Source organism: Castor canadensis, chromosome 15, assembly GCF_047511655.1.
Source record: "Castor canadensis chromosome 15, mCasCan1.hap1v2, whole genome shotgun sequence".
Classification (NCBI taxonomy): domain Eukaryota; kingdom Metazoa; phylum Chordata; class Mammalia; order Rodentia; family Castoridae; genus Castor; species Castor canadensis.
In genome coordinates this window covers 48315896-48460074 of record NC_133400.1, presented here as the reverse complement: position 1 = coordinate 48460074, position 144179 = coordinate 48315896, and the positions used below count along the sequence as shown (strand labels likewise).

Genomic DNA, 144179 nt, shown 5'->3' with positions numbered 1-144179 from the left:
AGGTTAGCTTTTTAGACATCTGCTTTTGTTAGATTTTGTTGTGCATTGTCCTTGTCTTAGAAGCCAACTGCTTAAGAGCCACTCCTTCTAAGCCTCTTTGTTGCTTAAATTTGGCCGAAAGGGTCTAGTTGGCACTGACTCCCACCTGATCTGCTCGTTATTCTCCACCCCCTGCCCCACCCACTGAACATGGGACCAAAACCAAACAAACAAACAAAATCCAGGAAAGAGCAAATTTTGACAATGAAAAAAAAGTGACCAATCAAGAAAGATCTTCAGTCTACGGCCAAACCACCCTGAATGTGCTGGATCTCGTCTGATCATGGAAGCTAAGCAGGGTCGGGCCTGGTTAGTACTTGGATGGGAGACAGATCTACAGAAGACACTGCTCAGACACAAGCAGTTTGGAGACAAGGGGAGGCATGCCATCAAAATTCAAATGGAGTCACTGGTGCCAGACCTCTCAAAAATAACCAAGGCCAGGAGGATTAAAGAAATGGTTCTTATACATGTGTGGCTATCTGGTATTAAAGCCCTTCCATATTTTTAGACAGGGTTTTCTACTTAAATAGAGACAAAATAGCTATTTTTACTGGTTCTAAACATGTCCTTTGATACTTAAAGATGATGATTTCAATTTTTTTAAACGATGAGTTTTCTTGGACATATATACTGATAATATATTGCTGCCATGGTAATTCTACTCAGTTAAAAAAAACTAAAATGTTCAACCATTAAAACCCCATTGGAGGGGCCCTTTTGTTGTTATCTTGTCTACTACTCTCATTGTAGTTAAAGTAGCAGTGATTGCTCCTTGGATCCACCACAATTGAGTCAAACCAGCTTCTCTCAAGTGAGAGTGCATCCCTGATCCGGCTTCACCATGTAGGATCACCCTCCACCTTCCTGGGACTCTGCTTCCCAGGAAACAACAGGGAACCAAGCACGGTGGGATGACAGCCCTTCTCTAGTCACCTCCAAAAGCTGACTAGTCTATGCACAGCAGAAGCTTGAGTAATCAACTCTTCAACTCTCCAACAGGACAAATGGGTTGTTTTTCACATCAGTTATCTCACTGTAATGCATTGTCACCCCTTGTCTATATCTGTTGCTATAGTTCTCACCCTCATCTTCGCCATAGGCTTGGCAAAAACCACCCCCGCTGATTGGTCTCATGGTGAAAGGTTTTTATTTGCTCTCTTCTATCTCTTTTGAGCAGGATTACTATTTATGATGACTGATCTGGTTTAACAAAGGACAAAATATGCAGCCCTCCTTCCCAAGGGAAAAGCTGCCCCTAACTACACCTGTGGCACCTGCAACCCTGTAAATTTCACTGTACTTAAGCCATCTGATGGGGAAAAGTAGTTAGTATAAAAATAGATAAAAAGGATCTCGACCTTGAGAGTCTGATACACCTCAAATTAGTAACTGCTACCCATGAGAATTCCTCATACCAAGTTTTTCACTCCTTCTATAAGGAGATGAAAAGTAAATTTTCCATCTCTGCCAAAGGTAAAAATTTGTTCCTCTCACTGGCTGAGTCTATAGCCCAGACACTAAATGTCACTTCATGCTATGCTTGTGGGGGGACCAGCATGAGAGTCCCCATATATATATATATATATATATACGTATATATACACACATATATATATATATATACGTATATATACGTATATATGTATATATACGTATATATATATATATAAACATATATATATAAGTAAGTAGACAAAAATGGGGTGCCTTACAAATTGGCAATTAAAAAGATGACAAATGGCCTACTGAGTAAATCATCCAGTACTATGGTCCTGCCACCTAGGCAAAAGACAGTCCTACAGCTATTGCACCCCTATATATATATGCTCAACCGCATCATCAGGCTACAAGCTGTTGTTAAAATTATAGCTAATAAAACTGCAAGAGCCCTCAATTTGCTGACAAAACAAAGCACTAAGATGCACAATGCCACCTATCAAAACCGCTTGGTTTTAGACTATTTGCTTGCTTCTGAGGAAAAAAAGTTTATAAAAAATTTAACCTAAATGACTGCTACTTACAAATTAATGATTTAAAAAGGTTATAAAAGGCATCACAGACAAAATAAAAAAACTTGCCCATGTCCCCATCCAGACTTGGAGAGGATGGGATCCCAATGACTTGTTTAAAGAACAGTTTTCTGTCTTAGGTGGATTCAAAACCCTGATAGGGGCAACAAGCCTAATTGTAAAAACATGCTTAATATTGCCCTGCCTGATTCCCCTGGTGGCTGCGGTTTATCAAAACTATTATAAAGGCCGTTATAAAAGAAAAATGGCTACACATGGATAATGCTATAAAAATACAAAACCCTAAATAAAGATGATGTTCTTTGACCCTATGTGGGTTCGAGCATCAAAGGGGGGAATAATGTAGCAGGGTGGAGGAGCAGAAGAAAACACTAGGCCTAAGTCCTGAGAAAGTAGCAGGGAGATAGGGATGGCATAGCAGAGAGATAAAACCTAAGAAATCTAAACATGAGGAAGGTCCTGTAGCACTGAGGAGGGGAAAAGTCACATAGCACTAGGGTAAAGTAGCCAACAAAATTAAATATAACCATATATGGATTAGACTTTGCTTTTTGCTTCTGTATCCTGCTTGCAAGGATATATAAGATGAGACTCCTTCGTTCTTGGGACTCAGTCTTTTGACATGAGTCCACTGGGTCTGTGCTGGCACAATAAAATATTGCTTCCTGTTCAACTGCCTCAGAGTCCCATATCTCAGCTAGCAACCTTCTGCAACAGTAGCTAACTAATTCATAGACCCAGAGCAGACAGGATGCCAGGATTCAACATGCTAATTACAAGTTACCTACCAAGCTGTAGGCATCCTTTAGGTATTTATTTCTTTTTCCCTTTTAGTAAGGTTGGCAGGAAACTTAGGGAAAGCACGTAAGCTAGGTCACGCCCTCCCACACCCTCTTGCAGACAGTCTCCCCAGAAACAGGTGCTCCAGCTTCACCTAGAACAATTCCAAGCACCTCTTCTGTGGCTAAAGCTACAATAATAAGGAACCACAGCACGCTGAGAGAGCAGTATGCTTAGCCAAAAGGCACTTACTCAAACTGGGGCATGTGTATAAGGGAAAAAATTTGCCCCAAAGTAGCCTACTGTCCCAGATCCCTAATTATACTATATTATTACTCATGAGTATGGACTGTATTCCATGCATCCAATGATAAGAGTGAATTCTGGGTAAGCACATGCATTAGGGCACCAAATGTTATATAACTAGTCCCTTTCAATCAAATCTGTCAATCACCAAAAGCCCCTCCTGACCTCCCAGATCTGCCCCTCTGTTCACCCCTTATAGTGTATAAATTCCCCTCTAAACCCAAACATCCCGCTCTTGAGGCATAGGTGCTACTCTTAAGCCACCTCACTGGAGCTCGCTTCTGCCCTTCCTTGGGGAGTGCTTTTCTACTTTCACTTTGAATAAAACTTTGCTGCTGTTTTGTAATCTGTGTGTCTCCATCCAATTCTTTGTGCAGGATGCCAAGGACCTAAGATCTTCTTGACCTGGATCTTCTGAGACCACCCAGCAGTAGCAGGATCACTTACTAAATGGTGTTGAGTTTTACAGAAATGAATGTAGGCATGTCTGCAGGGGACTGGTGCTTAAACTCAAACATTACCCCCACCTCAGGAGGGAACAGACAACCACAGCCTGAGCATTAGGGCCAAGGCCAAATTGTAGAATAAGAAATTTGTCTTCATTTTATTTTAATTGTAGAGGTCAAGACTAGTTGGATCTGAAGGTAAGGAGTTCCTTCCTCCTATGAACACATCATCTTTTGTTTGCTGTCCAATGTTTGCAGGTGGGAAGCACTTTGGATACTACCTGCTTGCAACTCCCTGCTCTATCTTAGGGTACTGTCTCTCTGTACCTTGCACCTGAGGAGATAGGTCAGCAGGGAGGGGATGTTCCCTCACTTCTGGTAGAAACGGATGGGGGCGGGTGCCTTACCACTTATTTTCAGGGACAGGAACTTCAGAAATGCACTTGCAGTAGGTTGCTAGGGCTCCAGAGCACGGAGATGGTGGAATGTAGCCTGAACTGAAGATTAAAATAAACAGTAAATTATAAAGAATTTCTATGAAAGAAATAGGCACTTCATTAAACACAAATGCACTTCCTTTTATTGTTCATAATTAAAACAATATTTTGCATCCATTCCATTGAAGAAATTACAAGTAATTTTGCCTGGATTTTTGTTTTTGCAATGCTGGGTATCAAACCCAGCATTCTGGGAGAGCATTCTTTCACTGAGCTATACCCCAGCCCTTCACCTGTTTATTTTTTATTTCTTTTACGTGATATCTGGAAAACCTCAAAGTTACACACGTGGAGCCCATCTTATTTCTACTGGACCCTGCAGCCTTAGAGGATTGCCTTCGTTTTCAATCGTCGGGCTACCTCCTCAAAGACCAGAGGCTACTGGGGTCGTAGCTCAAGTGGTAGCGCCCTACTGCCTGTAGGCCCTGTGATCAAACCCCAGAATCGCCAGACACAAACAAAAACAATTGATGCCAGCAAGATTATGACATCTGTATTCTTAATTATCCTATTGTTTCCTTTTGTGAATAGTATATATGCCTGCATACTATTAACAAATAGATATAACCTCCTATAGGAGGTGAAATGCAAATGTGCACTGTCAGGGTCAACTCCCAGCGCCAGGAAACTCTGCCTGAGAAGCTCTGCAGAACAACCTGTGCCTTCACCCTCTTTGAGATAGGGGCTGGATTAAATCCGCTGTCGATCAAACAGAGGGGGCGGGGCCTAGAGCCTGTTCATCAGGAGTTCTGCGGTGGAACTGTCCAATCAGGCCGCAGCAGGGGAAGAGGCGGGCTTCTGCAATCTCGCGGGTTTTCTTTCTCCTCCCGGCTCGCTTTCCTCTCCTGGGAAGACCCAGGTTGCCCTACCGTCCTCTAGCTCCTTGACCTACGGGCGCTGGGAAGTTCCTAAGGCGGGCCAGGGTCACCCCGGAAGCCAGTCATGGTGAGTGCGCGGGGCCACGGCTGTCTGGAACCGGCAGAAGCAGCTGTGCGGACTCGGGGGTTCAGCTCCGGAGTTTGCGGGGCGAGTCCCCGCTGACGCTGCTCAGCTCGCCGTCCTCTCGGTCCCCTGCGGCCGCGGGGTGGGTTGGACCGGCAGCGTCCCCGGCGTCCCTTCCCACCCCGGTGGCGACTTGGGCTGGCGCCCTCTCTGGGCAGCACCTCCGCATCTCCCAAAGTGTGCGGTGACCGGGGGAGGAACATCGGGGTCCTGACTCGGCTGTGGGGTTCGTGTGGGGAGGAGCGGCGGTCTGCGGGGTTCCCAGCGCCCTTTTTCCTGGAGTCACCCGTTTCCCAAGGCTTCCAAATGTACGTGAAGCAAGTCTGAAATCTGTTTTCCTTTTCCCAACCTCGCTTGTGTCCGAGGGCTGGTAGGAAAACCATGAAACTCTAGTTTCCTCCCAGTTTCCCAAGTGCCAGTTCCCGTCTCCAGGTCACAGCATTCTGCACTGTCTTACTACAAAGTAGCAATGAGGGCTTGCTACAAATCGATGCAGTATTTTATTATTATTATTATTGTATTGTGGGGGTTTTTGTTTTGTTTTGTCATTGCGGTACTGGTGTTCGAACTTAACACCTCAAGCTTGCTAGGCAGGCGCTCTCCTACTTGAGCCACTCAGTCAGCCCTGGACGCAGTATTTTAATTGTCATTTTCCTCACAGTGGTGATGTCTGTAAATATTTCACACAGGTAGCCAGAGAATAATCACCCGATGCTCTCTGTAAAAACGCTCGTGCCTCTTTTTTGCTTTTCTCCCTAGGCGAACACACCTTATCAGAATGTCTTTGCGTTTGGCTCCCCCTTTGGAAACTCTACAGGGAAATGTGTCCTCAGCCATGTCCTGTTTCCTGATCCTGGGTTTCACAGCTGCCTGAGCTAAGGCAAGGTGCCCACAGCTGCCTTGTCCTAGGTAGTGTAGTCTATCTCAGGCCGTGTCACCACCTCCTAGAGGACAGCCTGAAGTGTGGGGTGCAGCCTCTCACGAGGAGCAGCTGGAGGCTCTGAGGCCCAGAAACCTCTGGAACAGGCCTCATCACAATAGATAATTTCTTAGGACATTACCTGCCTCTAAGCCCAGTTCCCTTTGCTGGTATTGGGCGTCCAGGTCAGAAAGGGTTCCTGCCCTCTGTATTCTCTCACAGTTGGGAAGGGGGAAAACTCTCCCAAAGAATAAGGCAAACCTACCCTAGTGCAGTGGTGCCAATCCCTAAAAAGCCAAGTGTGCTTGAGTTGTAGTCCAGTGTCTCCAATGGAGGGTGATCATGAAGTATTTTCTGGACAGGACCAGGGTTTAATGCAGTTCTAGAGAAGGGTGATAGATTAATTTGTGAATCATGAGGATTAGGGAAAACAGCACTTCTGTCATTTGTAGAGTGAAGAATTTGTGACAGTGGGTAACTGTTTTGTTTTATTTACACATCTGTTTTTTTGATAGATTCATGTCTCTTTTCATAAGAGTACTAATCCTATGTGTATTTCTTCATGATCTTATCTAATTCCACTCACCTCACAGAGATGTAATCCCATCCCACTGGGAGTTGTCATTTTAGCATAAGCATTTTGCGGGTTTCATAAGCTTTCCATCTGTAACACTTGGTGACAGTCAACATGTTGACTATTCTTAGAGATTGGATAGTCTTAAACATTTGTCTACTATTTCTCTCTTTTTTTTTATTCATCTAGTCAGTGAACATTTATTGAATAGTTGCTATTAGCTAGGCATTGTGCCAGAGACTTGGAAATACAAAGATGAGTAAGACAGTCCTTGTGTTAATGGCACTGGTGCAATCTGTGATCAGAAGACTTCCAGATTCTTTGTGTCCCACAGGGAAGAATCTATTGCATGACATATGGGTGTAAATGGAATTTATTAAAAGTTAGGAAAGGAAAATATAAAGGTGGAGGCAGCCGAGAGTCTATTTCCTCTCTTAAAAGTAGTTTTCCTTAAGTTCACCAACAAATAAAGCAAACCTGGTTTGCTTATTTTAAGAAATCATGGTGAAGTTCACTCTCCTTTCTGAGGACATGTTTTTTTCCCATTCATTTTATTTTGATGTCTTCCAGTATATATCTTTTCTGTTTTATTCATTCATTAGATAAATTTTAAAACTTCAAGAAAATTAGTTTACTATGTTCCTTTTTTTTAGAATCCTTTTTGTGGTACTGGGAATTGAAACCAAGGCTGTTTTCTTTTAAAAATTTACTTTCAGCATGTGGCTGGCATTTTAAGATGCACTGAGAATTGTATATTGAATTCACATTTTGGAAACTTAATAGAAATATTATGTATGTAGATAATACAGAAAACAATTGTACAGTTAAGGAAGTCTTCACACCACATTCCTCACATAAAATAATTTTTAAAGACCAAATCATTCCATTGCTTTATATGTATATGTATATATATTTTTGGGGGGGCAGTACTGGGGTTTGAACTCAGGGCCTCATGCTTGCTAGGCAGGCACTCTACCACTTGAGCCACTCCACCAGCCCTCCATTGCTTTCTAGATGAAAGGATTATTATGAATCAGAAGATAATTTCCGCTAGGTACTCATGGCTCATGTCTGTAATACTAGCTACTTGGGAGGATGAGTGTGGGGGTTGAAGATTGAGGCCAGCCTGGACAAATAGTTCCAGAGACCCAACTCCAAAATAACCAGAGCAAAATGAACTGGAGGTGTGGCTCAAGTGGTAGAGCGCTTGCTTTGCAAGCATAAGCCCTGAGTTCAAACCTCATTCCTGCCAAAAAAAAAAAAGGTAATTTCCTTGCTTTTCTTCATAGTTTTGCAACATATTTATGCATCTCTAACCAATTTACCTTATTTTTCCATCATTTTTATAAATTGGCATTATTCAGTGTATGTTATTTCTTATTTCTGTACTCCAGAATTGTCCCTAGAGTGGTAGTTTAGTCACTTTTTATTAAATAAGATTCGTTTTTCTTTCTTTTTGCAGTACTGGGGGTTTAAACTCAGGGCCTACATCTGAGCCACTCCATCAGCCCTTTTTTGTAATTTTTTTTTTTTTTTTTTTGAGATAGGGTCTTGAGAACCATTTGCCAGAGCTGGCTTTGAACCACAATCCTCCTGATCTCTGCCACCTGAGTAGCTAGGAGTACAGGCATGAGCCACTAGTGCTTGGCAAAATTCATTTTTCTTAAAGTAATTTTTGATATACAGAGTATAGAGAGTCTGAAACACTTTTTTTCTTCCAGATTATAATTTCCCCTGTTTGTAACATCCTGTGTAGTGTTAGTTACAGGTGATGAATCAGTATACTACATGTTATGGTTTGGATCTTAAGGGTCTTCAAAAGGCTCAGGTGTTAAAGACTTGATCCTTAGCTGATAGCACTGTTGGGAAATGGAATCTTTAGGTGGTGAGGCCTAATAACCAGTTTTGACCATGTGTAATAAAAAAATAATAAGTTTAAAAATTCAAAAGAAGTTTCAAAACCAAAAAATTGTTAATTCCCACATATGCATTATGCAGTTCAATTGATTCAAAGCTTTCAGTCTGTCCTGTGTTATGAGTTGTGTTTAAACCATTGTTTAATCTGCTGAGTGTTTCCCTGTCCTTAATTTTGTGAAAATATGCCTTCCAAAAAGGAAATAGAATGCCATAATCAAGATAAAAGTTACGGTACTCCCCCAAGCCAAAAAGGGCTTAATGTAAGTGATAGAGTGAAATTTTTCAACTTGTTGAAAGGTGTCATGTCTTAAGTGGAAATTGGCAGCATTACGGAAAAATTAATAAAGCATCCACAGAATTCAAGATAAAGTGCATGAAATAAGATCTAATTTTTTGTGAATGGTATTGATATGTACAATATTCGTTTTTTGAGAGTTAAGCAGCCTATTCCAGGCAGTTCCATGTTATGGATATTCAGACCAACTGTATGAGAAAGGTGAATTTGAGTAATTTTTGAGTACTGAACCCTAAGCATCCTGAGCATTCAGGGTTGTTCCTCAACAGCAGTCTCCTTAGACATGCATACCTGCAGATACCAAGGATCTACTATATGTGGTTATGGGGATGCATTCTTCCATTCTTCCCCTCTTTTCGCTTCCTGGCCTCCATGATGTGAGCAGCTTTGCTCCACCACAAGCTCTGTGTCATGGTGTTCAGACTCCACAGGCCAAAGCAACGGGGCCAAGCAACAATGGATTAAAACCATGAGCCAAATTAAATCCTTCCTCCTTTTAAGTTGTTTATCTCAGGTATTTTGTCACAGCATCAGAAAAGAGTAACACTACATGTGATGATGATTAGAATGGATGAAGCAACACTGTTATTAGTTGAAGTCCATACTTTAAGGTTCATTTTTCTGTGTGGCATAGTTGTGTGGGTTTTGACAAATTACATGTGACTTACGTTCAATATAATAGTGTCATGCAGAAGTGTTTCACTGCCCTGAGAATCCTGTTCTCCCTGATTTTCTCTCTTCCCCTTTATCTATTTCATCTCTCCTCCTGGCACCCATTGATCTTTTCACTATCTCCATAATTTTGCCTTCACCCAAGTGATATTTACTTGGGAGCATATTGTAGCCATTCCAGACTGTCATGTTTCACTTAGTCGTATGCATTTATGATCTCTCCATACTTTTCATGGCTTCATAACTTGTTTTCGGTGTGGTAACACCACAGTTTATCCATTAGGCTATGGATAGGTTGCATCTTGGTTGCTTCTAGCTTTGGGAAATTCTCTTCTATTTTCTGTGAAGAGTTTTATGTGTATGTCAGTTTTTTATTCCTTTGGGTAAGTACTTAAGAATGTGTTTGTCTTTGGAAGAGTATGACAGAGTGACTTTCAAAGCAGTGGTTCTGTTCCATTCACCTTTTTGCCATCATTTGGTGATAGCAGTGTTTGGATTTTAGTTACCCTGCTAGGTCAATGGTGGTACCTTGTTTAATTTGCAATTCTCTAATGACATATGACAGTAAACATATTGTTACAGATGTCTTTCTAGACCTTTAGCCCATTTTTTAAATTGGTTATTTGCTTTCTTACTGAGTTTTAAAAAGTTCCTTACAGTTTTTGAGTACAAGTCCATTAACATGATGTGTTTTACAAACCACCACGTTTTCATCTCCAGCTTGTGTTTTTATTCTCTTAACTGTGTCTTTTGAAAAACAGATGCTTAGTTACAATCAGTTCAATTTATTACTTTTCTTATTGGCACATCATGTTTTCTTTTGTTATGTATGAAACCTCAATGCCAAACTAGACTTTTTCCTATGTTATTTTGAGAAGTTCTAAATTTTTCATTAACTTTTAAGATGTGTTTTTAAACTTTTGTTTGGTTTGGGTCATGGGGATAGAACCTGGGGCCTCCACATATTAAGCAGTTGCTCTTGCTGATATACACTCCCTTGTAACTTGTTAGAATTTATATTGGGATTCTATTGAATCTATAATTCAAATTGGGGAAAACTGCCATTGGAGTATTGGAGACTTTCCATCTTGGAACATGAAATTCCTCTCCATTCATTTACATTGTCCTCATTTTATCATTAGAAATTTGTAGTTTTTGCATATAGTTTTGTCAGGTTTATGTATGAGTGTTTCTTTTTCTTGATGCTGTATAAGTGGTAATGTGTTTGTAATTTCAAATCCAATTGTTCATTGCCAATATATAGGCAATAAATGACTTTAAAAAATAACATTGTATTCTCCTGCCTTATTTTCTTGGTTCTTTAGGATTTACTACATAGACAATCATGTTTTCTGTAAATAAAGACATTTTTATTCTTTCTAAATCTCTGTCTGTTTCTCTTTTCTCTTGTTTTTTTCCTATCACTATTGATATGGTTATTTGATTTTGTTTAGCTTTTTGATGTAATGGTTTATGTTAATTGTTTTGAACTCAGGGCCTCAAGCTTGCTAGGCAGGCACTTTACTACTTGAGTCACTCTGCTAGCTTTGGTTTAAAATTTTCTTATTTGTAATATATCCATCTAATTTTGATAGTAAGTAATGTAGGCCTCACAGACTGAATTAAGAAGTGTTCACACTATTTTTGGGAGAGGAAATTGGTGTCAGTAATTCCTTAAGGATTTTACAGAAATTTTTTGTGGACAATTATTAGTTATTACTTCCATTTCTTTAATATATATGGTACCATTCATATCATTTTTCCTTGTATGTGAGTTTTGGTAGATTGTTTCTCTCAAAGACCTCAGTTCATCAGATTTGTGGTCATGTAGTTGTTCATAATATTCCTTTACTGTTCTTTGATGTCCATAGGATTGACAATGATGACTCCTCTACATTTCTTAATAGTAATTTTTGTGTCTTCTCACTTTGTTCTTAACCTGAATCTAGGTTTATCAATTATATTGAGATTTGGTATTGTTGATTTTCTCTTTTGTTCCTGATTCTAGTTTCATGGATGTTTCCTCTAATTATTTTCCTGTGCATGATGTAGGGTTACCTTGCTCTTCATTCTCTAGTTTCTTAAAATGGAAGGTTAAATGAGTGATTTTAGATATTCTTTTCTCATGTGTGAATTCAGTGCTTGAAATTTCCCCCTTAGCACTGCCTGTCCTGCATTCCAGAAATTTTCATCAGATGGACTTCATTTCATTTCTTTTTAAATATTTAAATTTTCCCAAACATCTCTTTGACTGTTTAGGACTTTGTGATTTATTTCTAGTTGTTTGCAGGTTTTCATACTCTGTTTGTGTTACTCATTTCCATTTTAACTACTATAGTTCTTTCAGCATATTTTGAGTATTTTCTGGTCTTTCACATTTATTAATGTGTGGTATATGGCTTAGAATGTAGCTTGTCTTTGTGAATATTCTATGCAATCTTCAGAAGGACATGTACCTTATTGTTCTTGGTTGATGTATTTTAGAAATATTAGTGAAGTCAGTCTGGTTGATGTTGCATCAATTTCTTCATTTTCTTTGCAATTCTGTAAATTTCTTTCATTTTTTTTATCTGCTTTAGATGTATACACATTAAAGATTAAAGACAGTTGAAGTTTTGTTTAGTGAGTAATGTCTGAAGTTCCTTAGAGGTAGTTTATCTCGAGTCATTTTTTTTTATTGATGAGCCATATGTTCCTGTTTCTCTTTATTTGCTGTAGTTCTTCTTGTTGAAAAGTAGATATTTGAATATTATAAAAGGGTAACTCTGGTAGTCAGTTTCTCACTTCTCTCCAATGTGATCTATTCTTGTTTGTTGAAGGCTATAATCCATTTGGCTATTGACTTTTCCAAAGTATTTTTGCAGTCTGTATTACTATTGTGTTAGTCAATGACATGTCTCTTCCTTTACCTAGGTTCAGTGTTTTGACAGATTTCTGTGAATGCCAGAAAGTAAAAAAGAAAAAGTAGAAGAAACAACAAAAACTTGCCTCTTCCATTGTCTGTGCCTAGTTTTCTGGTAGGGCATTCCATTAACACATAAGCAGGCTGTTTAAAATTCTGTTTCAGCCTTCACTTTCTGCTGAACTGATCCTTCAACTCATTCAGTGCTGAAAATGAGGGTCTTCCTCGTCCTTTCTGGAATGATTTTGTCCTGGGAATGCAGGGCTTTCTCAGTTCTCCTTACATTACACAATTGCTTTTGAATACTCTTTAATTTTTGAAAGAAAATTTCACTGCAGCTTTCTGTCCTAGACTTTATGTGTATTATTTGTGTAAACAGTGATGTGTTGGTCCACGTGGTGCTGGCTTTTTGTTTACCTAAAAAATATTAAGGGCTGGGCATGGTGGCTCATGCCTGTAATCCTAGCTACTCAGGAGGCAGAGATCAGGGGGATCGTGGTTTGAAGCCAGCCTGGGCAAAGAGTTCATGAGACCCTATCTCCAAAAATGCCAGCCTGGGCAAAGAGTTCATGAGACCCTATCTCCAAAAAACCCTTCACAAAAAAGGGCTGACTGGAGTGGCTCAAGGTAGAGGCCTTGAGTTCAGACCCCAGTACCACAAAAAAAAAAAAAAATTAAGGGGCTGAAGGTGTGGCTGAAGCGGTAGGGCACTTGTCTACCAAGTGCAAAAACCTGAGTTCAAACCAAGTCACACACACACAGAAATTAGTCAATTCTTGTTAATTTTCCACACTGCCTTCTGTCTTAGACAAAAGAATGAGAGCCTTGTTTCATTCAGGTAGCCCCCAGATAAATTGTATTGTAGAAGTGCCAAAATTTATAAGTAAGGCTGCTGTGCTTCTTCTGGAACAGTGTCTGGGTCCCACACAGAACACTGCGTTGGTGTCTTCCAGACTAGCTGTAAGAGAAGGGTTAGAGCAGGATGTTGGTAGACACTCCAACAGTGTTCTTACCATTTTTTCACTGTTTTTCTTGATTTTGCAATCACATAGTTCTATAAAACTTTGAGGATATTCAAGAGTTTTCACCAAGTTTTTTTTCCTGACACTTGTATTTTCCTCTGTGCAGGGACATGTGTTTGGAGCAGTTCAGTCTGAAATTTTGCTGACCTCATTCTTCCTGGACTCTGTAGTAATTGAACTAAATGACTTTAGTTGTTGCCCAGCTGCCTTTTGTTTTTATAAAGGACTGTCATTTTTTTTGTTAATGATTTCATTGAATTTGTAGGTGATATTAGGTAGTCTCTACAATATTAAGTCTTTGAGCTCATCATCAGTAGATACCTTTCTGTTTATTCATAGTTTGCTTTATTTCTCTCAGGAATATTTTATAGTTTTCATTGTGCAATCTTTTATTTTCTACGTCAGGTTAATGCCTAAGCATTTTTTATTTTTGATGCTATTATTCATGGTATTTTTTTCTTGATTTCCCTTTAAATAAGTCATCATTGATGTATATATATGTCACTTAAGTTCCTTTTGTATCCTACAAGTTTACTGAATTCATTTATTTGTTTCAGACATTAAGGAACTGATAAAGCATTTTGTTTGTTTTCCTGTGTATGTACTGTTTAGGACACACCAGATCATTTCACCTGAGAACAGATAATTTTTTACTTCTTTCTTTCTAGTTTGCATGTATTTCTCTGTTGCTGTCTCAGGTTATTTATTTATTTATTTATTTATTTTTGCCTACTTGTTCTCCCTAAGATTTCTAGTAAGTTATTGAATGGAAGTGGTAAAAAGAAGAGGTCTTCTGTCTTGATCCTAATCTTAGGGAAAGACTTTTTTGTGGTGCTCCTGTGATTTTTTATATATCACAATTTTTGTAATGAAGCTTTTGCCTTCTAGACCTAATTGTGTGTTTTTAATGTCAATGTCTGCTGTCTTTCTCAAATACTCTTTCTGTATCTGTTCTCAAGGCTATAGTGTTTGAGTCAGTTTGCTAATAGCAATGTCTGCATGGGTTGATTTTCATTTGTCAAACTATCCTTATATTTCAGGGATACAAGTTACTTGGTTTTAGTGTAACCCTTTAAATGTGCCTCCAGATTTTATGCAGCCATGAAGAAGAACAAAATGTTATCATTCGCTGGTAAACGGATGGAATTGGAGAACATCATTCTGAGTGAGGTTAGCCTGGCTCAAAAAACCAAAAATCGTATGTTCTCCCTCATGTGGACATTAGATCAAGGGCAAACACAAAAAGGGGATTGGACTATGAGCACATGATAAAAGCAAGAGCACACAAGGGAGGGGTGAGGATAGGTAAGACACCTAAAAAACTAGCTAGCATTTGTTGCCCTTAATGCAGAGAAACTAAAGCAGATACCTTAAAGCAATTGAGGCCAATAGGAAAAGGGGAACAGGTAGTAGAGAAAAGGTTAGATCAAAAAGAATTAACCTAGAAGGTAACACCCACACACAGGAAATCAATGTGAGTCAATGCCCTGTATAGCTATCCTTATCTCAACCAGCAAAAACCCTTGTTCCTTCCTATTATTGCTTATACTCTCCCTACAACAAAATTAGAGATAAGGGCAAAACAGTTTCTGCTGGGTATTGAGGGGGGTGGAGAGGGAGGGGGCGGAGTGGGTGGTAAGGGAGGGGGTGGGGGCAGGGGGGAGAAATGAACCAAGCCTTGTATGCACATATGAATAATAAAAGAAAAATGAAAAAAAAAATGTGCCTCCAGATATGGTTTGCCAGTATTTATTTAAGGACTTTGTGTGTGTGTGTGTGTGTGTGTGTGTGTGTGTGTGTGTTGGGGGGGTGGGGCTGGGATTTGAACTCAGGGCTTTGTGCTTACAAAGCAGGCTCTCTAATCTTTCGAGCCACACTTCTAGTCCGTTTTGCTGTGGTTATGTTGGAGATGGGGGGGGGTCTCATAAACTGCTCCAGGCTAGCCTCAAACTGCAGTCCTGCCATTTTCAGCTTCTCAGTAGCTGGGATTACAGACGTGACCCACCTGCACCTGGCTTATTTGAGGATTTTTGCATATATATTCGTAAAAAACATTCACCTGCAGTTTTCTTTTTTGCAGTCTTCATTGTTGGCATTGGAATTTTGCCTTATAGAATTGAGTTTGGAAGTGTTTTCTCCTCTTCAGGTTTTTGGAAGCATTTGAAGAAACTTGATACTAATTTTTTTTTAAATCTCTAGCAATGAAACTAAGGCAACCTGGATTTTTATTGTGGATATTGACTACTTTATAAATCTCTACAATGTAGATGTGTTCAGATTTTCCATTCCTTCATGACTCGATCTCAGTACATTGTATGTTTCTGTCAAATTTTCTTACTTATGTATTTGGAGATATATTCTTGCTCTGTTGTTCAGGCTGGCCTCAAAATGCTGGACTTAAGTGATCAGAGTAGCTGGGACCATAGGTCTACACTACCACACCTGACTGACTTCTACTCTCTTCTTCTACTTGACATGACACATACAAATAAGGTGCAAAGAAAAGAAGGACTACTCTTTTTTGGTGATGAAAGCAAACTGCAACCATTTAAACCCCTGATAATAGTGAATTCTCTCTGGCCTCCTATCTATCCTCAGTAAAAATTAAGGCCAGGTTTCTCTGCTTGCTTCTTCAAGCATTGCAGACCACCTTGACAGGCCAGCCTTACTCTCCCCACAGATGTCAATTTCATAAATATTAATTTCCTTCCATCTCAAAACCACAGCTTTTCAGGTGACCATAACAGAAGGTGCTGTGAGCAGGCTGTCCTGACACCTGCTGTTGCTGGCTGAAGAGATAGCATTTCCAGCTTTGTTAATGTGTTTCCTTTTCAAATGTGTAAATTAAACTGAGGTTACCATATTATAAACAACCATATTCAAACTATCCTTTCCAACCTTGATTAATTTTTTAGCTTTTTTATGATCATGAAATATAGTCATAAAAGGATGAATAAAGTCTTTGTTGTAGACTTTAGTAACAAAAATAGGAATGTCCTTGAAATTACCAAGATTCACAACTGGGCTTGGTTACTCCTTGAAGTTTTCAGATAGTTCATTCCTGGACTCATCTTCATCTTGTCTCTTTGATCACCACTGTCACCATTCAGAGGCAATGTTTCATATCTTTACCATCTCCTATGTTTAATAAAGAACAGTGTTCTTTAGTTTTTCCTCCTTTGACTTTTCAATAAATGAATATTGATGTAATTGAAATTAAGGAATTTATTAGTGGTTTTTGTTGCATTAGTGCATTTCATACATACTAGTGTTTGAGGCTGTGGGCAATCTAGATCACTCATTTGTTCCACTGAGAATAGTATTTGGGCTTTCTCAAATTGATTTTTTTTTGCTCTAGGAAATGTACAAATGCACAATAAATTCTGTGAACATTACAGAGTATTTAGTGGGCTATAGATCAAGGTAAAGTTGAATTTGTAGGAAATAGCAGTGTATTATCTCAACTTTTTAGCATGGTCATCCCTGCTTGAGATTCCCTAATTGACTAACCTTTATTCTTATAACTTTGTAATTTGTTCCACAACTCTATAATTAATACCTGTTTTGTCATTAATTAACTTTTCTTGTAAATGCCAGCCAGTGGAAGACTTTTTCTCTCAAACTGTTCGTATCTTTGCTCATACTGTTCTGCTGGATTATTAGTTATCTTTTTGGCGGTACTGGAGTTTTAACTTGGGGGCTTCACGCTTGATAGACACTCTACTACTAAAACCACTCTGCCAGCCCTGTTTTTGTGTTGGGTATTTTCAAGATAGGGTTTCAAGAATTTTTCCCAGGCTGGCCTCAAACTGAAATCCTCCTGATTTGTGCCTTCTGAGTAGCTAGGATTACAGGCATGAGCCATCAGAGCCTGGCTCTTGGATTATTATAATTTGAAAGTCCCCAATATACAAGCATGTGTCACTTCATAGGGATACATTCGTATCATGGCATAAGCATCATAGTGTACTTACACAAACCTAGATGGTGTTGCCTGTTACTCATATGGACTATATAATATAGTCCATTTTTCCTATGCTACATATTTTCACAATATGTTACTTTATCAATACAGAAGACAACAATGCATTCCATTTGTACCAGAATTACAAACATCCCTTTCCCTTTAGACCACCTTTGCATATACGGTTCCTTGTTGACCAAAATATTGACTAAAACATCATTATGTAACCCATGACTGTATGTTAGGCAGTCTCAGTCCTTTGTTCAGCAGACTTTGACTATTATTAGATATTAATTATTCTTGTCAGGTTTGGAAAGTCAGTTCTGTTGACTACATAAGTCTGTTTTGATGGTGGACAACCTGCCTAACTAGTGCAAATCCTGAGTTCAAAACCCAGTAATGCTTTGAGATTTTGGAGATTTATGAAATTTTGTAAGGATATCATTTAGTAGAAGTGGTGACATTGAGTTGTTTCTAAGAACATATAGCATCTTTCTTCTTATCTCTTTGTCTTTGATACTGACCAATAGAACATTTCAAATTGTTCTTTTTCTTAATCATCTGTCTTGTTTACTACTTGGTTAAATTTGGTGTGGACTAAACTGTGTTCTGTTGGTGTGGTCATTCTGGATGGACTCAATTCCCCAGTTAACAAATTATAATGTCCTGCATGAAATTTTTGTATCAGAGAAGATCATTAGATCTTCTCACAATTAGAGATTGTGCTCATGGTGTTGGGGCAGATCGGCACTAGTATAAAATGCAACATATAATAGCCTTTCAGAAGGAAAACAGTTCTTGGTGCCAGGGGCTCACACCTGTAATCCTAGCTACTCAGGAGGCAGGTATCGGGAGAATCACAGTTTGAAGCTAATTCTGGCAAGTAATCATGAGACCCTATCTTGAAAAAAATCCATCACAAAAAAGGGCTGGTGGAGTGGCTTAAGGTGTAGGCTCTGAGTTCAAACCCCAGTACCACAAAAAAAAAAAAGAAAAGAAAACAGTTCAGTAAATATCATATTGTTTTCATGAACTCTTTAGGTACTGTTAGTCATTCTTAACACTTAGGTTTGTGGGATCCTTCCCAAATCCTGTCCAACAGCAGGCAGTATTAAGGATGAGTACTCTCTTTGCACAATAGATAATAGGACTTTGTTGTGACATGTGTTAGAGATGTACTCTATAATAGACATTAAGCGTGACCTAGGACTACATCTTATTCCCTGAACTCACTAATGACAAGGGTGTTTTTATTCTGCTTTTATGTTGCCTTTTGTAGTAGCTCAGTTCTGTCAGCACAGCTGTATATGAGCTAATGAGTGCAGAGAGAAAATAAAACTTTACATGACCAAACCATGGAATAAATATTTTGAGACCACACAATCATGTGAACATCTTATGTATATGAAGTCCCAGTGCTATTGATTTCACCCAGCCTCCACACTGTACATATGTGGGCTGTTTTAGAACAGTTTTAGAATTCAGTGGCCTTGGAGGATGTGGCTATACACTTCACCCAGGAGGAGTGGGATTTGCTGGATCTTTCCCAGAAGAATCTCTACAAAGATGTTATGCAGGAAGTCTTCAGGAACTTGACTTCTATAGGTAAGAATGACAACATTTCTTTCCTTAATCCAGTAAACAGGTTGGTTTTTTGGTCATCAGCTTGGAATGTGGGAAGGTAATATTTTGTGAGAAAACCATGCCTGATTGCAGTTTACAGTGCAGCTCAAATCTAGTAATTGTTTGAAGTTCGTAATAATTTGTAATTATTTTTCTGGGTTCTATGTTTTTAGGAAACAAGTGGGAAGAAAATAACATTGAAGATCAGAACAAAAATCCTGAGAGAGCTCTAAGGTAATTTGTTTTCACAAGAGAAAGCAATGTTCCAGAAATTTAGTATGTCATGTAATTTTTAAAACAAGCAAACCAAACAAGCACAACTATAAATATATTTATTCTTAGCAATTTTTCATCAGAAAACATATACTTGAATGTAACATAGATATTCAATGTTTTCAAAGTACTTGACTTCTACATAGTACAAAAAAAACTACATCTGTGGGTGTCATTTCTAGTATTCATATATGAAAATAGCTCTGAGGAAGCCATGTTACAAAATAATCCATCCATTTCCTTTCAAACAGTTGAGACATGTCAGAAAACCTGCAGTTTCCCTGATACTAGTTATACTGTAAATCCAAGAACTATTAATGAAACTAATTACTGACCATTAATAATATGCTTGCATCTTTGTACAGAAGTCATAGAGTTGGCAGACTCTGTAAAAGTCAGTATGGACAAATTTCCAATGAGATTTCAATTTTAATCTGAAAAAGAAAATTCCTAGTGTCTTCATATGTTTTTTTTTTTTTCTGGCATAGAGGTAAGAAAGTTTATTAAGGGAAAGAATGAATGCCTCTGCAGGAAGGGCAGGGTCCTGAGTGGGTTGCCAGAGAAGTGATGCAGTCTAAGGTTTTTATCCATATTCTCCAGAGTGTTGCTCAGTCTCTATGCTAATTAGGTGTGCTGTCATTCATTTTTTGATAGGCACATTACAACTTACTCTGGACACAACCCATTTGAGAGTGAAGACTGTGCAGAGAATCCCTATGAACGTTACCAACACAGGAAATCCTTCATTCCTCTCACAAGTGGTCAAAGACACATGATAATGGACACTAGAAATGAACCTTATAAATGTATGATATGTGGGAAAGGATTTTATTTTCCCAGTGTATTCAGAGTACATCTAAGAACTCATACTGGAGAGAAGCCCTATGAGTGTAAACAATGTGGCAAAGCCTTCAGTTGTTCTAGCTCCATTAGAAAACATGAAAGAACTCATACTGGAGAAAGGCCCTATGAATGTAAACAGTGTGGTAAAGCCTTCAATTGTTCCAGTTCCATTAGAAAACATGAACTCATACTGGAGAAAGGCCCTATGAATATAAACAGTGTGGTAAAGCCTTCAATTGTTCCAGTTCCATTAGAAAACATGAATGAACTCATACTGGAGAAAGGCCCTATGAATGTAAACAGTGTGGTAAGGCCTTTAATTGTTCTGGTTATGTTCAAATACATGAAAGAACTCATACTGGAGAGAAGCACTATGAGTGTAAACAATGTGGTAAGGCCTTCAATTGTTCCAGTTCCATAAGAAAACATGAACAAACTCATAGTGGAGAGAAACCCTATGAATGTAAACAGTGTGGTAAAGCCTTCTTTTCTCTTACAAGTGTTTGAACTCATATGATAAAACACACTGGAAATGGACCTTTTAAGTGTAAGATATGTGGGAAAGCTTTTCCTTTTTCCAGTGTATTTAGAAGACATCAAAGATCTCATGCTGGAGAGAAGCCCTATGAATGTAAACAATGTGGTAAATGGTTTAGTTCTTCTGCTTCCCTTCAAATACATGAAAGAGCTCATAATGGGGAGAAGCCCTATGAATGTAAACCATGTGGTAAGTGGTTTAGTTCTTCCAGTTCGTGTCAGATCCATGTAAGGATACATACTGGAGAGAAGCCTTGTGAATGTAAACAATATGGTAAAGCCTTCAGCCATTCCACTTCCATTTGAAAACATAAACAAACTCATACTGGGGAAAACCCTATGAATATGAATAATGTGGTAAACCCTTTATTTCTTCCAGTTTAATTTGTAAACGTAAAATAATCCATATTGGAAAGAAGCCCTATGAATTTAAACAATGTTCTAACACTTTCATTTCTCTCGTAAGTGTTCAGATACACTTATAAAATAAGCACATGAGACCTTTTAAGTGTAAGGTATATGGGAAAGCCTTTCACTTTCCCAGTGTACTTAAACAACATTGAAGAGCTAAAACTGGGGAGAAGCCTTAGGAATGTAAACAGTGTAGTAAAGCCTTTACTTCTTCCAGGTACCTTCAAAACCATGGAAGAACTCACACTGGAGGAAAGCCCTATTAGTGAAAACAATAGGAAATTCCATTATTATAGTTTCCTATGGAAACATGAAAGAAATTGTATTGGAGAAAACCTCTTTAAATGCAAAAATGTGGTAAATCATTTAGTTTTCCCAGTTGCCTTTAAAAACACAGAAGTGTTCACATTGGAAAACAAAACTATATGGATTATGATGTTTCAGTTCCCTTTTATAAATATGAAAGTATTCACAGTGGAGAGAAGCACTGTGAGGTAAGGAAAACATTTAGTTTTCCTGCTTTCTTTAAAGATCCTAAAAAAGAGTCACACTAGATAAGAACCCTGTGCTTATAAGTATGGTAAAGTCTTCAGATGTTCTAGTTCTCTTCCATTATGTAAAACGCTATGAGAAAGAAATGTGGGAAAGTGTTTAATTTTTCCAGTTTCCTTCGAAGACTTGAAAGGAGTCAAAATATGATGGCTTTTAAAAATGTGGCAAAACTTTAAATTTTTACAGTTCTTCCAGCATGGAAGGACTTACTGTGGAGAAAAAGCCTTATGAACATAAGAAATGGGGTAAGCATTTCAGTTTTTCCATTTCCATTCAAAGAACTCAATCTTGAAGAAAAAACTATGAGTGTACAAAAAGTGGCTATACCTTCATTTCTCTCATATATATTCCAAAATGTATTACAGTGCACACTGGAAATAGACATGTTTATTATGTGACTTTCAGATGTGAGAACAACATTGATTTTCTGGGTTAAATCATATAGTGTAATCTCTTTTTACATTGCTCGATTCAATTTTCTAATATTTTATTGAGGCTTTTTGCATCTGTATTCAAACAGATTTTGTACCTTAATATATATTGTACTAGTATATCTAGTATTATCTAGTATATCTAATACATTAGCATGTATCTAATACTAGTGTGATGTATGTATTACATGTATGTGTAATATGTAGTATACAGTATAGTTTTGTACATAAGTAGTAGATATATATAATTAGTTTATATAATAAGTAATTAAAATATATATAATCACCATCATACTATATAGTATTTTATAGCATTATACTATAGTATTTAAATGTTATCAGTCTGTATTATAACATGTTTCAGTTTCCTCTCAGCCCGAAGAATTATTCAAACCAATCACATCATTTTATGGGACTGAAGGAGCATCTCACATTCTCCTTATTGCAAAGCCCTCCCCGCTATGCCCACTGTTCTGCTTCTAAGTATACTCCTTCTGTGGGCCTACAATAGCATGCAGTGTCCTCTTCCACCTGACTATAAGTATATATAATAAATTGCTGTAAGTCTTATCTGTTCATTGGTGGGTCTAATGTGACTGACTTTCCCAGTGCTAATTCCCCCATTAATCAATGGAGTAAGTGTGATGCTATTGGGATTTTAAGTAACACATAGAATGGAGCAAACACAACTAAAGACATCTGGTCAACTTTAGTTAATTGCTCATAGCTAACTGGTTCCATCACATATTATAAGTCACCTGGAGGAGGTGTGGCTCAAGTGCTAATGCACCTGCTTTGCAAGCACAAAACCATGAGTTCAAATCCCAATCTGACCAAAAGTCACCTAGGTTGGAACCAACAGTTGTTGATGGACTTTGGCTTTGGTCTGCATAGTACATTGTGGGTTTTATATTTTTTACCTGGCATTCCCATCTCTTCCAGTACACTGGATCTACTTAAAGACAAAATATAAAGGCTTAAAGGCCAAGTAGAACAATCAGAAGTCAGACAAATGTAAAGAAAAGAATAAGAAAAGTATAATCAGAACATGGAAGACCTCTGAGATACCATTAAAATATAGAAACTATGAATTATGAACATAAAAGAAGAGATGCAAGCTAAAGGCATTAAAAATTCAATAAAACAATAGAAAATTTCCCAAGTCTTGAAAAAGAGGTGATTATCCAGGTACAGGAGGCACTTAAGACACCAAACAGACAAGACTAGAAAAAGCATATTCCAGTTAAAACATTAAGTATGCAGGGCTGGCAGAGTGGCTCAAGTGGTAGAGTGCCTGCCTAGCAAGTATGAGACCCTGAGTTCTAACCCCAGTACCACCAAGAAAAAATTAAGTATACAGAACAAAGTAAGAATACTGACAGTTGCAAGAGAGAAACACTAAGTCACACATAAAAGCAAACCCATCAGAATAACAGATACCTCAACAGAAACTCCCTAAAGACAGGAGAGAATGAATTGATAGATTTCAAGCCCTGAGGAGGGAGGGGAGAACCCTGCCATTCTAGTGTACCCAGAAAAACTATCTTTCATAATTGAAGAAGAAATAAAAACCTTCTGCCATAAACAAAAACTAAAGAAATTCATGACGCTAAGGCAGAATTGCAAAAAATATGAAAGGAATCCTACACACAGAAGGGAAAGATAAACATCACTAGATGAGTTGATAAGCAAATGAGGACTAGGAAAGAAACATTACAAAAATGAGAATTATTACATGTTTTTTAATAATTCTGAATGTTATTGGTCTTAATTCTCCAATCAAAAGACACAGGCTGGGGCTGGCAAAGTGGCTCAAGTGGTAGAGTGTCTGCCTAGCCAGCGTGAGGCCCTGAGTTCAAGCCCCAGGACCACCAAAAAAAAAATAATAAGCTGGCAGGTTACATTAAAAAAAAAAAAAAAAAGACTTCTGCCCTGCACTGGTGACTCACATCTGTAATCCCAGCTACTTGGGAGGCTGAGATTAGAAGAACTGCAGCTCAAGGCCAGCCTAGGCAAATAGTTCACAAGACTCCATCTCCAAAGTAATGAGCAAAATGAACTGAAAGTGTGGCATAAGTGGTAAAATGCCTGCTCTGCAAGCACGCAGCCCTGATTTCAGACCCCAGTCCCACCATCAAAATGAAACCCCAAAGTCCCAACTATTTGTTGCCTATAAAGAATGTGCCCTCACGGTAAAGACAAATAGGGTTTCAAGAGAAATGATGGAAAAAGGTAATCTAAGCAAATGTAACCTGAAAGCAAGCAGAAGTAGCTGTACTCATATCACAAAAGAGACTGCGAAAACTAAGATTATTCAGAAGAAACAAAGAAGTTCCCTTCATATTAACAAAGAGCAACTACATCAAGAGGATATAACAGTTGTAAACATATATGTACTGAATGTCAACATACCCAATTTATAAAACAAACACTACTGTAAATAAAAGCACAGGTAGACCCCCAACACAATAATAGTGGGTGATTTCAGAAACCCAATTCACCAATAAATAGGTCATCTAGACCAAAAAAAAATGTCAATAACAAAAATATCAGAATTAAACAATATAGGTCAAATGGATTTAACAAACATCTTCAGAATATTCTAGCCAACAGCTGCAGAATATACATTCTTCTCAGGAGCCAATGAAACTGTCTCCAAAATACATCATATATTAGGACATAAAACACTATATTAAAAATATAAGAAAATTTAAATAACCTATTTTATCAGGTCACCTGGAATAAAAATAGAAATCGACAGCCAAAGAAACTGCAGAAAATACTCAAACATAGAGACTGATAAATACTGTTGAATGATCTGTTAGTCATTGAAGAAATAGGGTGTATGGGGATGGGGTGGAATTCCTAGAAGGAAAAGAAAATGAAAACACAACTTATCAGAACATTTGTGACATAGTAAAGACAGTTCTAAGAAGGAAGTTTATAGCTATGAGCACCTACTATAAAAAGCAGAGAAATCTCAAATAACCTAATAATACATATAAATCTCATAGAACTACAAGCTCAGAAAAACAAGAACAAGCCAAATCCTAAATCAGTAGGCAAAAATTAATGAAATGGACACTGAAAAAACAAATCAAGGCCAGTCACAGTGGCTTGAACCTATGATCCCAGCTACTCAAGAGGTGAAGATTGGGAGGATCACAGTTTGAGGCTAGCCATGCAAAAAGTGCATGAGATTACACCTCAACCAACAAAAAGTTGGACATGGTGGTGTGTGACTGTCATCCCATCTACATGGGAAGCATACAAGGAAGATCATGGTCCAAACCAACATGGGCATCAACTTGAGACCCTATTTTAAAAATAACCAAAGCAAAAGGGCTGGGGCATGGCTCAAGTGGTAAAGTGCCTGCTTTGAAAGTGCAGGGCTGTCTTTCTTCTCCAGGCACAAATTGAGACAGCAGAGGAGAAAACATAGTCCTGGTGATTCTCCCTTAGGATTTTATAAGCACTACTTACTGCACTAAGGGTACTACTAAATGTGTAAAATTTTAAAAAAGGAGGAATTAAAAACATATATGGCCAAACCTAACATTAAGATGCCTCAGAATTGAGCCTTAAAAAGAGTCCAATTGCAACTTTGGTATTTTGAGCCATTTGTGTTACTTTTAAACTGATTTTGAATTTCTACAGTTTGTCTAACAGGGAAATTTGGATTGTTTTGGTCTTTAGCAGGGAAAGGATGGTACATATTAAAACAGGAAGTTTAGAGAGATCTGTTGTGATTTGCATAAAATTTAAAGGCCCTGAGCTTATCTTGTTGCTACCCTAAGGAAAATTCTAATTTACACATTGTTGAAAAGGTTTTTCTGTGAGTGCACTCTAGTTGTTTTTATGACTTTGTGTGTATGTCTATTAGTTTTGAATTTATGATTGTTGTGGAATTCCAGGTCATCTGTGCACAAAAATTGACATTTATGGCATGCCTAATTTAAAACTTTTTGCCTATGTGTGTGTTTAAACAACCTTACAGTGATTTTTATTATAGAGTTAATTTAAAGGAATTTCTGATTCTGTTCTCATCCTCACCTCTTCTGCTACTACTTTTGAGAAAAACCAGGTGTCAAGATTTTATTTCAACCAGATCTAACTAAAATTCAGTCATTATTTTATGGACAGTAATCTTGATCTCTTTCATCCTGTCTTACATTCAACTCTTTCATAATTGGATGTGTCTTTAAGTTACTTGTATAGACAAACAGTTTAAAATTGCCTTTCTTCATGGGTCTATATAGTAAAAATAAGGCTAATTAAAAAGACAGTTTTATTTAAATTTAAAATTCTTATAAAAGTTGCTTTAAAATGCAAGTTACAATGTCAACAAGTAAAAAGGTTATAGAAAGGTATTGAGTATGTGTTTGGGAAAAAATTAAAGGGAGAAAGAGTGCTTTTGGATGAGAAAGAATTTTGTAAAGAAAGGTTTGTCCTAAAAATTGTCCAAATGAAAAGGGATAAGGACAAACCATCAGAAGATTCAGAATGTCATATAAAGGTCCTGAGTAAGTCTTAAAAGTGAATGATAGATGGAGTTTATAAAAGTTTATGTGTGTAATTAAGTTTAACTCTTTAGGAAACTGAGTCCTAACTAAATGTCTTTTCAGTGATTTCAATACATTTATCATGCTAAAAATGTGTGGGCTTTAGGGCTAAATTTCATTTAAATGCTATATAAAAGTTTATGGGGTTAAAATTATAAAAGTTTAAAGTGACCAACACTTGGTCAATAAAAATCTACCTGAGGGCAGATAGGTTGTCTCCCTAAGCTTGTAAGAGGTCTAAAAGCTTTGCTAAATCTTACTCTAAAAGTAAAAATTTAAATTAGCATCCCTAGTAATCTTAAATTTAGATAAGTCTTTGGAATTAAAAGGCAGGACATTATATTCAAAAAGGAAAAAGCAATGCAGCCTAGCAAATGTAACTTATTTTAGGGTGAAAGGCACTCAAGGCTCTGGAGGCATTCCTCTTCCCCTAAAGGCCTATGAGTTTATCTCAGCTGAATAAGAATTTTAAAAGAGCCATAGTTTAAGAAACATCACTTGCTTACAATAAAGGTAGAAGTTTCTTTATATCTGATCATGAGGTTAGTACTGTAACTTTTTGCAGTATAACCTTTGCTTATGGATCAATTTCTCTGAAATTATGTGCTCAGTTTCTCTTCAGCTCTATCATCCCTTAGGCAACAGGGTCTGCTGACCCAGTCTCTACCACTCGAATTTCCAGTGCATCCACACTGGGAGATACATCCTGATCCCAACTTTGAGTGGGAAGAAACTTGAACCATCCTGGGAGGTACCTTATCAGGTGTTACTCACTACCAAGACAGCAATATGTATTGCTGAGAAGGGATGAACCCATTACACCCAAATAAAACCAGCTCCAAGGAGGAACCATGGACCATGTCTTCAAATCCTGATGACACAAAAGTAACCTTAAAGAGACTATAATAGGGATGTTATTCCTTTTCCATTTGGGAAACTACTAACAGTATCACTCAGTCCTCTTCTATAACTATTGAATTTGATGCATGTGTTGTAATGCCCTTTGAGGATCTTGAGAATCAGCATTATATCTAGACCAGTGCTGAGACCATATTTATGTGTGCAGACCCTGCCCTCCCCCCCCTTTTTACTCAAAAGGTAGTTATGAAGGTGGTTATAGTCCATGTGATGCATGGGACATGATAGGAAGGACAACTACACCTGGGGCATATATCTCACCATACTATGGGATAACACAGGGAAAGGAAAACTGATGGAAAGAATTAAAGGTCAAAATTCAGCTTAAGAAAGTTACTCTCCCTCCCAATTGTCAGTCTCTCCAATGCCACCTCCTTAGGCTAATCATAAACAATACCTAGTCTATGACTACAGCGCCATCTGAATTAGGAGATAATCTTATATTGGGAACACTGATCCTATAGGTTCATTTCTCTTAGAATTGCTCAAAGAACCTGCTACCACAGCACCCTCTAATGCCCTGTCCCCAACACTATTCCACAGCTACATCAGACTGGGATAACTGCAATAGAAGTCAAAGATCTAAGACAGACTATAGCTATTAAAACTGATTACAGGAAAATGAATGCCTGACTGGAATTGATTAAATAGTCCATCCACACTTTAAACAAAAGTGATTGCTACATATATGCAATAGTGATAAAGAAACCCAGGGGAAAGATCTGAAGGCAAGTAGAAGCTCCCTCCCCCAGCCAGGCCCCAGTTTCACAGATGTGCTAGTGTGATAAGTATGATATATTGTAACCTCCCAGCAAGAGGATAACTGCCACACCTGCTTTTGTTCTTTCCGCTTGCTTGCTTCCACATTTTGAGGCATTAAAAACCACACAGCCCTGAGCTACAGGGCTGCTGCCACTTTTGGAGAGATCCAGGTGCTGGTCTGCTAACGTAATAAATCTTCCTTTCTTCCAACCACCTGGGTTTGAGTCTTGTTCTTACTGGTCCGACATTCTTCCTCCAACATTTCTGGAGGCTCCAGAGAAATAGACCACCAAGCCCCATTGGGTAATGGGTCCCCCACTCCCTGGCTCTGCAGCCTGCAGGGGGTCCCTGGAACCGGGAAGTGCACACCCCCGATGTGATTCTGGGGTCTCCTTCCAGATAACCAAAGGAGGCTGAAGAGCCGCGAACCGGGCCCTTGGACTAGTGGAGTGAAATGGAGATCCATGCCGGATGTCCAGACCAGGTAGGAAGCCCCGGGGTGGGGGTGGTCAGTGTAAGGAGCCAGCGTGGACTGATCATCCGCAGGGGACCGGCCAAACCCTGAAGAGTACCCAAGCTGACACATCCCCTTCTTCTGTGACTGATGTGATTCCAGTCAACTGGGACTAGAGTAGGCCAGGATTTTAGGGGAAAATAAATAGGAACTGATTGTTTTAAACTCTGAGTGAATGGTGTGTGAGTGAGCAGCTTGACTCACTTGCGTTTCAGCTTGAATTTGTGGCTCCATGCCTGGACACCTCTAAGGTCCCCTAAAGACTACGGAGTCCAGCTGGGCTCGATCTGCGACTTCATGGTGATTGGCATATGATCTATGGTGGAATCAGACTAGTGTCCAATTGTAAGTCACCCTGTCGGGCTGAACCCACTACAGCCAAGCCACACCTGACCCCATCGCCTGGGGTAGTGGCCAGATGAGCGCCTGTGTGGCCTCTCGCTGAGAAGCAACCCCTTCCCTTTGTCTGTCCTGCAACACCGATAATCACCAGGCACATATAAAATGGGTTCCTCTGGGTCAAAGCACCATAAGGTGCTCCAGACCATGCTTGCTAACTTTAGGGACTTCTTTGGAGTCCAGATGAAATTGGCAAAGCTCCAGATCTTTTGTTAGGTAGAATGGCCCACAGAGGGCACATGAACCTAGCCACTGTCACCGATGTGAGAGACATAGTCGTTGGATCCATATCATCCAGACCAGTTTCCTTACATTGACTCCTGGTACATCCTGGCCGCCTGCCCACTGACTGGCTACATTTTCATTCTCTCAGGAGACACACAGCTGTTCTGGTTAATGGAAAAGTAAAAGTAAAGAAATTTGAGGTCCACCACACCTTGGAACCTGAGCTGCCAGACCCCCCACCATATGTTCCTCTGGTGGGTCCCACTGCCCCGGCCTCCCCGAGACCTGAGTCTGACTCAGAGGACCCCAACAGAAAGGAGGAGGCATCAGAGCCGAACCTGCCCATGTCATCCAACGGCTCCCTCATTATACCCCCCTTGCCTTTGATGGCCCTGGAGAAAGATATGAACCATTGGGGAAGGTCGCCAAACTGGGAGGCTAACAAGCAAGGAGGCAGGAACCCTGGCTGTGGCGCTATGGCCCCTGCGCCAGGCTCCAGAGCCGCCATTGTCCCAGGCAGACAGGTCATATGTGACCAGACCCATGCAGTACGTGTACCAGCCTTTCACTACCACCAACCTCCTGAATTGGCAGCAGCACACCCCAGCATACTCAGAGAAACCACAGGCTGTAATGGAGCTCTTGACCAACATCATGCACAGCCACCAACCCAATAGGGATGATTGCCATCAGCTCATGTCTACCCTCTTCACTTCTGATGAGCGCTGGAGAGTATACCAAACAGCCAGAGCATGGCTAGTTAGCCAAGCTCCACCACAGACCGCAAATCTGGAGTGATGGGCAGATGAGAGGATCCCGGACACAAGACTGGACTGGGATCGAAACATTCCCGCCAGGCTCCAATCCATCCAGCATATGAGACAAGCCATCCTGGAGTGAGCCCACCAGGGGGCATGAGGAGCAATCAATCCCACCAGGGTCAGTGAAATTACACAAAAGCCTGATGAGCTGCCTAGCCAATTCTATGACCAGTTATGTAATGCTTATTGTCGGTATACTACATTTGACCCCGAAGCCCCCAAGAACCGGTCTATGATCAACACCGCCTTCGTCCAATAGTCTGCCTCTGATGTTCGCCGAAAGCTACAAAAGATGGAGGGCTTCGGAGGTGCCAATATTGACCAACTCATTAGTATAGTGGCTAAGGTAGTAGCAAACCGAGAAGAGATGGCCAAAAGAGAGAAAGAAAAATATCTGGAAAAAAAGGCAAAGATCCTGGCTATGGCCCTCAAGGAGGGAGATGGGAAGACCAGAGGCTAGAAGGGAGGCCCCAACAGGAGAGAACAGAGAAATCCTCTGGGAAAAAACCAGTGCACCTACTGTGAGGTGGGACATTGGAAAAATGAGTGGCCTAACAAGAAAAAAAGGAAAAAAGAAAGAGTGACAGTGGCTGCTGCCAAATCCAAGGAAGCCTGCAACCTAGAGACAAACACAGCCTGGGGAGACAAGTCTGACTGAGGGTGACTGGGCTCCCTTTTGATCAGCCCTCAGGAGCCCATGGTCAAGATTGACATTGGAGCCACCAAATAGACTTCATTGTGGACACTGGGACAGCCATTTCTACCGTGACCACACCAACTGGTTGGCTCACCAAGAACTCAATCACCATTATAGGGGCCACTGGGAACACCAAGAAATACCAGTTCTATGAACCCCGAAAATGCATAGTTGGTGGACAGTGGGTCAGGCACCGATTTCTGTATGTGTCAGAAGCTCCAGACCCCCTTCTGGGAAGAGACTTACTTTCTAAGATGGGCACCACAGTATCTATGGATCTGGGACCACCTGACGTGATCACCTTGCTGCTGCTTGGAGGTCAGTCTTGAAGAAGAGTGGTGCATACATACCCCTAGGTACAATAAACCCGTCCATCCTCAACCATTCCTAGACACCTCATGAAGTGGTTCCCAGGTGTTTGGGATCAGGACAGACAAATTGGGCTGGCAACAGGATATTCATCAATATTGGTCACCGTCAAACCAGGAGCTAACTCGGTGCATGAAAGACAATATCCAATACCTCTAGAGGCCTGGAAGGAAATCACACCACACATTCAATGCCTATGGGATCAGGGAATCCTGAGGGAAGTACAATCGGCCTGGAACACCCCTTTACTCCCTGTCAAAAAGCCAGGGTCCAATGATTATTGACCAGTTCAAGACCTGAGCCGGGTGAATGAGGCAACAGAAACTATTCATCCTGTTGTCCCCAACCTATACACTCTGCTGAGTTTGATTCCTCCCACTGCTAGGGCATTCACATGTCTGGACCTTAAGGACACCTTCTTCTGCCTGACTGGTGGAAGCTACCCAGCCCCTGTTCACATTCGAATGGGAGGACCCTGACACTGGAGCAAAAGGACAATTAACATGCACTAGGCTTCCACAGGGCTTCAAAAATTCCCCCACTATTTTTGGGGAGGCCTTGCCCAGAGACCTTGAAACTGCAAACTAAAAGACTGCACTATTCTCCAGTATGTAGATGACATACTCTTAGTGGCCCCCACCCTGGAGTCCTGCAAAAACGGACCAGAAGAACTTCTCCAATTCTTACAGGAAGCAGGATACAAAAATCTCACAAAACAAAGCACAGATCTGTCTAGAGGAGGTCATATACTTGGGATATCACCTGAGCCAAGGGAAAAGAAGGCTGGGAACTGGGAGAAAAGAAGTGATCCTTCAGTACCCATGCCCAGAGTTCCAGAGACAGCTCTGGGAGTTTCTGGGTGCCACGGGCTTCTGCCACCTTTGGATCCCTGGATCCTCAGTCACTGCTGGGCCACTCTATGCAGCACTAAAGGGGAACCCCATAAGACCATTGCACTGGGGCCCTGACCAAGAGGACGCATTCCAAAAACTTAAACAACACCTGGGTGAGGTACCACACCTGGCTGTCCCAGATGTCACTCACCCTTTCCACCTCTACGTCCATGAGAAGGGAGGTAAAGGATTAGGCGTCCTGACTCAGCCACTGGGTTCATGGAAGTGGCCAGTAGCCTACCTGTCCAAGAAATTAGACCCTGTGGCCTCAGGTTGGCCCCCAGGCCTCTGGGCACTGGCAGCGGCAGTCCTCTTAATACAAGAAGCAGATAAACTGACTCTGGGACAACGCATCACACTCCAGGTCCCCTACCAAGTAACTTCTCTGCTCACTGGCACTGCCAGTCCACGGATGACCAGGGAACAAGTGGCCAGATATCAGGCTTTATTGGGCAATAACCCCTGGGTGCTGGTCAAAGCAGTGAGGACTCTCAATCACACCACATATTTGCCAGATGAGGAGGGAGAAACTTTCCACTCCTGCGAGGAGATTCTAGATGAAGTCTTTTCTTCCTGGCCCAACCTCACAGACAACGCCATTCCCAATGCTGACCTAAAGCTCTTCACTGATGGAAGCCGGAGCCTACAAGAGGGAGGATACTGGACCAGGTATGCAGTGACTACCATCACACAAGTAGTGGAACATGGACAGCTGCCAGACCATTGGTCAGCACAACGGGCAGAGTTATACGCCCTCACCAGGACCCTCACCCTAGCAGATGGAAAGAGAGCCAATGTTTACACTGATTCACATTACACCTTTGCCACCTTGCATATCCATGGGGCCATGTACAAAGAGAGAGGCCTATTGACATCTGGAGGTAAAGAGATCAAAAACAGTCAACAAATCTTACAATTGTTAGAGGTAGTCTGGAAGCCCCAAGCCATTGCCATCATTCACTATCCGGCCCATACCAACCGACCAGATAAGATCAGCTAAGGAAATGGATTGGTGGACAGGATAGCAAAAGAAGTGGCTCTCTCAAAAGAAGTACAATAGGAAGACACTACTCCAGCCAAAGTATGCGTCGCCCTCCCTGTCCTCCTGGACCGACCAGAGTATAGCCCACAAGAGAGAGAACAGGCCCATGAAACGGGCTAAAGAGAACTCAGAAGGCTGGCTCATAACCCTGGAGGGAAGGATACTGATACCAGAAAAGACAGCCCTGGGCCTGGTAAGGCTGGTGCACAACATCACCCATTTGGGCAAAACTTCCCTACAAAGACTTACACAAATACCTGTTCATTCCCCGATTGGCAACTTTAACTCAGCCAGCAAGGCTTGCCTGCACTGTGCCCAACATAACACAGGACAGGGACCCAAGCCCTCGCTGCTCTCTCAGAAAAAGGGGGTCTACCCATTCCAACACTTCACTGAGATTCAACCAAGTAAAACTTATTGGTTTCTGGTGGTGGTCTGCACTTTCAGACTGGGTAGAGGCATATCCCACCCACATGGAAAAGGCCACAGAGTGTTAAGAGTGCTAGCCAAGGAAATTATTCCTTGGTTCAGGGTACCTAGCAGCATCAGGTCAGACAACGGGCCTGTCTTTATCAGCCAGGTGGTCAAACTAACCTTGACCTGAGGGAGTGCTGATGAGGCCCCAGACAGGCCTACTGATTCTACTAATAGCTATAATAACAAATGACTCACAAACAAACCCTCCAGACTCAGTTGGGTTCTCTCATAAACTGTCCTGTAGGTATTGCCCAGGCCTGGAGGCCAGCAGACCCAGTTTCACAGATGTGCTAGTGTAGTATTCTGTAACCTTGTTACAGAATACTTGAACTTGATAAGTTGTAACCTTGTACTATATGATATGTTGTAATCTCATATAGTACAGAATACTTGAACTTGATAAGTTGTAACCTTGTACTAATACTTGAACTTGATAATATAGTACAGAATTAGTAAGTATTGTACTAATACTTGAACTTGATAATATAGTACAGAATACTTGAACTTGATAAGTTGTAACCTTGTACTATATGATATGTTGTAATCTCCCAGTGAGAGGCTAACTGCCATGTCTGCTTTTGTCCTTCCTGCTTGCTTGCTTCCACATTCTGAGGCATAAAAACCCCACAGTCCTGAGCTATGGGGCCAGTGCCATTTTTGGAGAGATCCAGGTGCTGGCCTGCTAGCATAATAAATCTTCCTTTCCTCCAACCACCTGGGTTTGAGTCTTGTTCTTATTGGTCTGAAATTCTTCCCAAAACAATAGGAAGACTGGAACCCCAAGTTGTCTCTTTCCCTCTAGAATGGACCACTGACCCTTCTGGTATGGCATGCATGATTGCCCTCTTCCAAGAAAGGACAGCCTAGGGCAATGGGTCTCATAGGACCTTGTCACTACTGTTTCCCATGATAAATGACTGTGAGAGGCTAAAGCTACCTCAGTCAATCAGACCACCTCCCCCCCAGTCTCAAAGCTCAACTTTGCTTCTTGCCTCTCTAGGTAGGGGGAAGGCATCCAGGTGCAGTGAAGCCTGATCCTTTGAAGAGATGAGCGATAAGTCACCAGGGCAGATGCCTGGTGGTACTGAAGTAGACCTTTTCTTGAGACTCTTCTGGTCAAATGGAGTGGGACTTGCATTCTAGTTCAATTGGCTATCTCTTTTCATCCTGGCATTCCAGAAGCCCAAACCTTCCCTAACCAAGAAAAAACAGAAATGAGATCTTGTTTCCCCTGGAGGGTTGTTTGAGTCCCATGTCTACATAGATGCCAGTGGGGTCATGATGAATTCAAAGCAAGGAACCAGATAGCAACAGGATTCAAATCAGCACTATTCAGCACTATTAATAAAAATGTGGACTGGATTAACTATATTTATTATAACCAGCAGAAATCTGTCAACTATACCATGGATGCAGTGAGGGGAATTGCAGAATAACTAGGCCCCACCAGTAAGATGGCATGGAAAAACTGAATGGCTCTAGACATGATTCTGGTAGAAAAAGGCAGGAGTATGTGTCCTGATTGGGGGGTGAATGCCCTATATTCATCCCCAAAAACACAGCTCTGGATGGGATCATAACCAAGGCTCTCCAAGGCCTGACAGCCCTGTCAAACAACTGGCTAAGAACTCAATGATAAATGACCCCCTTACTAACTGGCTAAAACAATGGCTTGAAAAATGGAAAGGACTGATGACCTCAATTTTAACATCCTTCATTGTTGTATTTGGGGCAATGGTTTTAATTGTAAGTTGTGCTATATCCTGTATACGGGGATAATTCTTAGTCTCATAGAAACTGCCATGACTACACAAACCCCGTATTATATCAATTTTCTTGAGTACAGCTCAAATAGTCAAATAATGTTAGATGAGTTTGAAGAAAAGAATGAAAACTAGAAAGGGGGGAACAGTGAGGAAAGCAGTCTTTTCTATCAAAGTGTGTTGCCATCTTAGCTGCTTGCGGTTCCAGGTTCTTGTTCACTGAGCTCCATATTTGTGCTGAAATAACTACCTATCCCACCCCAGATTCCAATCACGAGCAGATTGTGCACCCAAGCTTGACTGATCTGAGTAGAGGCAGGCCCACTGTGTCAGGAATAAAAAAGAGGACTGATTGCTGACTGATTGTGTTTTCTGTGCCAATGTGCTTGCTGTGCCAGTGTAAGAAAAATAATCTTTTTCTATTAAAGTGATTTACACAACAATTAAATTTCCTGGGAAGCCAGGGACTTCATATTTCAAAGAATAAGTTATAATTTGCTGGGACTGAAGTAAACTATCTGGGACATTTAATCAGTAAGGGCCATCGAAGGATTGGTCCAGAAAGAATAGAAGGAATTACTGGTCTCCCTCTCCCAGGAACAAAACAAGAATTGAGAAAGTTCCTTGGCTTAGTGGGATATTGCCATTTGTGGATAGATGGATATGCTCTTAAAACTAAATTTTTACATCTCAAATTGACCCAAGAGGGACCAGACCCCCTTTTTTGGACCCCCGCAGAGATAAAACAAGTAGATGAGCTAAAACAAGCCCTTATCACAGCCCTGATGCTAGCCTTGCCCTCTCTTTAACAGCATTTTCACCTCTTTGTAAATGTAAACAAGGGAGTTGCCCTTGGGGTGCTAACCCAAAAACATGAGGGTCAACATCAACATGTGGCCTTCTTATCTAAATTCCTGGATCCTGTCACCTGAGGTTTGCTTGAGTACATTCAGGCAGTAGCAGCTACAGCCCTTCTAACTGAAGAAAGTAGAAAGTAGTAGGTTTGGGGGAAACCTAATTATTAGCACTCCCCATCAAGTTAGGACAATCTTAAACCAGAAGGTGGCAGATGGCTGATGGATTCTAGGATCCTAAAGTATGAGGCTATCTTGCTAGAAAAGGATGACCTAACTTTAACTACTGATGAGGCCCTAAATCCAGCCACTTCCTTGAAAGGGGAAGCAGGAAGGAGGAGCCCTGAACATAAATGTTTAGATATTACTGAATACCAAATGAAAGTAAGGCCAGACCTCAAGGAAACTCCTTTCCAGACTGGGTTCCATTTCTTTGTGGGTGGATACTCTTGGGTAATTGAGGGAAAAAGACATAATGGGCAGGCCTTGACTATAGTAGAACCAGGCTTACTCCCTAACAATTGATCAGCACAGACTTGTGAATTGTTTGCTCTAAATCAGACCCTTAAAATCAGCCCACTAAATTAGTTTTAGAGACCAGATTACCTTGGATTAAATGCCTTCCCATAGCACTACTCAGGATAAGGACAGCCCCTCCGAAGGACATTGGCCTCTCCACTTATGAAGTGCTTTATGGTCTTCCTTACCTTAGCTGTGTTACTGATGTGCCTACCTTTGAAACCAGACTATTTCCTCAAAAGTTATATACTCAGGATTGTCCTCTACCTTACTTTCTCTTAGGAAAAAGGGGCACAGGCTCCTCCACTTGACTTTCCTGTTCACCCACACCAGCCTGGCAATTATGTGCTGATCAAGACCTGGAAAGAAAATAAGCTTGAGTCAGCTTGGGAAGGACCCTTCCTGGTCCAGCTGACCACAGATAGCTGTCCAGACTGCAGAGTGGGGATGGACTCATCACACACGGGTAAAGAAGGCGCCCCCACCCGACCAGAAGAACAATGGGCTGTGCTCTCACATCCACACAATACCAAAGTGACTTTAAAAAGACTATAGTAAAAATATTCTTTCTCTTGCATTTGGGAAATGGTATGCTTATTATTAGTATAACTCAGAGTACTTTTCCCTTAACTGTTAAATTTTATGCATGTCAGGTCCTTACTTGCAGAGACCTTACATCCCAACTTTCACTCCAAGGATACTCCCTTTATATGTTTCCCGTCTCAGGACCCACAGGGAAGCCTGATATCTGTCCAGACTGGATGGATGTGGGGGTGGAACACTGGATATAAAGGAAACATTTCCCCCTTTTATGAAATTCCTAAGGGCTGGACTAGACTCCAGGGTACTAGAAAGACTCTAATTTCCACCATACAAAATAATCAACAGTCTTTTAACAAACTACAGTCAAAATTACAACTGTTTTGGACACATCCCTCCCTTCTTGCAAAGATAAAGTGTGACCCACTTAGATTGGTCATAGAAAGCTCTTGGAGTACGACAAAAGAACCACCCACATTTTAGTAAATATGGGTTGGGGGTGGATGTCTCAGGAACAGATCCTTTAAGGTGTCTTGAGCTCCGTCTAGCTCCCAAACCCTCTCAGGGGACACACAGTTCTACTTCTGCTCCAATGTTATCTCCACGTTTATACAAGAGTCAAACTCAGGTAACCGTAGTAGAAGTCAAGGACCTAAGACAAACTATGGCTATTGAAATCAGGTACGGGGATCCAAATGCTTGGATGGAATGATAAAATATTACTAAGATTAACTATCTAACGAGCTAGCTGAAAACTCAAGTATAAATGATCCCTTCACTGACTTAATGGAAAAATGGTTTGGAAGATGGAAGGGCTGGATGACCTCAATCTTAACTTCCTTCTTAGTGACTTGCATGTTTGAAGGGTCCTTGCTTCTTCTGGATTCCTGTATGACTCCATTGCCTGCCAAACTGTATGCCCCAACCCATCCCCCAAGCCTTTTAGCCAACTGGGAAAGATTGTGAACCTTTGACCTGGGCAAATCCCAGGTTAGGGGCAGGTACAACTGCGTCAGGGATACAAGGAGAAGCCACTGTCAGCCATTTTGTGCTTGCATGTTTGCTTAGTGGGAGTGAGCATATGCTTGCACCCTTCTGGTCAAAAGAAATTGCCTTGTCAAGATTTTCTCTGTCTCTTGTGTGTCTGTTTTCAGCACCAGAGGGTCTTTAATTCTAACACCAGTGTGCTTGTGCACCCTCTGCAGAAGTAAATTTTGCCTTGCGAAGAAAATTCTCCATTTCTGTGTCTTCAATTGTAACCCCAGTAGTCTTTTGGGGTTTTATTTCTAATACCTCAACATAATAAAGACTATAAATGACAAACCTATAGCTGTTATCATACTAAATGGAGAAATCCTGAAACCATTTTCTGTAAAGTCAAGTATCAGACCAGGCTAGCCACATTCTTCACTCTTATTCAATATAGTGCTTAAATTCCTAGCCAGAGAGGTAAGGCAAGATAATGAAATAAAATGGAAAGGAAGAAGTCAAATTATCCTTATTTGAAGGTGATATGAAAATATCATCTAAAAGACCCTAAAAAATCCACCAAAAACTCTTAAATTAAGTCAAAACTTTTATCCAAGTAGCACCATAAAAAATCAACATACAAAAAATCAGTAGCTTTTCTATATATCAATAATGAGCAGGCTGAGAAAGAAATCAGGACAACCTCATTCAGAATAGCTTCAAAAAATTAAAATACCTTAACTAAGGATGTGAAAGACTTCTATAATGAAAACTGTAAAATACTGAAAGAAACTGAAGGGACTGGAAGATTGAAAGACCTCAAGTTTATCAAATTAATATTTTGAAAATGGGTATGCTACCAAAAGCAATCAACAGGTTCAATGCAATCCCCATCAAAATCCCTTTGAGACAGAAAAATCAATCTTAAAAGCCATATGGAAACATAAAATACCCCTAATAGCAAAGCAATCCTGAGTAATAAGAGAAATACTGAATATAGTACAATCCCAGACTCTGAACTATAGTACAGAGGCATAGTAATAAATACAGCATGGTGCTGGCATAAAAACAGACATGTAGTCAATGGAATAGAAGACCTAGAAATAAGCTTATACAGATACAGCCATCTGATTTTCAACAAAGGAGACAAAAATATACATTGGAGAAAAAGACAGCCTCTTCAACAAATGGTACTGGAACCCCCATCTCTCACCCTGAGCAAAAAATCAGTTCAAAATGGATCAGAGACCTTAATGTAGGAGTAACAAAGAGTAACAGAAGGGCTGAAAATTTTTTTGGTGGGTTTGAACTCAGGGATTTGAGTTTACAAAGCAGGTACTGTACCGCTTGAGCCACACCTCCAGTTTGCTTTGCTCTGGTTATGTTGGAGATGAAGTCTCAAGAACTATTTTGCCTGGACTGGCCTCAAACTACAATTCTACAAATCTCAACCTCCAGGGTAACTAGAATTATAGGCGTAAGCCACCACCACCCAGCAAAGGGGAGTTTTATCAAAGTACATTGTATGTATATATATATATATATATATATATATATATATATATATATATATATATATATATATATATATATATTGGAATGAAATAATTTTGTACAATGCACTCCAATAAAAATATTTTAAGTTTCCCCATATGAGCTTTTTCTTCACTTGTTATAGTCATACTATTTTCTTAGTCCATTTTGGTACTTTATGTGTTTTAGGAATTTGATTAGGAATTAGACTAAATTATCTAGTATGTTACATACCATTGTTACATACTAAGTATTCTTTTATTTTCATAAGGTGATGGTACTAAATTATCTAGTATGTTACATACCATTGTTACATACTAAGTATTCTTTTATTTTCATAAGGTGATGGTAATGTGCCCTCTTTAATTTCTAATGCTCAGTCCTTTTTCTTTATTGGTCAGTATTGTTGATCATTTAAAACAATTGTCTCTTTCTTCTGTGTATAACCAACTTCTACTATAAGTTACTTCCTTCTTATTGCTTAGATTGTTTGCTCTTCTGTTTTCAGTGTCCTCACATGGAATCTTAGGTTATGGATTTGAGAACATTCTTCTCTCTTTAGATATTTCCACTTAATAATTTTCTCTCTAGGCTCTGCTTTAGCTCTCAAGTTTGTATATTGTGTTTCCATTTTCAATAATCTCATGTGTGTTTTCTAATGTCTTTGTGTGTCTGTGGTTCTGAAGCTTGAACTCAGGGCCTTGCACTTGCTAGGCAGGTGCTCTACCACTTGAGCCACCCCTTTCCCCCCAAACCCTTTTTGGTTATTTTTGAGGTAGGATCTCACTTATGCCCTGTGTAGCCTGAACTGTGATACTCTTTATTTTTTTCTTCACAAAGCTGGGATGACAGGCGTGCACCACTGTCCACCTTGTTTGTAGAGGTGGGGTCTCATGAACTTTTCCCCCAGGCTCACTTTGAACCATGATCCTTCTGATCTCCACCTCCCAAGTAGCTAGGAGTACAGGTGCAAGTCACTGTATCAGACCTCTACTGTCCTTTTTATTTAATGTTTCATAATTTTGTGCCCTGTTATTTTTACATATTTGAATTTCCCAGATTGAATTGAATTCCAGGGTTAGCTAGACATGGTGACACTTGCATATAGTCCCAGCTACTTGGGATGCTGAGGTGGGAAGATTCCTTAAGCCCACAGGTTGCAACCAGTTTAGGCCATAATGAGGCCTTCATCTAAACAAACAAAAAACCCCCAGAAATTTCAAGCCTACCACATTGTAGAGCATATTATTCTACTCTTTTACATGTGTCATGGTTGTTTAATGACTCAGTGTACAGGCTATCCTGGAGAATGCTCATGCGCCATTGAGAAAAGTGTATATTCTGTTAGGTGAGACTTTTAAAAAAAAAAACATGTACCATCTTAAATTCTTATTATCATGTAATAGTTGTACAGGGGTACATTGTGAGATTTACATATATTCTTACAATATCTTAGATTCACCCCTCCATCATTCTCTTATGCCCTCTCCTGAAATCTTTTTTCTGTTGTTCAAACCTAGTGGAACTATGAAGGTGTGTGTATTCTATTCCTTGTTCTGTTTTTTTTTTATAGAACTTTTCTATCATAGAATTATAGAACTTACTGAAGTCCCAGCATTATTGCTGACTTTTCTATTTCTACCTTAGTTTCTACCAGTGTTGTCTTTACATATTTTGGTGATATTAGGTGCATGTGTATTTGTACTGGTTCTTGCTTACTGATGCACTGACCCTTTTTTATTATAAAATGTCTGTCATTATTAGCTTGACTAACTTTTTGGGTTTTTAAATGTTTTGTTATGTATTTTAGTATAGCTCTCTCACTTGCATGATACAGTCATTCCTCAATATCCATGGGAGACTGCCTCCAAGACTCACCATGAATACCAATATCCATGGATGCTCTAGTCCCTTATATAAAATGGCATAGTATCAGCATATAATCTCTGCATATCTTACTATACACTTTAAATTATCTCTACATTACTTTTAACACTCAATACAATGTACATATCAGTTTATTTGTATGGCTTCAGCATAGTACTCTTCACATGGCAAATTCAAATTAGTTTTTAAACTTTCTAGAATTACTTCTTGAATATTTGCAGCCCATGGTTGGTTGAGTTCACAGATGTAGAACTCACTGGAAGACCAACTGTCTATTTATATCCTTTTAATCTATTTGTATCTGGTTTTTGTGCTGCCAGGGACCAAACTGGCATGCACATCTCCAGCCAGCCCTCAATCTATTCTTATCTTTGAATCTAAAGAGTGACTTCTATGGATCTGGTTTTTCATTAGTCTGAAATACTTACCTTTCAGTTGGATTATTCAAGCAACTCACATTTAATGGTATTTTTTATATAGCTGGATTGTCTGTCATTTTACGCTCTTGTCTATTTTTCCCCATGTCTTTCTCATTCCTCTATTTTCTTTACTGCTTTATTTTGCAGAACTTTCTAATGTTAGCATTTGATTTGTTCAATTTTTTCAAACCATTTACCATGTGCTGCCTTAGTGTACATCTAATCAGAATCAGCTACACATTCATACTAACAATCCATTTAGATTTCTATATTACCCCATGTGTAACACTACACCCTCCTAGACAGGCGCTTTACCACTTGAGCCACTCCATCAACCTTTTATATATACCTTTATATCCAGATACAACTCTTAAGTCTTCTATGTACCATTTTAAGGTTTTATCCTTATATGCACTTAATTATTTTAATTATTACATTATATAACTTTATGTCTTTTGAGGAACATGAGTGGCAAGCAAGGGTATGGAGATTTTGTTATATTAGCTCTTATCATATGTGGTTCTCTTCATGTGATTGATAGTTGAGTCACCATCTGCAGTCATTTTCCCAACCCATTACAGCTTTTCTCTGCCTCACTTCTTTTCTTACTAGAATTTCTATGTTACAGAAGAAAGATACATTGTATATGTACTGTTCTACACTATTGGTTCCTAGATTAGTTAAAAGGTTGTGCTCCAAGGGAAAAAGGCATACTCCACTTTGGGGGGAGGCCTCCCCTGGAGGCCTGCGTCCTGGACATGCAGGACACTGTAGGTAGGTCAGTTGGACAATGGGTTTTCCACCTAGTCTGCATGTGTCCAGACTGGGCTTAAATGAGTAGTGACTGCACTTGGGCATGGTGGGGTAAAGTCCTTAGTAGCTATCACCATGAGATGAACACTTTCTGTGGCTCCAGGAAAAGGAGAGTCTAACTGGCTCTTTGTAAAGATTTTTCAGTGCTGTGAGGATCTTTAACACGCACCTACAACTCAGTATGACCACCCAGCCTTGGCCAGGTGCCCACTTTTCCCATATTTGTGGGAATATTAGTCTACAAAGTAGGCACTGTTTCCACGAGAGAGATGCTCTAAGACATCCCTCTACACACACTGGATGCTTTAAATGGTCAGTACCAAATTTATGCATGCATATATATACATATGTGTGTATTCCTATATATATATATATATGTACATACCAGGAGTTTAATTTATAAATAAGGCAGAGATGTACAACTGGTAATAAAATAGATCAATTTTAACAATATACTGTAATAAAAGTTATGTGAATGTGATCTTTCTCCAAATATCTGCCTCATTTTTTGGACCACAGGAGACTGACACCATGGATAAGAGAGTAATGACTATACTGTCTTCACATTAGGTGGAGTGTTCTTGCATTCCACCTCAGGTGTCCTGAATAGGTGTGGACCTGACTCTTTCCACACCTTCTCATTACACTAAGATTTTCATCAGAGACTGGTGGAGGCTCATCCACATGTCTCTGTGATTTACTACCTGTGGAACACCTTGACCTTTCCAGGTCAGGATCTGTGATTGGACCCAGTGGCACTGAAATACAGGAGGAAGTCTTTTACTATGTTGAAATCCTGGCTCTTTGACCAGGATGCAATTCCTTTCTTTTTTAATGATGGATCAAAAATCCTCCAAAGAATATTTTCTTGAGAACAGCAGGGTACCAAATGGGAACACGTGTGTCATAGTAAAGTAAGGGTGGTTAAGGCAACAGGAAGTTTTCAAAGGTAAAATAAAAATTACATAAAATATTCTGAAACAGTAATTCTTGGCTACAAGGATTTTCAACAAGTATGATGTCAGTCCAAGGTCCAAGCCTGAACAGCTGTTTGCTGGGCAGAGGTCCTTACGGAACTATTTCTCATGTGAAACTGTGGTGGCATTGGTGAAAGCTATGGTTTTGGCAATATGTGATAGTTACCATAAGAGAATTGTGCTTGGGGCCTCATACTTCCTAACCTCCTGGCTTGCTTTATTAGTATATTAGGGATGGGCAAATGATTTGACTCTTTATCTTCAACTGTGATCTACATGCACAGTATGCAGTGGCTGCTGTCCTGCATCACATGCAGGACATGCAGTCTTAGCTAATTTGAGGTCAAGGAGGTAAGTGGGGTTGTCCACTAAGTCAGATGGGGAGCAAAGCAGGTCAGGTGCCAAGGTAAGGACCACATGGGACAGTTCTGCATTCTGACCTCAATGACCTTTATCAACCCGGAGATGTCTTGTGAGGACTCACTGGCACAATGCTCTTGGTATAGGCTGTGAAAACAGTATGTACTATCATTATTTAGCAAGCAAATGACATGAAAGTGCTAATATTTTAAGTTATTTCCCCACCCCAGTGGAAATGACACCTTTCCTCATTAGTCAAGCAGGTGGGGACCCTTGTGCTCATCTTCTTATGCATCTACATAGCCTGGCCACCCTTCAACCTGTGTGAAACCTGCAGTTCTATTACAGAGTACCACCGATTGTCCTGGGGACGTTGCACAGCACACCAATCCTCAGGTGTCTCTGAGCATGTCCCCAGGATGACCATACCCAGTTACCATGGTGATGAAAGAATGCTTCCCTAGCAACAGGCCCTGCAGTAGGAGCACTGGACGGGCTGTGACCTTATGATTTCCCTCTCTCTATGAAGCCCCACAGGGGCTGTAGGTTAGGACAAAGCTCCTTCCCATCTGCCAAAACATCTAGGACTACAACTGGGAGCCCTATCCTTGGACTCCAGGGCTGGCAGGGGGGCCCAGGCCCTCTGGTAGCCAGGAAGGTACTGGTTGAGGCTCATTCGGCAAATCTGAGGTACCGCTTTGTACTCACCTTTCTAGGCACTTAACATAATTTACTGGACAGAATGACTCTTTGCCCTCCTGGGCTTCCACTAACTGGGGTCAGCCAGTTCCACTGGACATAATTCCAGGCCATATCCAGGATGTGTAAGATGTGCTACCTTCCTGTAAGCAGGTATATCCTGCCCTATTCTGATGAGACTACCTGAGAATCTGAAGGAGCTTTGGGTCTAGAGGCATTAGGCAGACCACTGACTCCATCTGAAACTCTCAATGGGGGCTGAGGACTAGCAGAGCTATGGATGGTGTTGTAGGTGTCCTGAGAAGATCTGGGACTCAAGAGCAGCCCTAGGAGAATCCACCTTACCAAGCCCTGTATGTCCACCTGTGCCTCAATCCAGTAGCCCAAGCCAGGCCCCTGAGTGAGCAGCTGGCTCTCATTCAGGTCTCACTTCTCTGCCCTCAGCTGTCTTATCTATCACTCCTGAGAACAGCAGCAGGAGGAAGAGACCAACAAAAAAAAGTAAACAGGGTGGCACACAGGCATCAGATGTACAGGGTGCCACAGGGCCCTGTGTGGGCCAGACAGGAGATAACTTGCCTGTCCCCACCTTAGACTCAAGAGCACCTGCTAAATACAATGAACACAGCCAACAAAGCAGGCACTGACCTGCCTCGAGCCAGGAAAATGATAAATATGTCAACTTTCTGGATGGGGAGAGGTGGCCACTGATGGTCTGTTCCCTTAACTCTAGCTGTTTGGCCCTGTCTCCACCAATGCAGCCTGTGGGCTGGGCAAGGCATGGTATGCACAGGAACACAGACTGCACAGGGGTGCTGTGGGGAAGGAAAGGTCTCCCTCTGCACCATCTCCTCCATTCTGGGGACCTGGTTAGGCAGGTACTTGTGTTTCTTGTTTACAAGTAAATAACAAGTGCCCAGTTCAACAAGGCAGCCAGTTTCAACCTGCTGTACCCTACCCAGTGGGAGTCTAGAGCCTGCTCCCCCACCCCCACCACACCCAGGCAAGACAAGGAGAACAGGGTTACTGCATGTGTGTATATGACCAGGGGACGGCCACATAAGACCTGAGGCAGGAAGATCAGATACCTATCACTCAGGAGTCCTGGGCTTCACTAGGGAAACCAGGTTACATGACCACCACCAAGTCCCTGGTAGGCTTTCTGCAGGCCAGATGACAAGACACCCCCAATTCCCAAAAACCTCAATGGGTTGAGCTCCTATTCTGGCTAAATCTCTCCTGGAATCCAGAGTTGAAACCTGGGAAACAGTCATGATGGGCAGGACTGCATCAGATGCCCAGGAGGAGCTGTGCTGCCTGCTCAGCAGGGGCTTACCACAGGGGAGGCCACTAGGTCAAGAGGTTATTTTCCACTGGTACCTCCTAATGCTACAACCTCCCACAGGTGCTAAAAGACCTCAGTGGTGGCTATGGCATCTTCTAGCTGCCTAAGCAGTTCCTCTGGCTGTGATGAGAATGAGCTGGTGTCTACTATCTGGAAGTCAGGGTGTGCAACTACAGAGGCCAGCACCTCTGCAAGGCGGCCAACATCAAATGCAGCTTGCTGGAGGCCCAGCTCCAGGCCTGTGCTGTCCCCCATAGCTTCCTCCAGCCCCTGTTTCAGGATAAGGAACCTCTTCTCAGCAATGATCTTGAGGAAGTGATAAAATTCTTCAAAATTGATACCCGTGCAGGATTTCATGATGACCTAGGCCAGAGAAGACAGGCCAGTGAGCTTTTGGGTCACAGTCACACACTTAGCCCCAGTTTGCAAAGGACCTCAACACAGGCTGTCTTTAAGGAATAAGGCTGGGACCCGTGAAACAGTTATCAAGGCCAGAGGTGCCTGAGTCGTGCAGCCTGGCCCTGGTATCTGCCCTGGTCCCCAGGATGACTCAGAAAAGTAGTTGGTGGCTTCCTTCCCCCCCTTTTAGGCTACTTACCTGGCAGTGGTGGTGCCAGTCAGGCATGGAGTCTCTCCACTCACTCACTTCTCGTTGCACAGCCTGAAGCTCCTGCTGCAGGAAGTGCCACATATTGGCTAGGTTGAAGCCATTGACCCAGTTGTGGTTGATGGAGATGGTATCATCCTAGAGGACACAGCACAGGCTGGCCCCCAAGCTCACAGCAGGCATTGTCCCATTAGGTGAGCAAACCCCACTTCCTCTACTCCCATGCCAGACCCAATGCTGTGGGTGAGTGAAGCTGGAACATGCTAGATGCTCAGACTGCTGCAGCTGGAAAATGTTGGGAACCAAAAGCCACAGTCTGACAAGGTCATTGTGGCTTAGCAGCATTTCGACAAGGTCAGAACCTGCAGGTGCATCATGCCTCTATCACGGTGGGAAGGAACACTAATGGTTTCCCTTGACTAAAAAGAAGTTTATACTTAGTCAAGGACACTGGCAGTAAGAATGCAGGGTGGAAAACACAAAGATTGTAACTAGGTCGAGTATTTTTGATGTTTAAGTCTCTTCCTCTTTTGTATAAAGCTGGCTGAAAAAAATAAAACTTTGCCAGTTGGTCATCAGCCTGCTGGCCCTCTCGATATGTGTCTTGTCTTGTTTTGTTCATTCCTGCCCTGAGCCCTTTCGGGTTAAGCACCTCTGCGATCCTGGCAGGAAAATGCTGCTCCTACCTCCCGGTGGTTGCCAGTACAGTGAGGTTAAGGGCTGGAGGCTGAGACCATCTCAGATCATACAAGCCCTGGGCAGGAAGTGGGCAGGGAGTAGAGTGAGGGGATGTGACCTTCTCAGTCTCACCTGTGCTGCCCCACCCCACCCTGACTGTTCAGAGGGACAAACAATCAGAAGGGGCAAGCACTGCCTTCTATCAGCAAAGACAGGTAGACAGGATTAGGTGAAGGAAATGGAGGAGGAGAGAAGGAGCATGCTGAGAGCAGAGCAGTGTGTACCTGTTCTTACCAGGTTGTGCACTTGGTGGTGCCACCCACTGGGCACGAATACCATCTCGCCAGCCTCCTGTATAACCTCAAGTGGTGGGGTGGTGGGCTGGAGTCTGGGGTGCAGATGGGCATCCAGTATCATGGAGGAAGTCACATCATATGGCAGGTTGCCATGGCAGTCCCGCAGGGCCTCCTCTTGCCCCGGTGGGAAAAACAACCACTTCTTCCTTCCACAGATGTTGACTGACCAGCTAAAGGAGCGGAAAATGTCTGCATGGAAGGGCGACCTGTAACAAGGGCTCCTGGTTTGTGCCTTGTAGGCCAGAGTGGGCCTTGGTTCTTCTGATGGGTCTGTAAGCAGGCACCCCAGAAGTCTCCAAGCACAGGGGACAGCCATAGTTCCCACCCATCCTCACTAGATGCCCATAGACCCTGCTTGGCATTACCAGGTGCCCTTGGGCCCTGCATAGACAAAGCGGTAGTCATCCACGTCCAAGGTGTCCCAGAACTCATTCAGCCAATCAGATGAGAAGTACACTGGCAAGGTGAACACTTCCTCCAAGTCCTCCACTGAAGAGTCCCTGTGCAGAGCACAAGATGATACAGCAGAAGGCCACCCTGCACCCCATCCTCACCAAATGCAGCCACCTAAGACCACCAGCCTTAGTTGAGCTGCCTGACAACCACAGCCCTCAGAGGGACCTGAACTGAACCACCTAAATTGCTCAGCCCAGAATGGTAAGTATGGAAGCTGGATTTGGGGTAGCCTATGATCTGGCATTACCAACCCATTCAGGTAGTGGTCACTCTCCCACTGTCCCAGAATTCTGGCTTCTGGCTGCGTTGGGGGCTCTGAACACATGTTGGGTCTCCTTCACTTCCTCACTGACACCAATGAACTCAACCCTGCCTTACAGACTCCAGGCCAGGAGTAAGGGTTACCCGTATACTCTCTCAACCCCATGAATGGCCCCCCAAACACAGGAGCATATTATACCAGCCTCCTGGGAAGGCACAATTCAAATAATGCTGTGCTGGAAAAAGCTTCTAGATTCATGTACACATAACCCCTAATTGGACATGGTAACAAGGCAGAGCTCTAGTAGCAATAAACCACTTGTCAGTCTCCAAACATTATAAGGGTCCCTCTTCCTGGCATGCCTTGAGAACTGAGCAAACTCATATTCTTTCATAAAAATCCTGCTATGACTTTCTGACTGTGGGACCCCATGCCTTCCTCTGTCCTTTTTATTTTTTATGCCTGCCTAAAATTTTTTTTAACACAGTCAAAAATTGAATTTTAAATAAACAATAAACAATTTTCTAGCATAAGTATGCCCCATGCAATATTTGGTTAAAACTCATACCAAAAAAAGACATTAATTGTTCACCTAAAACCCCAAACCACAGTGCATGACTGTCTTTGTTGCTGGATTAGGCAATGCCCAGTGTCAATGTCTGGCCATGCTTCACCCAGCACCCACCTGGGTCAGCCCTGTGTGCCAAACAAGCAGGGGCTGGCACTTCTCATGACTCTGGGTCAGCTGTGAGAATTGCAGGGGCCTAAATTCTATCTCACTCCACCTCTCTGAGCTTTAGTTTGGACCTAAGGGATATAGGAATTCAACTGTTCGTTGGTCCCTCCACATTACCTGAGCCCTATGCTGTGCCTGCTGCTGGGGTTGTGGGCACATGGTCTGATGAAAGGCACACCGGGTTTGTGTGTTGTGGGGCAGGGGGAGGACACAATCCCAGGCCCACGTTAGAGAGGAATGGATGTGCTTCCCAGGGTGGGCACTGTGTGGATTGGATCTTGGGTGCGGGTGAAGCTCCTGTGATGAAGTACAGATGATGAGCTTATATTCTGATACATCCATGTTGAAAAGACCACAAATTAAAAATGCATTAATAGTGTGTATTTGGGGTGCAAGAGGACCTGGATTCAATACCTAATACCAAACAGAAAAAAGAAGCAATACACCTAACTAACTGGACATCATAGCTTAGCAACACAGCACACAACAGAAGGATGGTTATTTCCTGTGAGGACCATGGGGCAGATGGGAACTGCTAACTGCCCAGCATTGCAAGTATTGGACTGCATGTGGCTAACCCAGGAAGAGAGCAAAATTCTAAATTTTAAGTATGGTTTTGACCGAATGCATAGCACTTTTGCACCATCACAAAATCAAGCCATCATAAACTGGGTCAGCATGTGGCAGATGGAGGCCAACAAGGGATTGCCTCCTAAGGAGATTTTCAAAATGGGACGGGCCTCAGCAGTGCTAGAAAGGCCATTTGCTGCTTTGAAGAGTCCATCAAGAGGACAGAAGGCCCCAGCACAACCAAGGAAGGAGGGAACAGGCCTGGCCTCCTTAGTGGGGTGGGGAAGGGACTGGTCCAAAAGATCTGAGAAGAACCTGGACAAACATGATCCAGAAGTGGAGGCGGGGACCCACAGCCCACCTGCACCTATACAAGGCCCATGTTCCTCATGGCTGCTTACACCCCGCAGGCATGGTCATTCCTAGGAATGACAGTACTGCTATGCTGGAGACACAGACTGAAACTCTCTGCAGGACAACAAGCACTTCGAAACACAGCAGGCCCTGTGAGAAAAGCCTCTCGGCCGCCTTCCCATTACCTGCATAGGTGCCAGTCCTTGAGATAGAGGCAGCCCCGCGGTGAGGAGCAGCCCCCCCGGATGTATTCTTTCCAGTAGCTGACGTAGTCGCGGAAGGGCATGAGCTCCTTGGGGTTCGAGTTATATTCCTGGACCTCACAGTTGGCAACTGGTACAACCACGTCTCCTGAAGCAAGAGGGTTGACATTGACTTGTCTGAGAGTCCTCCGTGTATCCTACCCTTCTGGGCTACCTCCACCCTCCAAAGCAGCTGCAGGCGAATTCTGCAGATTAAACACTCTTGGCCTCCTCACCTCCCATAACACCCTTCCGCGGTCCAACCGTGTTCCAGTGGTCTGCATTTGTATCTGTGCTCTGCTCTGTCCTGGCTGTCCCTGGAGGTCTGAGCTCCGTCCTGGCCCTTTCTACCTGTCCTAGGGTTTGGGCAATCCCTATGCCCTTTCTGTCTAACACCGGGCGAGAGGTCTTGACTCCGCAGTACCCCACCTGCCTGTCCTGGGGGTACGGAATACATCCTGTGCCTGGGGGTCTACTCCTCCCTGGCTGTTCGGGCGTCGGCGTCCCTCCTCACCATACTTCTTCAGCAGATACTCGAAGTCTGGCTTCCCCGCTGGCGTCACCCAACGCCTTCGGCTGCCCCAGCCCTCGGTGAAGGCGCTGGAGAACACGCAAGGCAGATTGGGCAGCAAAAATCCCTTCACAAAGTCGGCGTAGGAGAAGCCGTCAGGAAACTGGACGAAGGCTACCCCACTCGGCGCCAGCCCACAGCCGCCATGGACTCGGCCTCCGAGGTCCCGGAAGTGCCGTTCGGCGAAGGCGCGTGTCTCCCGGTCCATTGACCGGGCTCGGGATAGGGGATCCCGCAGAGTCCGGTCCCGCTCCTCACTCAAGGTGAGGAGCGGAGGCAGAGAAATTGCCAAAACTCCTCCGGAGGAGAAATGGCAATACAGAAACTCGGAACAAGAAACATCACCGTGCCGGCCGCTTTACGACCGGAATTCTAATCGCGGAGCGCTGGGCGGGCGCGCTTGCGCTCTATACGTTTCCGTCTTTCTGCGCAGGCGCATGAGCAGCCGACCGACTGGCTGTGGGTGGCGTCTGGGGTCTCGTCAAGCGGCGCTGTCTAGTGCTCTCAGTCGGCTCACCTCCTGCCTCAGGTGAGCGGCGGTGCTGGCCTGCCGCTGGGCAGTGCTCGAACCCTATGTGCCTTGCGTCGAAACAGCCCGCCCACCATGGCTGACGCGGTGATAAGCAAGAGTCTTCCTCTAATCCAAACCCCAAAGGGGTCTTGAGGATGCTGGAGTCCTGAGGGGATGGGTCTAAAGGATGGAAGACTCTACGGGATGGGGGGGGGGGTGGGGTGTGAGGAGCGGATGGTAGGGAGTACGGGATGTCGTGGTCTGGAGGGGAATGTTGGGGGCTCTGAGACTCGGAGGGATAGTTGGGGCGAGGGGAGGCTTTCCAAGGATTATGATGTTTGTCCAAAAAAATAGAACAGGGTGGATCAGAAAAGGGAGAACGAGGAAGAAAGTGAGTTTTGGAAGAGGCAGAGGTCCTGGAGAAGTGGGGTGTGAATTGGGAAGAGAAAAGGGTCAGGGACAGGAGGTGGAGAGTTCTTGGGGAGGTTTGAAGAGTTTGATAACTCTTATGTTGTGGTACCTTCCTAGTGGGCCTCTTAGTGACTCCTGTAGTCAAGATGTGGAATTCTTTATTGTGGACTAGGTCGTGGTAGGAAATAAAACTGTACAGGCAAGTTAAAATAGAAATTCACCCATGATAGGCATGGTGGCACACATCTATAATCCCTTCACTGGGAAAGCTGAGTCAGGAGGATGGTGAGTTCATGGTCAGCCTGGGCTGCATCGCAAGACCCTGTTTCAAAAACAAACAGCAACAACAACAAAACCCCCCGTAATCCCATCCACAGGTGACTATTTTTAAATTTTCTAATATAGAGCCCATTTTTCACGCATGCATACGTTTACTCGTGTGTTCCCCCTTCCTTCCCTGAAGTGTCTCTTCTTGCCTCCTTTCTTACATAAGCACTCTGTAATGTCGTGAAATATATATTTGATCTCTCTCTTGTTTCCTGGCATAAAATTCCTAAAATTTTTGGAATATCTGACCTGAAGTCACTAGGTAGCTTCAAGGTAGGACTGGTCTCTGAAAGTTCCATCCCTCAGCCTCCAGGTAAGGTACAGGATCCTAAGTTTGAGTTGATCACCACTGACCAGTGATTTAATCAGTCATGTCTATGAAATGAAGCTTCCATGAAACCCCCAAAAGACATTTTCAGGTAACTGAACACATGGAGATTATTGGAGAGTGATGCCCAGGGAGGGAATGGAAGTCTCGGCCCTATCTTTCCATACCTGGCCACATGCATCTCTTCATCTGCATCTTTTGTAATAATTTTATGATAAATAAGTAAATATAAGTTACTGTTTCCCTGAGTTCTGTGAGCCACTCAAGAAAATTACCCTGACCAAAGGAGGGGGTCATAGAAACCCCTATTTATATAGCTGGTGGGTTAGAAACAGAGATAAAACAATCTGGGCTTGAGATTGGCATCAGAAGTGAAGACTGTCTTTGGGACTAAGTGTTTAACCTTTGGGGGCTCATGCTTTCTCTCAGCAGACAGTGTCACAGTTGAATTGAATTAGAGGACATTCAGCTGTTGTCCACTGCTGCAGAATTGCTTACTTACTAGTGGGGAGAAATCTCCATGCCTTTTGGGATCGCAAAAGTCACCTGCGCTGATTGTGGTATGAGAGTAGAGATAAAACTTTGTTTTCCCAACACAGTATGAAATTCGGATAATATTACTCAGGAGAAATTCTTACATGTAGCTGTCTGAGACCAAGTTTTTAGAGAAAGAGGTCAGAGATAGCAAGTTCATATGTTCCCCGATACCTCTGGGAGCAACTGAGTCCCTAAATCTATAACTGGGACACTGAGCTCTTGGGCCAGATTTTTGGTGCTGTGTTTCCTTTCGTCCACTCGGTGGCCCTCTGGTGTTAGTGTCAGCGCTCTTGTACATGTGGAGCCTGGAGAGAGGACTGAAAAACAGATGTATATCCCTGAAGCTCCCACCCTATCCTCCCCTCTGAAGCTGGGAACTGGCTAGTGGTGCACATTCATGGGCCCTGCCCAAACATCTAGAACCTGAGCCTCTTCAGCAGGGCCACCCTGAAAGAAAACAACAGGAAGGAGATTCAAGTTAGCACTTTGGAGGAAATGCAGTGGAAACAGTGTATAGTCTTAGTTCTCTCTGAAAAACTAGTAGTGCATGTCCTGTGAATAAGGTGTTGGGATGAAACATCCCAAGACAGCATGACTGAGCCTCTCAGGGTGGGGATGGGAACTTCTGAGGGAGTGGAAAGAGGGTCTGCTGCAGAGTGGGAGGGCAGGTAATGGAAAAAGCCAGCTGTGCCACCCTCGCCATGTACACATTGCTTCACTATTTTCCCTCTCAGCCTTGTAATCCAGAGGTAGTGGAAGGTGTGTAAAATGTTGCTTGTTCTGTTACTTTGGAAATTAACTAAAAATAGGGTGTTTACTTGCTATTGAGTCTCACTCAGAGACACATGTGTGATGGAAGTGCTGAAAGAGACCCATTATACCAATCTCAGTGCTTGGGAGTCATGGTCATGTGACTGTGGACCTATTCCCCAAGAGTGTCACTTGTGTAGATTAGCTTCAGACACCCAAGGGCTTCATGCCATGACTTCCCGAGGCAATTCTGCTCTGTATTTGCAGGGTCAGCGCAGGTCTCTAGGTTCATATCTGCACTGGTACAGGCAGATTCTTACTTGCAGCAGGCAGGCACCAAACAAGGGCTCCAGGAAAGGAGCATCACTGGAAAGTCAGGTGTGACACAGTCCAAATATGGTGACAGTCTATATAGGGTTATGTGGGACACTCAGCATATATGCATTGGGTGTCCATGGCATGTAGGAGTTGTACACAAGGCTGACTCCTGTGATGTTCACCTTTTCTTGTATTTAGACTGATTGACAGACTTATAAGCAATTGAACCAGTTCTCTGGAGTCTAAGAGTACTGGTTGGTGATGGTCCATTAGGATGGATGAAGGTGCCTTTTAGGTCTGAAGTGGGAAGTGCTGTTCAGAGTTGGGGACCAATGAGGCAGGAATGGAGAAAGAGGGCAGTTTGAGGCTGAAGAACCCGCTAGGCTGTGATGAGGAGTTGGGCTTGACTAAAAGTACACTGGGAAGGATGCTTTTTGTTGTTGCTGGTTTTTGTTTTGTCATATTCTGTAGAGTTTGGGGCCTCCCACATGCTAGGCAAGTGCTTCACCCTCATCACTATGTTGGGTATGGTTTTGGTAGAAGAGTAACATTTTATAATTCTGTTTTATGTCTACCTAATAGGTTACTGGATAGAAAATAGGAGGTAGGAGTAGAATAAAGTGAGAAGGCTAGTGGAAGACTTTACAGGTGAGTGATGACCCTGCCTTGCAGAGTAGTGTGGGTGTGGAGATGAAGGGCAGTGGAGAGGTGTCGGGACTTATTGATGTATTGTTTAGGAAGATGAGGAAGTGCAAACTCCTGGAAAATTCTTGGGTCCAATGGAGCCTTTGTTGAGAAGAGAACACAGTGGGCTACTCAAGTGGGAGGTACCAAACAGGTGACCAAATGACTAGCTAAGGATGAGACTAGTCTGATTGGAGATGCCTGTTAGGTACAGTGTGGAGATGCCTAGTAGGCCACCAGATGTCTGAGTTGAAGCTTCTAGAGTTCCTGGGCTTGATAGTTAGTTATGTTTGGATGGGAATCAACCTTGAAGTAACATTGAATGCATTGGTATTATTTTGACTTGTGAGGAGAGAGCATTTCATACTAGGACAAGGCCATGGTTTATTAGATAAAAGTGGAAGACCCAGCAAAGGACAATGAAAACATACACAATTTGGCATGCCTGAGACTAGAAGAGTGTGATTCCAGAAAGCCTTGGTGCAGGGAACTCCCTGGAGATGGGGGAGAGGTGGAGTGGTGCATTGCAGATGTTAGATCACATGTGGACATTGAGTGTGGCCACCAATGGCCTCTGGGGAGTGGTGGGCTTCAGAGCTACCTGGAGGTGCTGGGTGTTGGTAGGGTGAGGTCAGGAAGCAGACGGTGTCTCTTTGTGGAGGCAGTAGCTGGGAGGGACAATGGCATCCGAGGAAGGGGGATTTGTGTGTTTGTTTTAAGTTGGAGATCTTGGAGTGGGTTGGCAAACTACAGCTTGCAGACCATGTCCAACTGCCATGTTTCATAAATGAAGATTGACTGGGTCACCCATACCCCCGATTGATGTATTAATTATGCATGCTATTTGAACCCTACAACAGTAGAGTTGAGGGTTGTGACAGACCCTTGTCCTATAGGCCTGAAATACTGAACCATCTGGCAGGACTGGGTGCAGGAAAGATGGCAAGTCAGTGATGCTGGGCAAGAGGAGGGGGTTGTGGTGGAGAGCTTTAGGGGAAGACCTGGCCTTTAGGGGGAGCAGGGACTCTTTTCTCAAAGACTGTATATGGGGACTGTATCAGTTGGGGGTGCAAGACGAGTAGGAAGGACATGGGGTTTGTGTCCATGCTAGGGCAGCTTCTGGTGCATGGTGAGAATATTTTTCTCACTTCCACCCTTTCATTTAATGTCCATTTACTTTGGTTTTCTGGGATAGGTGCCCTGGAAATCCGCAGTAGGAAAAGTTGTGGCCACATGTTTCTCCTTTGCTTCTTTCTCGGTATTTGTCAAACTTGAATACTTTACTCATATTTTTAATCTATAATGTCATAACAGCTGTTTTGGTTATTCTCCTCATCTTTTTTACTTTCTGTCCTTTTCTCTTTGAATTTAGCTGGTGTTCTTTTGAGGTCTTTTAACTAAAATACCAGAGGGTAAACAGAGGTCCAAAAGGTGAGGTAACTTTTCCCAAATCATAAAGTTTGTGTCAGAGCTGGAGGAACTGCTGCTGGAACCACTGCATGCTTCCTCTGGTGCTGAGATGTCAGGCAGGGTGATTATCTGGGGGAATTTGTATGTAATTTCACCTCAAGCTCATGGAATACCTCCCAATACTGAATACTCCATAAAAGTCCCTTTTGGTCAAGTAATTGTTAATACAAACTTACTTTCTATCCTGTGTCTGGCAGTATAATAATGTGAAATGTATATTTGATCTTTGTCCTAGCATGCAATTCCTAAAATCCTGATAAAATCTCTGGAGTGGTGTGTATTTTTGTATACTGATGAGCCCACTGCTGGCCTGCAGGCCCTAGGTAGCTTCAGGGTGGAGCTGGGCTTGGAAAGGGGGAGACAGGATCTGAGGGTTGGGACTTTCAGTCCCACTCCAGCCTCCAGGAAAGGGACAGGGGTCTGAAGTTGAGTTGGTCACCAGTGGCCAGTGGTTTAATCAGACATGCCTATGTAATGAAGCCTCCATTAAAAACCTCAAATCACAGGTTCAGAGAGCTTCCAGCTGGAGGCCCTGTGGATCTTTTCATGTATATCTGTTGTAATATTATCTTTTAAGTAAAGTAGAAAACATAAGTGTTTTCCTGAGTTCTGTGAGCCACTTTAGCAAATTAATCTAATCTGAGGAGGGGATGGTGGAAACCCTGATTTATAGCTGTTGGGTCAGAAGCACAGGTAAGGCAGTCTGGGTTTAAAGGTGATTTGGGGATTGAGCCCTGAATCTGCGGGATCTGACACTGTCTTTAGGTAGATAGTATTAGAATGGACTTGAACTGGAGGATACCCAGCTGATGCCCTCTTCAGAACTGATTGCTGGGTAGTGTGTAAGGAAAACTCCCACATATGTGATCAGAAGTGGTTTTTGTTTTGAGAGTAATATAGGAGAAACTGAGTGAGTATGTGAACTCTCCTCTGGCAGGTTTGAGTGTGGCTGAGTAGTGGGAGGCCCCTTTCAGTTAGAAGAATGGGGCAAAGTTGTCTTTAGGGTTTCATCAGTGCTTAGACTTTGAAGACCATGACTAAGCTGATGTGGTTCCCCTAATTCTGAGAAGTGTGGATATTTGTGACTGCCATGGGTCATTTACATGGCTTGGGGTGCTCTCACCTGTGGCCACTAACTTATTGGGGTTTAGGCAGGTGGGTTGTAGCATGGAACTCCCCAGCACCTACTCCCTATCTTGTAAGGCACCACAGTACAGGACTCAGATGTGGCTTTCCCAGTTCAGGGACCTGTTGCCTAAGGTTCACTGTGGATTATCCACTTGGTGGGAGACACTGCCACATTGTAAAGGCTTCTCCTATTGAGAACTTTGGTGTGGCCCTGGTATGGGCCTGGGAGGGGCTAATGCTGCAGGCTTACGGGCCAAGCTCCTTCAGATAGACAAAGTCAGTAGTCTATACGGAAGAAGATGTCTCCTGCAGCTGAGAAAATTCTCCCTCAATTTTCCAGTGACATCAGGCCATAAACTTCCTGGCTGTCTCTCATGGAGCTTTCCTGAGGTGAGAGTATGAAGTGTTTTGTTTGTTTTTAATGTGGAGATTCCCCTCCATCTGGCCAATGACGGGTTCTTAGGAGGCCTGACTTGGGCTCTACACAGGCCCTGTTTCTCCTCTGTGACTTGGGGTTATCTCTCATATCTGATTTTATTTTGTGATGATGACAAAAATTCTCATACCAAGTGTGGCAGCTTTTTTCATGGTATGTCCTGATTTTAGGTATTTGTAACTGGTGGAACTGTGATCTCGTGATTTTCAGGAGTGACTAATGATAATTGGATTGGCATAGACACTTATCTGGAAAATTTGGACCTGCCCTTGCTGTTGTGGAAAAGATTAGGTCTATTTGTGAAGTACTTGAATCATGTTACCAGAGAAGATGAATTTAACAACAGAATGATCATTTTGCTTTAACCTAGCATCCCAGTTTTGTGTATATAGAACATACTGCTGAGAACATACTGTGTTCCTCTTCATCAGTGTCATGTTTGCTTATTCCAAGACTCAAGAGCTAGGGACCTATTGCTCCAGGCTTTAGAGACTGGAGATTACAGTTGGAGACTTTTTTGCTCTGGGCTTTGAGTGGCCCCAGTACTTTGCAGCTATTATAATTCTCTGCTTCAATCAGCAGTGCACAACAGCACAGCAGCAGCAGTGTTACAGTTAAGGGGCCTCAGGTGTGAGGACCCTCAGCTAGTATCACAGTTCCTACACCCTTGAGAGCAGGCATATTGCAGTTCCTGGCCCTAGGTGTTGGGACCCTTGAATCTTAGGCTTGTCCCTGGAACTCTTTTAGAGACTGTGGCCTACAGTTTGTCATCTTCAGCTATTCATAGCCTTCATTGATTCCAAAGCCTCTGCTCCCGGCCCCAGTCACTCTACTAATGATAAAGATGAAAAGTAGCAAGAAAAGACGAATTTTATTATTTTGGCAGTACTGAGGTTTGAACTCAGGGCCTCACACTTGCTAGGCAGTGCTCTGCCACTTGAGCCACTCCACCATCCCTGGTTTGTGTTGGGTATTTTTGAGACAGAGCCTTGTGAACTATGTGCTCAGGCTGGTCTCAAACCTCAATCCTTCTGACCTCTGCCTCTTGACTTATGAAGATGACAGACATGAGCCACCACTGGTACCCGGCTTGCTTTCTTCATTCTTACTCTTTTTTTTTTTTTTCTACTTGTCTGATGAGTTATTTCAAAAGGCCTATTCACAAGCTCAGAAATTCTGCTTGTTACTGTCTTGTGAAAGCTAATATTTTTTCTATTTCACTGTTGGAAGTTTTAGGTTCAAGATTTTCTGATTGCTTCTTTTTTATGATTCCTATTTATTTATCAGATTTCTCAGTCATATTATGAATTGTTTTTTTGTACTGTATCTGTATTATTTTGCATTTGACCGAGTTTCCTAAGATATTATTTTGAATTCTTTATCATACATTTTATACATTTCCTTTTGTCATCTATTTCTGGAGAATTAATTGTACTCCTTTGGGGTGTCATACTTCCTTGAATTCTTCATGTTTCTTTTGTTTTTATATTGATATCTTGCATATCTGGTGTAATAGTTGTCTTCTGCAATTTCATGGAGTAGCTTTCTTAGGAAAGCCTTTATTTAGATCAGATGTAAGGTCCTGGTGCTTTGGCTTTGATTATATATGAGCTCAAAAGCATAGCCTTTGTGTGGTTTGTTAGGCCATAATCAATGACAGCCGTGTCTGTGTTTGCCTATATAGTCCAGACTGCAGCCATATGGGAGAGTAGTTGTGCAACTTTGCAATGGATGTGGGATTCCAAATGTTCATGTTCTTAGGCCCCTGTAGAGTCAAGTGCCAATGACCCTGGGGCTTATGATGGCAGCAGTCAGTCTGGGTGCTGCAGGATGCAGAGGACTGTCCCAGTTCCATAGGGCAAGCCTGGGTGATGCTGGGGGTTGTGGTGCTGGTAGCTGTAGTCCGGGAGCTTCAGAATATGGATGGGCCTCACTAGGTCCTGCAGGACAAGTGTGAGTAATTCTGGGTGTTGTGACACTGGTAGCTGTGGTTTAGGAGCTTCAGGACATGAGTGAGACCTTTCCCAGGTCCTACCAGGCAAGCATTGGTGATGCTGCGACTTGTGACACAGGTAACTCCATTCTCCAGGTCTCAAGGGACAAACACAGATGATGCCAGGACTTTGGGCACCAAAGACATGGACTGTGGGGGAGGTCTTCCCTAGTTCTCATGGGTGAGTACAGGTGTGGCTGGGGTTTGTGGTGCTGGTAGCCATGGTTCTGCAGCTACAGGATCCTGAGAGGCCTGTCCTTTGCCTTGTGAGGCACGCACAGGCTCAAGGCTTCTGGTGGCATCAGGGAGCTAGTTACTAACCCCTGAGGCAGGATGGCATCTAGCAGTAGCTGGAGAGCTGGAGACTGGGTAATGCCAACGTGAGCAGTCACTTAGACCCCAGCCAAATCACAATTTGGATTTAAAACCTGTGAGGGCTGCGCAGTACCTGTGCAGTTAGGACTGTAGGTCTGCTGCTGTTGCTGAAACTTTCCCATCTACCTTTTCCAGACAGTGTGGAGTCCTCCCAGCCAGGAATCTGGAGTTGACATTGCAGTGTGCCACAGTGTGCTTCACTCCTGTTTCTGTCCTCCTTTCCTACTCTCCATGCTGTTTAGGGTTCCCACCACTTCCTTGTTGATTTCCAGAGTTCTTCCTCAGTCATTCTCCTCAAGTGCAGTCTTTCCTTTGCTGCCCTAGTTCTTTGTAGAGTTCAGTGCAGGGCACCTTGATTCAGCTGTGGTAGATCTTCCTCAGTCTGAGTGGTCAGCCTGAGGCATTGAGCTGTCATCTCAGTTCATCCTGGTATGTGGTCTGTGCAGTTACAGGTCTGCTCTTGAACAGGGGAACAGAAGTTCACATGTGGCAAGAGGCCAGGCCAGGGTCTTTAGGCTTTTTGAATTTGCTACTGGTTGCTGACTACAGAACTCTTACAAACTATCAAGAGGGAACAGTAAGTGTTCAGTGTCAACGTTCAGCATCTGTGCTCTCACAGCACTGGACTTTCACTTATATTATGTGAAATGTGTAGCAGCTCAACCCACTGGCCTGAGCCACCCCGGGGATCCCCACCAGAGGACTGAAGTCTGTGCAGGAACCTCATTCTCATGCAGGTTCCACTTGTGTGTATCTGGTCCAACTTGTATGGCTTCCTGCAGTCTGGTAAATGATTATCTTGAAAACTCGTTCTCAAGGGTGGCTCAATGAGAGAATTAATGGAATTCCTATTGACTCCATGTTTCATGAACCAGCAACCATGCCAGCATTGCCTCTTGTATACTTGGTGCCCCGGGGCTTGCAGACTTGTTGACTGAGGAGCATCCCTGTAGTTCTGAGCTGTGTTGTGAAATGCCCATACCTCTCAATGCTAGCTAGCAATTTGTTCTTCCACTGTTACTATATCACCTCATAATAAAATTATGTGTATGTGAGAGAGACAAAGTCAGAGAGAGGAGGACCTTGTATGAACATAAGGGGATGGAGACATCACAGCCATAAGGTTGTGTTTGTGGAAAGGGTCTTGAGGCTGAGGTACCAGTCTTGCCAAAGGAACTGGGCCTAGGGTCTGGGGAATGGCACTCAGTGGCTGTTCTCCTCTGGTATACCTCATGAATACAGAGTTGGAGAGTCTCATGTTGGGAATGAGCACAGGTCTGGGCTTGGGGATCTCAACCCTCTCAATCCTTTACTTGCCTTCTTTGCCTACCAAGGGCTGCCTTTTGTTTCACCCTGCTGTCACTACAAGAAGACCCTAGAGCAGTCTTCAAGGCTGCACCCTCCTTCCCAGTTGATCTCCTAGTGTTTCTAGTCTAAAGGTGATGGATCCATTTCACCTACCTACTAATCATCTCCTCTCCCTCAGAAGCAGATGCTGTGGCCTCAGTGCAGCTCACACAGGGACAGATGAGCAGCGACATCTGTGTCCATTCCTGGCCCTGTTCCTACTACTTGGACCTCGAGAAGAGATGGGTTCCTGGGAAACTGTCCCTGATGCCTCACTCACTGAAGTTCAACACAGACAGAGCTGGAGAAGCCCTTGTTGGTTTACCTCTCTCCAGCATCACTGAGATCAAGAAGGAGACTTCACACTTCATTTTCAGTGCCATCACCATCCTGGAGAAGGGCCACCTCAAGCACTGGTTCAGCTCCCTGCGGCCCAGTCGCAATGTTGTCTTCAATGTCATTGAGCACTTCTGGAGGGAACTGCTATTATCCCAGCCTGGTGCTACTGCTGATGCAACCTCCTCAACCATGACCAGGGGGAAGGAGCTAACAGTTCTGATGGCCCGTTCCCAGAGGCGCCTGGAAGACACAGCGAAGGTCCTTAACCACCAGGGGGAGCAACTGGACAGCGTCATGAGAGGCCTGGAGAAGATGGAATCTGACCTTGATGTGGCTGACAGGTGGGTAAAACCTGAGGCCTACTCTGCCTCACCTAGGAGCATGGATTGTCCTCTCCATGATTCCATATTTAACACATGTCTGGCATCCTGTGGCAAGGCTGTGCACCTCTTGTGTACACTATGCAGGGCACATCACAAAGAGCCACATGTTTCCCTGTCATTACCACTGGTCCTATTAGTTCACAGAGGTGCAGTAAGGCGAGTATCCTTGTGATGAGCTGCATGAATGAGGTGTTTCATCCTGTCAGTGTGCCTGGCTTCTGTTTGGTGATCAGGTTGCATCCTTGATTCTTCGGTCATAGAGTTGGAGTGAAGTCTGTGTCCCTTCCTGGTGATTATCTGTGTTTTGATGTGTCATGGGCTTTTTTGTATGCATTTTCAGATGTTCTTGTGATAGACCCTCAATGAGTTCACAGAGCTTGTCCCTCACAATGGGGATTTTTCTTGTATTATTTCTTTGGTAATTTCTTTACTTCATTTTAAAAAACAGTTCTTGTAGAATTCTCAGTTTGTTTTTTTTTAATGTCTGTCATCCTTTACTAGTTTTCTTATGTATTTTCTTTTCATTTTGCTTTGTGCCTTTGTTTTTATTCTAGTCTGTATTTCTTGAATTTTTCTTCCTTCCCTTCTATTTGTTATAGTAATTCCTAAGAATTATTTTTTGTTCTTTAAATGTTGCTTGAATAATATTCTAATATTGCTTCCTACCTATCATATCCCATCTAGCACAGTTTTAATTGCCTTTTTTGCTTTATGTTTTCTGATTTCTCCTGGGTTTCTTTATTCTCCATCTTTCAATGAGAAGCATTCTCTGTCCTATGGTCTCTGTGTGGATTGGGCTACCAGGAGTGGACCTCAACTGAGGTCCATGCCTCTGTTCTGGAGCGTGAGCCCTGTCAGACTTGTCCTGGTTCTGTGTTGAGGGTCTTTCTTTCTTCTCCCCTTGACCATCCTCCAGCTGACTGCCTCTGTAGCTAGTAGACCTAACATTCTGCCCCTGTAGAGCAGTATCCTGTCTGGATGTCCAGATTGGGTGTGGAGGGTCTCAATGTTCTGTCATCAACCCTGCCTTTGGAGACTACTGATGCCTCCAACTTGTGTGTGTATTCTGGGAAGTCCAAAGTCTACTAGAAGACTTCAGGAGAGCTCCACTGCAGTCTGAAGGTGTCTGCTATGGAGTTCCCCCTTTCTTGGGGGAAGTCAGGACTTCATCTGTTTTCCTCAAGATCCACCAATGTACAGCATTAATCTCATCCAAAAAACACCTTCTCAGAAACCTCTGGAATCATGTTTGATCAAATGAACCATGGTCCAACCAGGTAGTAACATAACATTAGCCATGACATCTGCAGATATGTGTACTGTTGACTATGGGGGATCTGCTCTCTGCCGTTCTGCCTGTGGGGCCCAGTGCCCTCTGATTCACAGTGCTCCTGCCCATCCCAGTTCACTGAGAGGTGTGCTGTCGGGCCTTGGCCTTGACTGGTGAGCACAGCTCATGTCTCTCCTCAGAGCCATCTCGCCATCCTGAGGCAGAGGTTGTGTAGGCAGAGGCAATTCTGCCATCTCTGGGGCATTGCCTTGTTTTGGTTACCAGGAAGAAGCACGTTTAATGAGATGGATATTTGAAGGTGAACATCTTCATCCATTCTAGTAACCAGGTTTTTATGCATGGTCTTCTCTTCTTTGCTGGTTGGCCATATCATGGCTTCTTTCTGCCTTTTGTATGTGTGAATAAATATTTTAAGGGAACTCAGAGATTTATAAGGCATGATTCATAATCTGCCATATGAACCCAGGAGTCTCTGTTTGCTTTTGGTTCCTGCTAGGAAATGAAGTTAGAACTGGACATACTTGACATGTGTGAGCCCTTGTCCTCTGCTCTCTGAAAACTCAGCAAACAAGTGGGATCCTGCCATTGCAGGGCTAGTCGCAGAGGTCGGCTGGCCCAATCCTTGATTCTACTCTGAGATCTCTTCAGCAGCCCTCTTCCCAAAAATTGTCACACCCCTCCACCCCCCATTTATAAGTGACTCCCTGAAGAGCCCACTCCATTACCACTCTGCTGTTATTGAAGAGGCCATTACAGCATCTGCTGTCTCCCTCCTCTGTCCTCCCACACTCCTTATTTAGTTCTGGGGTAACCCATTTTTCCAGCATGGAATAGCATGTTGTGGGGCCTTAGTTTTCCCCAGCAGCCACTGGCTCAGTTCTCATGACATCTCTTCAGAACTAGTGCCTTTGTACTTAGAGTATGAGAACAGATGCCTTGACAGGAGGCCCCAGTGCCTGGCCTCTTGGTTTTTGTTGAATTTCTGTGCACTAGTATCACAGAGTCCATTCCCATGGGCAGACTGGATGGCGGGCTCCCACAGTGTCTGAGAGCAATGCTTTGAGGTCTGAACACATCTAATTCCTTACTCCCCATAGAGTATAGCTTCCACTCTCAGAATATACAAGGATAGTGCATGAAAGAAAAAGACACTATCTGAGTTAAGATTTTGAAAAACAAGTCTAAGAATATATACCACTGGTAATTAAGGTCTTTTTTAAGTGCACTGATTTTTCCCTAGCTTTATTGGGGTATAGTTAACAAAGAAAACCATGTTTTTAAGGTGTATAATTTTATGATGTGAAATGATCACCCCATCACCTCACATAGTTATAATGTGTATTGAGAACACATAAGATCTACCTTCAAACAAGTTTCAAGTGCACAACTGAAACCATGTACTCTTGGTCAGCATCTCTACTTTTCCCTTGTCCTCAGTCCCTATAATCACCACTCTTCTTTGTTTCTGTGAGATCAGACTTTCCAGATCCCACATATAAGTGACATAATGATCACTTGTCTTTTTTATCAGGCTTATTTTACTTAGTATAATGTCTTCCAGATTCATGCATGTTGTCACAAATGGCAAGATTCCTTTCTGTTTTATGGCTAAATATTGTTTCACTCTATGTCTATACATGTTTTCTTTATCCATTCCTTCATTGGTAGACCCTAGGTAACAATGTTTCCATGTTCTGGCTACTGTGCGTAGTTCTACAATGATCTTGGCAGTGCTGACATCTCTTTAAGAACCTTACTTCATTTCCTTCCCATATTGGCCCAATAGTAGAGTTGCTAGATTGTGTATAGTTCTTTTTTTTTTTTGGCAGGGCTGGGATTGAACTCAGGGAGTTGTGCTTGCTAGGAAGGCAGTCTACCACTTGAGCAACACTTCCAGACCTTTTTGCTTTAGTTATTTTTCAGATAGGGTCTTGTACGTCTTACCTGGGCCAGCCTCAACCACAGTCCTCCTACCTATAGTCTCCCATGCAACTGAGATTACAGGTGTGCACCACCACCTGGCTTGTTTATTGAGATGGGGTTTCACTAACTTTGCCCAGGCTGGTATTGAACCACGGTCCTTCCAGTCTCTACTTCCCAAGTGTCTAGGATTACAGGTGTGAGTCAGAACATTAGCTATAGTTCTGTTTTTAATTTTCTGGGGAATCTCCATGCTGTTTCCCATAGTGGCTGGATATATAAAGACTGTCAGCATGTAATCCCAGCTACTTAGTTGCAGAGATCAGAACGTAGTTCAAGGCCAGCAGAGCAAAAAGTTAGTGAGAACCAATCTCAATCAGTAATCATCCCAGGGACACAGAGCACAGACGGTGTAGCTGATAGGAAGATTGCAGTCAGAGGCTGACCCCAGGCAAAAAACAGGAGACCTACCTGAGAAATAACTAAAAAGCAAAAAATGGCAAAGACTTTTCAACTATATGTGGAACCAGTGGCATTGTGAGGTTGACCAAATGGTTACATGATTTGGTCAGGATTGGAGGTCCCATCCCTTTGGAGCAGAGCATTGTCTCCACATTCTAAGAAGAACACTGAGAAAATGAATCAACAGAGAATTGAACATTGTGTCCTATGAGAGGAAATCAGAAGCTGACCTGAGAAAAGTGGTTGATTTCTTTGCTTTTCTGCTGTTTTTGTTTTTGGGGGGTTTTTTTGAGACAGGGTCTTGCTATGTTGCCCAGACATTAAACTCACAGTTCTGTCTCAGCCTCCTGAGTGCTGAGATTATAGATGTGTACCACTCTGCACAGTTATTATATACCATCATTTTTGCATATATTAATTGTGTAAAATAATGGATCTCATTGTGACATTTTCATTTAAGCACATAGCAAATATTGATCATAATCACCTCCATTACCCTCTTCTGGTCCCCTTCCCCCTCTGTATATGTAATATTGATGGAGAATGATCTGTAATAAAGAGGGAGGCATACTATAGGCCTTTCATGAAGGAACATAAGTGCTCTTATTAATATATTGGATAATGCAAAGTAATGGCAGATCTGATAACTGCACGAGTTTCAAAGTAGCCATGAACATAATACTTTGAGGTCTGCACTGATGCTAATGTAATATAAAAGTATGTAAGATTTCTATTGGTGATATTCACATGGACTGACACCATGCTGTGGTTGCCTACAGGTAGAATTGAAGAAAATGCTAAATTTTAGTTAGAAATAAGTGAAAATAAAAGTTGATTTCTCCAAATCCAATTTTCTTAGTAATTCTATTAAATTGATTGACTTGTGATGTTTAGTTTTGTGTTACCACCACAAATCATGGGAGCTGATTCCTTAAAATGAAACAATCACTCCCTCTCCTTCTTTCTCTCTCTCTCTCTCTCTCTCTCTCTCTCTCTCTCTCTCTCTCTCTCTCTTTCTCTCTGTCTCCCTCTCCCTTTCTCCTCCCTCCCTCCATTCCTCAGTCTCTCTCCAGCCACCTTTTTTCTCTTCCTTTCCTTTTCTTTCTCCTCTTTCCTCCCTCCGTCCTCTTCCTCTCTCCTTCCCTCCTCTCCTTTCATTCTCCTTCTTTCTCCCCCTTTTCCTCCCTTCGTTCCCCCTCCTCCCTCTCTCTGTCTCCTCAGAACCCATCCTCTAACACCTTTCTGCTTCTGAATGTAAAAGCAGACTTAAGTCTCAGTGGGTCCTAAAAGTTGCAGTGCAGGGTATGGCACATGAAGAGGTATGAAATTTTCTAGTTCACTGAGACATAACTGGAGAATATCACAGGGATAAAGATTAGGCTAAGGTGATGATGAAAGCACTGTGAAACTGGATCAGGCTGAGGTCATTGAAATGTCCCACTGAGTGAGGATTCTGAATTCTGTTTAGGGAAAGGTCTGAGTGTTTCTTTGCCTTGACTGAAGCATAGACCAAAAGGTAGTCCATGCTAGGTGAGGTTGAAATGCCAGATCTTTCTTAGAGAAAGGTATCCAAAAGCCTAAGGAGATGGGAAATGGCAGCATGGGTTTATTATGAAGGACTCTTTCAAGGAGATCAGGAAGACACCTTCATAGTTGGGGAAGTACACTTATGAGGGAGCGTCAGCAGCCGCCAAAAGCTTTGGATTTCAGAAATTACAGCAAGAACTGCTGCTGCCTAGACTGAGATCCTTAAATGCAGTGAGAATAGTTGGATCCCATCATGTCAGGGCCAACTGGTGGCATTTAATTGCCAAGGCACAGTCGGGTTAGTCACTATGATTGGGCTTTGCAGAAGCAAATCATAGTGTGTGTCCTTCAGGACACAAATGGGTAAAGGGAATGTGGTATATCTATACAAAGAAATATTCTTCTATAAGGAAGAATGAAATCCTGCCATTTGTTGCAGCATGGAGGGACCTGGAGGACATTTAAGTGAGGTAAGTCAAGGACACATAGACAAATGTGTGATTTCACTCACGTGGGGAAATCTAAAAGATGCTTTTTTAAAAAATGAGCCTATAGTAGAGAGGGGAATAGAGGTTACCAGAGAGTGGGGAGTGTAGTGGGGAGAAGGAGCGGGGAGGCTGGTTAACAAGTACAAGGTCGCAGCCAGCTATTCTTTTACACAGAAGGCTGGCTAGGCAAAGACACTGATGTATAATTCAAAATACCAGGAAGAAAGGATTGTGAATGTTCTCATCACAAGAAAATGATAAATGTGTGAGACAATGGTATCCCAGTTATCTTGAGTTCATCATTCCACACTACTTGTGTTGTAGGTTTGTGTAGTCTCTAATCAGAAGATTCCCAAATTCTGTGTCCCACATGGAAGCATCCAAGCAGGACACTCAGGTGTAATAAAGGGCGTAATGGAGTTTAGTATATGGAAAAGGGAAGGGGATTACAGGTATGGTCTCTGCCAGGTGGAATGGAAGAGCCACATGCAGGAAAAAGAGATTTTTAATTTTGGCTAGTTTTTATACCATTCTTAACTTGGAGGTAGGGAGAAAACCTGCGCCAACCCCATCTCCAGTGTCCTTCATGTCAGAGGAAGATCTGGGCTGACTCTTGCATACACTTAATGCTAATTTTCAGGTGCCATAAGTTCATGTGGGAGAAATTTCTAGCTTAACAAAGGATTTGTAGCTCTCTGAGCTCAGGAAATGAGTGAAGGAGGGGTCTAACCTGAGGTACTCTAAATCAGGCTATACAGTTTTTAAAAGTTCCCTGATGTCTAGCCTGCCTCACATGTACCAAAACATCACCTTGGACCCCACAGTTATCAGTCAGTGAAGAACAAAATGATTTTTAAGAAAGAATGGTCTGTCTCACAGAGACCACAATGGCTGATTATGCCCAAGAGAGACATGAGCTGGAAAGTTCTAGATCACATGAGCAAGTATAAAACTGAGTAAAAAAGTCACACCTGCTCAGTCAGATTCCCAGACTAAGCTAATATACAGATGCAGAACTCTTGGATGAGGAGGAGACTGGACTTCCTTGAGGAAGGATCCCATGACATAGCCCAAACTCTAAACCCTTGATATTCTCCCAGTCTTTCCTCAGAGAGTCTTAGGGCCTTTTACCAGGTTGTTTGTTACTCGAGAAAAGGAGATAAACTACTCAGGGATTATTGGATACTGGCTCTGGGCTGATACTGTAGTGGGGAGGAGAGAAGACATGACAGGAAACTGAAACTTAAACTGAACCTGAAAAAAATGGTCACGTAGCACTAAAGATGAAGTAGCCAATGAAATCACAAGCAACCATATATGGGTTAAACTTTGCTCCTCACTTCTGTAACCTGCATGCAAGGGTACATAAGGCAAGGCCTCTATGTTCGTGGGGCTCAGTCTTTGGATGTGAATCCTCTGAGCTGCTGCCAGCACGCTAATAAATATTTATTCCCGAAAAGCCTTGGTGCCCCTTTTCCCTGCTTGACTATCCTGCAACACCACTGATTCCATGAGACTTTGTAAGGTCAGATAATCAATGTAGTCTAGCCCAGATCTGACTCACAGTGAGTCCCTAAGCCCACCCTATAGTTGTTTCCCCAATTCTGGAGTACATAATTATAGTAGACATATTTGGCATCTGGCAGAACCCTCACATTGAGTCCCTGATCTGTGGAGAGAGGGCTAATATAGGGAGAAAGGCCAAAGGAGGCTTCTACAACTGCTTCCAGCCTGAGACAATAGTTCATGTCTACTCTAGACGGATTGCAGAGATAGTGCCACCTTCAAGGGTTATAAATCAGGGTTACTATAGTTGGAATTAATAACCCTCTGGTGCTGAAAACAGACACACAAGAGGCAGAAAATCTTGACAAGGCAATTTCTCTTGATCAAGAGGGTGCAAGCATGTGCTCCCTTCCGCTAAGCAAACATGCAAGCACAAATGGCTGACAGTGGCTCCTCTTTATATCCCTGACACAGTTGTATCTGCCCCTAACCCAGGATTTGTCCAGGTCAAATGTTCACAATCTCCCTCAATTGGCTAAAAGTCTTGGGGGATGGGTTAGGGCATAAGGCAATGGAGTTGTACAAGAATCCGGAAGAAGAAGAAGCAAAGACTCTTTAAACATACAAGTCACCTAAGATGGCGGCCTGAAGAATTTTTAAGTAATCTAAGAGGGTAACAAATACTTTGATAGAAAAGATCATTTTTCTTACATTATGTCCTCTCTTTGGGTTGTGTTGTTGCTTTAGTGTCTCAGAACTCAGAGAGACACTTATCTAAAGGCTATTACAAAGGATGCACATGAAGAGGTCCATAGGGCCAGGTAAGGGAAGGAGCCACAGTTTGCCCTTTCTGGGCACCTCTACCCCCACCCCCCAACTCTCTACATGTTCAGCTACTTGGAAGCTCTTAGAACCTATCCTTTTAGGTTTTTATAGAGACTTCATTATAAACGCATAAATGATTAAACCACTGGCACTGGTGATCAACTCACCTTAGGCCCCAGTCCCTCCCTTAGTGGCTTGCCTTAACCTTTCAGTGTTCAGCCCCACCCTGAAGCTGCTTATGGGTTCCTGGCCTGCAGTGGGCTTATTAGCATACAAAAAAGACACATTAGTCCAGAGATTACCAGGATTTTAGGAGTTGTATTCCAGGACCCAGGACAAAGACCAAAATACATTTCACAAAGTTATACTTTGGGACTTTGTTCCCAAGTGTTTCAAAACTCAGATACTTTAGAAATCTGCCCAGTTTCTACTGTTTCAAAATTAGGCATGTTTTAAGTTTTTTATAGGCGCCCTTTATCAAATTGTGGGAATTTTCTTCTCTTTCTAGCTGGCTGGAAATATTAACATGATCAAGTGATACATTTCTTCAGCTTTTTTTTTATACCTATTGTGGTGACCATACAGATTAATGAGGTGATTTACATCATTAATTTTCAAATGTTAAGCTGACCTTAACTTCGTGGAATGAATACCACTTACTCATGATTTAGTTTTTTTTTTATATCATCAGATATGACCTGGTGATAATTTTCTTAAGGAATTTTGCTTCTGTGTTAATGGGAGTTGGTATATCTTGTAATATCCTCATTAGGTTTGGTATGTGTCATGTGGCTTGTAAAACATATGGTCAAAACATTTACTCTTGCATTTTTCTTTGAAAGGGTTACGTACAGTTGCTATTATTCCTTATGCTTGGCAGAATTTACCATTGAAACCACAAGGATCATAGTTTTCTCTTTGGCAAAATCTTTAATTACAGGTTCAATTTCTTTCTAAAGTTATTCTGTTCTCTCTTTTTTTCTTCATTGCCTCAGTTTCAGGTTAGGTTTTTCAAATGTTTTTTGGATTTTGTGTAAGTTGTCAAATTTATTGGTGTTAAGATTAATATCTGTAAGTCTTTCAAGATCTGCAGTAATTACCCTCTTTCTTCATCCCCAATATCGGTAATTTGCATTTTCTCTTTTTTTTCCCCAGTCATCATTTCTTCTTAGTTATTTGTTAATTTTTAAGTCACTTCAAAGAACTGACTTTTGGCTTTGTTAATGTTTCATGTTTTTACTGTTTTCAGTTTCATTGATTTATGCATTTTGTTTTTTCTGCTTTGAGGATGATTTGCTCTCCATTTTAGAACTTTTTGAAATAGAAGCTTTTATCACTGATTTTAAATCTTTCTAAGAAGTTTCATATATATATATACATATATACACAAAGCTATATGTAGATATATGAATATATATGGCTGCTCTGTTTGCTTCTTTTGTATATTGCATTTTCATTCACTTTAAATATTTTCTGATTTCCTTTTTGCCTTTTTGGATCCATGCATTATTTCAGTAGGTGTTTAATTTCCTAATATTTCCAGATTTTATAGTTATCTTTTATTGATTTCTTATTTCTTTGTGAAAGCAGTATTGTTGAAACTTGTTGCATCCTTTGTTGTGAACGTTACTTTTAAAAAATTTTTTATTGTTATACTGGGTTAACATTGTGACATTTACAAAAGTTTTTACAATATATCATAGTTGTATTCACCCCCTCCATAATTCTCTTTTATTTCCCCTCCCTTCACAAATGTTTTAAATATAGTTGAAAATAGTGTACATTCAATAGACTATTGGATGATGTTTCTATAGCTAGCAGTTAGGTTGAGGTGGTTAAATAGTGTTCATAATTTCTACATTCTTAGTAAATTTTTGTCTTCTTATTCTACTAGTCATTGAGAGAAATGTGTTAAAATTTACACCTGTGTCTATTTCTCTTTTTAGTTTTGTCAGGGTTTTTGCTTAATTTTGAAGTTTTGTTGCTAAGTGCATACATGTTTAATATTGTTAAGTCTTTGTGATTAATTGATTCTCTTATTATCATACAGTGCTCCTGATAATACTCACTTACTTTTAGCATGTATAACATACCTATTTCCAATCCTTTGCTTTCGGTGTATCTTTTTTTATATTTTATAGTGTGTACATTGTGAACAAGATATAACTGTATCTTGTTTCTTCTAGGCTAACAATCTGCTTTTTAAGTAAAGTGTTTAGTCCATTCACATTTAGTATGAATGGTTCATTTTAATTCCTCCATCTATTTGTTCCTGTTTTTCCATTTGATCTTTACTTTTCCTTTCCAACCCCCATTATTATCTCTTCTTGACCCTTTAGATCTATTTCTTGATTTTACTAGTGGTTACTTTCCAGTTGGGCTATCCAATCTGATAGCCACTAACCATGTTAAAAGTGAATTAAGTTGGGATGGGATGTGGCTCATTGGTAGAGTACTTTCTTAGCATGAATGAGGCCCTGGGTTTTGTACCCAGCCCCACAAAAAATTAATTAAATTGAATTAAAAATTCAGTTCTGGTGCAGTGACTCAAGTGGTAGAGTGCCTGTCTAGTAAGCATGAAGCCCTGAGTTCAAACCCAGTACCACACACAGAAAAAAATTATTCAGCTGCATTGGCTGCTCAGTAGTCACATGTGCTTGCTACTCTTTTGGACAGTGAAGATATAGAATATTTCCATACTGATACAGAAAATTTCCATACAAAATCAGGATGGATTTTGAGTCAAAATTCCCCAGGTCAAGGCAGCATACGTAGTGTAGAAAGAGAGATATCATGGTCAGACATTCATGTTTGCTGTGTCTTTACTGCTGGTTAGCTGGGTCCCTCAAGGCGGCTGTCCTCACTCTCCTGAGCCTCAGGTTCCCCTCCTCAAACATGGAAGTACACCCTTCTCTTTCTGCCTCATGAGTAGTTAGTGGGAAAGATTGATTATAAAATGGTAACATGCTTTATATAGATTAAATCAGTCTTAAAAAATAAAAAAAGCATTAGTCTTTAAAATCAATTGATTCAAGTTTCTGTGGGTTTTTTTTTTTTTTCTCTCTCTCTCTTTTAGATTGCTGACAGAACTGGAATCCCCTTCCTGGTGGCCCTTCAGCTCCAAGCTTTGGAAGACACCAATAGAAGCAAAGCCTAGAGAAGGTGCCTCTGTAGCTGGCTGTGAGCCTTTTGGAAAGGAAGGGATTGTGATCAAAATTCCTGCTGTTATTTCTCAAAGAACAGAGTCTCACACAAAGCCAGGAAGGCTTACCATCCTGGTTTCTGGCTTGGAAATCCATGACTCCAATTCATTGCTCCTGCACAGGTTTGAGAGGGAAGATGTAGATGATATTAAGGTTCACTCACCTTATGAAGTCAGCATACGCCAGCGGTTCATCGGGAAACCAGACGTGGCTTATCGGGTGATATCTGCCAAGATGCCAGAGGTCATTCCCATTTTAGAAGTGCAGTTCAGCAAGAAGATTGAGCTGCTGGAAGATGCCTTAGTGCTCAGAAGCACAGGCACATCTTCCCCTGCAGAGAGGAGCTGCTCTGTCTGGCATGCAGGTGAGCAGACATCAGGGCAGTATATAACTGACTTCTAAGATTAGAGTCACTCCCAGTGCATCTGTGGTTCACGATCCACATTAGCATTACTCACAGCAACTTCTGGCTTCCATCTCACAGCCCATTTATTTATACATAAAATCCATTTCAAACTGTTTTCCTTGGTCTTGACATCTAGGAATGTCAATCTGCTGAGTTACATCATACACTTGATAGATACATGGATTTCAAAATAGGTCAGTATTGTAGTTTGGATGTTAAGTGCTCTCCAAAGTCCCATGTGTCAAGTCTTGGTCCTTAGAGTAGCACTATTGGAAGGTGATGGTACCTTTAGGAAATGGGGCCTAGTGGGAGGCCCTTAGGTCACTGGAGGCATGTCTCTGAAGGGGATGTGGAGCCCTTCCTTCCTGTCTCTCATTTCCTTCCCGGCTAGTGACAAAGTGAACAGTTTAGCTAGGCTTAGTGGCACATGCCCATAATGTCAGCACTAGGAGGTGAAGGAGGCAGGAGGATTGGGAGTTTGAGCCCACACTGGGTTATAAAATCAAGACCCTGTCTCAAAAAAACAAACAAAAGAAATGGTGAGTAGTTTTGCTCCTCTACACATTCCTATTGTGATATACTGACTCACCACAGGCCCAAAACAGTTGGAGCCACCTGATCTTAGAGTGGAAACATACAGAACCATGAGACAAATTAAACCATTTTTCTTTATAAGTTAATTGCCTTGGATTTTTCATTATAGTGACAGAAAGTTGACTAATATAGTGAGAAAGGATTTTATCAGTCCATTTTGGGTTCCCATAGTACAACACCAGAAGGTGTTTACTTTATAAAGTAAGTAAAGGTGAATACTTTATAAGGAAAAGGGGCTTATTTAGCTTACTATTATGAAAATGTAAAGTTTAAGATTGGTCAGCCTCATCTAGCTGGCCTCTGATGAGGATCTCATGGTAGATGACATTATGGCAGGAGCACATGCGAGAGATAGATCACATGGGAGACAGGAAGTCAGAGACATTCAGAAGCTATGCTTGTTCTTATTACACTTCAATCTCTCAGGCACTAACTGGGATGCTCTAAGAGCTGCTTTAACCCTTTTGAAGGCAGTAACCTAAGACCTCCCACGAGGCTCCACCTTTTAAAGGTCCCACCCCAGCATCATCACACTGGGGACCAAGTTCCCAGCATATGAACCCTTGAAGGACACACTCATGCCACATCTGAATAATTTCAAAAGACTTTAAATTGTATAGAATAAATGGAAGGCTCCAAGTCTACTGTCCTAGCATCTCTTTCTTCAGACTGATTCAGTAACTGGCATCAGATATCACCTGGTATGACCCCATCTGTTGTATCCTTCCCAGCCCAACTGTGTCCCTTGACATTGAATCTGGGTCTTTCCAGCCACTACCCAGATGTATATTTGGATGTCTGCATCTTTGCGAACTCAGCAGCATAGTGATGTGAGTTTTCAGCATTCAGATTCTCTGCACTGGGGCCATGTGCAACATGGCAGTTAGCAGGATGTAAAACTGGGATCTAGCATGTGGAAGTATGTGTGGATACACCGTACCATGGTTCTGAGGCATTTCTGGGGTAGGATTAGGGAAGGACTTTCAGGGAGAAATGTGGACAAATGTAGCAAATAAGATGCTTCAGCATGGAATAGAACATCCAGGTTCCATGAGAAAACAAGTTGCCATGCCTTGCTGTCTCAAGGGAGGCACTGAGACCCACAGTGTCCAGTGAGGCACAAGGCTGAGGAGAAGCATGAAGTATGGGTGTTTCCTAATGAAGGGAAAAGACTGAAGTGACATGGGCATTTATGAGTTCAGGGAGGAGGCATGTGACATCCTGGGGAGGGGAGGTTTTTCCACAGTGTTCATGGCTTTACCAGACAGGTAGAATCCAAAAGTCATGTGTAACAATAGGTTCATTGCAAGATAAAGAATCCATTCTGTGAGTCGGTCTGGTTAGAATTCTGGCCACCTAATGTAGAAGGCTTGGGCTTTGGGCACAGACTGCCTGTGGTCCACAGTTTGGATTCTGTCTTCCTTAGGGAGGCCTCAAATTTGCCTCAAGACCCTCTTTCTAGTCAGACCTGTCCCCAGGCCAGCCTTCTTCACTTAAGATGTCTGATTATGGACAATGGTGTTAGGGATGTCATTGTAATAACTATCCTAGCAAAGCAAATTAGGATCTCAGTGAGTCACTGGGGAATCTCTCCTTTGTGAGTCAGCCCAGAAAAGTGACCATCATAGGAACTCTTGTGTGAGATAAGTCAAGTACCTGCAGAATGACATGGGGTTTTCACCTTTGTTATTTTTCACCTCCTGGAGGGATCCCTCGAATGTTTCTGTGCTGAATAAGAAGCACCATCCTCATTTCTATTAGGTGGGTGCACCTTGCAGCTGGTAGACTTGGGGGCCCAGCCCTGGCCCTGTCTGTGCAGGAAGCTGGCCAGTGCTAAGCCTTAGTGAGAAAAACTGCCTCCAAGTTGCTGGGAACTGAGTAGTGTTCATGACCACAGCCTGCACCTTGTTCTCACCTTCTAGTACTATGGTGTTTTGCCAGCTTCTGTTTTACTGCTGGGAGTTGGAAACTGGCAGCAGTATGGCTAGAAACTATGACTGAGGCCCCAGAATGCAGCGTCTTCAGGAAGTATGCTGTGTGTGCATGACCACATGGGGGCAGCCAAGCAACATCTTGGACACTTGCTGTTGGTGGTTGCACATTGCTGGATGAAGTTCTCCAGAGACCTGTAGTGAATGCTTCCTGCAGACCTGAAGAGGCTGCAGCCAGTGTCACAGGATCCTCAGAGAAGCACAGTTGCAGACTGATGTTTCTCTGCATAGCATCTTTAAAAACCATTTGAATTTAAAATATTTTCAGACTTACAGGAAAACATATGAAGATAGTACAGGCTGTTTATCCTTTAACCAGCATGCGAGTGACTACAGGCGTTTCAGATTTTGGATTTTTTGAGATTGTGGAATATTCCTATGCAGATAGTGAGATATATTCAGGTTGAGACCCAAATATATAACTTGAAATTCATTTGTGTTTCATGTACACCTTATGCACATAGCCTGAGGGTAATTTTATGCAATATTTTAAAAATTTTTGTGCATGAGCCTAGGGCGTGGACCAAGTGTTAAAGCACTGGCAAGGGGAGGCTCTGACTTCAAACCCCAGCACTATCAAAACAAAGCAAAACAACAAAAAAAGAATTCTGTGCATGAACAAAGTTCCTTGGTGTGGAGTTTTCCACTTGTGGCATCATGTTTGTGCTCAGTATGTTTTGGGGTTTGGAGCATTTTACATTGTGGATTATTAAATTAGGGATATTCAGTCTCAACCTGTACAGAGTCCTGTATTGCCCCCACCTCTACCCTACATCTGCCCTCTGGTTGACACCTAATGTTAGTGTGTCTCATTGTCATGGCCAGGGAGCACCAATACTTGTTACTTGCTAGAGCTGCCTCTTATGCCCTCATCTTTACATAAAGTCCTATAGCCTCTAATCCTATAGTTCCCTGGGCTCCTTGGCTCTGACAGTGCCTCACATGTATCCTCAGTGCCCAGACAGCCTATAGGAGAACTGGTGGGGCTTGGAGGGTGAGCCAGGTAGGACCCGTGTTGTGTTTTCATGGTTAATCGGGGGTGTGGTTTGGGAGGAAGCCTTTCAGTGGGGTGTCCTCTCATATCCCATGACCAGGACATGCATATCATTTTCTGTGGATCATTTGTTTGCTGAATCTGTCTTTACTGAAGGCTATTGTCACCTGCTCAAAGAAGCAGCCAGAGCTGGGATTTGAGCTTCCAGGAAACTGCTTGCCAAACAGTATTTGTATCTATAGTCAGTCATAAGGTCCCCAGCACCAGGCAGGCCAGACAGCATAAGGCATGGCAGGGGATGAATGATGATGTCTCTGTACAGGGCACTTGCTACGGGCCATCTTTTGAGGCAGAAGAGTTTTGAGATTAGAAGTTGGAAAGCCCTTTCCAGAATGGGGTTCCCATGGACCTAGGCACCACACTGTGCATGACTGAGCTCTTGGGGGGAGAAGGGACCAAGATAGGATCCCTGGGGACACAGGCACAGTGCTGAGGTAACATGGATGTGTGACAAAGCTGGGGGGGGGTAGTCTCCTGGGGATTTAGGCACCACACTATGCATGACTAAGCTCTTAGGAGTCCCAGGACAGGATGGGGTCTGTGGGGATGCACACACTGTGCTCCAAATGATGGAGATCTTGGGTAGCCAGAAGACTGTTAGAGGAAGTTTCTTGGCCCCCACTCACTCTGGACGCCTCCATGCCAGATTCTGCCAGATTCTGCCATGTACTTTCTTCACTGTGGAAGTGCATGTATTTGTTGGAGCCATGCAAGACTGCTGTTTCCTTCTGTTTCAGCTTTCTCATGCTGTCTTTCCCATGTGAGAAAGTGTGCATTTTGTATTTCTGACCCATATACCATCTTCCCAGGCACCTCAAAGTGCCAGTGCCCCAGCTAGAGGGGGAGTTTCCCCTAGTGCAGATGAGATGCATGAGGCCAGAGCCCAGGGCAGAGGTCTGCCAGGTTGGTGTGATAATTTTCTTCTGAGCTCTATGTCTCCTATGCAGCAGACCCTCAGACAGCAGTGACCATAGGACTTCCTGCAGAGGCTCCCCTGGGGACCAATGTCTGTGTCATCTCTGCCCTCTTTGTGCCTCTTTATTCCTTGAAGATGCTGTTCCATTCCCTGTCAACAGGAGCGATTCTTGCTTTTATTTAACTGAGATTATTAATGACTGAAGAGACAGAAACAATCTTGCACAGAACCATAGTTCTTCTCAGATGTTTTATATTTGCACAGAACCCTAGTTCTTCTCAGATGTTTTAAGACATTTAGTGACCAAGTCAGCAACCAGGCCTGAGGTGGAGAAGTCCTTTGGCTTACCCGGGTCCCAGCCAACCCTGCAGCTTGTGGCAAACATTCCCAGTTCCATGTGTTTGTGGGTAATTAGTAACATCCAGGAAGAAAAGTCTTGCTTCAGCTTTCTGTTATTGAAGCAAGTCCCAGTTGTTAAAATTCAGTTAGTCAGGGTCTCTCCTATGGCTTCAGGTGTGGAAATGAAAACCCAGCCATACTCAGCAGCTTCAGGGTTTGTGCTGTAACTGGGGATCCTCACAAGAGGTGCTGAGGAAAGCTCACACCAGCATAGTACCACTGAGGCCCTGAACAGAGATATGAAAATCAATCACAGAGAGTGCATGACTGATTGTAGGCCAGCCAAGAGGATTGCTGCTACCCCAGATACCTAAGCAGACCTGCAAAGGGAAGAGGGTCCAGCATGCAAGTGGTGGGGTTCTGCCAGGGGTCCTCCTGGAACTGGCTGAAGGGGTGAATCCCCCACTCTCTTGCCCACTGAGAAAAGAACCCTCTTCATAGCAGCGAATAGTGTGCTCTCATGCCACGCCTACCCACCACCCTCTCGTTAGGCTGATGACAGCTGATGAGACATATCCTTTGTACCTATTTTGCTTTCCGGTCCAGCTAGCTGTGTTCCACTGCTGACCAGTTGTTATAGCCAGGGGTGGTCTCTAACAGAAATGCTAATTATTCAGCTCCTAGAGGCTGCGAGGGGAGTGGGAGCTTTGCAGGTAGCACAGCGCAGTGTCTACTACATTAGAATTTGGCAGACACAGGTTGTGAAAGAAGTTTGACTTCTCGTAACCAGATTTATTTTTTTTTAAGAATGTAATAGGGCTGGGGGTGTGGCTCAAGTGATAGAGTACCTGCCTAGCAAGTGAAAGGCCCTGAGTTCAAACCCCAGTTCTGCCAAAAAAAATTTTAACAAAGTCAGACTGGGAATGTATCTCCATGGTAGAGTGCTTGCCTAGCATGCACAATGCCCTGGGTACGTAGTCCACAAGAACAGAAGGCTGGTGGTGTGGCTCAGGTGGTAAGAGTATCTGCTTAGCAAGCACAGGGCCCTGAATTCAAACCCCAGTACCACCAAAAACAGAGAGAGAGAGAGGGAGACAGAGGGAGAGAGAAAGAGAGAGAGGGAAAGGAAGAGAGCAAAGGAAGAAGAATGGAATAAGGAAGCAGCCATTCCGGTGATATGTCCTAAAGGTGCTATTCTATGAGACTGAGTCCAAACACAAAGATATACAGGTGGGCCTGAGGTTAATGGGGGCTGCCTTTCCAGGTGTCCCTCATTTCCCCAGCTGCTCTATCCCATCCTGCATGCTTGTCCTGTCTTACCTACATTCATCCTGGGTGGACAAGTCTAGTTCTCTGCAAGCCTGACACTCAGAGGGGGTTACCTTATAAGAATTACTGGAAGAGATAAGACTAGAGTGGATTTTGTGTGTGTTCTGGAGGCTCCTGGTATCTTTCCTGAGAAGAATCAGAGTACCTCATTGGCATACCTTGGGGGCTGACTCATTTGGTTCCCACCCTTCAGGCCCAAGGAGAGCTCCTCCTTTTTCTCCCAGGTGTGTTTCTTTTTCCTGTTCTTTTCTCATGTATTTAAGCAGCAGACTCCAAGTTGCTATATCTCATCCAGCTGTGAGGGTAGTGTCACCTGCCTAGGCTGCTTGGAGTTACTGGTTTTCAGCCCAGTGCCCTTTCTGTTTTGTCCCAGCCTAATAAATGTACTTGACCACTGTTCCATATCTGGGGTGGCCTGTATTATGGAGAAGAACAAAGATCAGACTTTAATTGCAGCCTTTATCTGGGCCAGAAAGTGCTGGAATTGCAGTTGGAGTCTCTCTCTAAATAAAGAACAGGTGGCACCCTGCTGCAGAAACCAGGAGCCATGCTGCATAGCACCTTTTATACTGCTTACAACCAGCTGCCCTGTCTTGGATACAGAGATTACCCAGTGAGCAGGTGTTCAGGGAGCCCCGTGGCTCATGGACAGCCCCAAGCCATGGAGTTGCCCCATGGCACTGAGCCTTGCCTAACCACAGGGCAGCTCTGACTCACCGCTTCCCCCCACCTCAGAGTAGCACATACACGCGGCTCTTCTGGCTCCGACAGTTGGCCATTTCCTGTGCTCTCTGGAACCACAGTGTTTTGTGGAATAGCTCAGCTGTCCATCCCCACAGTTTCCTGGTGATGTGTTTTATGTACATTTCACCAGGGTTCAATGGTTCTTGTGTTTTATATTCAACATCTTTAGTCTTTTCTCAAAAAAAGAAAAAATTGGCCACTTTGGATAAAGGGCCTCACTTTGGAGAGATAGTTACAGAATTAACCACTAGGTGTTTACGGTATTGTAAACTCCAATGGCTATGGGACCAGGGCCTGATGAAGTCCCTGGGGTGGGGTGCTCCTGAAGGCCCAGGAACAGAGACCCATAAGGGGCATGCAGACATACCCCACCAGGCCAAAGTGCTGTGGTGATCTTAAATGTCCCTCTGTGAGGTTCTGAACGTTTGTGAGTGGTTTGCGCCTTCCGAAAGATGTCACCACTGACCTCAACTTTCCGTTCCAGCATCCGGGCTGATGGGCTGTGCTGAGCACCATGAGCAGCCCACAGAAGGCTGGGAGGGCAGGCCACTGCAGCTGCAGAGGAGCCAGATGTTCCTTTCCGAAGGGGAAGCCCAGGAGCTGACGCAGGTACAGGGTCCCCAGTGCCACGGTGGGCCATGGCAGCATTCCTGTCCTCTCCCTTGGCACCTCATCTCTCTCCTGCCCCAAGATGTACTCTGTTCATTTGTGGTGGCCTCTCACTAAAGGCAGCTGCTTGGGTCTGGTGGTTTGCTGTGCTCCCTTAGCTACAGAAAGGACAGGAAAGGCACTGTCCATTCCAAGTCCATGTGCCACATGGCATGCAGACTAGCACACCATGCACACAGGCTCCTGCAAACACACAGTTGAACTGTTGGCCTTCTCCACCTATTGTGTTTGTGTGCACATGTGTGTACTGCACACGTGCTGTGCATGTACATGTGCTATGTGTATTGTATATGTACTATCTGTACATACACTGTGTGCCTTTGTGTGCTGTGTACTATTCACATGCTCCATGTACGCGTGTGCTAGTGCACACACATGTGTGCTGCACAGGTGTGTATTCTGTGAACTGCATGTACAGTTGAGGGTATGCTGGCTCACTCAGATCTTCCTCCTACTTAACAGCTTTTAAAGCTTCTGAAGAGGCTTACCACTTTCCCCCAGGAAATTGAAATTTAAATAATCGATGCAAATACATTCAACTTGTCTTCCTATAGTATTACTGGACAGTGTCATGTTTTTTCTTTTTCTAACAGTTTTCGAAGTAGCACCTCATCACTGTATCATTCACTTGCAGGTATTTCAGCACATACCCTTAAAAGATAAGAGCTATTAATAAACTGGACATGGTAGACCACATCCGTAATCCTAGCAGTCTGTAATCCCAGCAGTCCATAATCCCAGCACTTGGGAGACTGAGGCAGGAGGATCATGGTTTTGAGGCCAGCCTGGGTTGCATAATGAGACCCTGTCTCGAAAAAACAAAACAGATAAAAACTGGTAAAAAGTAATACTGTTTTTACCTTAAACATGGAAGGTAATTCCTCAGTATCATGAAATGTCAAGTCAGTGATCACACTTTCCCAGTCCTTCCACAGAAACATCACACATTGGCTGTCTGTTCTGACCAGGATCATAGCCAGGCTCAGCACTCCATCCATGCCAGTCAGCAGATAGATCCAAGGGCTCCATCAGACACAGCTCCTGTTTCAGGGAACAGGTCTCAAGGGGCACTGCCCACTCTCATTGGGAGGTGGGTATGAACAGTTGGTCTGTTAATTAACCTGTTTTTAAAAATGAATTCTTATTTTGTATGTCTACATAGGTACAGACGTCTTTGAGCTCAGCTCTTTCCTTTGGGGAAAGAAACCATCTTTGCTATGGGATTTTTTTAAATTTATTTTTATTCATTTATTCATTTGTGCATACATTGTTTGGGTCATTTCTCCCCCATGCCCTCTGCCTCCTCCCTCTCCCCCTCACTCCCCTTGCTTCCAGGCAGAACCTGTTCTGCACTCTTGTCCAGTTTTGTTGAAGAGAAGACATAAGCAATAATAAGAAAGACATAGCATTTTTGCTAGTTGAGATAAGGGTAGCTATACAGAGAGATTCCTAGCATTGTTTCCATGTACATGTGTATTGCAACTATGGGATATTTTGAACATGCACTTCTGTCCTTTCCCTTTTTCTTCCTGGCCTGACACTTATTTTCAAGCATGACACACAGACATTCTGCTTGCCAGCTGTGACCAGCACATTCTGCAGGTCACTAGTTACAGTGACTCTAGAGCTCACTAGGTGCTATCTTGTTTACATGGGGTTTTTGAAAAACTTTGTGCGTGAAGGCCCATGTACCTGGTTTTCACTGAGCATTCTCCTGAGAGTCTGTAAGAACACTGGGACCTTGGGTGGGTAATATCTGAGGGTGTCCCATACCCCTGTAATGGTTTCTGTGTCCCATAGTTGTGCATTTGAATGAAAAAGTAGGAACTTTACCTGTTAACTGTGATTGTGACCATGTAGTTTCAGACGGTCCTTCCTGTTTCTGAATGTCCAATCTCTTCCAGCTTGTCACAGACCTGTCCTTTCCTGCAAAGTTGCTCTTTGCCCCAAAGATGGGATGGGGCTATGTCAGGGTGAACCCACCCAGACCTGAGAGCAGGATAGGGCTCCTCGATGACTATCTGTGGCAATATCCAGGGGCCTAGTGGTGTTCCATACTGGCAACAGTGGTCACTCTGCATTAGGGCCCCAGCATTGGGATGCCCAGGTCAGTAGTATAGGGAGAATGTCTGTGACCCTAGACTGGACCAAAGAACAGCCATTGGGGCACATGGAGTAGGCGGGCAAGCACTACACACTGATCAGGAAGAACAGCCTAGTTTTTTTGTGAAATGGTCTTTTTAAGGTAAAACATATGTTTCATATTTAGAGAAGAATTCTTAGCTGTACAGTTGAAGCTCAAGCATAAGTAGGAATGAGTTAAATTTCTGGGGAAAACAAAAATGCACAAAATCCTCCTCCATCCAGCTGTGGTTTTGGTTGCAGATGCTATTAAAGCCATTATGTTGAGACGTGTCCTGGTGATTTAAATTGCAGTTGGAAGTTCTAGGGGGGAGTGACTAGGATCGCATGGGGACAGGAGTGGGTTGTGTGGGTGCGTGGTCTGTGGCCACCATTTGCCGCGTCACTGTGGCTGGAGGAAGAACAGCCCAGGAGGCCACAGGGGAGACGATCCCCTGGTGGGTTTGGCAATGCCCCTCCACTGGCCACAGTTTCTGCTCCTCCTCAGAACTGTGGCTGTGCTTGCTTTATGGGATCTGTGGATGGCACATCGTTGATGTGAAGTTTGGAGATGATAAAACAAAAAGTGGTGATTGGCTGCCCCCAAAGCAGGGCATGTAAGTCCACGTGAAATTTCTTCTTCATCCTTGTTTTGCTGTTCTGTCCTGTGTTTGGAGAAGTTCTTTATCCCACATGCCCCTTCACTGAGAAGCAACTGGTAGAGACCAAGCAACTGGTGGTGGGCGGTAAGATGTGGTACTGGCCCTAATAGAAGGCTGTGGCAGAGAGAGAAGACCCTTGTGTGCAAGATCCTTGTGTCATACGTGTAAGGATGCACGGTGGCTCCTTACAGCATGTGGGGGTTCACAGGAAGCATCTGGTCATGTCTTGGAACTTTCCATTGTGCCTTGTTATGGTGGTTTGTCAAACTGCTATAGGTGATATTATCATAAACAATAAGAGCAAGACACAAATTAAAAGAGGAACCAAGTTAATTGACTCAGCTCAACAAAACAGTCAGTTCAGTGAGAAGGTTAGATTTGTGAAGGATATGGGCATTTCTGTCTTAATGTCTGTGTCTGTGGAACCCCTCTGCAGGCTCTGCCTCCTCCAGCCCCACATGCACCTACCCTGGCAGTTAGCTGCAGCTTTCTGGAAGTAATTCTGGGATTCTCTGCTGACTGTGGAACTATCTTAAGAAACTCATGTCCTCCTCTGTCACTGCATTTTCTTTTCTTTTGAGAAATGAAGATGTTTCATTATCTTCAGCATCTACCTCCCTGTTCTCCTGATATTCCAGGTTTAATCCTGCATCAGTCCATCTGTGTCACCTCCCTGGGAAAAACATCACTAAGCCACATCTGTAGTGCATTACCTGTGTAAGCTATCTTACTCAACAAGTGTCTCTGAACCTGAGGATCAATGAATTGCTGACCACCCTATACACACTGTCAATGTGGAAACCACAGGCCTGTTTCTCTACATGACTGTTGGTGCAAGCCTTTGGAGTCCACATGCAGTCTCTATCACCAGGCCAGATAACCAGGCTGCTTAACTTGGGAGGCAGAGGTGTTACTGCCCAAGAAGATCCACCCACCAGGCAAGGGAGTTTAGGTTCTGTCCCGTGAGCAGTTTGGAGTCACGGAAGGCACAAAGCATGTGGCATGGCACACTTCAGGTTTTGCTTTCTCTATTCATGCCACCTCGAGCTTACCTCAAAACACTGTCTCCATCCATTTCCTTCCCTTATTACAGGGCAGTGAACACCCTGGTAGGATGTAGGGAGCGTGTATAATGCTTTTTTAAATGTGTGGCTTTGATTGTAGTCTGGAATTTACAGCTGAGCTAAGCCATGTATCTCAGTCACAGGTTGAGTATCCCTAATCCAAAGATCCAAAATGGCCCCAAATCTAATTTTTTGGTACACCAACATGATGCCAAAGTGGACACCTGACCTCATGGGATGGGTCACATGTGCAGTATTTTAGTATTTTAGTGTAGGTGCCCTAAAAATACTGCATAAGATCACTTTCAGTCTCTGTACATAAGGTATATATGAAACAGAAATGAATTTTGCATTTAGACTTAGGTACCATCCCCAGATGTCTCATTATATATATATCAAATAGTCCAAAAATCTGAAACCTTCTGGTTCAGCACATTTTGAGTAAGGGATGCCTAATGCATATTATAATTATGAATTGTGCATAAGAACTTCTGACAGTACAGCTTATGACTGCTTTAAATGATGGACCCTGAGCCTTGTACTCAGACCCTTCTCACTTCAGACCAACTGGCTGCAAACCTGAGGGTTTCCACAACCCTTCTTGGCCTTGGTGATCCATTAGAATGATTCATAGACCTAAAGAAAATGATGATATAATTATTAAAGTTTTTTGGTTTATTTTTTTGTTGTTGTCACTCTTGTTTTGAGACAGGGTCTTGCTGTGTAGCTCAGACTGGCCTTGAACTTACTTTGTAGCCCAGGTGGGCTTGAACTTGTGATCGTCCTGCCTCTTCCTCCCAAGTGCTGGGGTTATAAATATGCACCCCACACCTGGCACAATTCAAGTTTTAATATAAAGGGTACAGATAAGAACCAAATGAAGAAACATACAGAGCAAGGTCCAGGAGGACCCCAAACGTGGAACTTCCATGCCCTCTTCCATGGAACAGTCATGATCCAGCACATCAGTGTCACCAACCAGAAGCTCCATTGAGCTTCGGGGATCAGAGTCTTTATTAGGGTTTTATTACAGGGCATGATTGATTGAGTTATAGATACCATGCCTGAACCTAATATCCAGGCTTATCCTCTCTGGGAGATCAGGCTGGGACCACATGGTTCACACCCCCTACTCTTCAGTCACATGGCTGGGACCTACCATGAGTCATTGCATTTGTATAAACACATGCTGTGATCCTGGGTCTCTTGAGTAACAAAAACATTCTCAATACTTAGGAAATTCCAAAGATTTAAATTCTTCCTCCTACGAACCAAGGACAAAGGCTAGTCAAATTATTTATAATACAAGTTTTTAATTCTGGTGTTTATTCAGTTTTCCTTTTGTTTATCTATTATCCACCTCATCTATTTTTTTCTTTTTTTTGGTGTTTTGGTAGACTACCCACTGCCAAATACAAGGCCTTGAAGATTTTCCCACTTTTTTTTTCCCTACAATTCTATAGTTTTAGCTTTTGTTTAGGTTATTTGTTTTGTACATGGAGTGAGGTGGGCATCCAACTGCATTGTTTTGCCATGTGAATATCCATTTGTCTGTGCATTGTTTGGTGAACCAGTCATTTTTTCCTCCATTGAATAGTCTTGATACCATGTCAGAATCCATCAGCCATGGAAGTATGAGTTTATTTATGATTTGTCTCTATTCTGTTCTGTTGGTTCGGTATCAGTGTTTTGATTTCTATAGCTCTGTAGTAAGCTTTGAAACTGAGACATGTGAGTCCTTCTTCTTTGTTATTCTGTTTCCAAATTGTTTTGGCTGTTCCCAGTCCCTTACAGTTTCATAAGAATTTGAGTATCAGTTTTTCCATTTCCTTTTAGAAAACTGTGGTTGGACTTTTGATAATGATTGCACTGACTCTGTAGATAACTTTGGGAAGTACTACTGCCTCTCACCAGCATGAAGTCTTCTAACCCAGGCACACGGGATGTGCTTTTACTGTTTCAGTCCTAACATCTTTCAGAAATGTGTTATTGTCAGTGTACAAACCTTTCATCTCCTGTGTAAATTGCTGTTTTATTCTTTTGGATGTTATTGTACTGGAATTATTTTCTCAATTTCCTTTTCCAATTCTTTGTTGCTGCTGTATAGAAACAACTGATTGTTGTCTTGTTGGTTGTGCAACTCTACTGAGTTAATGAATGAGTTCTGAGTGTTCTTTTTATGGAGGGAGTCTTTGGGGTTTTCTGCTGTCAGATAACATTGTCTGCACACATTGATGGTTTCACTGAATGCTTTCCATCATGGCTGCCTTTTTTTCCTTTTTGGCCTTACTGCTGTAGCAGTGCAAGCACCATGTTGCAGTGGTAGATACTGGTATCTGCTTTCACCTTGGTCCTGATCCTTGGGGAAAGCCATGTTTGTTATGTGCTTCTCCCATACACCCTTGGCTGAGATGAAGAAATTCCCGCTATTCCCAGTTTCTGAGAATTTCCTCAGGAGGGGATGTTGGGCTGTGATAGTGCCTTCTCTGCATCAGTGGAGACAATCCAGTGGCTTTCCTCCTCGTGCTCATAATGTTGTCTGTTGCACTGACTTTCCCACGTTAACCCCCTGAGCTCAGGATCAGTCCCACATGGATTCAGTTTGTTCATTATGGTGTGTTTTGTTTTCAAAGAACTTACTAATTTCCTTCCCTTGATGATTTTATAGCATGCTGTTTAATTTCTACATATTTGTGAATGTTAATTGGTTTCTGTATTTCTGAACAGTTTGATTCCACTGTGGTCAAAGAAGATTCTTCATACTATTTCATTCTTTGTAAGTTTATTTAGACACATTACCTGACATATGGTGTATGCTGGAGAAAGTCAGTGTGCACTGAAGGGAGTGTATCATGAAATATATATTTGGTCTTTGTCCTCTTTCCTAAGAATCTCTGGAATGATGTGTCTTTTTGTATGCTAATGAGCCCACTGCTGGCTAACAGCAGGTAGAGCTGGGCACTGAAGGGCCAAGGCAGGACCAGAGGATTGGAACTTTCAGCCCCACCCCAGCCTCCAGGGAAAGATGGGGCCTAAGGTTGAGTTGATCACCAATGACCAGTGGTGTTATCGTTATGGCTGTGAAACGAAGCCTCCATAAAAATCTCAAAGGACAACTTCTGAGAGATTCCAGGTACCTGACCAGGTGAGGGTTCCTGGAGGACAGTGCCCAGGAAGGGCAAGGAAGACCTTAGCTCTCTTCCCCATACTTGACTCCATGGATCTTTTCATATGCATCCTTTGTAATATCCTTTAGACAAAATAGTAAACATCAGTGTCTCCCTGAGTTCTGTGAGCCACTTTAGCAATTCAGTTCAACCCAAGGCCTCATGGGAACCCTGATTTATATATGGTCTGTCAGAAGCACAGGAAATCAGCCTGGGCTTGTGACTGGCATCTGAAGTGGACTGTCTTGGGAACACTCTGCTGATATTTGCTGCTGCAGAATTGACTGCTTTCTGGTGGGAAGAAATCCCCACACACTTGGTACCAAAGGGGTATTCTCAGTAGTAAGTGAAACAAAGCAAGTCTGATTTTTCTCCTGTATCTTTGAATTGCTGTTTTGGGTCTAGTGCACTTATAGTTTATTCAAGTCCTCTGTTTCCTTTTTGATCTTCTGGTTGTTCTACCTGCTACTTTTACAAATGGGTAGCAAGTATGATGTGGTTTTTGTTTAAGCCTGGGAGCAGGTCTTGGGTTTGTGATGCCATTGAATCATACTGAATGAATGAGAGGGTGAGGCCAGGGAGGCAATTTGCTGTAGTCCCTGATAGCATGTGTCTGTCTGTCCCATGTGCAGTGTGAAAGCAGCATCTGCTGAGATGGTGGATAAGTATTGTTGCTGCTGTAGTTGCCATGTGACTCCTTGCCCCTAGCATTTAGCCTTGCTGTTGTCCTCTTGTCACACAATAGGAAGCTTAGGTGAGAACAAAGAAGATGAGCCTGTGCCACATAGGCACAGGTTGAGGCTGTGGTCAACTGTGAGGAGACACAGTTATATACATCTTCTGTGTTTCCTGTTTTGAGGGTACCACTGATGCACATATGCATTTCCTCATGTGAGCTGACCCCTTCTTCAGTGGCACTCCATTTAAATGCATCCCATGTTTTCTTTAGTAAGGATTCATTGACTCCCTTCATGGGCATCTCTGTTTATGGACTGGTAACAGGAACTGTTCAGATCAGTGGAGGAACCCAGGACAGTCCCTGTTGTTATGCTGTCCAACACCATTTCTCTGTCCAAACTTCCACTGAGAATAGCTATTTATCACTGGCAGCTGGCTACCAGATGTAGCTCAAGGCTGCTGTGTCCCTGAAGACCTGGGCTCAGCCCCTCTGTTGTCTCCTAAGACCCTCAGAAACCAAACAGACCCAGTTACACCACAGCATGGGGAAAACACTAGGGAAGAGCCTCCTCCCTGCCCTCCTGCCTGCCCTCCTGCCAGCCTCAGACCACTAAGAGGGGCCCCCAGGAATGCAGCCACTGGGATGTGAGACTGGGGTGGTCTGTGAGTGTCGCATGTAACAGATCACAGCAGAGCATGTTCCTGCAGGCCCCAGGGCTTTGCTGTGATGAAAGCCAACTTTCCCCCTTTTACGTTCTCCACAGTGTATTAATGGCCCTGACTGGTAGAACTATTTGGAATTGCAGACAGCATGATTTATCCCTGCTCTGTTCTTAAATGGTTGCTAATTTCTCACTGCAAGAAAATTCACAGTTTCTGGGTGAGTCAGCATAAGGAGAGTTTAGGGCAGACAGCCTAGCTAACACTAACTCACTGTAGGTGCCTGATAGTCACATGGTCATAGACTGGATCCTAGGGTCATATGACAGGGTAGAGCAGAATATGTATTTTCAGTTTCTATGTGAGAGAGTACCTAGTGGGTTACAGTGTGTGGGAATGCAGAGTATGTCATCTGAGCTGGCTGTATTGTGACAACACAGCCACAGGTTGTTAGCCCTCAAGCTTTGCTCCTGACAGGGTCAGGTCACTCACTAGTGGTCAGCCCTGCCCCTTGTTGGTGCATGCATGTTTTGTTAAGTACACTCACCCCATCCCAGTAGGCCATGGTTCCCTAATTTGTTTCCCCTCTATAAAATAGACAAAATGGAAATAGCAAAAAGGCTAATAAGTGCTTTCCATATTAATCTTTGTCTGCTTCCTTCCCTGAGCTTATTTGTTCAAGTCTCTACTTCCTCCTGGCTCCTACCTGAGTCACTCAAACATTTCCCCTTCCCTTCCATAGACACTGCTCACAGACAGCAGAACTTGCTGCCCACTATTGCACAGGCATCCATGACTACTCTTAAGTGGAAGAGCCCTTATGCTTCTGTGGTTTCTTTCAAAATACTTCTAACACACTCACACATATGTTTCTGTGTCTTGCCTGTGCTGTGTGGCCTTTATGTTTTTTTCTCCTAAAACCCAAAGCACCTTTAATCAAGTAATCCCTTACATACATAAAACTGCCTGGTTACTATGTTTATTTATTAATGTAGCAAGGACTTGGGGAAGCATCCATTTTGAGCCTAGTCTTTGACTCACAGCCAGATAGGGCTCATCAGAGAGGCCCCAGGATATTTCAGAGGCTGGCAGCATTGTGCACTGATGACTAGACAGCTTGTCATCCTGGGCCACAGAGGGAACAACTGTTTTTAAGGTTTGGCCAGACTTCATGAGCTCCATTCTTTCCATCCCTGTTATATGGAATGTGCATGATGCTATTTAATTACTTCAGTCCTTCTCTTAAAGAAAAAAGGCTATCAATATTCTAGAGGTATTCATACTTCGAAGGTTAACTCAGTAATTTTCTTTGTCTGAAGACTAAACAGTTGTAAAGATCTTCAGTTTTTGTAGTATTAATTAATTTCAAGAGCATTTTGGCAGGCAGGCCAAGGGTCTTAACAGACTGTTTGGAATGAGTTCTTTTTTTAAGACTTAAAAAATGGCAAAACTTTTTCCAAATCAAAAATCAAATAGCAACCAGCCTTTATTTTGAGTATTTATACAGTAAAATGCCCAAACTTTCATAGGCAATCAGCTGGTTTGGGCCACAGATTAATTACATGTGCATATTATTACTTTGCTTACTAGGCAAAGGCCAAGGAGTATATTCATACTCTTGCCAGTTTCATTGTGCACAGGGAAAAGACAGTTGATTTAGCCTTTCAGGAATATGGAGATAGAAGTATAGAATGCACAGGGTCTGTCATGGAAGTGGTCCACATGTAGCTAGTGTTTATCTGTTTGTCCTGGTTGAGATAGATATGTGTTAAGTCTAGCATTTATACTAGCACACCAGGACTTTTTTAAAAGAGTATTATACAAAATCATTTTTATTGTTTTTCTTTTGAAATGTGGTATTTTGGATATATTCAGTTTTTACTCCTTAATATAGATACTTTAAAATTAAGAGCTGCTTATTGTATATGCTTTTGTGTATTCTCCCAGGCCATGAGACAGCACAGGTCCTGTAGCCCATCATCCCAGGGATGAGTCAGTGCCCTCCGCCAGTCCCTGATGAGGTTCTTGTTCCAGTTCTCAGGGACATGTGATTTCTCAAAGCATCCTGGTACTATGACTGAATCACTCTTTCAGAGTGTCTCATGTCAGACAGATGGTTATGTCTCTGCTGTGAGCTGGCTCAGCCTAAATCCAGTGGACCCCAGAGCTCCAGGCCAGTGCCCGCCCTTTCTTGGCCTTGTTTATAAAACAACCTTTGAGGATTATCTGAGATAAAATGTGTAAAAGTCATAAAACCATAAACCATATTGTGGTGAATTCCATGGGTTCCTTAATGCTTAGCTTTTGTTTAGGATAGCTAGGGAATGGGGGAAAAAAACCTGAAAACCAATTGTTTATACTTTAATCCCATATTTCTGTTTTTTGTGGGAGCATATTGGTATGCTCATATTGGTATGCATATGGTATGGCCCATACTGTCTGAGCAGCCCTGCTCAGAAATGCTCAGGGACAGAGTGTTGCACATTTTGGATTGTTTAGGGTTTTGGAATATTTGCATAGCATACTGAGATATCTTATGGATGGGACCCAAGACTAAACATGATATTAATTTCTGTTTCATATATATATATGTATCTTATATACATTCCTAAAGATGATCTTAAACATTTTAGTGCACTTGCATTTTGCCTGCAGCCATCCTATGAGGTCAGGTGTAGAATGTTCCATTGTGGCATTGTGTAAGCACTCAGAAAGTTTCAGACTTTGGGCCAGATGCAGTGTCTCATGTCTGTAATCCCAGCTACTCAGGAGGCAGAGATCAGGAGGATTGCAGTAGCAGGCCAGCCTGAGCAAAATATTAATGAGACCCTTGTCAACAAAACAAACTGTATGTGGTGGCATGCGCTGTCATGCCAGCTACATTTGGAGGCCATAGGTAGGAGGATCACTGTCCTAAATCAGGCAAACAGTGAGACTTTGTCTGAAAAATAACCTAAAGCAGAAGGGCTAGAGACTTGATGAAAGTTTCAGACTTTGGGTTTTCAGAATAGGAATGCCTCACCTATAGTGCTAATGTGACAGACAATTATTTGAATCATGGACAACTTTTATTTTCTTCTTTAACTTTTCTTGATTTCTACATGTACCTTTCTTCCTAGAACAGAAACAAGACAAGTGGTGATATCCACTAAAGTCAGCTGCCGAGGGAGGGAAGGACCCACAGGAGGCTGCAGCAGAGTTCTGGCAGGACCTGGATCCCAGCTTTATGCTAAGAGGTCATGGCATACAGTTTGAAGCCTAATGATCCATACAGACATCTCAATTTCTAAACCAGTCACGTGCCTCTTAAGGATGGGGCACAGTGTGAGAAATGCATTGTTATGGGCACCTCACCGAGTATATGAGCACAGATAAACTAAGATGGGGTTGTATATGGACCCACCACTGACCGCAGTGTTGTTATGAGGCACATGACCTTAAACTCAAGTCACATTTCAGAGTGATTGACAGGCCTACAGATTACGGAGAAGCACTGCTAGAGGCTGTGTGTGGCCTGACTGTGGGAGGCCATGTGGCCTTGTCAGAGGACAGCAAGTGACATGCAGGTGGGTGGCAAAGACTGTTCCTTTGTGCCAACTCCTGGCAAGACAACCTTCCTACTACACCAGATAAATGAGAAAGCAGTCATTGACCAGAGAAAGTGGCAGGGAGGAACCAATCTACAGTGGCAGGGTGGGACTCGTTTTTCTTTTTTACTACACTGTCTGGGCATCTGCCATGTGAGGTAATAGGCATAGAAGATGGAAAAGACCTACAGTATGAGGTCACCCAGACCATCCCCCTGTGCCGGCTGACCCCACAGTATACTTTCCAGAGCTCCAGCCAGCTTCTAAGTAATGATTCAAGAGGCAGAGTTTCCGCCAGGTCCCTGAGGGAGTGGGATGACTGGTCTGGGACAGCCGCTTGCAATCAGCAGTGCTTACTGTCTCGTAACAGGAATCCCAGTACAGGTGCAGTGTATATGGGGAGAGCTGGCTGTCTCACATCTGTCAGGTCTGTGTGCCCTTGAGTGGCCTTGGTGCTCCTCACCGCCCACCTCTCTGCAGAGTGGTGTGCACAGTGGTCAAACTGGCTCCTCTGAGACTTGGATGCAGCCACTTTTCAGTCATGTGAGCCTTGCAGTCTGGGGAGGAAGCTAAGCCACACTGTCCTGGGCTCCTCCCACCTCTTGCTAGTAAGATACAAAGCACAGGGCCAAGGTCTCCCTGTTGGGGTGGGGGCCAGGCCTATGAGCAAAACAGTCCTTGTGATTCTAGAATTTGACTAAGAGCACCTGCTGGAGTGCTGGTGTAACAGGGCTCATTCTACCTGAAGTATACCAATAGCTCTGCCTAGTATCCCAGGCCCCTGCGGGATGTAGAGCTTTCCCATATGTCACCAAGTGGAGCCCAGAGGAGGTCTTGGGGTAAAACACATGATTGCTAGATAGGTTTTGGGACCCTCTGAAGTTACCATCCAGCTGGTCCCTTCCAATACTTGGTGTGTTGTGACTGCAGGTAGCTCTGCCAGTGGGCAGCCATGGGGAAGTGGTGAGCATGGCTGAGGGCTCCTCCTGAGGACTCATGTTCCTCAACTCTGAGTATATGATCTCACCTGTGACCTAAAACTCTCCCTAAAAGAGGGTGTTCACATTTATCACAAGTGGTTATGATAATCACTATTCCTTTTACCATGCTTTCCTTTTTGTTGTTACCTTGAGGATAGTAAGGTTTTAAATCCAAGCTCCATGAGCATGTAGTTAAACTAATGCTCCACAATGTGATGAGTCTCCACAGAATTTGAACAAAATGAAACCACATGAAGTGTGATGTGAGTCACAGATGTGGATAGGTAGAGAGCTAAAGAGAGCTGGGTCTCCCCAGCTTGGCCTGTTTGCAGTGTCTGGTAACAATCCTTGATGGCTCCCTATAAACACCCACCTGTCCCTGGACTCTCAGTGTTCTTGGCATCTCCTACCTACAGGTCAGTGTGGCCAGTTCCCACATTTCTCTGAGGAACTTGTGTTGAGCAGTACCTCCATCCCAATGGATTATAGTTAGGGGATGAGTTCTGAAAAGTATGCCATGAGGCAGTTTTGTCATTATGTCAATATTGGAGTGACTGACAGAGTGTGGGTCAATTACTGACATGGCCTCAATGCAACCAAGAGACATGTTTGCATGTCCACTAAAACATGGCATAGTGAATCCATAAACCAGTAACACAGTCGCTTATTGTCATCAAGTATTTCATAGTGTACATAAGTGGTCTCCACTGTGCTTTAAGCAACTGGCAGAACAGTGGGTCTGTTGACAACAGCTTCACCAAAGACACATGAGGCTGTATTGTGTTGTGACATCATGACATTGCTAGGTGATTAGAGTTTTCAGCTCCATTATAGTCTTGTGGGACTACAAGCCTACCTACAGTCCATTGCTGGTGGAGACGCCACTATGAAGTATATGCTGGTATATTTGTTGTTCTGCCTTTTGTATTTGTGGCTGATATCTTCCACACATGTGTAGGACAAAAGGGCCTTGCTCCTCCTTTTCAGTCTTGTTTTCCCCTGTCTGTGTGGGCTCAGACAGATAATGTATAGGTGACAGTCTAGAGGCAGAACTCAGACTGAGCTACCTACTCCTTGTCACCCCTCCAATGCACACAGGAATCCCACTTACCCATGTGGGGACATTTCCCAGCAAGGTGTTGGAATGGGCTAAACCCAGCAGGCTCCCTGGAGTGGTCTCCATATTTTGGCAGTTAGTGGCAATGGCCTCCAGGGACTGCAAGGTCAATCCCTGAGTACTGAGGCCAAGCCCAGATACTGGCTCTGTGCATTCTGTCCCCACTGACTCAGAAAACTATTCACTTTGTCATATCAGGCTTCTGGGGTATTGCGAAAACAATGGAAACAGGGCATGTTTCTGAGCATTTGCAGAAAAGCCACCTCTGTGTCATCTCTGCTGTCATTTGTGCTTCTCCTCAGATCCTGAGCAAGCTGAAGGGACTGGCACTGGATGCCGAGACAGAATTGGAGCGGCAGGATGAGGCCTTGGATGGCATCACTGCAGCTGTGGACCGGGCAACCCTGACCATGGACAAGCATAACCGGCGCATGAGAAAACTGACCTGAGAGGACATGGACCACAGAGCTGCCGCTTCTGGCCTGGCTTCTCTAGTGCTACTGTTCTTGGCCCCATATGCCCTTCTCAGTGGGGCCTGAGAAGCTGACCTGGGAGCTGTGCCTCCCAGAGGCCTTTACCATGGGCCAAGCACCCTCTGGGCGAGGGTGGCACCATAGTATGACCGTCCTTCTTATCCATATCTGAGACACCAGTTCAGGGCTGCTGTTGCATGGCTGTAGCCCAAGCTGCTGTCCAACATGAATGTCATTGCATTTTTGCCTTTTCTCCATTTTGTCTAAGCATTAAGGAAACATGTCAATCCTTGTAAAGGGCATGTGAGTGCTATGTCAGTGACACATAAGCCTCTCCCACTGGGGGCAGCATGTGCAGACCCCACCACTTGCATCTTGCTGGTCTTTCTCTGGTGAACATCTGTTTTCTCCTGTGTGTTGTGACTGTCTAGCTGAAACTGAGTCCAGCTCATGTCCAGGGCATCCTGCAAACACCTCCCAGCTTTTCCCCAAAAGCAAACACTGTGGAACCACAACATTAACAGAGTCAACTTCTGCTCTTGTTATCCAGAAATAAAAGGAATATCACCTCACTCACGTGGAAGGTAGAAAAGCTGATTTCATAGAAGTTAGAGAATGGAATGGTGGTTACCAGAGGTGGTAACATAAGGAAGAAGGGTAGGAAAATGAGTACAAAATTAACAGACAAGAGGAATACCATTGTGCAATAGATTGACTACAGTGAATGATGTTGCATCTTTCAAAATAGCTTGGAGAGAGCTGGTGGAATGACTCAAATGGTAGAGTACCTGCCTAGCAAGTAGAAGGCCCTGAGTTCAAACTCTAGTACCACCAAAATAGCTAGGAGAGAGGAGATTGTTCTTATTGCAGAGAAATTATAACTGTTGAAGGAGACTGATATACTAATTACTCTGATCTGATCATAGCACATTGTAGACACATATTGAAATTTCACACTGTGCCCTACAGAAATACATACAATTAACTGTCAACTGAAAACAAAAAAAGGCAGAGCTCTGAGAGAGGATGGGTGAGTAGCATGGCTTCCACAAGTGGTTTTCTCTTGTCCCACATCAATAAACACGGAGACATTTCAGGAAAGAGTATCACCTGTTGGCCCCTTGAGACATGTTCAAACACCTCAGAGAACTCACCTATGTGCAACAAGTTGTATGATCCCCAGGACTTGTATGGTCTGGGAATAGAGACAGTGCCCCTCTGGAAGGGAATATGTCAGCTGAAGGTCCAACCCAGGGGCAAGGAGACACTTTCGTGTGGGCCTGGGACTGGCTGAAGGCCACTGCCTTCTCTGGGAGGCACCCCAGCCTCAGTGCTACAGGCTAAATGATGAGCAGGGGACTTGGGTACAGCTCAAAGGACAAACAGATCACAGTTGGCTTTCATGTTGGCAGTGGATTTCCACATCCATGACATCTTCAAGTTCCTGGCACCCTCTGAAAACTTGGTGCAGCTGTGGATTTGTTGAGGTTATTTTCCCTGGCCCATTCAAGCCATGGGGCTGCAACCTGGCTGGTGGTCCCAGAAGGGCTTTCTAGCCTTCTCCTTTCTATACAGGTTCTCTGACTATCTTGACTGCAGCCTGCTGTTGAGCACCTAGGAAGCAGGAAGTCACCTCTCCTGTGGCTGATGCCTTTAGCACTGTTTGTGGAAGAGGCAGCTGTTGGCCTTCCAACATCTTCAAATGAGGCAGCTTGCTTCGTGAGTGTATGATGATGACGGGGCGGAGCCTCAATAGTCCTTTATGCAAAGTTTGCATTGTAGGCTGATTTTTCCAGGATGTGACACTGTACTAGGTAATAGAGGTAGACATATGGTAATGACTGAAAGACTCATTTTGGGGTGTTGAGGACTTAGCTTGAGGGGTTCTGCTTGGGAATGTAGAGAATGAGAAACTAGAATGCTTCCTGTAGGGGGTATGTTTTAACTGGGCTTTGGTTGAGTGTCAAAGATGCAGTCTGCAGGAAACCGCTCTCAAGGGATGTCAAGGCTGCCCTGTTAAGGGTAGGGATTATGCCAGGAGTCCTAGAGAGCCCCAGCCTGTCCCAAGTAGACCCAGGTCATTGTTTGTCAGATGCAACATGTCTCTTAATTGAATTCTAGAATTGTGCTTACATGATAGACCTTGTTCTGAGAGGAAAGCGCTGTGTTTTTTCTTGAGGGGGTGTGTGTGTTTTTTATTTCATTTTTTGTTTTGTTTTTTAAGACAGAGTCTTGCTATGTAGCCCAGACTGGCCTTGAACTTGTTACCCTCCTGCCTCTGGAATGCTGAGAGTGTAGGCCTGCATAGGTATTGCTGCTGATCATCTGCACTCTTTTGACAAAAAAAGGGATGGGAGACATGCACCTGACCCAGACCCCACAGTGGCTATGGTCTTCCTTGGAGCCCCTCTCTGAAGTGTGGTGAGCTCCAGACTTCAGGGAGAACTAGCCTACAGAGCAAAGCCAAAGCTACAACAGTATAAAATCAGATGTTCAAAGATGTGATAAGTTCCAGCTGACCCCTGTATGCCCACCTCACACCAAATACCAGTTTCCTTTGAGCCATTATTCACACATTAACTGTCTTCCAGTTAGCCCATTGTTGGAGGACACTGCCTGACATGCTGCAGTGAGATCCTGGGTACACACAGGGAGAAGTTGACTCCAGAGTCAGAGTTGCAGATGGGAAGGCTACTGGGTAGGGACAGGCACAGGGATTTGGTGGGGGGGGGGGTGTGCAGGAAGAGGAAACATCTGTGCCACAAGGGTCCTGGGGACAGTGCCAAGAGTGGCAAAATTAAAATCAAGGAGATGTTCTTGTCATGATACCTTATATAGCCAGAATGTGCTATATAAGAAATTCAGAAATTCAGAGTAAGAAATTCAGCAGGTAGAGAACATCTGGGTATTGAGTCCAAGTCCCACTTGACTTAAGTCCAAGAACAAAGTATTCAATCCTGCTTGCATCACTAAACCTGGAGGACATACACCAAACCCACACCACTTGCCTAGATGGCTCCCATCTATTGCTAGGACCTGAATGAGGGTAGCACAGGTTCTCCCTCAACCCCTGATCCCTTACTGTTACAGGACCATATACAGATGAGGGCTTCCATGTCCCCTCACTGCCACAGGCCTCACATTGCAGTGAGACTTCCTGTGTCTATTCACTGCCAGAGGACCTCACACTGAGGTCCCGTACCTATTCAGTATCACAGAACTTCAATGTGCCCTCACTGCCACAAAAGGTCCTCTGATCCCTCACAAGACCTCACAATAAAGGGTAGAATCGCCTGTGTCCTGACCTCAGAGTAGCCCACAGTATTTCATCACTTAGCTTATCCAAATCTGGTGTTCATTAGGATTTCCTGGCTTGTCCTTCTTAGAGTGAAATTTGCCATCCATGGACGTGTGGAACCAGAAAACACATCGTCTTACTAAAATCCAGTGATGGGACTTAGCATATGATCTGAACGATAGTCATTTTTATCATAAGGAGAATGACATTTAGAAAGGAGTTGTTGGGCTTCCCCTTTCCAGTCAAACACTGAGAACTGTGGCTTAATCCCATCACACTAATAATGAAAAGCTGAACACTGTGAAAAACCAACTCCTAGATCCAACAGGACAAACTTACCAGAGCCAGAGTTAGGGATAGGGAAATGTTCAACTCCAGGGGTTTCTAGTCATCCTGTCTTACCTAAGGGATTGGGAGAGGCCTGGAAAGCATTTGTAAAGTTCACAGTCCAAAGACACTGGCTAGGGCTATAGAACTCTCCCTTAACACACATCTTACCATTGCATCACCAAAGTTATATTTTCGGAAGTTCCTTTTACCAAGTACATCATGCCCACCCTTCAACAAAAGATTACAAAGCATACTGAAAGGTAGAAATATAGACAAGAGATTGAACCAGTGTCAGAACCAGAGACAGTAGGAATATAGGAATTATCAGACCAAGAATTTTCATAAATACAATAATTAAAATGCTAAGGGCTTTTGTGGGAAAGTGCATAGCATTCAAGAACACATGAATGATATAAGCAGAAAGATAACCATTCTAGGAAAGAGTAAATGCTTGAGATCAACAAACAACAAAAATGAAGAACACCTTTGATGAGTTTTATCAGTAGACGCCAAAGAATCTATGGGCTTGAGGATTTGACAACAGGAACTTCCAGAATAAAAAAGAGAAAAAAATAACAATACCCAAGAACTGGGATAATTACGAAATCAAAACAATGAGAATACCAAAAGAAATAAAGGAGCAGAAGTATTTGAGATAATAATGACTGGGAGTTTTACCCAAGTTAATGTCACACACCAAACCACAGATTCAGGAAGCTCAGAGACTAGCAAGCAGGATAACTGCACCTAGACAGTTATTAAAAAATAAAATATAAGGAAAATCAGCACAAAGAAAAAACGAAAGAAGCCAAAGGGGGTGGTGGGCAAACCACTTTACCTATAGAGTAACAAATACAAGAACCTTATCTGACTTCTCAGATACTGCATACAGAGAGTGGAGTGGAATATTCAAAGTTCTGAGAGAAAAAAATCTGCCAACCTAGAATTCTGTAGCCTCTGAAATTATCCTCCAAGTTTGTAAGAAAAATAAAGACTTTCTTAGATAAGCAAAATTGAGAAATTTTTTATCACTTTACCTGCCTTGGTAGAAATCTTCAAAGAAGCTCTTCAGAGAAAATGAAAAGGATATATAGGTCAGGAATTCAAATCCGTGGAAAGAAAGGAAAAATTTCGTAGAGGAAACAAATAGAAGTGAAATTATACCTTTCACTTTTCTTAATTGATCTATCAGATAAGTTTACTAAAAATAAAACATTATACATTTGTGTGTGCATGTGTGTAAGTGAAATGAATGACAGCAATGATAAAAGAGAGGAATTAAGAGTATTTTATAATTGTGAGGTAACTTGCACCATCCATGAAGTGGTGTCATGCTACTTGAGAGTAAACTTGGATTGCTTGTAAGAGTACATTGCAAATTCTAGGGCAAGCATTAGAAAATTAAAACAAATGATATGCTAAGAAGGGAGAGAGAGACTGCTGGCATGGCTCAAGTGGTAGAGTGCCTGCCTAGTAAGTGCAAGGCACTAAAGGGGAAGTGAGTGTGTGGGGGGCGGGGTGCAGGGAGAAAATGGAATCACAAAGTGTTCGATTAAAATCACAAAAGACAGGAAAAGACTGGAAGACAAAAATGAGGACAAAGAAGAAAGGATACACAGAAAACAGTGACAAATATGTCGATATTAACCCAGTTCTATGAGTAATCACCTTGAGTGTCAGTAACCTAAATGCATCAATCAAAAGAAAGCATTGTCAAAATGCATCAAAACAAGACCCGAGTATATGTTGCGTATAAGAAAGCCACTTTAAATGTAAGTTTAACATAGGTTATAAACAAAGAGATAGAGAGATACACCATTCTCCCTAATCAAAGAAAGGAGTTATATTAATTGCATACAGAGCAGGCTTCAGAGAAGGAAAGCTATTAGGCACAAAGGGGCATTACATAATGATGAAGGGGTCATTTCTCTAAGAAGACATAACAACCCCTAATGTGTACGTGCCTAACAACAGAATGTCAAAGTATGTGAGGCCAAAACTGAGAAGACCACAATAAGAAATGGGCCATACATCATTAGCAACACCACGAACAACAGGTGTTGGCGAGGATGTGGGGAAAATGGAACCCTCTTACACTGTTGGTGGGAATGTAAACTAGTACAACCACTCTGGAAAAAATTTGGAGGCTACTTAAAAACCTAGACATTGATCTACCATTTGATCCAGCAATACCACTCTTGGGGATATACCCAAAAAAATGTGACACAGGTTACTCCAGAGGCACCTGCACACCCATGTTTATTGCGGCACTATTCACAATAGCCAAGTTATGGAAACAGCCAAGATGCCCCACCACTGATGAATGGATTAAGAAAATGTGGTATCTATACACAATGGAATTTTATGCAGCCATGAAGAAGAACAAAATGTTATCATTCGCTGGTAAATGGATGGAATTGGAGAACATCCTGAGTGAGGTTAGCCTGGCCCAAAAGACCAAAAATCATATGTTCTCCATCATATGTGGACATTAGATCAAGGGCAAACACAACAAGGGGATTGGACTTTGAGCACATGATAAAAGCGAGAGCACACAAGGGAGGGGTGAGGATAGGTAAGACATCTAAAAAATTAGTTAGCATTTGTTGCCCTTAATGCAGAGAAACTAAAGCAGATACCTTAAAAGCAACTGAGGCCAATAGGAAAAGGGGATCAGGAACTAGAGAAAAGGTGATATCAAAAAGAATTAACCTAGAAGGTAACACCCACGCACAGGAAATTAATGTGAGTCAACTCCCTGTATAGCTATCCTTATCTCAACCAGCAAAAACCCTGTTCCTTCCTATTATGGCTTATACTCTCTCTACAACAAAATTAGAAATAAGGGCAAAATAGTTTCTGCTGGGTAATGAGGGGGTGGGGGGAGAGGGAGGGGGTGGAGTGGGTGGTAAGGGAGGGGGTGGGGGCAGGGGGGAGAAATGACCCAAGACTTGTATGCACATATGATAATAAAAAAAAAGAAAGAAAAGAAATGGGCCATAAAAGACAATAAATTTAAAAGAATCATATAATGTCTGCTATAGAAATAAATAACAGAAAGATGGCTGGAAAATCCCAAAATAGTTAGACATTAAGTGACATATTCCTAAATATGGATCAAAGAAGAACTCACCAGAGAAATTAAAAAATATTTTGAATTTAATGAAAATAGGAATATAATTGATCAAAATTTGTGGAATGCAGCAAAAGCAGGGCTAGAGGAAAATTTATAGCATTTAATGTATGCATTAGAAAAGAAGAAAGATCTAAAATCAGTAACATAAGCTTTCACCTTAGTAAAGTAGAAAAAGCAGAACAAGTTAATACCAAATTAAGAAGAAAATAAATAATAAAAATTAGTATGAAATTAATGAAATGGAAAACAGGAATCAATAGAGAAAAATCAAAGCCAAAAGATACTTAATTTGAAAGACTAATAAAAATTGGTAAATTTCTAGCCAAACTAAGGGGAAAAAGACATAATTACTAATACTGGAAATGAAAGAGGGGCTATCACTGCTGATAGAGTGGACAAAGGATAATTTTTAAAATATTACAAATGATTCCCTTAAGTCTAATAGCCGAGATGAAATAGACCCATTCCTTGAAAGATGCTACCTGCCAAAACTCAGATAAGAAGAAATAATCTCACAGGAAGGAGTTATACCAATTTGCTGCAATATTTTTCAAAAGACAGAAGTGAGAGAATATTTCCTCACTTATTCTGTGAGATCACCATTACCCTAATACCAACACCAGGCAAAGATATTACAAGAATAGAAAATTGCAGATATCTCGTGAATGTAGATGAAAAATGCTCAATTACATGAAATAGCAAAGTGAATCTAGCAATGTATAAAAAGTATTATATGCCACAATCAAGCAGAATTTATCTCAGGTGTGCAAGGCTGATTGAACATTCAAAAATCAGTTAATGTAATCCCTTACAACAACAGGATAAAGGGAAAAATATCACATGATCATATCAACCATGTGCCAAAGGAAGTCTCAGCAAACTAGGAAGAGAGGAGCTTCTTCAACCTGATAAAGAGTGTCTGCAAAAGACCCACTGCTAACATGATGTGTGCTGGTGAGTGGGTGGGAGATTTCCCATGAAATCAAGAACAAGGGAAGATGTCTGCTCTCACCACTTCCTTTCAACCTTGTATTGTTGACTCTAGCTAATGTGATAAGACAATAAAGGTATGCTGACTGAGAAAGAAGAAACAAACTGTCTTTGCTTACAGAGGACATGATTATCTATGTAGAAAATTGGGGGGTCAGGGATAAAGTAAAAACCTCCCTATAACTAATAAGCAATTATAGCAAGGTTTCAGGATACAAAATTAGTATTAAAAAAGTTAATCAAGCCGGACACCAGTGGCTCATGCTTGCAATCCTAGCTACTCAGGAGGCAGAGATCAGGAGAACTGTGGTTTGAAGCCAGCCTAGACAAAGAGTTTGTGAGACCCTATCTCAAAAAACTTTTCACAAAAATACAGCTGGTGGAGTAGCTCAAGGTGAAGGCCCTGAGTTCAAGTCCCAGTACCACAAAAAAAAGTTAATTGCACCAGGTTGCAGGGGTGCACATCTGTAATCCTAACTACTTGGATGGAGGAGATTATTGACAGGTTTGTGGTCCAGGTTGGCCCAGGCATAAATTTGAGACCCTATCCCCAAAATAACTAAAGCAAAAAAGGATGAAAAAGGTAGAACATTTACCTAGCAAACACAAGGCCCTAAATGAGTTCAAACCCCAGTACTACCAAAAAACAAGTCTGTTACATTCCTATATACCAGCAATGGATAATTAGAAATTAAAATTAAAAGCACAATGCCATTTACATTAGCACTCCCAAACAACAGATTACTTAGGGGTAAATTCAACAAAACACGTACAAGATACATGTGGGGAAAACTACAAAACTGATGAAAGAACTCAAAAAAGATAAATAAATGGAGAGATATCCCATGGACAGGGAAACTTGGGTTATCTTCTCAACATGATCTGATACAATCCCCTCAAAAATTCAGCAAGTTACTTTGTAAATATCAACAAATGGATTCTGAAGTTTATATGGAGAGGTAGCAGATGCAGAACAGCCAACACAATATTGAAGGCAAAGAGCAAAGTCCTTCAATAGTGAATGATATAAACTGGTACATCCAGACAATAAAGCATGTTCAGCACTGAAAAGAAATAAAGCTATCAAGTCATGAAATGATGGGGAAGAAACTTAAATGCATATTTCTAAGTAGAAGAAGCCCATCTGAAAACAGTAATACTGTATGATTCTGAGCATATCATGTTCTGAAAAAGGAAATAAGATGGTGATAACTTCAGTACTTACAGAGTGGGGAAGGAGGAATGACTAGATGAGCTTGGACTTTATAGCACTGAAACTACTCTCATGCTAATGAGATTATACATCATTATACATTTGTCAAAACCCATAGAATAAAATGCCAGGAAGGAAGCCTAGTGTGAACTATGGTGATAATGTGTCAATGTGGGCACCGATTGTAACAAACATACCATTGTGGTGGGGAGGCTGTGCATGTGTGGTGGCAGGGATGTATGAGAACTCTCTGTACCTTCCACTCATTTATTTGTGAACCTCCAACTGCTCTTTAAAGGAAATAAAGAAGAGTCACCTGTCCCAAGCAATATCAAAAGCCATTAGAGCAAATTTCTTTAGTTCCCTTTTTCTTATTGGTATATTTAAATTATATAATGGGTTTCATTGTGATATTTCAATACATGCATGTAATGTATTTTGATCAAATTCACCCACTCTGTGACTCTTATTCTCACCCCTTTTAAACAATTTTAACAGGTTTCATTACTCTCTTTTCATATATGCAAATAAAGTACTTTGATCATATTCACCCCCTTCTCCCTTTCCCTTCCCACTAATTCCCACCCCCAAGTAGTCCCAGGTTTCACTCCTGTCATTCATTTTTTTAAAGTCAAGATTCCAAATACAAGAGAGAACATGTGATATTTGCCTTTCTGAGTCTTGCTTATTTTGCTTAACATGATGATCTCCAGTTCCATCCATTTTCCTGCAAATGACATAATTTCATTCTCCTTTATGGCTGAATAATACTCCATTGTGTATATATGTATCACAGTTTCTTTTAATCCATTCATCAGTTGATAGGCACCTGGACTGATCCCAAAGCTTGGTGATTGTGACAAGTGCTGCTGTAAACATGGGTGTGTGTATAAGCTGACTTACATTCCTTCAGACATATGCCCAGGAGTGGTATAGCAGGATCATATGATAGTTTATTTTTAGTTTTTGAGGAGCCTCCATACTGATTTCTATAAGGACCACACTAATTTATGTTATGAGGATTCCTTTTTCCCCATATTCTCACCAGCATTTGTTGCTGTTTTTGTTCTTGATGATACCTATTCTGACTGGGGTGAGAGAATTTCAGTATTATTTTAATTTGCACTTCCTTTATGGAGAAGGATGTTGAGCATTTCTTCATACATCAATTAGCCATTTGTACTTCTTTTCAGAATTTTCTGTTCCATTCGCTTGTCTATTTATTAATTTTTGGTGTTGATTTTCAAAATTCTTAATATATTCTGGATATTAACCCTTTATCCAATTATAGCTGTCATACAGTGGGGTGCTAGTGGCTCATGCCTATAATCTTAACTACTCAGGAGGCTGAGATCAGGAGGATTACAGTTCGAAGTCAGCTTGGGCAAGTAGTTCACAAGACCCTATCTTGAAAATACCCAACCCAAAAAAGGGCTGGTGAAATGGCTCAAGTTAAGGTAGAGTGCCTGCTGCTTAAGGCCTATGGCACTACAAAATAAATAAATAAAATAGCTGTCATAGATTTTCTCCCATTCTGTAGGTTTTCTTTTGATTATGGTAATTGTTTCCTTTGTTGTGCAGAAGTTTTCAAATTTGATGCAATCCCACTTGTCAATTCTTGTTCTCATTTTCTGAGCAATTAGTCCCATTTGGAAAGACATTACCTGCGCCTATTTCTTCAAGGGTTTTCCCTATGTTTTCCTCTAGCAGTTTCAAAGTTTCAGATCTTACATTAAGATCTTTGACCCATTTGAATTATTTTTTGTGTAGCGTGGAGATAAGGTTCTAATTTTAGTGTTTTATATGTGTATATCTAGTTTTCCAACACCATTTGTTGAAGAGAGTGCCTATTCTTCAAGATATGTTTTTGGCACCTTTGTTGAAAATTAGATGACTATAGCTGTGTGGGCTTATTTCTGGATCTTCTGTTCCTTTGGCCTACATGTCTGTTGTTGTGCCAGTACCATGCTGTTTTTATTGCTATGGCTCTGTATAATTTGAAGTCAGGTATTGTGATACCTCTACTGTTGCTGTTTTTGCTCAAGATTGCCTTGGCTATTTGGTGTATTTTGTGTTTCAAAATGAACTTCAGGACTGATTTTTCTATTTCTGTGAAAAATTATATTTGATAGGGATTACATTGAATCTATAGATTGCTTTTTAATATAGCCACTTCACAATATTAATTCTGCTGATCTATGAATATGGAAGGCCATTAATGCTTTGTAATTCAAAAATTTGCCCATTAGGCTCCAAGCCCATCTTTGGAGTCATTCTTCCTTTTTCTCTGATGGTAGAACATGTCCAGAAAACAGCTCTCCTAGCATGTACAATTTTGAAAACCCAGAATCCCTTTTTCATTGAATTTATCTCTGTACTTTTCACCTCAAGTTGTCTGTGTTTCTGCTGATACAGAGTTTTCAAAAACCTTGCCAGAACACATCAAAAAGATTATTCACCATGACCAAGTAGGCTGCATCCCAGGGATGCAGGGGTGGTTCAACATATGAAAATCAATAAACGTAATAAACCACATTAACAGAAGCAAGGACAAAAACCACTTGATCATCTCAATAGATGCAGAAAAAGCCTTTGATAAGATCCAACACCATTTCATGATAAAACCTCTAAGAAAACTAGGAATAGAAGGAAAGTACCTCAACATTATAAAAGCTATATATGACAAACCTACAGCCAGCATATTTAATGGAGAAAAACTGAAACCATTCCCTCTAAAATCAGGAATGAGACAAGGATGCCCACTATCTCCACTCCTATTCAACATAGTACTGGAATTCCTAGCCAGAGCAATTAGGCAAGAAGAAGGAATAAAAGGAATACAAATAGGTAAAGAAACTGTCAAAATATCCCTATTTGCAGATGACATGATCCTATACCTTAAAGACCCAAAAAACTCTACTCAGAAGCTTTTGGACATCATCAATAGCTATAGCAAGGTAGCAGGATATAAAATCAACATAGAAAAATCATTAGCATTTCTATACACTAATAACGAACAAACTGAAAAAGAATATATGAAAACAATTCCATTTACAATAGCCTCAAAAAAAATCAAATACCTAGGTGTAAACCTAACAAAAGATGTGAATGACCTCTACAAGGAAAACTATAAGCTTCTGAAGAAAGAGATTGAGGAAGACTATAGAAAGTGGAGAGATCTCCCATGCTCACGGATTGGTAGAATCAACATAGTAAAAATGTCTATACTCCCAAAAGTAATCTACATGTTTAATGCAATTCCCATCAAAATTCCAATGACATTCATTAAAGAGATTGAAAAATCTACCATGAAATTTATATGGAAACACAAGAGGCCACGAATAGCCAAGGCAATACTCAGTCAAAAGAACAATGCTGGAGGTATCTCGATACCTGACTTCAAACTATATTACAAAGCAATAACAATAAAAACAGCATGGTACTGGCACAAAAACAGACATGAAGACCAGTGGAACAGAATAGAGGACCCAGATATGAAGCCACAAAACTATAACCAACTTGTCTTTGACAAAGGAGCTAAAAATATACGATGGAGAAATAGCAGCCTCTTCAACAAAAACTGCTGGGAAAACTGGTTAGCAGTCTGCAAAAAACTGAAACTAGATCCATGTATATCACCCTATACCAATATTAACTCAAAATGGATCAAGGATCTAAATATCAGACCACAAACTCTAAAATTGATACAGGAAAGAGTAGGAAATACTCTGGAATTAGTAGGTATAAGCAAGAACTTTCTCAACGGAACCCCAGCAGCACAGCAACTAAGAGCTAGCATAGATAAATGGGACCTCATAAAACTAAAAAGCTTCTGTTCATCAAAAGAAATGGTCTCTAAACTGAAGAGAACACCCACAGAGTGGGAGAAAATATTTGCCAGCTGCACATCAGACAAAGGACTGATAACCAGAATATATAGGGAACTTAAAAAACTAAATTCTCCCAAAACTAATGAACCAATAAAGAAATGGGCAAGTGAACTAAACAGAACTTTCTCAAAAGAAGAAATTCAAATGGCCAAAAAAACACACGAAAAAATGCTCACCATCTCTAGCAATAAAGGAAATGCAAATTAAAACCACACTAAGATTCCACCTCACCCCTGTTAGAATAGCCATCATTAGCAACACACCAACAACAGGTGTTGGTGAGGATGCGGGGAAAAAGGAACCCTCTTACACTGTTGGTGGGAATGTAAACTAGTACAACCACTCTGGAAGAAAATTTGGAGGCTACTTAAAAAGCTAAACATTGATCTACCATTTGATCCAGCAATACCACTCTTGGGGATATACCCAAAAGACTGTGACACAGGTTACTCCAGAGGCACCTGCACACCCATGTTTATTGCGGCACTATTCACAATAGCCAAGTTATGGAAACAGCCAAGATGCCCCACCACTGATGAATGGATTAAGAAAATGTGGTATCTATACACAATGGAATTTTATGCAGCCATGAAGAAGAACAAAATGTTATCATTCGCTGGTAAATGGATGGAATTGGAGAACATCATTCTGAGTGAGGTTAGCCTGGCCCAAAAGACCAAAAATCGTATGTTCTCCCTCATATGTGAACATTAGATCAAGGGCAAACACAACAAGGGGATTGGACTATGAGCACATGATAAAAGCGAGAGCACACAAGGGAGGGGTGGAGGATAGGTAAGACACCTAAAAAAAATTAGCTAGCATTTGTTGCCCTTAACGCAGAGAAACTAAAGCAGATACCTTAAAAGCAACTGAGGCCAATAGGAAAAGGGGACCAGGAACTAGAGAAAAGGTTAGATCAAAAAGAATTAACATAGAAGATAACACACACGCACAGGAAATCAATGTGAGTCAATGCCCTGTATAGCTATCCTTATCTCAACCAGCAAAAACCCTTGTTCCTTCCTATTATTGCTTATACTCTCTCTACAACAAAATTAGAAATAAGGGCAAAATAGTTTCTGCTGGGTATTGAGGGGTTGGGGGGGAGAGGGAGGGGGTGGAGTGGGTGGTAAGGGAGGGGGTGGGGGCAGGGGGGAGAAATGACCCAAGTCTTGTATGCACATATGAATAATAAAATAAAAATTAAAAAAAAAAACCTTGCCAGTCTCTTGTGCATGGGGATTAGTGCCATTAGATAACAGGGACCTCCACAGAGATTTCCTGAACAACCCCATCTTTACTCCTCCCTCTGCTGAGATGGCACCGTGAGTCACACAACTCATCTCTTCAGCAAAATGCTGTCTAAACACTCTAGGCCTTCTCTCCAGAGCACTTTTCTAATAATGAATCTCTAGTTATACTTCTTTTGCTGTCTGAACAGGCCAAGGATTTCCCAAATCACCAAGTGCTGATTTTTTTTCTTAACAGTTCCATTCTTAATTTATCTCTTTCTTTTTGCATTTTACTATAAGTAGCAAGGAGAAACCAGACCATACTTTCAAACACTTTGCATAGAAATTTCCTCAGGCATATCTTTCACAAGTTCTCCTTTCCCTCCAACAGTAGTATGTAATTCAACCAAGTTCACTACCAGTTTATAAAAAGTTTCCTCCAGTCTCCTATGACATGCTCCCCATTTCTTTCCAAGTCCTCAATGACATTGTCTTTAACATCCACATTTCTACCAACAGTTTGGGCAGCCTACACTTTTTCTTTCATATGCCTCAAAAATTTTCATTTTCCTAATTCCAAAGCCACCTACACATTTTTAAAAATTACCACATCATCCCACTTTCTATATTCACTTCCCAGGACCACCATAACAAAGTACCACAAACTGCATGGTTTGAGATAACAGAAAGTCATCCTCTCACAATGCCCATGGCCAGAATTTGAAATCAAGGCAGAGGCATCCTGTACTCTCATCTGAGCTCCTCTGGATCTCATCCGTCTCAACCAGGTTATTGACAGAGTTAAGTTCCTGTGGCAATAGGTCCCTGCTTCCTCTGGTTGCTAAGAGAGGGGTGCTCTAAACTCCTGGAGGTCACTCATATTCCTTGTCCCATGGCCTCTTCATATTTACACTAGAAGCCACATAAATTCTTCTGCTGCAGACCTTGAGCTCTCCTATGACCAGCTGAAGAACACTCTGCTCCTGACAGGGCTGGTGTGATGTTGCCAGGCCCAATAGGACACTCTTCCTGTGTCAGGGTCAATTCATTCCAGAGCTTGATGACATTTGCAGAGTTATTCCACCAGCACCTCATTAGTGTTTGATCAGATACTGAAAAAAGCAGTTTACATACCAGGGTTTAGAATCTCAGGGCATCTTGAAGATCTGCCCTTTTTCCTCCATCCTTTTTCACTTGACCTTATCTCTGTACCTTTCAGTTCAACCTAGCAGTGTTTCTGATGATACAACATTCTCAAAAACCTTGTAAGTCTATTGTGCATGTCATACCTTGTTCTTAGGTGCTGGCCATGCCACACTGTCTGTAGCACCTCTAGAAGTTACTTCTATGTCTGAACATCTATTTCTGTGTCTATAATGTGATGTCCTTGCATCCCATGTACAGTTCTGGAAATCTAGCATCCCAATCAAGCAAAGCACCTGACTCAGACCCAGCTTATGTGGGCCAACTCTGCAGTTCCTCCTCCTACCCACATCATCTTCATCTGTGAAGCTCCTGCCAACACCTTCCACCCCTGCCCTTCTTCAGTAGCTCCTGATGCAGGATCCCCTCAGAGCTAGAGGTCTCAGAGCCATGCCCCAGCCTCCATGATGGCTTGTCTGCCTGAGACAGAAGGAATGGTGAAGCTGAAGACATGCCCACAAAGTGACCAGCATCGGTAATCTCCATGGACATCTCTTACTGTTAGTTCCTGGGCAGGGTGACTGTAGCAGTGACTGGCCCAGAAACCTTGCGCAGCCGCAGTGGCTGCCCCAGCCGGGAAGGGGTGGGAGGGCTTTCCCGCTCTGTTGACTTATAGTGAAAAAGGCCCAGTGCGTGCACAGCCCCCTCCATGGAGGCTTAGGATTTGTTCCACATGTGAGGCATGTTTTTAATTTAATGGTTTATAACGTGGTGGATGGTGTTTATAGCAGTGAAGTCAGTGAAAGACAGAGGCACTGTGGGCCCAGGAATGTTGCCTGGCACACAGGCTGGTTTGAGAGAGGACATCATGCCCTGGTTTGCTAGTCAGGGTGTAGGTCACCTGAGGGGCACATCAGTCCCAAGGGAGGAAAGTGGTGAGGAAAAGGAGGTTCAGAGAGGATGGGCCTCTGCAAACTCACTGTCCTCACCTTGGGATCCCTGAGCCTATCCCACATGGAGGGAGTTAGTTGGCAGCAGGCCCCAGCTCTGCATATTGCACAGCTGGAGGTCATGGGGCCAGGGAGAGATACCAGGAGTCAGGACACCCTCAACAGATGGCCTCTGCTTTGGGGGAAGATGAACACGGGTTTCTTGGGTTCCTTGTAATGCTACAGTTCAAAATATTGTTTTCCTAGCCATGTCTTAGAAGGGCCCTGACCTTGGGCTCAGGAGAATCTGGCAATCCTGGCCTTGAAATCATTCCTGGCCTGTTCCCCACCTTCCTGGGCTCAGGAGGCTAGAGTCCAGGGAGAAAGGAGCAGGACTCTCGGGCCTTCCCATAGGCCAGGGCACAAGAAGAAGCCCAAGACCTTGGCTATATCTGAGAGGGGAAGGCTGAGGCTAGGGAAGGAAGAGCTTCCACATGGCTGAGAGCAGGGCCTGAACCCTGAAGATATGTGTATGTGTTGGGGGGACTCAGAAGAGCTGGTCCAAGTGTACCCAGGGTGAGAACAGGGACAGTCCCTAGCAGGCTATCTCCCTCTGACTGAAATATGGTACTCTATCACCCTTATGTACCCACCCTAAAGTAATTCATATCCAGGGAATATGTTCCAAACCCAATCACTGACTGAAATCTTCAGACAGTACCAAACCCTAGCTTTATTATTTTTCCTATGCATATGTACCTACAATGAAGGTTAGTTTATAAGTCAGGCACAGTAACAGATTAACAACAACTTATGACAGATCGTAGAAACCTTTACGTCTGATACTTTTCTTTGCTTATTAAATTGAGAACTTTCATCTTTTTTACTTAAAGGAAACTCTTTCGCATACTGTAACCATTGATCTGATAACCAAGATGGCTACTAAGTGACAAATGGGTGAGTAGTATATGAAGCATGAACAGAGGGGTGATTCGTGTCCTTGATTGACAGGATGGAGCCAGAGGGTGTGAGAACCCTCTGGCTCAGAAGGGTAGGTGATTTAAGACTTAGAATCATTTTTGGAGATGTGAAGGTGATCTGGCCATGATGTGTCATTCCATTGATCTCTAGGATTGATTCCACCAGTCTGGCTAGCTGGGCAGGTGTCCCCTTCCTTCTCACTGCTCTATGTGCCTCCCTCCTGGAGCTGTTTGCTAAGTTGAAGAGAATACCTTCTCCAATAGAAGAGAGCTATTCTTCAGTCAAGGGTATATAAGCAACTGTGCTCCCTTTCAAACAAGCTCTCAAGAATCATTTTTGGAATTTTTCACTTAATTTTTTGGACAGTAGCTGACTGAAATCAGAAATCAAAACTGTGGATAAGAGGGACCACTGTACAGTGAATAGGGCAAGCCTGGGTGGCTGGAGTTCTGCACTGTGTCCTGAAGTGAATGCAGTTAGCAGACCTCCTGGTGGTGGACACATTGCACCCTGCAGTGCGAGTACAGTGGGCAGGACCAACTCTCCTACTCTCCCAAAAGCACATGTTCATCTCCAGAGGCCATCCAGCCTGTGAGCACACAGCCTGAACAAATAAATGAATGACCACAATTTCAGATGAAAGCAGGTCAGCATCCTCTGTCCATGTTTTTTGAAGGAGATGCTTCCAAAACAAGAATCTTTGGATTTGGAAACCATACCTCCTTCAAAGTTTAATTCCTTCCTTATGTTTGGAGCCTGATTAAAAAAAAAAAAAAAAAAAACAAGTCCATTTGAATAAGGCCTTGCTGTGCTGTGTATGGTGGGAAAAGGATCCAGAGAATTATTTGTGGAGGCATCTTGCTCATTCTCTGTTTGAGCATTTGTTCCTGAGTGTGCTAGATAGAGCGGGTTGGGGTTTGCAGACCCTGCAGAAACCCTCAAACTTGAGGGCAGGAGTGGGGCAGTATATGGCAGTAGCAGATGGAAGCAACAATGTGTGTTGGGGGAGGGGAGAGCAAGGGCATTCAGTGGAAGGGGTGGAGTGGAGTGGTGGGGGGAGGGGGCAAAAGCATCCAGGGGTGAGGATCCAGGGGACTCCCCATGGAGTAGGTGCATCCAGAGTAGGAACTGGAAAGGGCTATAAGCTTCTCTGGCAGCATGGGCCCAGTGTGTGGAAGGGGAAGGAGCCGACAGCAAGAACAGAGATGGGAAGCAGAGTTAGAGGTGTTGGAGGTGTTGGCAAGTGAGTCTGTACCAGTAGGTCCCTAGCCACAAGGCCATGCAGCCCACACTGACCAGAGCCTTGCTGGCCCTGAGACTCTGTGGGGCACACGGGGCCCTGCTCAAGGTAGCATCTCCCCAGTTACTGCAGAAGTGGGTTTGATCAGGTACAGTCTGAGGGAAAGGCAGCTGCTGGACAGGTGTGGGGAATCACCAGGCTCTTCCTGCAGTGACTCTCAGTGTTGGTTGGGGGAAGGGGTTACCCTGTGTGTGTTCTCATGTGTTTGTCTATTCAGATGTGCATGCTGGGGGGTTGGTCTGTGTGTATGTGAGGAGTATGCACTTTCATACTATGTGTGTGTGGACCTGGGGAGTGTGCACATGCATGGTGTGTGTGAGTGTGCATGAGAGGGTGGGGGACTGTATGCTTGCATTGCTTCCACTTCTGATTCAGGAATCATGACATAGATGTATGCTTCTTCCTAGTCTCCCCAAACATGGATTTTTCATATCCTGGGAGGATTTCCCAGGATGTGAGACTTTAGCACTAAAACCATGACAGTTCTAGGTGACCTAGAAACATGTTACCCAAACCTTACCCCCGAGATCCTCTAAACCCTGTCCCATCCAGGATTAGCCTCAAAGAGCAAGAAAAACCTGTAGGTGGTGGCTCATACCTATATTTGTAGCTACTCAGGAGGCAGAGATCCAGAGGATCAAGTTTAGTGGTCAGACATGGCAAAAAGTTCAAGAGACCCCATTTCATCCAATAAAAAACTGGACATATGCCTGTAATCCCAGCTAGTCAGGAAGCATAAATAGGAGGATCACAGTCCAAGCTGACCAGGACATTAAAAGCAAGACCTTATTTGAAAAATAACTGAAGCGAAAGGGCTGGTGGCATGGCTAAAGTGGTAGAGTACCTGCCTAACAAGTGTGAAACCCTGAATTTAAACCTTGGTACCTCCAAAAAAAAAAAGTGAGTTCATCAAGAACTGACCCCACATGTTTTCCCAGAGTCTGCCTGTGCCCAGCTGTAGGCCCCCTCCCTCTCGCGGAAGTTTCTGAGGGACACAGCCCTCCCTCTGAGGCCCAGGCCTTAATCTTCCTCTCATATCTCTTCACTTGTGGTGCTGGAGACCCTCCATCATCACAAAAGACCCTGATGCCCTAGGCCTATTTGTTATTCCTCCCACTAAGGTGGGCCTCACACTTACACCTCACCTCCAGCTCAGGCTCCTGAGCCACAGCTGGAATTGGACTGTTCTAGGAAGTGCACATGCACCTGTCTACACCACTGGGAGAGTGACTCAACCACCACTGCCTGCTCACTAGAGGCCTCATGGATGGTCAGCTGCCTCATGCTTGGATCCCAGGAAAGATCCCAGGCTGGGCACCCTTGACCTGGTCACTGCTGGTGTGGACAGTGAGCTGTGCTCTGGTACCCATACCCAGTGGCTGGACAGCATCCAGTCCTGGTGAATGGGGTCCTACTGTGATTTGGAAATGGTCTGAGTGTCCCCAAGGCTTCATGTGTTGAAATGTAATCCCCATTGTGAGCTGTGAAGAGGGTGGAGATTTCAATCTGTTGCAGTGTTTAGAGGTGGGGCTATTGGGAGGTGGTTAGGACCAGACAAGGTCATGATTGAATCCTAGTGACTTTATAAGACAGAAAAACCAGAAAAGGTATGCACACTCCCTGTCTCTTGCCATGTGGGTCTGTGCCACCTTGGGACTCTGCCAGTGAGAAGGTACTTCCAGAGGTCAGGGCCTTGACCTTGGGCCTCCAGAGCAAAATCCCAAATAAACCTCTCTTCACAGCTTTCCCAGTCTGTGGAATTGTGTTATTGACAACAAAAAATAGACTGAGGCAGGCCCTGTTCTCAGCCCACCGCTCATGCTGGTTGGAGATGAGCTTGGAGGGATAGAAAGAGCTGAGAACACCAAGCCAAATGCAGAACACACCCAGGACTCCAACGGTACTCACCACAAACACGCGAGGAGTGTATCACACTAGATTGCAGACAACATGAGGCGATACGAATTTTCCAGCTCTGTTACAATCTTCCTGGACCACTGTCATACCTGCCATCTATCATGACCAAAGCATCATTATGCTGTACATGATTGTATATCCAACACTTAAAATTGAAGTAAAAATTAGCATCAACTGCTTAGCAGGACAGGAGACATGGTGAATTGCCATTGTTGAGCTAAGCACTAGCCACCAACCTTCCTAGAGTCCAAGTCCAGGGCGGATGAGTGTGTCTGTGCATTACCCATCAGGCAAGCTTAGAAATGAGTGGGAAAGGCCTCCTGCAGGCAACAATGTCTGCAAGGGCCTATCTTCAGTTCTCTGAGATGGATCCAGTCATCCCTTTAGACAAGCTATGGTGTTGCTTGCAGCTGAAAAGCTTGCTGGTCCAGGCTTCTAAAGACTAAAGACTGGTACTGGCACCTTGTGTCCACACCCCTGCTTTGTGTCTGAACTGAAAACTTTCACATATTTGGAGTGGCTTCAGGGTCCTTATAAGTTTTGGGTGCTTCAAGCAAACTTTTTTTGGAAATGGGGGTCTTGCTACATTGCCCAGGCTAGCTTCAAACTCCCGGGCTCAAGTGATCCTCCTGCCTCAGCCTTCCAAGTACTGGGGCTACAAGAGTGCACAACCATGTCTGGCTGCTTGCTGCCTTTTGCTTTTCATTTAAAATGTAAGCAGTCATGATTGAGCTTTACCACAAGTTTTCCTTCTCTTGAGCTTCTAGGTCAGTTTAACTAAAATGTGTTTTGATATTGCAAGTCAAGCTTTAAAAAGAACATTGAATTTACTGCATAACCAATAGAATAGCTTGTAGCTGAGACTCATAAATCTCAGATTTCACATTTTTGTGTGATGGAAGCAGTTCTGTCATTGTCTTTGACTGCCTTTGTAAATGTTATGCATTGAAATATAATGAGTGCATACGGATTTCATTTGTTTCACTGCTAAAAGTTAGTTTGAAATCCCCAACCTCTTCTTGGATTGTTCTTCCATTGTTTTTCTCTTACAGATGGGGCAGATGTCCAAACACCACTTCAGGATCATTGGTCATGAAGAATCATTTCCAGTTGTCTCTGTGTAGAAACAGTCTTACTGTGGGTCCCATCCCAAGCCCAGACCTGTAAGTATTATACTTTGGGGTGATGTTTCCAACTTTGTATTAGTAGACACTTCCTGTGAGAGGAAGGAAGGGGATGGCTGCTGAGCCATTTTTTTTTCCTACTGTGCTGTTTGTTGTTTGCTTAGTTGTTTTGTTTGTTTGTTGTTTTGGTTCAGTTTGGTTTTCTGATTCTGGGTCTCATTATATACCCCAGACTGGCCTTGAACACAGGATCCTCCTTCCTTAGCCTCCTGAGTACTGGGATTACAGGCCTGCTTTGTTTTTAAAATCTACATAAAGAAAAGGAAATTATTTTCAGGCAGAACTCAGATTTGCAGACACAGACTGTGGGTGCTGGGTCAGAGCCTGAGTCCAAGAGCCTTGGGTGAGCTCTTGGACTCAGAATGGGTTAGACCCATAATCCCAAATGACAACCCTGAGCCCTGTAATCCCTCTAGTGAAAACCCCAAAAGTCTAAAATCCTGAAAGATCAAAATCCCAAACTAGAATTCTAGGGGGAAAATTTCATTCTTTAAAATTTAATTTGCATTTTAAAAGCGATTTATTTGACAAACATGAAAACAGAACACTTAATATCCCATTTTACACAAATAAAATAGGTAATTATACACATTTTTACAAGATATACTAATGATACACTGATACACAATTATGAGAAGATAGGCCAAATAAATAGGCCAAAAAGCAAAATATTTAACTGCATATCACCATGGTGGGAATCTGTATGCACCCAGCTTTACAACAGCAGTCATCTAAAATGACAGGAGGGACAACCTAAGTCTTTTCTCATGAAAAACTCAGATTGGTCACTACCATATATGCAGCTGCTCACAGTCAAGATCTTGAGAAATTACCTCTTTTATAAATGCAGACATACAAAAAGGACATCTTTTCATTTATTGAGAGCATTCTAGTCTACTCACCCAATCTTTACACACATCAATGTAGTGATAAAGCACTTTTTTGGGAGTCAAATTTGATAAAAAAAAAAAAAAAGACACAAAATGAATCAGAACTCCAGGCAGTTGCTGTATCACCTGAGCCATACCACCAGACCTTACCATGGTTATGTTTGAGATAGGTCTTGCTTTGTACCGAGGCCCACTTGGACCACAATCCTCTACTTATGCTTCCCGACATAGTTGAAATGACAGGCGCATAATACCACATCCAATTTTTGATTGAGATGGGGTCTCCTGGGCATTTTTCCCAGGCTGGCCTCACACCATGATCCTCAGCCTCTCAAGTAGCTAGGATTACAGGTGTGAACCACCACACTTGGCTCTATAAATCATATAAAGATTTATACTTGCAGTATCGGAGATGATGCGACAATAAAATGTGTAGCACAGCAAATTGTAAGAGTCGATGCGGAGATGTTAGTGTGGTACACAGATATTTATAAAATGATACAAATCCATCTACAAGACTTTTATTGGAGAGCCTTCTAGGGGGCCAAGCATTGTTGTTAAAGATACAATAAAGAACAGAGGTGATTCACCCATTCTTCATGGAGGCTCAAACAGTTGTAAATACAAATATACCATAAAGATGAAATTCAGGTGGCAGAAGGGTTATATAACAAAAGAACTGGCTTGTGTGTTAACATCATATCATTAAAATGTCTTTGCTAATTGTTATCTATTTCCTTCAATTGAAAAGTTACATAGTAGAAATAGCTATTTAAATTCATAATGTCAGTTTGAGAATATATGTTAGGCTTTGTCTTCGTGACAATATACAATATTTACTCACATAAATTGTTGCAGTGCCGACCATGATCCCAAGACACAAGCTGTGCACCCCATGGCACAGCTCTTTAGAGCCTGCATCCATTTACTAAAACTAGTTCAGGAAGACTGGCACCTCTCTGTTCAGGTGAATCTCAGCTCCTAGAAGAGCAGGGGTGTGTGTGTGTGTGTGTGTGTGTGTGTGTGTGTGTGTGTGTGTGTGTGTGTGCTTGTGCATGAATAGAGACTCAACTGGACATCATGAAAGCTATCAGCTTCAAAGTTGAGGCTGGGTGCTGTCCCCCAGAACCAAATACAATTGAGAAGGGTACTTTGGGTGGAACAGGGGCTTTATGTTTGGACATCCCCTGTGACGCTGTCTACAACTTGTGTTGGGACAGAGAAAGAACTGGTGGCCAAATGATCCATGCCAGCAGTGTGTTCACATGGTCCTAGGCATTTCCCTCCCTCTCTAGGTCTTGGTTTCACTATCTGTACAGTGAGGATCAAGATGTGATTTTCATCATTAAAATAAAGGAGTTGGTGCATTCTGACCTGGGCATCTTTACATGGATGGTGCTCAGGATGGCCACCCTACCTTCTTTCCCAGAACTTGCCAGGATGCCCAAGACCCCTAAGTATATCTATTGGTCTCTAAATATGTAAGAAAAGTTGTTAATGTTGAAACTGTTGATTTTTTGAACACATAGGCAACTCATTTAAAAAAAAATCTTCACAGAAAATGAATATGCATTACATCTCAGGTGTGCTGCATTTTCATGAGTGTGTGTGACACACCTCCAGGCGTGACCAATGACCATTCCCTATCATCCTTATCTTTCCTGACACCCATCCTCCACTAAAAAGCCACATCAGGGAGGGCCTCAGCTTCAGATCTCTGGCTGTGGCAGGGGGTGCTTGACAGAATGGCAGGGGCTTCTAGACAGACTTGGGCAACCTAAAGCTCCTAGGACACCCCACAGTGATGTACCTCATGTATACATAAGGACCCACCCCTTTGCTCCTCTGAACCTTGGAGACTAGCTATACCCTGCTGATGCTGATGTGATGCAAAGGGAAGGACAGCAAGGGCGGGCTTGGGAATGGCTGCCTGGGGATTAAGTTGTTGCACTGACTATGCTCAGGAGGATGGAAACTGTGGTCCCGCATGCTGTGGGTGAAGACAGGACACCTCCTCATTGTGCCAGGAGAGATAGGGACTGCAGCTTTTCAGAAATACACACTCCTCTCCTGAATGTAAACAATTTCAAAGAAAATGTCTATTGGACACTGATGTAGTCTAGGCACAAAGCTAGCAGGGTTTGCATAGTCCAGGGCAAAGGAAGATGGTGGTGCCTCTGTTCCGGAGAGACCAGTGCACTCAGGGCACAAGAGTGTACTCAAATGAGGAGATGGCACTCCTGCTGGAGCACAGGTACACAACAGCATCCTGCATGGAGTCTTGAAGGTGTAAGACCAGGTCGCAGCCCACAAAGCAGATTATCACCAGGACCAGTGCTGTAGGAATGAGGCTGGAGGGGTGTGCACTGGAGATGAGCTTGGACCCAAGATCAGTCTGCACCCAGGATGCAACCCTTCAACGTGTTTGCTCCACCTATGCAAAGCTGCTCCACCTCAGCACAGCTGTTCCTCCTCAGGAGAAGGAGGGAGGTAGTAGAGCAGTTGGTAGGGCAGCCTTAGGAGTGACCCGTTGTCTTTGGGTAAATGGCCTTGCCCAGCCCCCATGCATCACCTTAATGCCCCCCAGAACACCCCTGCCCCTACTCAGGTGCCCACTGGGGTCTTCACTCCAGAGCACAGGGCTTTGATAGGCCTCTTAGTGAGCTGTAAGGACATGCCTCCCTGGCATGGGGAGCCACCCATCACAGATGTCTGTTCCTAATTTGTTGCACACTCCTTCTTGGGGTCCACATGTGTACAGCCTCCCCTTGCTCCACAGTGCCTCTGTCTTGTAGGGTGCAGGGCCTCATGGGCCAGCATCATCTGGCACTCCCAGGTCTATGGCCTGATGCACTGGCTAGGCAGCTACCACACCAGCAGGGGACCTCCTTCATAGAGGCTGAGTATTAGGGCCTTGCCATCCCACAGGCCACCCTGTGGAAGGAGGAGTAGGGGCCCTTGGCAGAGTGGACCTACAGTAACAGTGACCAGGTGTGGTTAGGCGCTCAGCACCAGCCTGTGTTTTATGGCAAACAGGCTCCAGGGTTGAGGGCCCTGCCTCAGCCACACCCACCTTTGGGGCCAGGCCAAGCAATGAGAATTCAGGGCTTCTGGGAGACCTGTTCCTTCACAGAGCCCCCAGAAAAGGGGCACATGGCCCAGCCTCCCTGCACACGCACAGCTGACACACACAGGGCACAGCTCAGGGGCAGTCTGCCTAAGGACAGTTCTCCAGTTCTCTATTGTCCTCCTAATGTTAACCTGTAGGATGCCACAGGAGTGTGTGAAGGGGGCAGCCCCACAACCTAAGAAGCAGGTGGGCAGGGAGCCCAGCCGTATGTTGGCACTGGGTCCTCATTATTCCAGGTGGGTCCTCCTGCCCAAGGGATCAATCTTGCACCACCTGGATCTTTCTCTGTGTTTGGCCAGGATATCCCAAGCCTGGGTAGGCAGACACAGCCCAGGAGGTCAGTGTGGCCTGGTGGCCAAGTCAGAAAAACAGGCATCTCCTTTCCTTTCTACTGGACTCTCATGGAGGCAGGGGAAGTTAAATCCTAGGGGTCTAAGGGATGGGGGCCAGATCTCTAGCATCTCTCAGAGCCCTACTATGCTAGCATCAGGTGCTCTTTGGCCCTTGAAATGGGGGACAAGAATCTCCCGCATCCCCACGAAGGAGCCAAAAAAACAGTGGCTAGAAAAGCCAGACCAAGTCAGGGGAAGAGGGAAGGCACTGTCCTGGTAGAAGCCTTACCCACTCCATTTTCCTGAGGCCCCTGCCACAGGGGACCTTGAGGAGTTAGGAGGCCCTGCTGGTTCCTCCTGGGGCTGGAATGTGGGATGAGGGTCTGGGATCAGGTTTCCTCCTCTGCCTGACACACTCACTTCACCAGGGGGAGCTGAGCCCCTGTAATCAGAACCAGCTGTGCTTCTGCTGGGGTGCTGGGGCGTAGGGGGTGTGTCTGCTGGAACAGAGCTGCCTGGGCCCAGCTCACGTGACTTCCCCAGGGAAGACCTGCTGAAGCCGCGCAGCTTGCAGTGGGGAAACTGAGGCCCAGGATGCTTAGCTGCAGCTGATCTCAGGCCAGAGTCCTCTCCTGGGAGACACTAGCTATACCTTAAGGTCCTCAGCTCCTCCCGACCCTGCCAGCTGAGCCCAAAGTAGAGAGCATCATTCCTGGAATCAGGAGGTAGAAAGAGCTGTTGTCATGCCCTTGGAGGGACTTTGCACATTGTGTTTAGTCAGGTTTTTGTCATTGTGACAAATACCTGACAGAAACACTTAAAGGAGGAAAGAGATTATGGTTTCGGTCCGTGGTCATCTGACTCCGTTGTTTTGGGGCCCATGAATAGTGAGGCAGAACATGATGGGCTGGGGAGGGCATGTGGTGAGTAGAGTGGTTCATCTCCTGGTAGAGGGGGAGACAGAGAGATGACGGAGAAGTGCCAGAGACAAGGTAATCCCTTCAAAGGCACGCCCCAGTGGCTTCGCCCCAATCAGACCCCACCTCCTAACAGCCCACTGATGAAGTTAGAGCCTCACCATCCAATCACCTCTCAATGGTGCCATCAGCTAGGGACCAAGCCTTTAACATATGAGCCTTCTGGACAATTTTTTACTTTTTGTTTGGTTTTGGTGTTACTGGGAGTTGAACTCAGAGAGTAACTCTCAGGTCCAGCAGCTTCAGTCACTCATGGTAAACATGAAGTTCTTCCCTAGAAGGAGAAACTAGTCCAGCACCAAGAGCAGCATCAGACCAATGGCAATGCAGAAGGCAGATGTGTCTAGGACAGGAGAACAAGGCCTACACAAGATCTCTCCCGGCAACATCTGAAAACCCAGCTCTTACCGAATACTACCAACATTGCACAACTAAGCATTGGTGGTATAACAAGCCCACAAAAGATATGGAATCCATTGACAATGCTCTCCTATGTCTGATCTATGGAAACACAGGAGAAGAGAAAGCAGGGTGGAGAGGAAGGAGTAGGGCAGTGAGTACAGTGTAGGGGGAGGAGGAGGAGTGCTGTGAGCACACTGCAGGGGGAGGAAGAGCAGCGCTGTGCTTACAGTGTGGGGTGCAGAGGGAGGAGGGGGAGCAGGGCTGTGAGCACAGTAAAGGGTTTGGGGGAGGAGAAGGAATGATAGGATTTTGGGCGTAGTGTAGTGGGGAGGAGAAGGAGGGCTGTGAGCACAATGTAAGTGGGGGAGAAGAAGGAAGAGAACTGTGAGCACAATACACGGGGAGGAGGAGGAGCAAGGCTGTGAGCACAGAGCGGGGGAGGAGGAAGAGCAGGGTTATGAGCACAGGGAAGGGAGGAGGAGGAGCAGGATGCTGGATGCAAGGGGAATTGGCAGGGCTCTTTCTAGAATTCCAAACTTGTGAAAAAATAACATTAAATATATTCAATACTTTCCAAAGTTTTATGTGAATGAGAATTTGTACCCTGTTCTGTTTTATAAATCATGTCAACTTGTTTTCTGTATCTCCTAGCAATGTTGGTGGCAGTTTACTTTTATTTATAAAGTTTTAGGGCAATTCAGCAATGGTATTAACCTGGATCTGTATTTACCTGACACAGTGAAGTCCATCTGATAGAAATCCATCCTACAGAAATGTATGATGGGTGTTCAAAAATGCCTTATTTAGATGCATTTCTAGAGACTGTGCATCTGAGGCTGCAGTGTAGTCCACACGTGCCTAGCATGCAAAAGGCCCTGGGTAGAATCCCCAGCACTGTACCTGCATACACGCAGAGATAAACAGACACACAGTAACACAGAGACACAAGGGAAAAAAGAAAGAAATTAAGCATCCCTCATCCAAATGCTTGGGACTGGAAGTGTTTTTGAGTTTGGATTTTTTTCAGCATTTGCAATATTTGGAGATATTTATATATATTAATACTGGGTTTAAATTCAGGGTCTTACACTTGCTAGGCAGGCACTTTATCACTTGAGCTATGCCTCCAGCTCCTGCATATGCATAAGGATTTATCTTGTAGGTGTAATGCACATCTCAACACATGCATTGCTTACTTTTCATGTATACCAGATGCACGTAGTCTGGAGATGACTTTATATAGCATTTTTAGTATTATTAGAGTGCAACCTGTCACATGAGGTCATGTGTGGAATGTACCTCTCCTGCTATCATCTTAGTGCTCAGAAAGTTTCATATTTTGAAACATTTGAGATTTCAGATTTTTGGATTAGGGATGTGCAGCTTAATAAAGCAGTGTAAACTAGCAATTGTTTCTGGGTTGACTTTGGGGCACCAATAAATGACAAGTGTATCAGGTTCCTTTCACAGATGCACATTCAGTCTGTGTATGTCTATTCCAAACTATGTCTGCACAGAACTCCTGAGTGGGTGGCCATGAGGTGCTGTGCACCTCATATTGTATCTATACTGCCTGTCCTGGGAAAGCTAAGAAAGACAGGGAGCAAGCTTCATCCTGGCCCAGGGCCCCCACTGGCAAGTGGGCCTGAGAGGTTGACCTTGGGGCTGTCCTGGCTTGGGGTGAGGCCGGATGCTGGGGAGCATTCCACACATGCTGTGCTGGGAACTGCCCCGCCTGGTGGGCGGCACCTTCAGAGGCCTCTGGCTGACCTTGCACAAAGGCAGGAACACCCTGCTCCTCTGCCCTAAGGCTCCTGGAAGGCAGCAGTGTCCGTCTGTAAGGGAGGGCACCAGGCCCTTCCTTATGATGCTCACTGGGGATCCCCATGGAGGAGGGGGAAGTGTAACCGTGCAGTCCTCAGGAGAACAGTGGTCACTGGTGGCTCCCCTGAGCAGTCAACAGAACTCCTGGGGAAGGCCAGGATGGGGCAAGTCAAACTGATGGCCTTCCTGACCTCCTCTGTGAGGTGACAACTAGTGGCTGGGGGCCTTCAGCCCCTCCAAAGCAGTCTGCTGTTGTAACATGACTGTGACCCTCTGGGAGTTACTAATTTGCCTTCAGGTCCCTACTGCCTCACAGCATAGATAAAGACTCAGTCAAGTCACTGGCAGTGAACAGGCTCATAGAAGTCACTGGGGAGGTCGACTTGGGCAACCCAGTTCCTCTCCCTATCTTGTATCCACATGGAGGATGGAGCCCCACCTGCACACGCTTTTCCGACCACAAGCATCTGCCTCCCATTTTCCCCAAGTTCAAAGGCAGACAGCTGGCAGGCAGCAGTGCTGGGTGGGCTGGCCTGCAGTTGGGTGTGTTGTCTGGATGTGCTGGCCTGAAGAGAAGGAGGCACGTCACTCTGGCCCAGCCGCTACCCGGTCCAGCACTGATTGAAGCCATGTGCGGGGCTGGTGTCAGGTCGGTTGTTTCTGACCCTGATGGCCAGGACTCTGATCCTTGGAGGGCAGCAGGTAGTCCTTGGATGCTGGGCTTTCTGTGAGACATTCCCAAGGCTGGGCACACTCCCTTGGGGCGTAGCAGCAGCCCCTCACTTATGCAAGAGCTGATTGGCCGCTTGGCTCAGGTTGGCCTGCACATTAGTTCACTCAGCTCCGCAAGGACTAAGGGGACAGGGGCAGGTTCTCAGAGCTTCACATATTTATGGAGGGATACTAAGGACCTTTAGGAAGCTCTGCAGTTTGACAAACCTGAACTTTCTACAAATTGAGCTGGCCTAGTTGTGAAAGTTCATGGTTGCCACAGTACTGTCCACCCCCACATCCAATACAGGGTGCTTATCAAGGGTCCACATATGGGGTACAAGGTCCTACAGGGCTGTGAGGTTGCCCTGTCCGACAGGTCAGGGGTGGAGGAAAATCAAAGCCCAGCATTGTACACACTCTGGAGCCAGGCCTCACCGCTGGAAGAAATGGCTGCTACTTTTGAGGCAAGGGAGAAGTCTGAATCCCAAGCTAGACCATGCAGCTGTGGTGGACTGCCCTCCTGTTCCATAGAGCCAGGGAGTTGTAAAGGAAGAATGGACCCCTACAAGGCTGTGGATGCTGGCAACCATGCCAGCTACCATCTCAAGAGGATGAATCCATGATTTATGCCACTCTTGGCCTTGGGTACCCCCCTCCCAAATATCCACTTTCCCTCTCAAGGCTTGTGCCTCCTACACCATGCAGCACTGCAAACAGAACTTGGCAGGAGCCCTCACCCCCAAATTGTGGTCTGGGCATTGGTCCCTGACACATGGACATTGCCACCTGGGGTAAAAGGTTCCAATACCCCTGGAAGCCTGGCATATCCTGGGCTGGCCTAAGCCCCTGCCAGGCTTCAGGGACAGTGGGTTGGAGAAACCACATGAGGTGACTGTATGGAGCATGGGGCAGGCATCTCTGCATCCCACCTCCCTGATGTTTCTCCTACACACAAAACGTGCACCATGCACATTACACAGTGTGTAGTGTACACTGCATGGCACATGACAGACTGCTCATTGCCAGCAGCTACCCAAGCACTCAAGGCAGGGTTAGGGGGAAGAACTGCCCTCAGTGAGGCAGCTGCTGAGCTACTCATCTCATCCACACACAGCCCTCTGCCCTCTTGGACATGAGTATCCCTAGCTTCATCCTGCTTCCTATCTCAGTGCTAAGAGGGGGTTGGCATGCCTTAATGGGTTTTGGGGGAGAGCTGTAATACAGAACCAGGGGGTGGGACCCTGGGAAAGGGCATAGATAGTTCAGTGGTGGCAGGTGTTGGGGAGTGAAAGAAACTAAAGTGTCAAAGCACCTTAGCACAAAGGTTAGGCAGAGGTTCATGAAGTCAATCAAGCTAGTCTCCCTAAACCAGAATGCCAGGCATGTATGTTTCTGGAGCAAACCCCACATGCATGAACCAGAAAAGCCATAAGGTTCAGAGAGCAAAAAACAGGGGACACACTCAGGCCCACCCCTGTAACTCTGTCAGGTGGAACCTGCCATCAGTGGCTTCTTCCTGAGGGAAGGGCAGGGCTGCACTGGTCCCTACTCCCACTTTTCCTGGACTCTTGTCCAAAGGGACTATAAAACTGTTCAGTATGCAACTGCCCAGCCTCAAAACCTCTTTGGGGAATAACATGCACATTCTCACCCACACTTCAAAGTCTGACCAGGTACATCCCAATCTTAATCCTCAGCTCCATTTAGCATCAAGGTATCCAACTGTCCCAACCTCTGACCAGCTTCTCCACTGCCTTGACTTCTGTTGTGATTCTGGACACAGCAGCAGTGGCATGAGCCATCCTGGCCTCACCCTTCCAGCATCCTCCACCCAAACAGAGAGCCTGGGTAACCCTTGTTGCTGCCATGGCCACGGGGACCAGGACCACTGTCCCAGGGAGACCCTCCTCACTGGCCCTACTCCACCCTCTTGCCCAGGTGGGCATGGGAGAACCTTCCTCAAGAGAGGACATTGGGGCCTCTAACCTCCAAATCAAGGCAGCAGATGTCCCCAGCAAGAAGAAAGAAGATAGGCCAACAGGAACTTTGTAGGAAAATGTAAATGTTCTGTCTTTGGGGAGACTTAACCAGAAGTCCACACCCCCAAAAATGTGTCAAACATTATTAAACTGTACCCACAGAATCTGTGCATTTTGCAAAGACATACACAGATTGAAAGTGAAAGAATGGAAAATTATATTCCAACCAAATGGAACCTGAAAGCAAGCAAGAGTAGCTATACTTACATCTCACAAATAGATTTCAAGCCAAAAATTAGTCAGAAGAGATAAAAATGTCTACATATAATTAAAAAGAACAATCCATCAAGAAGTTTTAATGCCCAGTACGTTCAAGGCCCTGGCTCAATCCCCATCACCACAAAAGTGATATAAAGATTATAAATCTAAATGCACCAATATTGGTGCACTAGTGCTACTAAACAAACACTACTGGACATAAAGAGACAGATAGGTCCAGATACAATAGTAGTAGAGGATTTCAAGAGCCCCCTCTCATTAATAGATAGATCACCCTGACCAAAAAAAAAATCAACAAAGAAACCAGAGATAGACTTGTACCATAGATCAAATTCACTTAAAAAACATTGACAGAAAATTCCATCTAACAGCTACAGAATATATATTCTTCTTATAAAGAAATGTAATATATCTGTGTATATATATATATGTATAGTATATATAGTATGTATATATAGTACTCAGCCATTAAGAAGAATGAAGTCAACAGTGAACAGGAAAAAAAAAAGAATGAAATCATGTCATTTCTCAGGAAAATGGAGCAAAGTGGAGATCATCATGCTGAGCAAAATAATCCAAACTCAGAAAGACAAGTATCCCACATTTTCTCTCATGTATGCAATCTAGAAGAAAAAAAAAAGACATGAAAGTAGAAGGGGGCCTATTAGGGAAGAAGAGGGAGAAGAAAGAATGAGAGAGAGTGATGGAGTGGATATGATAAAAGTACATTGATACATGTATGGAAATTTCACAATGAAAGCCATTGGTCTGTACAATTAATATATGCTAGGAAGGAAGGGAGCAAAGAAGGAAGGCAGGGATGGAGGGAGGGAAGAAGGAAGGGAGGAGGAAGAAGAGAAGAAAAGTACTTACATATGTAACTCAAGATTCATTCATATTGCAGCATAGGTCAGAAGTTCCTTCCTAAGACTAAATAATATTCCATTGATGAATAGACCATATTTTGCTTATTTGGTCATCCATTGATGGAGACTGTGATGTTTCCTCATTTTAGCTATTGTCAATAATACTATTATGAGCATGGGTGTACAGAGTTTTTTTGAGACCCTGTTTTTCAGGGTCTTAAATAGGATCTATTTTTCCTCAGTACTCTGTGCAAGTTTCTGTCTGTCAAGGCACTTGTCCACTTCACCTAAGTTGTCAAATTTATTGGCAAAAAGTTGATCAAAAGATCCCTTTCTTTTCATTTTGTTATCTGTAGGATCTGTAGCCATATCACCTTCCTTATTCTTGACATTGGTAATTTATATCTTCTCTATTTTCCTTCTTACTGTAGCAAGAGGTACATCAATTTCATTGATTTTTCTCAAGGAACCAGCTTTTGGTTTTATTGGTGTACATTATTTTTCTATTTTCTCTTTTATTTTCATCTCCAATCTTTATCATTTCCTTTTCCTGCCTTTTAATTTTTATTTTACTTTTTGTTTTCTCTTTTTTCTATATTTTACTATTTTCTATATTTTATTGATTTTCTACTTATTCTACTACCTTTAAATTTTCCCTCTTGTTTCTCCTTCTAGTTTTTTTCTATGTCTTTAAGTTCATTAGTCTTACGATCTACAGTATCTAATCCACCATTAATTTTACCAAGTGTATTTTTCATTTCAGACATTATGACTTCATTCTGTAAATTCAGTTTGTGTCTCTTTAATGTCTTTCATACTTCCGTGTATGAAAGTATTGAGTGTATGGAACACAGTTGTAATATCCATTTTAATGTCCTTGTTCACTCATTCTGACATGAATAAGTTGCCAGTTGGTTTTGACTGGCCAGTTATTTCTCTACTTTATGAATTGTGGGGTTTTTGCTTCTTTGTGAGGCTAGTATTCTTTAAGTAGATGCCAGGCACTGTGAATTTTATTTTGTTGGGTGCTAGATATTTTTGCATTCCTAGAAATCTTAAGTTTAATCTGAGATTCATGTAAGTTGCTTGAAGTCGAGCTACGCCTTCTCAGGTCTTGCTTTATGATTTGTTAGGTGATCTGGAGGGCCTTTTAACTTAGTGATAATTATTCCTCACTGCTTAGAACCTCAGAAACACTCTACACAGTGCCCTATGAGGCAGGAACCTTACATGTCTGGCTCATGGGAACCAACACCCACCTATGGGGTATGAGCACTGACTGACAACTTCCTTAATTCTCTTGGGAGACTGTTTCTCCAGCCTTGAGTGTTTTTCACACCTGACTCTAGGACGAGAGCCCATTCAAATTGGTTATATCTTTGCCCAGCTCTCTCTTCTTGGTTAACTTGGTCTTCCTCATTTGCCTCTCTCTTCCAGTTCAGGCATGCTATCATGCCCTATCTGGGCTACTTTCTGTGCTGTGTCCCAGAAACAGAGGCAATTGTGGGGCTATCTCCACTTCTTTCCAGTTCCCTCTGGGATCACAATCATTCATACCTTCTTGAAAACCAGCTTCTTCCTTTCTTTTTATTTTTGGTTGCTCCAGGCAGAAACTCAATCTGGCCCCTATTAGTACATCTTGGCTTTATTATTTTATTTTTAAAAATTGAAACTGGGCTGGCAGAGTGTCTCAGGTGGTACAGTGCCTGTCTAGTATGTGTGAAGCTCTGAGTTCAAACCCTAATACCACTAAAAAAAAAAAAAAAAAGAAATTGAAACTAATGCGGGAACTGGGAGGCTGAGGAAGGAGGAAAATTCTGAGCCCAGCCTGGTTTGCATAGCAAGACTCTGTATAGAAAAAACAAACAAACAAAGAAACAAACAAAAGTAGCAAGCACTCTTTTGTTAGAAAAAAAACTAAGAAGAAAGGAGGAAGAAGAACACATAGCACAAAAGTACATTCATGCTTATTTTCTAAGCATCTTTTTTCTTCTCATTATGGGTAGCTTCTTCTGACTTAAATTCTACTTTATAAATCCTCTCTCCATCTGAGTCTAAACTGTTGTTAAAACCATTTGATGAGTTCTGAATTGTGATTTTTATGGTTTTATTTCTAGAGGTTCAATGATGGTTCTTTTAAAAAATCTCCTTGGCCAAATTTATAGTGTCTAGTTGTTGCAAAAAAAGTTTACAAGACTCGTTTTATCCCCTTGAGCACAATGAGCACATTCATTTTATGGTTTCTGGCTGATAATTCAAATATCTGGATTTCTTCATGTCTATTGTTCAGCTGGTTCTTGGTCATGTTTCTGGTCATCTTTACTTATGTGATGGAGAGGAATTTAAATTTTATTTGTAGAAATGATTGAAGGCTAAATGTGATATTATCATTGCCATAAGAGGATTTGTATTTGCATTTGCTAGGTACATAGGTACCCTCACCATCTGTAGTTACATGAGTTTGGGCTTGAGAACTTGAGATTTTTCTGAGTTCAGGGCTTGAGCCACTCAGATGATTCAAAGCTTGGCTGCAGTCCACCAAAAAGCTGATTCACTCTAACTCCTGGGGTGCATCACCTCTTGTTTTCAACCAAAAGCAGGTGTGGTTGACCGTGGTCCACACCCTTGATGAGTACAGGACTCATATTTTGTTTCTGTAACCCAAAAAGATGCCAAAAATGACACAGCGTCCCTTCTCTGCCTTTCCTAAAAGGTCAGGGTCCACTTTGAATGTCTGGATCTCCTTGGTCTCATTCTGGTGAGTTGTCACCACATTTTAGGAATTTCCTGCTTCTATGGAGATGACTTTTATGTTTTATCATGAATTTTTACTTGTCTTCATTGGGAGGAATGGCCTTATTATTTATTATTGTTGTTTCCTGTTAGTGAAAGCCTATCCATATTTTAATCTAAAGTTTTAAAGTGTTCCCTTGGTCATTTAGGTTTATTTTTATATAAAGATTGATACAGTGTTCTTATTTCATTTCCCCTCATGCAGTTTACTGTTTTCAAGAACCACTATTGAATAGTCCCTCTTTTCCAACATTGACCGCCACTTTAGTTATGTAAAAAGCCTCCATATCTATAAAGATGTAATTCTGGGTTTTATTAATATAGTAGATTGAATGTTTATACCCTCCCCAATTCATGGATTGAAATTTTAACTCCCAGTGTAGTATTTGGAAGTGGGGCCTTTGGGAGGCCTCATGAATGGTAGTATTACCCTTATAAAAGGAACCTTAGAGACCACTCTCATCCTCTCTGCTATGTGAGAACACAGCCAGCAGACAACAGTCTGAAAACCAGCAGGAAGCACTCCCAGGACCTGGCCAGGCTAGCTCCCTGATCTCAGACATTCAGCCTGCAGAACTGTGGGAAATAAATGGCTGTTGTTTATAAGCCACACAGTATATAGTACTTTTGTTATAATAGACTGAACTGAAGTAAATTCCATGATCTGTCAATTTTTTTGTTCCACTTATGTCTTAATTACTGTAGCATCATAATAAAATTTGATATTTGTAGGGAAATATAACTAAAAACAAGTTTTTAGAGTGTATTTAAAAACCATGTCTGCCTTTTGATTGGAATTGCACTGATTGATTGGAAACAAATGTTTTTGTGATATTAAGCTTTTTTTTATCCATGGACATTGGATATCATTCCATTCATTTGATTTTAACATCTCCTAATAAGGTTTTACCATTTTCCTCCTCCTTTATTACAAAGTCCTATGCACTTGTCAAAACTTGCAAAAAGGAGTATATTTTATTGTGTGCAAATGAGGCTTTAATTTAAAAAAATTTTTTTGATAGCTGGAGGGCACATAGTAATGATTTAACAGCACTGAGTCTGCCATAGGGAAAGCTGAGGATATCAGAGTTTGGTACATCCTCACCTGCTGCGAGTGCAGTCACCTGCTGGGGGCTCCTTGAAGTATCCAGGCTGGGGTGCCCTCGCCTTCTGGGGGCCAAATATCCACGGCTCAGGCACTGTCACGTGTCCGGCTCAGGCACTGTCACGTGTCCAGCTCAGGCATCTTCACTTGCTGGGGTTCAGTCATTTGGTGGTCTCAAGGATCTGCTGGCAGTCATGTGTCCAGGCTTAGGTTCCCTTGCGTATTCAGCATGCTAATTAAATGGGAACACAGTCACCCGCTGGGGGCGCCATCACACATCCTGGGATCAGGTGGTGTCACGTGTCCAGCACGCGTGCCTTCACCTGTTGGGGGCGCTGTCACATGTTCTGGCCAGGCTTCCTCACCTGCTGGGGGCGCTCCTCCGGCTTCATGGCTGCCCCTGCATATGGCCTGAGCTCACGGCGACCCTCAGCCTTGGGTGTCCTCCTGCTCCTGTTCTTGCTGGGGCCCCCCAGTCGGGTTATGACCACGGTTCATGAACAGCCCAAGAGCCAGGGAGATTCCCTGAGCAAATATGTGGGTAGGTCCCTGGGTGGAGCCTGTGCCGTTGGGCCCCCTGTCTAGTCTCTCCCCTGTGGCTCCGCCCCACTGGTCCCCTGCAGGCCATGAGAGGGTTCTGGCCTTGTTTTGACTCTGCACTTCCTCCTTCTTAGCCTGTGGTAAGCGGCCTATACAGGGTAAGATCCTAGGCGGAGCACCTGCCCCCAAGAGAAAGTGGCCGTGGCAGGTCAGCGTGCATTATGCCGGCTTCCATGTCTGTGGCGGCTCGATCCTCAACGAGTACTGGGTGCTGTCAGCCGCTCACTGCTTCGGCAGGTAAGGGGGTAGGGGGAGCAGGAAGAAAGGAGAAGCCCGCACGACGTGTCCTCAATGGTTTGCACTGCTGCATCCAATGTGGCAGTCCAATGCACCCAGCCCCAACCACTGCATCTGATCCACACATTCCCCTGTCCCCACTCTTCAGCCTGGTGCTCATGGACCAGCATGGCTTCATTCATCTGCACTGACCAGTGCACAGCCCAGTTCTCACCCCCAGAGCCCCGTTCCCATAAGCATGGCCTTTGTCTACAGAAGAGACCCCACCCCTGGCCTGAGAGGCTGGACTCCACTTGCAAGGCCTGCCCCACATCAGCAGCTCCATCCTGCTTGGCTGATCACTCCCCCACCGCAACAGCAAGGTCCCCACACTAGAGGGTGCCCTCCACCCACACAACGCCATTCACTGAGCACTACCTGTCTCCATGCACATAGCCCTGTCCACTGAGCCTCACACAGCCAGATCTACCACAGCTGTCGGGCACAGCTCCTCTTGGCTATCTGACCCCTGTGGGAAGTGTGTAGTCAGCCCAGTAAGATGTAAGGGGGAGTCCATGTAATGATATCTGGTTCCTACAACTGATGACCAGAAGCTCTTGAAGATCCTTGGAGTCTCTATGGGCCTAAGTTAGGACCTCTTTGAGAGCAGCTATGCCAGACAGCCAGACAGGTCCCCCACCAAGCTGCAAATAGAAATTGACTTTTCAATTCTGCCCCCTTCCCCCAACCCTGTCTGTGGACTGATGGAGCAGGGGGGTTTCAGTCAGTGAGCTTTTGTTCTGGCCGACAGAGAGAAGAGGTTTGAAATGTTTGACTTGTATGTGGGCATCATCAACCTCAGGGTAGCTGACACGTACACCCAGTGGTATGAGGTGAACCAGGTGATCTTGCACCCCACCTATGAACTGTTCCACCCCATTGGAGGAGATGTGGCGCTCGTGCAAGTGAAGACCCCCATTGAGTTTTCTGACTCCGTGCTCCCCATCTGCCTAGCACCTCCCAACGTGAACCTTACCAGTGTTTCTTGCTGGGCTACTGGATGGGGACTAGTCTCACAACGAGGTAAGAACAAAGCACAGATCTCATAGAAAAGTAGAAAGTAGTCACTAGAGTTTGGGGTGTGGGTAAGAGAACAATCTAAGAAGAAAGAGGCAAATTATAGGGAAAGAAGCCATTGGAAATGCTAGAAATAAAAACATACTGAGAGATGAAAAATTCCTTCATGGGATTATCAGCAGACTGAGCACAGCAGAGAGGAAAAATCATTGAACTTGAAGATAAGTCAATAGAAATTATCCACACTGAAACAGAGAAAAGGATTTATGTGGGTGGGGGAAGGACAATGGAGTGTCAGACAAAACCTTTCCCTAAAGGTGTGTGGGTGAGGTTCCCCTCTCCATTGTTTGAGCAGGGCTCTTGTATGTGGCCAGAGATCCTCCTAGGCTCATGGTGTTTGGCTGGAGAGCCTTTTATCAGTAAGCAGGCTTTCTCTTGTGCTGGACCAGAACTCAGGTGTGTCCCTGCCTCCTGACTATCAGGAACTAGGACCTTATCTGCTGCAGGAAGGAGCCCTCACCTGGCCACTCTTCCCCCCACAGGCTTTTCCTTGGATGAGCTGCAGGAGGTCCAACTGCCTCTGATCCCCAAGAACCTCTGCCAGCTGCTCTATGGATACTCATCTTTCATTCTGCCAGACATGCTGTGTGCTGGGGACATCATGAACATAAAGACCGTATGCGAAGTATGTCCCCACCTTATCGTTTGGGGTCTGGGCTTAGCGGGGACCTTGGGGTCTGGGCTCAGTGGGGACCCTGGGGTGGCTATATACAGACAGACAATGCATGATCACATTACACCTGCAGTGGGCCTTGGCCCTGTGGCTCTTAGCCCTGTTGTAGCCAGGCAGGGGTGGTGGAGGCCCCCCAGCCAACCTCTCTGCACCTAAAGGGCAAGCCATTGACCCCCCACATGACAAAAAACCCTTCTTCCTTTATAGGGTGACTCTGGGGGCCCTCTGGTGTGTGAATTCAACCATACCTGGTTACAGATTGGAATCGTGAGCTGGGGCCGTGGGTGTGCCCAACCCATGTATCCCGGAGTCTATGCCCGCGTCTCCTATTACTCCAATTGGATCCGTTATCACATAGAAATCACACCTGTTCCTCTTCAGCCATCTCCCGCTCTTTCTCCATCTCTAGAAGCTGCTCATCTTGTTCTTGTGATCATGCTGGTTGGCTTGTCAGTGTTGTGAGGGCAGAGACCCTACCCTCACAGCTTCCTCATGGCTTCATGCCCTGTTCCTGTCCTGTTCCTCTCCAGGCCTCCATGCATCTTCTAGCAGTCTCTCCAGAGCCCAGAATGTTGGACCCAGATGCAGGGTTTGTGAGGGGCTGAGCAAAAGAAGAAAGGGGGAATGTCAGTAATTAGCCAAAGGGGCAGAGGGATGCAAAGGGAGAGCCAAGAGCTTGGGCTGAGCACATCTGAGATTTGATAAGATTATTAAACATTTATGAAGCAAGCATTCCAGAGTTGCTGCAAGTTTTTTCATCCACCCAAAGGGTGAGTACCCTCCACAGAAGGGAGGGCCATCTGTCCACCATGGGGCAGGTGCCCACAGCATGAAAGGAGAAGCACAGATCAAACTGAGGCTTTCTAGTACCTGTGTGAGTCTGTGGGTGCAGACTAAGAGAGGCAGAAGGAAAAGGCATTGTTTAAATATTTAAACCTGTCATCAGAAAAGAGTTCTAATGACATTTAAACAGCCAATTTGAAAAAGCAGAACACATGAGCTGAGAGTAGGTAGGAATAAGGAAGTAACAAAAAAGATACGTGTGGAATGAATGAGCCAAAAATTAAAAAAAAAAAAAGAAAACACCAAGTGTGATACAGTCAGTGCTCCATATCCATAGGATATGCATTCTCAGATTTAACCAACCTGGGATTGAAAATATTCTCCACACACACCACCAATTTTTTTTCAGCACTGGGGTTTGAACTTAGGTCCTTACACTTGTAAGTGGTAGGTGCCCTTACACTTGAGTCACTCCACCAGCCCCAACTTCAAATGACCCCCAAAATTTCATCTCTACTAAACATGAACAAGCTTATTTTTTCTTGCCATTGTTCCCTAAACAATACAGTATAACAACCATTTATGTAGCATTTACATTGTATTAGGTATCATAAATTATTTAGAGATGATTTAAACCCATAGGTTCTATGCAAATACTGAACCATATACCTATGGGGTCCTGGAGCCAATTTGACACAGATCCCAAGGGAGGACTGTATTTCAGAATGCCAGTTTTTGCAAAAAATTAAATCAAAAAGTAAGGGAAAAATCACTAACCAAATCAAGATAAAGCATGAGAACAAAAAATACACAAAACAGAAATGACAGGAGAAAATATCTACTGAAACAGAGAAAATGTAAGAAACCATAAGAGATAATGAAAATTAATTTTAATGAAAAGTGGAATTTTTTAGGAAAAAAAGTTTATCAAAAGTAACCCTAGTAGAGATAGAAGGTTTAAATAGATCAAATTCCATGAAACTGATGGAGAAATTTAAGAAGATCCCCACTCAGAAAAAGCCCTGGGCTGGGATGATTTTCTTGGAACTGCATGAAACCTTCAACTCCAGAGTATGAAAGAGGACATCTCCCACAACTGCCCGGGAGCAAGTAGACATGAAGACATAAATCTGATTTAACATTACACACATAAAAAAAGACTAAGACAACCCAACTTATAGATAGGAATCTAAAAATTCTAACGAAAGATGGCAAACAGAATCACATATTATTTTTCAAAATAGTGCATTATAATTGAGTAGGACCTATCCCGATTTGAGGAAACCCACTGATATAATTCACCCTATTAACTGCTCTGCTAAGAAGATATTTACAAAGAATCTTTTGACATCTTCAAAACCCATTTCCAATTTTAAAATGAGGTAGAATTGCTGGGTAGGCTGACAGAGTGGCTCAAGTAATAAGAGTATCAGCCTAGCACGCATGAGGCCCTGAGTTCAAACCTCAGCACTGCAAAAAAAAAAAGAAAGGAAATTGCTGGGTGGGAAGATACATATAAGTATACCTCAACCTGCAGCTAACACTGTGCTTAGCAGGGAAACACTTGCACACTTCCACTCAGGTCATGAGCATGGCCATTGTAGCCACTGTTCCTAAGCACCGTGGGAAGCCTCCATCACTACACCCATGCAAGAGAAGCTGTCCAAGGAAATGGAAAGGAGGGTCTGATTTACCTCCTGCCACAAAAGACGTTATAGTGTATCTGGCATGCCCCAGAGAACGATGTGAAACTACCACAGATGGTAGACAGCTCATTAAAGTCATTAAGTGACCATTACAAAAGTGTCTGTATACCAGTTAGGAAGTACAGAAGATATCGAATAGAACAGCAACAGAAAACACAACATACTTAAAGGCATACCAAGAAATATGAAAATCTGTGTGAGGATCTCTTAAAAATGTCCCTAGTTGCAATCCACTTTCTGTCACTGTGACACAATACCACAGATTGGGTGACTTAAAATGAACAGAGGTTTATTTGACTCATTGTCTGGAAGCGGGGAAGCCCAAGTGTGTGGAGCCGACATCTGGTGAGGGTTTACTTTCTTGGTTTTTTTGTTTTGTTTTGTTCTTCACTTATCTTTCTTGAGTGAGGGCTTTCTTGATCCATCACAACATGGTGAAGGGAAGAGCAGCTGTCAGAAAGAGCTCACTGTTGTAAAAGTCACTCCCACCTTAACCCATTAGTCCATCAACATATGCATGTATTCATGAGGGTAGGGTCCTCAGACCCAATCACTCTCCCAAGATCCCACGTCCACACACCATTAACATGACTTGGAGGATTAAGTTTCCAACATATGAATTTTGAGGATACATGCAAACCATAGCACCCCTCAAAACCAAAACAAAACACAAAGAAAAGGTGAATTTGAACAAGTGAGAGGACAGTCTATATTCTCAGGCGGAACAACTCAAACTTTTTTTTAATGGTGCTAGATAAGTTGACTTCATAGTTCATATCAAACCACAAGCAAGCAAGAATGGTCAGGAATAAACTATATTTGAATGCCGCCAGTGTTATGTTGTGTGTGTAGGGAGGCTAATGCAGCAGATATAAAAATATCCCATATAGATCCTGCAATCACAGCAGAGACTGGACAATTTGTGTCTGCACGTGAATGAACAGAAGGATCAGTGGATAAAACTGGACATTCAGAACAGGGACCCAGTATTGCAGAAAATCACTTTATGATAAATATGTCATTTAAATCCCTGAAAGTACCTAAATTTGCAGAAGTTCAGTACAGCAGACCAAACAGAGTTGATCCTAGAAATAGTATAATCCTGACCAAGTAGAATTTATTCCAACCATCTTAAAGGTGGTTGAACACTAGAATTCTTTCAGTGTTTCAAAACATAAATAAATTCCATAGAACATTCACAAAAGTACCACACAGTCACAGTCCTGGAAAGATGAGAGGACACAGAGTGTGACTATTGTTGTCTTTGGTCTTATACTCTGGCATAAAACTGCAATGAAGCTACGCTTTGTAGCTTAGTGGTGTGTTTGCGTCATTACTATTTGAAAAATATACAATACATATGTATTTTAGTAGCAACTGGTTAAGGCTAACTGGAAGCAGATTTGGTTTCTTTACCTGGCCCATTCTCCAATATCTTCATTCATGTTGGGGGTCATCAGGGACCACAGGTACTTTGGGAGTTCAAGTAAGAGAGACTCAACCTGGGAATCTTTCTGAATAACATTCATTGACATGGGGTAGCTCCCCTCTGTGGAGGTAAGTGGTCATTAGCCAATGGAGTGTCCGGTGCTGCCAAGCACATTGGGTACCTGCTCAGTGCCAAATGGAGGGACAGAGTCAAAGGCTAGCACAAGCAAGAACTTAGTTCTCACCAATATGGTCAAATAGAAGCTGTCTGCCACCAGCACATGCAGTGGTAAACACTTCACCCATCTGTCTCTATTTGGATGCAATCATATGAGCTAGAGTTTATCACAGTCCCTGTATTTACCAGGCAGGAAACTCCAGGAGCTGCAAATGCTGCATTCCAAAAGCATCCTGATTGACACAGTGGCTTTGTCTTGACAAAGTCAATGGTTCCTGGTGAAACCACACATAAAATTGCTGCAGTTGCACCTAACTGCCTGGAATAGTAAGTGTTCCAGGGACAAAGCTCCCACACATACAAGTCTCCACCTCTGTGACCAACATGCAGGACATGTAAGGCTACACTTTTAAGGATCATTTCTATAGTTCATTAAAATGCATTTCAAGGGCTAGAAGTGTGGTTCAAGTGGTAAAGCATCTGCTAGAAAGCATGAGGCCAAGTTCAAGCCCCAGTACTGTAAAATGCATTTCATTTTACTCATTATTTTAGATATCTGATGTTACTTTTAATTTTTATACTTATTTTTCATTTTTGATGGACATAAAACTTCACATACATGGAATACTATCTAGTGTTTCCACACATGTATACACTGTGTCAAAGCAGGATGAGGATTTATCTCATCCCCTGCCATCACTGGGGACCCCACACCCCTCCCTACCCATTTCTCAGCTTGTTTTTGTTTATGAAAACCTTCGTGGCATCCACACAGTTTCCAAGCTGTAGCCTGCATTTATATCCCCCAATTCAAGGTTTTCTACCAGAGGCTGCTTCCTAGCATACTAACCTCTCCTGCCACCAGGGGGCAATCTTCTGGGATCCAGGAAGCTGGACTTCCTGGACCCTGGTACATTTGAGTAGGCTTCCCTACAGACCTTTCCGCTGCCCAGAAAGGCATCCGTGGAACAATGATCTATGTGAGGCATGGTTGTGAAACCTGGCTTGGGGATGCTAAGATTTGTGGTGGTAAAAGACAAAGGGGTTCTTCAGCATTTCATTCGCTCTGAGCATTACAGAGTCCCTACTGTTAGAAGCTTCCAGCAAGAACAGGTGTCCAGAAGGCCCAGCTTGCATGGTCCCAGGGTACTCTGCTTTGCAGCCCGGGCTGGGAATACCACAGACTGTGTGCCAAGGGACCTGGGCCTGCCCTTTTAGAGCCTGGATCTGCTCAGAAGTTGGTGGTCAGGGATGCTGCTTCTCACACCAGCCTGGTCTACATTCATCCAGCAGCCTGGTCTGCATTTATCTGGCCCCTGATCAGCTTCTGGTGGACACCTGACCAGGAAGTTGGGTTGGATTATGGTGCCTGATCATGGCGGGTGAGGGTTTAGGAACCAGAAGGGCCCATCTCTTTCTAATCCACAGCAGCCTTCTCTATTTCCAGGTGAACTCTACAAGACCTGAGTCTGTAAGTTGACCAGCTTGGAGATGGGCAATGGGGAGAAGGGAATTGTCTCCCAGCATCTCCAGTAAGGCAGATGTTCATGCCAGTGTCTTTTGCTGCACAGAGTCCATGAACTCCATATTATTAAGTATCCCTCTTCTCCCCAGGAAGGCTCCACCAGCTCATGCCCTGCTCCCCGGACCCTATTAGTGCCCTAGGGTACCCTGGGTCTCTAATGCTATGCTATGAAGGGCTTCCCCCTGACACAGCCTCTGCTCTGGTTCCCCAATGGTTTATGTGTTGAAATGTAATCCCCATTGTGAGTTATGACAAGGGTGGAAGCTTGGCCTGGCTGTGGTGTTCAGAGGTGGGGTCTTAGGGACGTGATTTGGACTAAATAAGGATCATCAGGGTGGAGACCCATGATTGGATTCTAGTAGCTTTATAACAGAGGACAAAGGAGATGTAGGAGCACTGGCGGACACACACACACTCCCTGACTCTTGCACTGGGCTGTCTCAGTACTTTGCCAGCAAGAAGGCCATCACCAGATGCAGCCCCTTGACCTTGAGCCTCCAGAATTGTGAGCCAAAAGCATCTTCTCTTCTTTATAAACTAACCCAGTCTTAGGTATTTTTGTTATAGTAATAAAAATAGATTAATACAACCTCTCTTGATACTGCCTATCCTAAATCCTCCCCAGTTTCAGCCTGTCAGGCAGGAAATGAAAATTACTTCACCTCTGCCCACCCTGTACCTGCTGTGGTGGTCAGGCCCCATCCTTCTGAAATAAGGACATTTATTTGCCTGAAATGTGGAGGACAGTGCAGAAACCACACCATTCTCTCTTTATAAAAAGTATTTGGAGGGCTGGGGGCATGACTTAAGTGGTAGAGCAACTGCCTAACAAGTGTGGGGTTTGAGTTCAAACCCCAGTACAGCACTGCCAAAAAAAAAAAAAACCTTATTTTTGTTTTGTTGTTGTGTTTGTTTTGAGACAGGTTCTCACTATGTAGCCCAGGCTAACCACTTTGAAGTTATGATTCTGCTGCCTCTGCCTCCCAAGTGTTGGGATTATAGGCATGTACCACTACACCCAGCTAGTGTTTGTATGTGTGTGTGTGTGTGTGTGTGTGTGTACTCATTCACTAGACAAGGAATGGAGGAAAACACACTCAACACAAGAAAGAGAATATTTGAAAAACCCACAGCTAGCAGCATGCTAAAGGGGAAGCAGATAACTACCCCCCTGAAATCAAGAAGACAAGAATACTTTTCCCACAGCCATTCAGCATTGTATTGGAAGTGCTGGCCACAAAAATCAGGCAAGAAAAAGGAATGATAGCCCAATTGAAAAGGAAGAAGCAGCACTGTTGTTCTCAAACAGCATGGTTTTATACTGTGAACATTTCTACAGAATCTAAACACACACACACACACACACAAACACCCCTATGCTTGTGAACAGTTTCAAAGAGTTGCAGGATATAGACCAGCCAGGCATGATGGCACATGCCTATTAACCCAGCTATTTGGGAAGCAGAGATAAAAGGATTGAGGTTCCAGGTCAGTCCAGGCAAAAGTTAGTGATACCTTATCTCAAAAACAAGCCAGGCATGGTAGTACATGGCTGTAATCTCATCGATGTGGAAAGTGGAGGTGGTAAGATAAGGGTCTGAGGTTGGTCAGGGCAGGTACATGGGACCCTATCTGAAGAAAAGCTAAAAAGCAAAAAGGACTGTGGACATAGCTCAAGGGGTAGAGCACTTGGTTAGCAAGCACAAAGCCCTCAGTTCAATACCTAGTACTTCCCTCCCCCGCCAAAAAAAAGCTGCAGGATATAAAATCCATGCACAAAAATCAGTCTGTATTTGTGTACATCAGCCATGAACAACCCAAAAAGCAGGTCCATGACAAGTGCTCCAAATTCATGGCAGGTGTCATGGCATGAGGGTCATAGTGTCAAGCCCACATTTCTGGCCCCTGACTATGGGGCATCTGGTTGCGCTCCTGTGGGCAGGGCATAGACAGCCTTGAGGGCCAGGAAGACATACATAGAATTCATCCTGGCAGCCTGAGGGTGCAGGGTGTCCTGGCAGGTGTAGGTCAGTGGAGAAGGTAAAGCTGTTGCCATGAACTTGGCAGTCTTGAGGCCATGTCTGCATACTTCTTTTTACAATCAAATGGATGCCTGTGTGGAAACCAGTATCCAGATGTCACAGCTGTTATCTGAGACCCCAAGGCAGGTGTTCCTCTCCTTCTGCAGGTATTAACCAGAGGCAGACTGCACAGAAGGTCACATGGTAAACCAGGCTAAGGCTCAAGCTCCCCATCCTCTCAGGACTCTGTTGTGCCTCCATCCAGCACTGCATACTGTTGGTGCTCAGTGTACTCTAGGGATGGATCCTGTGGCCTTCAGGAGGGTCAGAGCAAAGCCACGGTGCCAGGAAAATAAATAAATTCCCATACAGTGGTCTGGACACCCCTTCCACCCCTGCTGGTCCCGCAAGAGAGGGGCCCTATTGCCAGGCCAAGCCAGTTCCCCAGTCCACAGCCAGAGAGGTCTTGATGGTCAGTTAGCCCTCAGGAACTCTGGTAGAAAGGGGTAGGATGCAGCGGGGCAAAGGGCAGGGAGCTGGTCCAAGCTAGAAGGGTCTGAACCCCCTGGGGCAGGTGAGGAGCTCAAGGGGCTCTGCTCCCCAGGACTGCTTGGAAAGTCCTCAGGCCAACTATCCTGGTCCTAATCTTGGCCACTTGGCGAGCAATCCTCCCTCCACTTTCCCTGGCCAGAATGGGAGACTGAGGCCCAAGTGGGACAAGGGCTGCCTCAGCCACCT

At 43.3% G+C, this 144179-nt stretch overlaps 3 protein-coding genes and 1 pseudogene across 7 annotated transcripts; 3 read left to right on the top strand and 1 right to left on the bottom strand.

The window, feature by feature from the left end:
• Positions 1-17598: 17598 nt before the first annotated feature.
• Positions 17599-22606, top strand: LOC109697445 (uncharacterized; annotated as a pseudogene).
• A 19289-nt stretch (positions 22607-41895) lies between these two features.
• Positions 41896-51595, bottom strand: Jmjd4 (jumonji domain containing 4). 3 transcript variants are annotated; one of them, XM_020169761.2, is made up of 6 exons: positions 51171-51595; positions 50600-50765; positions 48402-48536; positions 47975-48206; positions 46994-47140; positions 41896-46758 (listed from the first exon to the last, which is right to left on the bottom strand). In XM_020169761.2, exons 1-6 carry the CDS (start codon positions 51433-51435, stop codon positions 46459-46461), a joined length of 1245 nt encoding a protein of 414 aa, XP_020025350.1. In that variant the 5' UTR covers positions 51436-51595; the 3' UTR covers positions 41896-46458. The 3 variants fall into 3 exon arrangements, with proteins under 3 accessions (XP_020025350.1, XP_020025349.1, XP_073912224.1); XM_020169760.2 differs by having other exon boundaries at positions 47975-48242; positions 51171-51593; XM_074056123.1 differs by having other exon boundaries at positions 47975-48242; positions 51086-51225.
• A 25-nt stretch (positions 51596-51620) lies between these two features.
• Positions 51621-100978, top strand: Snap47 (synaptosome associated protein 47). 3 transcript variants are annotated; one of them, XM_020169766.2, is made up of 5 exons: positions 51623-51756; positions 61982-62522; positions 73660-74150; positions 81644-81768; positions 96167-100978. In XM_020169766.2, the coding sequence occupies exons 2-5, from the start codon at positions 62023-62025 to the stop codon at positions 96311-96313; spliced, it is 1263 nt and encodes a 420-aa protein (XP_020025355.1). In that variant the 5' UTR covers positions 51623-51756; positions 61982-62022; the 3' UTR covers positions 96314-100978. The 3 variants fall into 3 exon arrangements, with proteins under 3 accessions (XP_073912226.1, XP_020025355.1, XP_073912225.1); XM_074056124.1 differs by having other exon boundaries at positions 51662-51756; positions 61985-62522; XM_074056125.1 differs by lacking the exon at positions 81644-81768 and having other exon boundaries at positions 51621-51756.
• Positions 100979-133564: 32586 nt separating this feature from the next.
• On the top strand, positions 133565-136384 carry Prss38 (serine protease 38). The gene is made up of 5 exons (XM_020186067.2): positions 133565-133715; positions 133849-134011; positions 134802-135073; positions 135610-135752; positions 136008-136384. Exons 1-5 carry the CDS (start codon positions 133565-133567, stop codon positions 136260-136262), a joined length of 984 nt encoding a protein of 327 aa, XP_020041656.1. The 3' UTR covers positions 136263-136384.
• Positions 136385-144179: the final 7795 nt, after the last annotated feature.

Coding starts and splice junctions, on each gene's coding strand:
- Jmjd4 (XM_020169760.2), bottom strand. CDS start 51,435: ATGGACCGGGAGACACGCGCCTTCGCCGAACGGCACTTCCGGGACCTC. Junction 48,537..50,599: donor AAGGACTGGCACCTATGCAG/GTAATGGGAAGG, acceptor TGCTCTGCACAG/GGACTCTTCAGTGGAGGACT. Junction 46,759..46,993: donor ACTGGCACCACCACTGCCAG/GTAAGTAGCCTA, acceptor TCTCTGGCCTAG/GTCATCATGAAATCCTGCAC.
- Snap47 (XM_020169766.2), top strand. CDS start 62,023: ATGAGCAGCGACATCTGTGTCCATTCCTGGCCCTGTTCCTACTACTTG. Junction 62,523..73,659: donor GACCTTGATGTGGCTGACAG/GTGGGTAAAACC, acceptor TCTCTCTTTTAG/ATTGCTGACAGAACTGGAAT. Junction 74,151..81,643: donor CTGCTCTGTCTGGCATGCAG/GTGAGCAGACAT, acceptor TTTCCGTTCCAG/CATCCGGGCTGATGGGCTGT.
- Prss38 (XM_020186067.2), top strand. CDS start 133,565: ATGGCTGCCCCTGCATATGGCCTGAGCTCACGGCGACCCTCAGCCTTG. Junction 134,012..134,801: donor GCCGCTCACTGCTTCGGCAG/GTAAGGGGGTAG, acceptor TCTGGCCGACAG/AGAGAAGAGGTTTGAAATGT. Junction 135,753..136,007: donor ACATAAAGACCGTATGCGAA/GTATGTCCCCAC, acceptor CTTCCTTTATAG/GGTGACTCTGGGGGCCCTCT.